Source organism: Impatiens glandulifera, chromosome 1 (genome assembly GCF_907164915.1).
Source record: "Impatiens glandulifera chromosome 1, dImpGla2.1, whole genome shotgun sequence".
NCBI classification, from domain to species: Eukaryota; Viridiplantae; Streptophyta; class Magnoliopsida; order Ericales; family Balsaminaceae; genus Impatiens; species Impatiens glandulifera.
Window position 1 is genome coordinate 139,436,614 of NC_061862.1, and position 144,179 is coordinate 139,580,792.

General features: G+C 34.1%; 8 protein-coding genes, 1 non-coding gene and 1 pseudogene across 9 annotated transcripts; 3 read left to right on the forward strand and 7 right to left on the reverse strand.

Moving 5' to 3' along the window:
- The first annotated feature begins 14,207 nt into the window (after nucleotides 1-14,207).
- Nucleotides 14,208-17,276, forward strand: LOC124919919. Its single transcript, XM_047460284.1, has 3 exons — nucleotides 14,208-14,454; nucleotides 15,331-16,660; nucleotides 16,746-17,276. The coding sequence occupies exons 1-3, from the start codon at nucleotides 14,343-14,345 to the stop codon at nucleotides 17,002-17,004; spliced, it is 1,701 nt and encodes a 566-aa protein (XP_047316240.1). The 5' UTR covers nucleotides 14,208-14,342; the 3' UTR covers nucleotides 17,005-17,276.
- Nucleotides 17,277-19,333: 2,057 nt separating this feature from the next.
- LOC124919920 (protein CHROMATIN REMODELING 20) lies at nucleotides 19,334-44,371 on the reverse strand. Its single transcript, XM_047460286.1, has 26 exons — nucleotides 44,112-44,371; nucleotides 42,636-42,788; nucleotides 42,432-42,494; nucleotides 42,208-42,303; nucleotides 42,006-42,098; nucleotides 41,053-41,243; nucleotides 40,721-40,961; nucleotides 37,450-37,563; nucleotides 37,179-37,262; nucleotides 36,058-36,630; nucleotides 35,236-35,525; nucleotides 33,668-33,761; nucleotides 33,362-33,577; nucleotides 31,695-31,814; nucleotides 31,141-31,307; nucleotides 27,253-27,394; nucleotides 26,458-26,607; nucleotides 26,316-26,371; nucleotides 25,805-26,108; nucleotides 23,861-23,993; nucleotides 23,302-23,360; nucleotides 22,965-23,191; nucleotides 22,116-22,319; nucleotides 21,949-22,027; nucleotides 21,255-21,472; nucleotides 19,334-19,967 (listed from the first exon to the last, which is right to left on the reverse strand). The coding sequence occupies exons 2-26, from the start codon at nucleotides 42,756-42,758 to the stop codon at nucleotides 19,544-19,546; spliced, it is 4,461 nt and encodes a 1,486-aa protein (XP_047316242.1). The 5' UTR covers nucleotides 42,759-42,788; nucleotides 44,112-44,371; the 3' UTR covers nucleotides 19,334-19,543.
- Nucleotides 44,372-49,741: 5,370 nt separating this feature from the next.
- On the reverse strand, nucleotides 49,742-50,278 carry LOC124941488 (probable receptor-like protein kinase At5g38990). Its single transcript, XM_047481830.1, has 2 exons — nucleotides 50,088-50,278; nucleotides 49,742-50,014 (listed from the first exon to the last, which is right to left on the reverse strand). Exons 1-2 carry the CDS (start codon nucleotides 50,265-50,267, stop codon nucleotides 49,937-49,939), a joined length of 258 nt encoding a protein of 85 aa, XP_047337786.1. The 5' UTR covers nucleotides 50,268-50,278; the 3' UTR covers nucleotides 49,742-49,936.
- Nucleotides 50,279-50,810: 532 nt separating this feature from the next.
- LOC124945296 (probable LRR receptor-like serine/threonine-protein kinase At5g48740) lies at nucleotides 50,811-53,708 on the reverse strand. The gene is made up of 5 exons (XM_047485702.1): nucleotides 53,102-53,708; nucleotides 52,987-53,010; nucleotides 52,481-52,918; nucleotides 51,211-51,326; nucleotides 50,811-51,101 (listed from the first exon to the last, which is right to left on the reverse strand). The coding sequence occupies exons 1-5, from the start codon at nucleotides 53,706-53,708 to the stop codon at nucleotides 50,811-50,813; spliced, it is 1,476 nt and encodes a 491-aa protein (XP_047341658.1).
- A 6,214-nt stretch (nucleotides 53,709-59,922) lies between these two features.
- Nucleotides 59,923-60,909, reverse strand: LOC124945304 (uncharacterized mitochondrial protein AtMg00810-like). The gene is made up of 2 exons (XM_047485714.1): nucleotides 60,765-60,909; nucleotides 59,923-60,656 (listed from the first exon to the last, which is right to left on the reverse strand). The coding sequence occupies exons 1-2, from the start codon at nucleotides 60,907-60,909 to the stop codon at nucleotides 59,923-59,925; spliced, it is 879 nt and encodes a 292-aa protein (XP_047341670.1).
- A 6,230-nt stretch (nucleotides 60,910-67,139) lies between these two features.
- On the forward strand, nucleotides 67,140-72,590 carry LOC124945312 (annotated as a pseudogene).
- Nucleotides 72,591-74,129: 1,539 nt separating this feature from the next.
- TRNAT-AGU lies at nucleotides 74,130-74,203 on the reverse strand. Its single transcript has one exon. It is a non-coding gene; the product is annotated as a tRNA-Thr (tRNA).
- A 27,767-nt stretch (nucleotides 74,204-101,970) lies between these two features.
- Nucleotides 101,971-103,294, forward strand: LOC124919922 (photosystem I reaction center subunit IV, chloroplastic-like). The gene is made up of 3 exons (XM_047460288.1): nucleotides 101,971-102,253; nucleotides 102,909-102,974; nucleotides 103,106-103,294. Exons 1-3 carry the CDS (start codon nucleotides 102,020-102,022, stop codon nucleotides 103,208-103,210), a joined length of 405 nt encoding a protein of 134 aa, XP_047316244.1. The 5' UTR covers nucleotides 101,971-102,019; the 3' UTR covers nucleotides 103,211-103,294.
- A 59-nt stretch (nucleotides 103,295-103,353) lies between these two features.
- On the reverse strand, nucleotides 103,354-110,625 carry LOC124919921 (nucleolar protein 10). Its single transcript, XM_047460287.1, has 17 exons — nucleotides 110,443-110,625; nucleotides 110,112-110,294; nucleotides 109,893-109,991; nucleotides 109,695-109,786; nucleotides 109,177-109,277; nucleotides 108,181-108,271; nucleotides 107,375-107,433; nucleotides 107,163-107,265; nucleotides 106,826-106,888; nucleotides 106,334-106,386; nucleotides 106,051-106,159; nucleotides 105,437-105,607; nucleotides 105,173-105,331; nucleotides 104,987-105,079; nucleotides 104,403-104,591; nucleotides 104,140-104,333; nucleotides 103,354-104,069 (listed from the first exon to the last, which is right to left on the reverse strand). Exons 2-17 carry the CDS (start codon nucleotides 110,239-110,241, stop codon nucleotides 103,550-103,552), a joined length of 2,226 nt encoding a protein of 741 aa, XP_047316243.1. The 5' UTR covers nucleotides 110,242-110,294; nucleotides 110,443-110,625; the 3' UTR covers nucleotides 103,354-103,549.
- Nucleotides 110,626-114,991: 4,366 nt separating this feature from the next.
- On the reverse strand, nucleotides 114,992-116,632 carry LOC124945323 (extensin-2-like). Its single transcript, XM_047485736.1, has one exon. The coding sequence runs from the start codon at nucleotides 116,630-116,632 to the stop codon at nucleotides 114,992-114,994; it is 1,641 nt and encodes a 546-aa protein (XP_047341692.1).
- Nucleotides 116,633-144,179: the final 27,547 nt, after the last annotated feature.

The following is a 144,179-nucleotide window of genomic DNA, read 5'->3' on the forward strand; positions in this document are numbered from 1 at the left end:
AAATAGAAGATCTTTTTTTTTTTTGGGTTCTGGATACAAAAAGCTTCAAAGGCTGGTGGAATAAGTATGGAGCTCTTGGTGAAGGTGCAGTTCTAATGAGATATTTCGAATATTTTAGAAGGTAAAGGCTGTCGTAGTGTTGGTGCAGCTTTTCTTTCGAAATATACTTGCCATTCTTTCTTGCTTTTTGTTACGGGGGAACAAATGGACTAATTACAGACTCTGGCTTTCAGTAAGGCTTGAACTTCACAAGTCAACTATTGATAGCATTTTATATCTTCCTCAATTTTATATATCGACTATAGATAATGATGAAGTTCTCTTCGACTAGAAAGCTGGATATGCGCTATTGGAAAACTCCCGAAATGCAGTCTAGACAACGGGCCCTCCCCTTGATGACTGAACTAACTTGGGGAAGGGTCAATCTCTTCCGGAGTATGCTTCACGACCACTTATTCGTCCTGACCAAGCTGATCTTTCTGCATGCAAACATGAACAATATCCAAAATTAGCCTAAAATACAGGAGAGCTATTGGAAAGCAAGAAAAAGGGACTAGATGGGGAATAGAAAGATAGGCTGGAGAAAGCAGGCTTTGAGGCAAGAAACTAGATCAGGGACTGACTCTAAGCTAGAATCCGTAAAGAAGGGAATCACTTTTTTACTAAAAAGAGAAGGCAGGGTGGAGAAAGAATGAAAGAAAATAAAGGGAACTGACATTAGGATTGATAGACGATCGATTACAGTTACAATAGGAAAGACTCAAAACTGGGACTCCTGCTATTTTTAGGGGTGCACATTGTTCCTCGGCCGGTGAACTGGCTATTAGAGTTTCGAAAGATTATGCTTTTCATGTAGAATGCCCTTGTCAGAGTATACCGATAGCTCTCAAGGAGCACCCCTCTCTCTCATAAGGCGCTACCCTAGTCATTCAGCAACGTTCCGTCTATCCGCAGATCAATCATTCATTCCAGCTTACATATGAAAGGATTAGATGTCAGATTAGTTAGCTCCGCGACGTTCGAACTGTCAACAATCTGTTGAACTAGAGTTTGAACGTCTAGTTGATTCTCAACCAGATCAGTCACTTGATCAGACGAATAATTCCTTTGAACAGGAGCTTCATCTTCACTATCAGATTCAAGACTTGCCGCTTCTAATAAAATTGTTAGCAACAGATTCATCACAAACAACATGAAAGGATTCCTCAACAGTTTGTGTTCTATTATTGTACACTCTGAAGGCCTTACTAGTTGAGGAGTAATCTAGCATGATTCCAACATCTGCTTTAGCATCAAAAGCGGTCAAATATTTTTTCCCAATTTTTTTGAGAAATGGCTTACGCCATTAATTAAAAAGACGCAAAAAGAGAAAAGGAGTACAAGAGCTGAAATTGAGCTTACAACAATTTGCATAAAAGTCAACACACGATGGCCATAAGGAATCCACAGTTGGCCTAAGAAACGCACACGAACATGAAATCATAGTATAAAAGTGAATAAAGAATGAAACTAACAATCAATCAACTAAAACAAGACGATAAATGTTGATTTCCTCGGACTCGTCTATTTTGTCTTTGTCCTTGTTCTTTCTTTCCTTCTTTCTTGTCACTCTTATGTCTTTTTGGGATATATTTCCGGATAGAGTTCTGGCTTCTTCGTCATCGCTAGCTTCTCTTGTCACTTTTTTTCTTTTGGGCTTGAGTTTGGAGTTGAGCGTATGAGTTGTTTCCCTTAAGGTGGTTTCTTTAACAATGTTGCGGCTTTCTTTGGTTTCAGAACTCATGGTTTTTTATATGTTTTGGCTTTCTCTATCAACCACGTCGACGTCGGGCTTTTCGAACCTAATTAGTGGGAAAAGGGCCTCATTTTCAGGTTTGGTGGGATCGGGAACAGTTTGGTTCTCGTTCTCGTTCACGTGTTCGTTGTGGTTTTCATTTGCTTTGAGGATTTCGATATAGGATTTCTTAACCGCCTTGAGATTCTCTTGTTCGGGGTGGCCACGGGTTTCTTTTGCTTTTCCCCCTCCTCTTTTTCCGGCTGCTCGTACATGACCTCAATTACAGCCATGTTTTCGTTTCTAGCATCTTAACTCGAATTTTTCCGGTTTTGTACTCGTTTAATCGATCTCAATGCAAACGCGGGCAAACATGACTCGTTCAAATGAGTCAAAATTGGGATCGAGCTTAAGCGACTTTCCAATGAGTCCGTTGAGGTAGGCAAGTGCTTTGACATTACAAAGGTGCGATGTAATGTTTCTTAGTCTCACCCTCACTTGTTCAAATTGTGGCGGTTTGCTATTGATGTTCATTTCTTCATTCCATTTGGCAAGCTTGAAACATAAGCTGAACATGAAGGTGAAATCTGAGTCGGCAATGGCTTGGGCTTCGGTCTTCGTGCCAAAAGTGAGGAAGAAATAGCCAAAGTAGTTGATTTTGACTTTTTTAAGTCCTTATTCGCTCCATTGTCGGAAAAGGGTGACCTTGATTGCTAGGAATGAGGCCTTGTGGGTGCCCATGAAGTGACCAATGACAACTCGCTTCCAATCGTTGACGCATTCCTCTTCAATTTCTAGGGGGAGTTCGATTTGGAACGGGTGTTCGATCATTTTATTTTTAGGCTAGGATCCACATTAAGCTTGCCTCCATTACTTGTCCCATTTTTTCCCCAAACCTTATTGGCTTGCCATGTTTGGTTTGCATTTGTTTGTGTAGTGTAGGCATAGGTTTTGGGGCACTTGTAAAACTCCCTCATGACACTAACCGACCACAAAACGATTTCCTCGTATTCAGTTTTGTCGAATGAGTTCCAATCTTGCTCGAATCGGATTTTGAATTGACAAATGATTTGCTAGCTCCTTTCATTGGTCATGACAAGTTCATGCCTTTAGAACTAGGTGAGGGATTTGAGAATTTGGTCCTAATGCCCTTCAGATTTGCGATTTCATTTCGTCCCATGGTCCACTACTTATCGGGGATTGGAGTAGTCGGGGTGGGATGTCGTGACATGTCGTAGTGGTTGAGGTGAGCCTGACTGGAAAAACAACATCGTGACCGGTTAGGGTGGCAGCGACATAGCATGTCGAAGGAGTAGCGCTACTGGTTTGGTTGACAATAGCTAGGACGGTCGGGGTGGAGGATACATGATCGGTCAAGGGAGGGGCATCATGGCCAGTTGGAAGATGAGTCGGGAGATGGGCGCGTACGGTTGATAGACCAGCCATGTGAGTGGTCGATGCAACAATTGGATTGAAGTCAACGTCATCTACATCACTAGCGTTGTGACCGGTCGGACACCTAGAAGAAGTGGCAGCTCTTTCAGTCAATTTCTCTAGATTCCCTTTATTTTTCCTTATGCTTTTAGTTAGGTTGAGGAGGCTGGTCGAGCGTAGGCTCATCGTGGCTCAGCCTGCGTAGAAGACAGCCAAATACCTTAGCAACTATCAACAATTTAGATCTGCATCAGAAATCAACAACAGTAATTTGTAGCAACAAATGACAATAAAGGAGCCAACAAAGTCACCCAACCCAGACCAGCATGATTGAGGAGCAAACTGCACAGTAAACGACAACCAGCAGATCCCAAAAAAGCAGGCAAAAGAAATCATAAACCAGAAATAATAGTCAAAGCCAACTGCACAACAAAACGCCTCTAGACAATATCGTGTCGTCCGTGCAGATCAGGTCGTGTCGTCTATGCCTATTGTGTCGCCCGTGCTGATCGTGTCGTGCCGCTTATGACGATCGCGCTTTATTTGATTAATAAAATATTGTGATGTCCGTGCAGATTGGGCTGTGCTGCCTGTGCCTATTGTGCCGCCTGTGCCGATCGTGTCGTTCCTCCTGTGTCGATCTCACTTCCTTTGATCAATGCTAATTTCAGCGCCGATTTTATGACTTCCGACTCAAAGACAATATCGTGCCGCCTATGCCGATCTTGTCGTGGATGTGTCTATCGTGCCGCCGTGCCGATCGTGCCGAGTTGTGCCGCCTTTTCCGATCGCGCTTCCTTAAAAATCTCTAGAGCTTTTCTCTCTCTTTCTAGAGTTTCAAATTTTTGGATTTTGCTTTTCTTTCCCATTGTTATGAATGAAACACTTACACCCGAATACTCGAAAGTAAGAAACTGTAGGAATTCTTCCATAAAACAGTTCATAAGGTGTTTTGTTAAAGCGTTTGTTGATTATTGACCGATTTTGTGTATAACATGTTGTGTTTATGGCTTCTGTCCAAAACTTCTAAGGAATACCTGAGTGGGCTAGCATCAATTTCGTTGTTTCCTTTAGTGTCTTGACTCTTCTCTCAGTAACATCATTTTGCTGTGGAGTTCTGGCACTAGACAACTCGTGTCTAATACTAGTTTCCTCGATATAGGAAGTTAGACGTCTGTTGGTGAATTCGGTTCCCCAATCACTTCTAATTTGAATAATACTTAAAGATTTTTGGTTTTGAATTCTTCTAAGGATCTTAATCAAATTCTCAGCCGTCTGATCCTTAGATTGCAAAAATACAACCCATGTAAATCGTGAGAAATCATCAATAATGACTAGGGTGAATCTCATTCCTCCCAAGCTCTTTACAGGAATTAGACTAAACAGATCCATATGTAAAAGTTCCAAGCACCGGTTGGACTGAGATTTCCCTTTACTTTTGAACGATGATTTGCTTTGTTTTCCTAACTAGCAAGTAGGACAAACATTCTTCTTCAAAAACTTCAAATTAGGTAAACTGAGAACCAAACTATGTGAACAAATGTTGTTAATGGTTTTAAAACTAAGATGATTTAATCTCTTATGCCATAGCCAATTTTGATTAGTTTTGGTAATCATGCATATGAGATTAAATATTTCAGTTTTCCAGTTCATTTTGTATGAGTTTCCTACCCTATTTCCGGTCAACAAAACGTTATCATGTTGATACTTAATCAGGCATGCATGAGTTTGAAAATCAACAGAAAATCTATTATCACATAACTGACTAATATTGATTAGGTTATAACACAAGTTTTCAACAAGTAGCACATTGTTGATGGTTAGATCACCATGGATAATCTTATCCTTACCCATGGTCTTACCCTTGCGGTTATCCCCAAAAGTGATCTTAGGACCTGATCATTCTGTTATTTCAGTTAGAAGCTGTCTATCTCTAGTCATGTGTCTGGAACATCCATTGTCCAGATACCAAACTGAATCCTCCAGTCAGTCAACCTACACAAAAACATATTTACAATCTTTTGGTACCCACATTCACTTGGGTCATCGGTCAATCTGTCCCTTAGGAATCCACATTTGAGTTATTCTGATGGACTCCCCTTTTTGTGTAGTGATAAGTGCGTATGATTTAGGCTTAGCAGACGTCTTCCTCGTAGCAACTAATCCCTTAACCTTAAAGGATGATTTTTGTTTAAAACTCCTTGACTTCTTGTCATGTTTTATTTACTGGCTGCTTTCTTCCTAGGTTTCAATCAGTTAACAGTTGGCAGAATATGAATAATCTCATCCTTTAATGTTAGATCCTCACAGCGTGGATCAGTTCCATCATCAGTTAAACTCCCTTTGACAAAGTTTATAGGCTTAAACTTGTCTATTGCTAAGTTTAACTTCTTACAGGATTTGTCTAAGTCATTACTGTCAAATCCTAAACCGGAATTGCATCCGACAGGCCTCAGCATATAAATTTGCTGTCTGACAGCGTCTCCAGACTTTGTCCGGGAATTAACCACATATGTCAAACGTTGGTTTTCAGAAAATAGGATTTGAACCTTTTCTTTAAGTGTCTCATTCTCAGACGAGAGCTCGGCTATTTTGTTTTTAGAAAATTTTGGTTCAGAAACTTGAGATGAAGGAGAGTTGTTGGCCTCATATTTTGATTTCATTTTATTAAATGAATCTGATAACTTCTTGTACTCAATGACCATGTCATTGAGTGCAATAGTTAAGTCATCTTTAGTAAAATCTTTTGAGGAGAAGTCGAATACCTTGGATTTGTTGTCTGCCATCAAGCATGTGACGACTTCGTTATCACTTTCGTCAGATGAGTCCTCTAAGTCGCTATCGACCCACTTGGACTTACTTTCAACACTTATAAGAACCTTCTGCTCTGTTCGGTTATTCTTTGTTTAAACATTACAACCATAGATTTGAATTAGCTTCTCCCAGATTTCTTTAACGAAGGAGCATGACTTGATCTCACTAAATATGTTCATGTTGATCGACTTGAATAAGACATCTTTTATGACGTTGTCCAGATTGTTCATCATCTTATCTTTAGTCGTTCAGCTACATCTTGGCTTCTCAATCTTTATAGGACCATTAGAGATGACATTCCACATGTCACAATCAAGGGCATCCAAATGAGCTTGCATTCTCATCATCCAATAATCATAGTTTTCTTTTGAGAGCACAAGGATTTGGTTGATGATAGACATGATTCAGGTTCTTATTGTTTGAGAATAAAAAAAGAGGCTCTGATACCAATTGATAGGATCAGTGTAACCAATAGAGACTAGGGTCTGACTATTGATAACAATTTATGACAAACGATTCGATTTTAACTTTGTTAGAAATTAAAATATTTTTCTATTCTTCACAAATCATTCGAACTCTTGAAACGGTTTCAAGTGCGAAAGTGTTCGTCGGATTTGAAGCTTAGAACCAATGAGAGATGAATAACAGAAAGTAAAGAACACGGGGAGTTGTTTATGGATGTTTGGAGCAAACCCTCCTATGTCACCCATTCTTCCACAACCGGAAGGATTTCACTAAATTCTTTAAATCAAATACAGTTTACTGAACTAGCTAATACTATGTTGAATAGAAAAACCTCTGTTCAACTTACTATATTATGAACAATATTCTCACAACTAGACAATGTTTTGATTCTTTCTCTCTTGAGCTTGAATGATGTAAGAAATCAGTAGTATAAGAGTGAACTTGTAAGATTGATAATCAGTTGGATAACTGATGATTCGTCTGTTGTCCTTGGGCATCTATTTGTAGTAGAAGGACACTAAATGTCGAATCTTCTTCATGGACACGTGGTAAGCATCCATTGGAAGGTTGCCCATAGTACAAGAGTACAACAGACTTTGAGCAAATGGATCATGGTCGTACTGAACTGGTAGTGCGCCGAATATCCTCTCTGATATTGTCTTGTACTGGACAAACCGTTGGAGGGAAATTTGTGTACGTGACGTTCGTTCATTGGATACAATTAGTTGGCATGTTAGACTGCACATGAGTGAGTGGAGCAGAGTAGTAAACAACTAGTTGATCGTGGGTAGACGTATGCTAACTTCAGACGGCTACTAAAGCGAGGCATTAGACGTGCTCCATTAGACTGCCAAGTCTAAGGGAGTTAGACATCAACGTCTAACTGCGCGTTCCATTAGACCACCACGTCTAATGGAGTTAGACTTCAACGTCTAACTACGTATCTGTTAGACTTCAACATCTAACTACGTATCACTTCAGACTTGTCTAAAGGAGTTAGACGTCAATGTCTAACTACGTTACCCATTAGACTACCACATCTAATGGAGTTAGACTTCAACGTCTAACTACGTATCTATTAGACTTCAACGTCTAACTATGTATCACTTCAGACTTGTCTGAAGGAGTTAGACGTCAGTGTCTAACTACATTACCCATTAGACTACCACGTCTAATGAAGATAGACTTCAACGTCTAATTACGTATTTGTTAGACTTCAACGTCTAACTACGTATCACTTCAGATTTGTTTGAAGGAGTTATACGTCAGCATCTAACTACGTTACCCATTAGACTACCACGTCTAACTACGTATCACTTCAGACTTGTCTAAAGGAGTTAGACGTTAGTGTCTAACTACGTTACCCATTAGACTACCACGTCTAATGGAGTTAGACTTCAATGTCTAACTTTGCAACACGTCTATTTAGCCTGCTTAGACCACGTCTAATTTAGCGTAGTCTTATGCACCTGCACAAAACAAATAGACAACCTTAGCTTTATTCTGAACTGAGTTTTAATCACAATTAAATTTTAATCATATATCATCAAAATAAAGTTGGCATAGAATACGCTTATTCTTTTAATTATTTTAATCAAAATAATTTGTCCCAATAGAGCCCTCTCCATAAGATCCATCTTTTCAAACTTCTCAGTTATCTTTTTTAGGGCTTGGATAGATTTCCAAGAAATCCTACCAGGAAAATTAGGAACGCTGGAGTCTGCCATCTACTAAAGGGAAAACAACAATGTTGGTGAAAACCTTTTACAATAAATATAAAAAAAAACAAGAAGCAACCGTCAATCGCGAGAAGTAACCGTCAACCACGATAAGCAACCGCGATACGCAATCAGCTAAACCCTAACATAAACCATTCGCAATACGCAACCAAGTTTGCCTAACCCTAACATAACATAAACCATTCGCAACATAGTTTGGCTAAACCCTAAAATAAACCATTCGCGAGACGCAACATAGTTTGGATAAACCCTAAAACAAAAACTAACACTAACCTGATTAATGAAGACGATGAATGAACGAGAAGACGAGCTCGAAGAGTTGTCGAGGTAGGCAGCAGTGAGATGAGCAGAGGCTAGATATAGATGAGAAGGAAGAAATATGAAATAAATTATAACCCGCCTTTAAATATAGTGTAACTCTTCGCCTTCCATTACGACACGTGTCGACCGCGAGACACAACCCAAGACGCAAGCGTCATTCGTGAGACGTAACCGTCATTCACGAGACGTAACCGCATTCACGATACGCAACTACGATACGCAACTTTGATACGCAATCGATAAGTATCAAGCTCCGCTCGCGCCCGCTCCGCAACAATCGCCCCCGCTTCGAAACAATCGCGCCCGCAAGGCGAATCAACATGAGACCCCATAAATTAAACACAAAAACATTCATCAATTAAATACAAATCAATTAATCTTTTGCCCTTCGTCATTCGGGTTTCGCAGTTTGCCGTTCGCACTTGTTTGCGCCGTTGTGTTCTTCGCAAAGGGGAGGCGAAAGAGAAGAGAGAGGCGACGATGAAGAGAAGAGAAAGATGTCTTAGGGTTACAGCAGAGAAGGGGACCGACGGAGAGCGAGAAGAGAAAGAATGGGAAGAAATAAATGATTTTTTAAGATTTTATAAGGTTTCGGTTAAGAGACGCAACTACAGTTGCGTCTCGCGAAGAAGTAAAATCGTTCAAAAAAATTAAAGTGGTCACCAACGCATTTAATTTTATGCGCTAGTCACAAGGTCATTTAGCCCTATTATGAGGGTCATTTTGTCAAATTTCTTAGTTTAAGTGATAAAAGTTTTTTATTTTCATTTAAATTAAATTTAAGTTGATGTAATGATTATGGATACAAACGAACCGAATAATATAAAACAAATTGATATTTAAGTTCGAATAAAAAAATATGAATGGTATTCGAATTCAATTCAAAATTCAAAAATTTATTAAAATTTAGCTGGAACTTTAATTCAAATAATATCAAAGTATAGTTCAAAATAATTGAAATTTACAATGACAATGACAATTATTCTATTTACATTTTTTTTTTCAAAATAAATGACAGAAGAATAAATCATTATAATGAGAGAAGGTGTAAAAGCAAATCAAATAACTATTCAAAATATTATATTTAAAAAAAAGTAAGTGTGATATTTTTAAAATTATATTTATTTAGTTTTAGAGGAAGAAGTGTGAATGTAATATATAATATATAATATAATATAATATATAATGTGTAATATAATAAAAAATATATATAAATATTAAAATAAAAGTTAGCCAATGATTCTTAAACAATTGAACAAGTATTTTGGGTTCGAGTTAATTAAGTTCGATTATTTAAACTAGAATTTAGTATGTGTTTCACAAGTAATAATATAAAAATGGATAAAAATAAAAATTACGGTTAAAATGTGATAGCATTTTTAATTATACTCGAAACATACTTATAACATTTTTAATTTTATTTTTAACCGTTTTAAATTTATGGCCGGGTTAACCTATAATCCGACCCAAATATTTATTTATTCTCACATATATATCCAAATTAACCACAACTCTCCACCCGCCAATCCGGACATTTTGAAAATTAAGCATCATTATATATAGAGAGATTAATTAGTTAAAAAGTTGAACTTATATTTTAAAACGTTCCACGTTCATCAAATTTGGTGTAGAATTTAAAATATAAAGTATTCTTAGTCCAGTTGGTTAAAAGGTTGTACTTATTTTGTTAATACTTATAGCATTTTTAATTTTATTTTTAACCGTTTTAAATTTATGGGAGGGTCAACCCACAATCCGACTCAAATATCCATTTACTCTCACATATATATCCAAATTAATCACAGCTCTTAACTCGGCAATCCGAATACTTTAAAAATTAAGCAGCGTTATATATATATATTCTAATCAATATAGTCTGAAAATTTCAAAATTTATGGATTAATTAAAATAAAATTAAGACCATTTTTAAATATATATTTTTTGATCAAATCAAATAATAATAATATTTTTTAATATAAAGCTTTTAAAGTTGGTATTTTTACTGTTATTGATTTGATATATTACTAATTTTAGTAAAAACTAACAAAGTACTAATTTAATATTATTGTTGTAATAATTTATTGATGATGATAATAATAATATTAGATTAGTACTTTGTTAGTTTTTAGTACTAATTCTATTATTGCTAGTTATTTTTTAATTGTGATTAATAATGCTATTATTATTAATAATATTTCAAATATACCTTTTCAACAAATAATGAGGTAATTTTTGTGTGTTGAATGAAAAAATTGGATCACAACTAGCTTGCAGAGGACACTATTTGTGGAGAAAAAAAACTATATACAATATAAATTGTGATTTGATTAATTATTACAACTTAATTAGTACAATAACCATAGAACATAAAAAGTTATACATTGAAAAAAATTATGTTTTTAGTACTGCTAAACTTGAGATCTTGAACATTTTAAAATATAGAAATAACACTACATTTTTTTATTTAAATAGAGTAACTTCAAACTGCATTTAAAAAATAAAAAACTTTTCAATTAAAGCAATTAGTAAGAAGTTTCACATTTTAAATTAAAATTGTATTGATCACCGGTCACAGTAATATTGATGACAATGAAATGGATAGGGGTGGAGAATGAGTTTACTATCTCATTCCATTCTATTTCGGAGTTTTTTTTCTAACATATTTGCCCCATTCAATTTTGAAAAATTCCCGCGAGTCACCGTTATAAATAATCTTTACAAAATATAAAAACTTTAATAAAATTATATAAATAAATTCTTTAATATTATATATATTGTAATATATTAAAATTTATATTATTATAAATATAAATTTAATTATCTTATAAAATATAAATATAATAACATCAATGCTCTATCCCGGTCAACTACCAGTCAAACCGGAAAAATCGCCAATAACAATAATATAGATAGAAACCGTGGACGGATTAGAATTGACAATACACCCTTGTATTGAACAAAATTAAACTTTAAATTTCAATAAAAAATCTAATAAAACTTGAGATTTCAATATCTATCAACAATCTTTTCATAAATAAGTAGTGACCCATTCATTTACTAGACCAATAATTATTGCATGCACCTACAATACTAGTAATATTCTTCAAGCTTCTTTTTTTTTTATTAGTGGTCACCACACAAAGGTGGGGTTCTAATGAAATTTCATTATCTTGTTATTATCAGTTCTCTAATCTGGATTAATTACCACTTTTTTTATCATTAAGATTCTCGGTCAAAAACTTATCAATTCACCTGTTTTTTGGATATTCTATACATAAAATTTGAGATTTTGGCTTCGTGAAATTAGGATGCAAGTTCAATATCCCCAGTTGTTAAGTCCCTTTCGTAAGTAGATTTTCTATACATCCGAAGAAAAAAATGTTATTGAAATTAAAAGGCTAACTAGATTGATATAAGAATATCATTATCAAGCCAAGTTGGTGAAGAATTTGTGGACATGCATTATTGATGAACTATTAAAAGATTGAATAAATACTAAAGGAAATGAGAAAATATTTGTGAGATGTAAATATTATTAAAAAATGATTTCAATAAGGCTCCATTTTTTTTTCATATTTACAACATAATTAATAATTGTCACTCCATGTGATCAGTTTGATTCCTAAAACAGTAAGATATGTATGCAACATTGCAACCTCTAATTAACTAGGTTCAACCCCAAACAAATCAAAGAATAATATATATATATATATATATATATATATATATATATATATATATATATATATATATATATATATATATATATATATATATATATATATATATATATATATATATATTCAAAATTTACATTAACAATTATTATTTGTTAACCTTGTAAGATAAATTGTGTAATTACATTATTGATATATCACTTTGATATTTTATATATCTTCTAAGATTTTGGAGATAAATTTATGCATGTATACTAATTAAGTTCAAAATTTATAACATAAATATATAATTTTAAAATAAATTAATTGACAGTAATAATCTTAAGTGGGTGCATTTAAAAATAAATAAATAAAAGGATGAGTCATAGTTGAAGAATTATTATTGGTCAAATTGTCAAATTTGGGCTTTTTATTGGGATTAATTGAGATTTTGGACCTTTCTTTCTAAATCTCACCATCTGAAATTTTTATGGTTAAAGTTAAAAAAAAACGAGATTTTAGGTTAACGATTTCAAATATCATTAACTTACAATCTAAACTCTTCTAAAAAAGTGTATATTATTAATTAACAGTGTAATTAATACATATTATTATTATTGAAGCAATATTTTGAATATTTTGAAAGATATTAGACAAAGTACAAAAATGATTTTTTTTTTTTGGTTTGTGATTTAACCATGAATTAAATTTTATAGTGAAATAAAAATTTGTGGTGAAGGTTTATAAAATAATTTTTTGTTTTTCAAAATAAATAAATTAGTCCTTTATTTAATATAGCAGAGACAAAAATGAGTATACCCCATTAGATGTAACATCATATGAACCTTGATTGGAAATAAATCTTCACAGGAAAGATTTTAAATTGAGTATTGATTACCTGAATTATGCATATTATTGAACTTGAAAATGAGTTGCTCACAAAATACTATTAAATCTGAGTACAATTCATAAGCATATTATTTAATTTCCATGATCAGAAACTCCCAAAATACATTAAATTTAGCTTATAGAAAACACACAAAGAAACAGGAAGTGTTTGTCCCATTTGATAAATAGGATTTACATGTTCCTTTAATTTTTATAATTGTATATATTTTTTTGTAAAAATATACAAATTATGTTCAAAAGGGAGGAGCAGTCCTAAATATGTAAAAAAATAATAATTAACTCACAAAAAATGACCTTTTTAGTTATTCTATATTGTTTGACCATTCCAATTCTTTTATTTATTTTTTATTTTTATTTGTGTAAGAAAGAGATCCAATTTCATTATTATTATTATTATTATTATTATTATTATTATTATTATTATTATTATTATTATTATTAGAACAATCACTTAACCATATTGAATTTGTAACATTTAGTTTCTTAATTAAGAATTTCTCTTATCACTTAAATTACTTTAAAAAATTAAATTTATTATTATTATTATTATTATTATTATTATTATTATTATTATTATTATTATTATTATTATTATTATTATTATTATTATTATTATTATTATTATTATTGGTATATGCACAAAATGAACAATAAATAAAATATTACAAATTATAGTTATGATTTGAGTGGTCATATATAATTTTTTGTTCTAAATCTATTTGTGAGAAAGAAATGTGTTGTAAAAATATGATAATAAGTTGTTTAATGAATAACATTGTAATGACATCTTATAATTAATCTTGTTGATGACATTTCATTAATTAAATTTAAAACAAAGTTACAAAAAAAGGAAGAAGAAGTTAGAGAATAGTAAAATAAGAGATGGATGGATCCTTGTCATCAGCTATGGATGGAGAAGCTCCTTCCCTTTTCGTGATCCTGAAAGTAGAGACATGGAAAATGACAGAGACAAGAGAGAAGGAGAGATTTATAATAATTATGGTTTGTGGGTCTTTCTTGGTTAAAATAGTCAAAATGAAGGAAGGGGTCGACATTCTTAATGTTCACTTCAGCTGATCTACATCCACTACAGTACATGGCAAGTTGCATTAATTAGTAATTTCCTTCATTTCTGATTCATCAATTATATAAATAAAGACATGCATGCTTGGATGAGATCAAGAGCATGATCAGCCAATTATATATTGAAATTACAAGAAAGAATATACAATGTTGGGGGGCCAATCTTGGTGCTGCTTCAGTACAGATTCCTCAGACCAGCTTTTCAATGAATTGCCACAACCCTTCTCTCTTCCTTCACCCATTCCAACATGGCCTCAAGGTATATATACTAATTTCATCTCCTTGCTAATTTGATTCATGCATGATCTTGCTGGGTATATATTCAGCCTCCTAGCTATTTCAAAAATTATCTTTTTATCATTATTACTACAATAATGTATTGTATTAAACCCTAGTAAGATAGTCTAAATAAATAATAAGAGTGATTTCTAAGAAATTAAAAGTTATTAATTCGATTCTCACTTAAAACTTGTTAAGTTAAGGTGAGAGTCATAGTTGTGACAAAATTCTAGCTTTCAACTTTAATAAAATGATAATAATAATAATAAGATTCTATTAGAAAATTATCAATGTGAAATTGAAATTGTTTTAATTTTATTTTATAAGATTGTTATTTTTTTTTAATTGTAAGATTATAATGTAATTATGATTATTATAATTACCTTTTTTTTAATTTAAAAAAACCCACTTACTCTAATCAATAATAATTTAATGTTACTTAAAACTTTAAGTGATAAAATCCTACCTAAGAGACCAAAATGTCTTATACTCGATACTAGTCACCCTTGGAATGAATCAGGTTACCAAAAATAGGTATTACTTTATAAACCAATCTTATAAATCAAATGTCAACTAAGAGTGTTGTTCTAATCAATGCGGTTGTGCTAGCCACTCAATGATTAAATCGAGTCACAAAAGAAATATTATATATAATATTTTCCAAAATCAATAACCTTGTTTATAATGCTTCTCTTACAAACTAATCATTTGATTTGACTATGGAGGCATATCTTAATAACAAAGTTTATTTTATAGTGTAATTAAGTTAGCTAAATAGGACCACCCTCTAATGTCATGGGATGGGGAATTGGGATGTAGCTTAATTCAAATAATGTTTTATATTGACATGTCTTAGGACAAGGATTTGGTGGAGGAAAGATATGCCTAGGAGACATAGAAGTTGTTCAAATAGGTACATTGGAAAGTATATGGAATTGCAACCACTCAAGCAGAAAAGGGACAAGAGGAGCCACCTTTTATCGACCCGTTGGAATCCCCGATGGCTATTTCTGCCTCGGTCACTATTGCCACCCCAACAATCAACCCCTTCGAGGCTTTCTTCTTGTAGCCAAAGAAATCATAACTAATCCATCTTCAAATCCTCCTGCTCTTTCCGAGCCTTCGGGCTACACTTTAGTGTGGTGCATCGATAGCTATGAAAGTAATATTGGCACATGCTACATATGGTTGCCAAACCCGACGAAAGGATATAAAGCTACAGGATTTGTGGTCACCGATGGGCCCGAAATGCCAGGGCTTGATGAAGTTCGATGCGTGAGGGAAGATCTTACAGAAGTATGTGAAACATTCGACGTGATCATGGAGACATATTCGAAGATTTCGAAGAAAACTCTTAAGGTTTGGAAAACTAGACCTTCTCAAAGGGGTATATGGGCTAAAGGAGTTTCGGTTGGGACGTTTTTTTGCATGACAACGTCGGATGTTGACTTAGGAGAAAACCTTGGGATTGCATGCTTGAAGAATCTTGACTCGGGGTTAAGCGCGATGCCGAATATCGAACAAGTTCATTCGCTTATTCAACACTATGGGCCGAGAGTGTTTTTCCATGAGGACGAGACCTACATGCCTTCTTCGGTCTCGTGGTTCTTTGAAAACGGGGCGCTTCTTTTTGGGAATGAGAAGTTTAACGGGGAGAGGATTCCTACGACGGGATCCAACTTGCCCGTGGGTGGAAGTAACGATAAAGAGTATTGGATAGACTTGCCGAAAGATGAAACAAAGAGAGATTATCTTAAGAAGGGAAACCTCGAAAGTGCGGAGTTTTATGTTCATGTGAAGCCGGCTTTTGGTGGGACTTTCACCGATATCGCTATGTGGGTGTTTCACCCCTTCAATGGACCATCAACCATCAAGGCTAGCCTTGTGAACATTGGGTTGAACAAAATAGGGGAGCACATAGGCGATTGGGAGCATTTCACTCTTCGTTTGAGTAACTTCACCGGAGAACTATGGAGCATTTACTTGTCGCAACATAGCGGGGGAAATTGGGTAGACGCCTTTGACTTGGAGTTCTTCAATGGGAATAGGACGATTGTTTATTCGTCGAAATCGGGTCATGCAACTTTCCCCCATCAAGGATGTTTCCTCCAAGGAACATCAAAGTTGTCTATTGGAGTAAGGAATGACACTTCCAAGAGCAAACACTATGTGGACTCCAATACCAAGTAATATCCATGTTAAACTATCAAACATTTATTGAAGGTTTCTTATATTGAACACATTATTCATGCCAAAGAAACTGCCATGCAGGTACCAAATCGTGGCAGCCGAGTATCTAGGAAACGATGTTGTGAAACAACCACATTGGCTACAATACATGAGAGAATGGGGTCCTACGATAGTTTACGATACATGGTCTGAAATAGACAAGATAATGAGCCATTTCCCGGTGTTCATTCGCTTCTCAGCTGATCTACTTTTCGAGTTGTTCCCCACTGCAATTTACGGAGAGGAAGGACCGACAGGACCTAAGGAGAAAAACAATTGGGAAGGAGATGAAAGGTGTTAGACCCCATGATGATCACTTGCATGGATTTCATTTTCTGATATAACTATCGCGTTATCTTCGAGAGATAGCGAAGAATATACTAGTATGCCAGAGCTTGAGGTTGTTATATATCTTAATTGTTACATGCATATTGATATTACTGTTCTTTCAGTAAAGGAAGCAAAATAATATTGTAATTGTAATCTGTAACAGTGTTTGAGTTGTATTATGACTATATATTATAAAATATGGAGAAAATTCAAATTAATCATACATAGACTTTTTATCTTGTATAATGGAAGGTGACATTGGTAATTAATATAACCTAATAATGTCTTTGCTTCATGAGGATTTTAACACATGGAAGCTTAACCTTGAAACATTAGGCAAGACTTGACATGATTAAATGAAATGGTTTTACCTTAAAAAAGAAGAAGAAAAGAACTAAGTAATAAAACCTAAGCCTTACCAATGTGGTTTGTTGGAAAAAATCGATCTAGAAGATCAAAAGGTCACGGATTCGATTCTCACGAAAGTTTGAATAGAAACGGAGAGCCATGGAGGTGGGACTGGGTTAGGCTAGTTCTCCATGATTAAAAAACAAACTAAAAAATGTGAATGAGAATCATGTTAATACAAATGATGTTATCCCCTCTTCTAGCCTAGCGGCAACAAGAGGTGGATATCTCCCGACTTTGGTTAGAGCCCGTCAGGCAGCAAGTTATGTGCCTGATTAAATGGTTAAGTATGTTTGCGGGTTATGTGCTTAACCCGCGGGGATTAGTCGCACTCTATCGGAACAGCGGAACCCATGATTCTGAATAAAAAAAAATGATGTTGATAAATGAAAGTAAAATTAGAAGTAGAAGTAGGCTCCGAACACAATATGGAGGAGAGATTTTAAAATAAAAATCAGGGTTTTTTTTTCAGATTAACTTAGCCTATTATGTACTTTCATTTAAAATCAAACTTGAGATCTCACCCATCACATTCTAAGGTATTTTCATTTAAAATGGAACTTGGGATCTCAACCATTCAACACTTTTTACTTGAGTTAGTCTGGGCTGTTACATTTTTGTTTTATACATAATTCACATAGTACAAACCAAAAAACATCTTATGCTCCTATAAGGTTTTATTATGATTGGACTAGTCACTTGTTTCCGGACTTGAAACAAATCGAAAGTATAACCTAAAGATAAGCAAAATACAAATAAAATAAACAATGCCTGCTTCTACCATAAAATTTAAGGTTTCCGAGTAAAAATAAATCAAAAGAGATTTAGCTCTTGATGTCACCAGGGAGATAAATGAAGAGTCTTTGAATCTTGACTCAATAAAATACTCGTTCGAGCTCGTTTAAAAGTTTGAAAATTTAAACGAGTTAAGGTAGAGTTTTTAGATATTCGAATCATCAGCTCGCGAACATGTTCATTTAAATATTCTTTTAAAACAACGTTTAATACTTATTAATAAGTTAATATTTATTAAAAAAAAAAAAAGTGAAGCTTTTCACCTAACGTGAATACTTCTAAGTAGTAAACGAGCTTTTAACAAGCTCTCTAAACGTGTTTATCTCGAGCTGCTAGTGAGAGCTTTTAACGAGCTCTCTAAACGTGTCGATCTCGAGCCGCTAGTGTGCCCAATTAAATAATACATGCCGAACTCTAATATAAATGCTCGAACCAATCTCGAGCCCTAACATATGTTAAACGAGTTAACAAATTAAGTTTGGAACTGTTTGACTTAACTTGACTTGTTTACCAGTGTTAGCTCACACAAAATTTGATAAAGAGAGTGAATATTATTTTTATTTTAGTAAACATAATTTACATGAAGTTCAGTTCTCAACAACAAATATCCACCAAGAAATGAAACAAACAAGACTTGAAATTAGAAAACAAAGTAGAACCAAGCAATCTCATATGGGAACATTTGAAGTTGTAATTTAGGCAACAATCAACAAGGCAGATGAACCCAATAACAATAGCAATATTCACTTCACACATAGGGAGCACAAAGTATGACATTTTCTCGCTTGCTTGGACAATACAGTAAGTGTGATGGTTCTAATCAGAACAAGGTAACAGAAGTTCAAAATAGGTCAGTCAATGAAATGTTAGTGCAGATTGAACAGATGACTGCCATTAACAACAACCGTCTTCAAAGGAATCCATAAACTGTCACACTCAAAAGAAACCAGTTCTTCAAACTAAGTGAATTGCCATTGTCAACACATGAGTAGGTGGATGATCTTCTAGCATAAGGTTTCCCATCAACAAAGTGCTTTAAACGAAATAAAGGCAAGAAAAGAATAAAAAAGACAGAAGAGCAACATGGAAAATTTTCGATGACTATTAATAATTTCAATGGCATAAAAAGAGGTTCTCCTTTCATAAAGTAATGTCCTAAGTATAATGATAGAAAAATGAAAAATTCAAGGCAAGATTACCAGTACATGAAAAGTTGAATATTTGGTTCATTTAATAAAAAGAACACAAATGATGCATAATTAACATAAGTTAAAAAGTGGCCGTTTTTTTTAAGATGACACCATCCTCTATGAGCTCAGTTTCTTTTTGTCCCTATCAAAATCCTCCCAAGATATAAATTTGGCGCACTCACCACATACAGCACGACCTCCAGGTTGTGTACGATAAACTCGGAGCGTCATAAAATGAGCTGTGTCTGTGCATGTCCTCCTTGTAATCCGATCCCTTGATCGGTCACGAACTGGCCACGACTTAACTGGGACCACAGTTTCGGGTACTACAGGTGGAGGTGGTTTTGCATTTTCGAGATTAACTCTCTTAACTTCCTCCCATGGATTTGGGGCAGGATTATCGGGATTCAGTCTACGAGCTTCCTCCCATTCTAAATGTCTTCGATATACTTCCCAGGCCATATCTTGCTCTTCTTTTGAAAGCTTTTCGTCTTCGTTCTCCTGTAGAAGTGTTTCATGCTCGTGATAATTCACAACCCACCTGGAGATTAAACAATTGTAAGATTTTGTCACAATAATTTCATCATACAAGATAATAATAAAATTAAAAAGGAAGGATAACAAGAATGGGATGAGAATTTAGAGAAATGGGGTGAGACCTAGATGAACCGGGGACGGGGGTACAAGCTTTCTTCATCGTTCATTTCATAACCTAACCTTAATCTTTAGCCTTGTACTTTCAAATATCTTAGTGGGCCTTATAAAATACGCCATGGGCCATTTGCCTTATAGGATATAAATAACACACGACAGATATACGGACAGTAATTGATTACTATTACAAGTTTATTGAATATCTATATTCGTTTTTATCTTGCCCCTTTAGTTGTAAATTTTTAGTTCCTACAGCTGTTCATATTGATGGGGTGGGTCTGAAGCTCTGCCTAAGTTTAATTCCAAACATATCTGTATCTAACAGATACAAATACAAAAATACAAAGTGTTTCCAAATGGGGCCAACTTCCAAATGGGGCCAATTGTGTTTCAATTTCAAGAAATTGAAGCAAAGAAAATCCATTTCAAATGTCCAAAATCTTGGAACTATAATATAAAATCAAACCTTAAGGAGATTCCAATTTATTGATAATTAACTTGATTCATAAGAGTATTGGAGAAACAAGATATTTATTATGTCCAATGAAACTTCAAGAATCCAAGAGAAAGAAGGAAAAATGTGATGCATTTTATTCTGTTCCATTTATCCCCTGTTGGCTATACTAAGTAAGTGGTTCTCTTACAGAACATCTCTTAAAAGATCAATCCTATCTTTATCACAATGCCATTTGTAGGATAGTTGTAGATGAGATGAGAATGGCCTAAAGGAAATAATCCAGTTGCAGTATCATTTCATTCATTACTCCAAATAATACTTACTCTACTATTTATCAGCTATTAAAACACTAACCCTATACTACTCGTTACATCATCAGCTATCACATTAATACAATGTGAACTGAATATAATGAAAGACCAGTATATATTAAGAAGCTCTTTGACCATCCAACCACACACATAGGAAATCACAAATATAGTTCAAAGCATAAACAATTGGCCAAAACAGATAAGTTTTAAAGGTACAACCAATCAAAAGAACATATTATTTGATTCTTTTTCTAGTATCAGAACTGAGTAACCAAAACATCAATTGAGGGAACACAATAATATCTTCATCTTCTCTTTTACTTTTAAGATAAGAATAGGCTTTGAAGTATATATATATATATATAGAAAGAGAGAGAGAGAGAGAGAGGATGTTGGAAAAACAAACCTTGGGCAATGCCTGCTGAGTAGAGTTTCCATAAGTTTGTCTGATGAAACATTTCCATTGGGAAGCCCTGAGTCTCCATTTTCTAAGCCATGCTCAGAATAACACTCTGCACTTTCATCATCACCAAAGTCAAAGAGATGCAGCATTTCTTCTTTAGAAATAGTCCGGTATATTTGCTGCCTGTCTACCACCCTTGCGGCAAGTCCCTCTTTTGTCACCTATTAGAAAGTTCATTGAAGTGAATATACTATAAATAAAGTGTGTTGTGTTAAGGTTCTTAAGGATCAGCCAAATCTTTCTTAAAATATCCATAGAATATTTTTATAAAAATACTAAATATCTTTAGTTGGATGTTCATAAAAAACTAGGGTTTAATTTTGCACTATATTTCAAATATATACATTATTTAATTTGACTCTATATTCTTTATTTCCTAAAACTCTTAAACATATTTTCAAGATAAACTATTATATCTATTATTTGTGTATATTATCATTGAATATCCTAATCATCATTGTGTATACTTGCATAGATATGAAAATTGGGAATAGATATATACATGAATTTCTAGCCAGTAGCATGGTTGAATAATAAAATAATATTAATTCTTTAACTAACCAACAGTTGCATAGCATGTGTTCCTGACTAGTAAACTAAATATTGAGAGCTTGAATGTCTTTTAATTTGTCAGTACCTGTCGCTTGTAGATTTTCTCTTCCATTGTTCCATGTGCCATTAGCCGGTAAGCAAATACAGGTTTTGTTTGGCCATATCTGCAATGAGAGAAGATTTTTATGTGATAATTCTGGGTGATAAAGTTTTCCTCACATAAGAGAAGATAAACTCTATAATTGAACACACCTCCAAGCACGATAAATAGCCTGAAGATCATATGTTGGATTCCAGGAACCATCTACGATTACTACTCGATTGGCAGCATAAAGGTTAATCCCAAGAGATCCAGCTCTTGTAGATATGAGAGTGCATTTAACCCTTTTATTTGATGGATCATTGAACTTCTCTACCAGTTTTTGTCTTTCCAAGGCCTCTGTTCTTCCATCTAGCCTGATGAGCAAAACATGGTCAGGAGCAGATACGTCCATACCTTCATAATTCATATATTCCAGAAATAGGAAATGGTAGCCAAGAAATCATTGTTATTTTTAATTGAATCAAAATGAAGTAGCCAATGTGGGCAAAGAATCTCCATGAATAATTATGTGTAAAATCGGGGAAATATCTTTGCTTACAGAAGCATTCAAGTTAAAATTGGCACTAGCTGCACCATTTATATTATGATCTCAATTGGCATGTGTAAAATATATACATCACCAGCACATACAAGGATCATTTTGATCTGATTTGTTACCAAACTAATAGCTCATAAACAATTATAACCTAAACATCTTTTCTATTTTAATTAATATTTATAAATATATTCTATATATCTTTTTTTTTAAATGAATATATTCTATATACAAAATAACTCTAGAATGAAATCCAAATCAATGTAAAGAAGAAATCCCTTGAGTTGTTTACTCATTTAGCATAATATGTTGTCAAGTCCAAGTATAAGTCAGCCAGTTTTCCAAAACAATTAGCAGCTAGGATTTAGATCAAGTAAAAGCTGTATCAGCTTCTATTCTCACATTCAACATGATAAAAAACATTTTGGTTCTTTCTATATTTAAAAAAAAATCACGGACGCACCTGTACCAATCTTTTCTTTTCTTCCAGAATTTCCCTGCTTTTCCATTCCGAGCCAACTTTGAAAGATGATATTCAACAAGATCCAGCGTTGATAAGCTTTGGCTAAATACCAATATCTTATCACCCACATCAGAACTCATAGTGATTATATCAAGTAGCAAAACCATCTTTCCACTGTAGCCAATCTCCTTGTATGTATTTTCCTGAAGAAGATCTTTCCACCAATTCTAGAAAGAGGCAAACACGAAAGCCTTACAAACGAAGGATAGAAAACGTATAAAAATAGGAAAAGGGGAAAGAAAACTGAAACATATAAAAGGAAGGAACATCTAATTACCTCACGGAAAAACGATGTGCCCTGTTTCCCCTGCAGAAGTTCTCTCGTGGTCTGCTTTTCTGGAAAAAAAGATTTACAAGATTAACCCCGTCCATAAAAATAAGTGGCAGAAGACACTTCTGTGTAGGCAATTTGAGAGCCCATACACTATCATAACGCCAAACAGTCTAAGGTTGCATTGACCTTATTTCTTATATTATCTTAAATTGGAAAGTGTCAAACCTGACATGTGCATGTGGATACAGTTCAAGATATCAAAGTAAAAGGAATTTTATTGTTTGAACAGGATAAAGTATACAAGCATTACAAGTTACTTGTGTAATTATTTATTACAACAGTCCATCAATGAATGAAAATATATTCTCTTTCAGTGTTATGAGTTCTGTGTAGCTTTACATGTATTAAAAAATTGATTGGTCGTTCCCATAATTAGTCGCAAAATCAAGCCAAACTGTTATCTTTATACAGTTACACTATCCAGACCTTATTTTATTAATCATAGGTGGGGTGCTCAACTATGCAGACATTGATAAGAAAAATGATTATAATGGATATGTACCTGTAGCCATATTGCAGTCCATATTCTCATCAGAAAAGCTATCATATTGAAGAACATTGTCGACAGCATCTTCAGGCTTCCCATAGTCTCTATTATGTTTCATCAGTTGCAAAATCCCAGGATGATTCCATATCTACCATTGTCAATTGATATTTTATTAAATGCACAAAATAAGACACTAAGATAATCCTGTTAGAATTATACCAAGTGAACTATCTTCTTTTTCTCTGGGCAGGTAAATCTTTAGATATACACATGAATAACCCAAATATAATTTATTTATATAATACACATAGCTAAAGGGGGGCAGTTATTTCCATGTGGATAAATGCAGTGGGTTGTGTTTTCACTATGTGCGGGAACAATGATGTTTCCAAACACAGACAAAAAATAGTACACTTTTATAGACGAAAAAGAAAATAGAAATTAGAACATTATAGAATATTTTACAATCAAAACATGCAAGTTTCTAGAAAAGGAACCTATTCCATAGATGTTATTAATTTATTTTGATGCACCACTTGTAATTTGTAAAGGTGTAATTCAATTTAGAAATTGTAAATCAAATACCATTAATAGTAAAACTGCAACATGTTAGATGTGCTTCACAATGTTGGATGCTTGAAGACACAAATAGGAATCAAGAAGACAAGACGGGCTAAGACAACAAGACTAAGTTCATTGCCCGGAGTCAACTTCGAGGTTCTTCATGTTCTTTTTTTGGGAAAATGTTCTTCATGTTCTTGTGACTAGGTGGAGTGGCTATCTGTTAAGCTGTATAAATATATGGCATAGGCCACTACCTAGGGGAGGTACTCCAAAGAGCCACACTTTGTAACTTGACTAGTGAGAGCAATTATTGGTGGCTTTGAGTTGTAATCTTGATTGTTTGTGTGAGCTACTTGTGAGGGAGAGCTACCTTGGAGCAAATCTTGTAACACCTTGAGTGGAATACTACCTAAGTTTTCTTGGTCAAAGTGGATGTACAGCACATTGTCCAAACCACTAAAAATCTTGTGTGGTGTTCTTTAGATGCTCTCCTAACTTTTGATTTTGTATTTTGCATTGAAGATTCAATCCCAATTAAAAACAAAACTGTTCCTTTTCTTCTGTATTTGAGTCTCATTTTACAGTTATCCCCATAGAAAACATGAGAAAGTAACTACTACATATAATCAACATTTAGAGTGTTTGAAGAAATTGAGCAAGCTCTTGAACAATAAAAAATCAGTCAATGTTTACCTTTTTACACCAAAGCACTTCATATTACACCCAACTATTCTCACTGTAAACTTGCTGATTTATATCCCACTAATCGCTAATTGTACTTATATGTACTTCAGTTTTTTTCTTTCTTTGAGAAGATGGTCAACTTTTCATCAAAAAGTAAGAACATGAGGGAATTACTCTATGTACTTCAGTCTTCTATTCTTCGGGGAGCTCCCTCAGCAAGTTTAATTTCATCCCTTCAGTATTCTTAACAGCTCCACTGCTTTAATCTAAGTCATTGACTGTCTCCAATATGAACTCCCAAAACCCTAAGAATAACACCATAGGTAAGCTATTCAAAACTTCAAACAGTTGAAGTTTAGGGGCGTCACAGGGATACTATCAGAGAAGGATTTGGAATGATGCCAAAATTATTCTTAAGAAATGGTCATTTGTGAGCTTTTTTGGCATGTTCAATGGATTATTATAACCTTTCATGCAAGTTCAGTTCACTAATTGACCTATTTCCTTCAACAAACTGAAACGCCCAAGATAATTTAGTGTCTAAAGTTTGGTCCTGAGAAATTAAGTTTTGTAAGCAGCTTTTGTATCATTTTATTTGACTACTTAAAATCCTTTTGGCCACTATAACTTAAAAAATAACACTACATTAAGTTCTGGTACCTAGCGAAGAAAGAAATTTCTTCATTAGGAACAACTGAGAAAGAAATTTACCTGAGCTAAGGCCTGGTACCCGGCAAAGAAAGATCTTTTTTGTGACTTTTCACTAGCAACCTGGACATTTCTGAACCCATGAACATCAAGAAATCTCTTGTACAATTTCCGCTGCAAAGGAGCAAGCTTCACAGCTATAACAAAGACAGTTTTAGGTGGCAAGTCGTCCTTCATCACGTTCATGTCCATTCTTTGGACGAAACCCTTTAACTGCTCATAAAGTATATGAGAACTTTGATTCATGATTTTGACATCTTCAGATGTCGAATTGGTATGTTGTCCATTCTCTATAGGATTTTGAAACCTTCACAAAATGAAAAAGTTTAAATTAAGTGATCTAATGAGCCAAGAAATCAAGAAAGAAGTGTGTTAAAAAGACTCCCACGTGATGAAAAAAGTAAAAGGCCTACAGAATGTAAAATTTCCGATCATACAGAAGACTCGACCAATCTGTTAACAGTCAACCGCTCTACCACAGAGATACTAAGGAACAACGGGAGATTTGACTTACCGGTTCCTAAATTCATGGCTGCTGCCAAGAAATCCTTCTCTTACAAAATCAACCATCTATACAAGGAATGCAGTAGATCAAAAATCAATTCAGTTAACTGAAATTTTATATTCTTTTAAACGAGGATAATACAAAGCCATACACAATAATATTCCATAAGGTTGTTCTGCAGTGGTGATCCAGTCAACGCAATCCTTCTCTGGCATTTTGATTGCTTTAATGCTTGTGTGGTTTCAGCTCTTGTATTCTTGATCATATGGGCCTCATCACAAACAAGTATATCGGGTCCATCCTGATAAGGACATGTTTATTCGGTCAAGGATGTCGAAGAAGTGAGGGAAGACAAGATTTACACAGTTTACTGAAAAGCAAATAAAGTACACCATGGATAAATGTTAATTCATCAACATTGGCAAATTGGATAGTCTATTCATATCCAAACATTTTCTCATAATGAATTGTTTTATCAGTTCAATAAAAACACACTACCAGTGGATAAATGGCCTAGCAACTATTTGCATATAAATTTTCAAGAAACACAAGATAAGGAAACATGTGATCTACAAAAGTATTAATTTTTGTGCCTTTCATGAATAAATAAGACATAATGCATTTGCTATCTAGAAATCTGTTATGATTCAAAATAAATGGGATTAGAGATAAATTAGAGAGAATTGGGAAATAATATGTACAAACAAACCTCGTGTAGATTTTTAGAAGAAAAGAGAAAATGATCATTTAAGGTTCACAAGCTGATCAAGCAAATTTTCTCTTTGGGCACTCACATAAGGGCGCAAATTTGAAATATACTCTAATTAGTAATTCTGGCTTGGCATCAGACTACTTGTAATAGAGGGTGGTTGTATAAAAAGTACCACCATTTGATATTAAAATTATTCAACAAGATTGAAAATAACTATAGAAGAACACTAATAACCTGCAAGGCAAGACAAATATTGCTGGCAATTTGACGATCCTTAACATGCTTTCCAAGTGAAAGATTCCTGAAAGCAGCATAACTAATCAAGAATATTCCACCTTTTCTTCTCCACTTGGCCAGCAACTCAGCTCTCCTTTCTCTAAACAAATGGGAAGAAAAGTAAATTGACTTGTTATTTTGGTTGAAGAAACTATAAACTTGAAATGGAAATAATAAGTATTCTAAATAGTACATATTTGAAGAAGATAAATGGCAGGGAGCCAGGAAAAATAATGACAAAAAGTTGAAGGGATGATATGTCATTTCTTGAGTGATTGAAAATTTAATAGGAGAGAGAATTTTCAAATTTTCAATCCATTAAAAAATGACATATCATTCCCGTCAACTTTCTTGTCAATATTTTTCCACTCCCTATCATATCACTGTGTAGAATTATCTCTTCATTCTTTCTTGAAATTTGTGCAATTTACTTGCACTCAACATGTTGTTTTGCTTATTATTATCTACACATTGCTGGTTGTCAGTCATTCTTTTTATTACACTCAATATCTTTTATTACACTCAATATCACACATCTCTCATGTCAATCATAAGTCAGTATCTGAATAATATTATCACTCTCATTCTTCACTCTTAAGAGCACAATATTCTACATGGTATCAGAGCAGGTTTTTCTATCTTGAAAAAACCGATTCACAATTTTCCGTTGTCTCCTCCAATGGTGGAAATAGCCATTGGAGGAGAACTCAAATGATTCTATTATCTCATATTTCCTATGTACTTTTTATCTCTATTTAATCCACCAAACTCCGTTTCTCTCCAATATCTCGTCCGAATCTGTACGTATTCGTGTCTAGACAGATTTTTTCCGATATAATTTTCAAAAATTATTATTTTTCACTTCTACCCAGCGACACTCCGGCGATTCAAAGTCACTCGCTGAAGTGAAAGAATGTCATCAACATACAGAGACACTCCGCGATTCAAAGTCACTCGAAGTCATCAACATACAGAGACACTCCGGCGATTCAAAGTCACTCGAAGTCATCAACATCCAGTGACACTCCGTTGATTCAAAGTCACTCTCTGTCATCAACATCCAACGACACTCCGGCGATTCAAAGTCACTCGTTGTCATCAACATCCAACGACACTCCGGCGATTCAAAGTCACTCGATGTCATCAACATCTAGCGACACTCCGGCGATTCAAAGTCACTCGTTGTCATCAACATCCAGCGACACATCGACGATTCAAAGTCACTTGTTGTCATCAACTTTCATCCCCTCGGCAGCATCCTCTCCGCTCTCATAGCTGCCCAAGGCTCTTTCTCTTAGGTGGCTGACATACTAAAGCTCTTCCCAAGTCGAATTTCAAGGAACTATGTGACAAGTTGAGCACCCTCAATATATATTACCCAACTTGAGGGGGAATGTAAAATTATCTCTCCATCTTACTTGGAATTGGTGCAATTTACTTGCACACAACATGTTGTTTTGGTTATACTCTACACATTGCTTGTTGTCAATCCTTTCTTTTATTACACTCAATTGTCTTTATATATCACACATCTCTCGTATAAACCATAAGTCAATATCTGAATAATATTATAACTTTCACTCTTCACTCTCAAGAGCTCACTATTCTACAAAATTCAAGAGTACAAGATCAACAGTTGAATAATATTTCTAGGATTTTGTTTCAGTAAATGGAGAGCAAAAAGATTAATCCAGACAAGTTTCACACCTTAATGTACCAACGTCTGATTCATCAACCTATAATCCCATCTTACCTTTGGTAGAAAGTGGCCATGATGAGATACACGAGTTGAAGAATTTACTTTTGACATACAATAATAATGGATATCATACATATTCAGTGCTTTAAATATTAAGGCAAAGAACAGTCAGAGACAATTTATTTATTTATTTTTATGTACCAAAGAACTCCAAATCATAACTGCTCTGGAACTAACAACCAGAATACTATTAAAATAAGTCTTCACCCCGGATCTGCATGTGGAATGATAAAGAACATGCAAGGACCCCAAAGTTTTTGCACACATTACAATATGTTCAGTGAAATAATAATTTGCCAATTCCTGGCTTGCCCTATCTTGAAAATATTGTAAGCATCAAGCAATTATTATTAATGAAATTCAGAGATGCATCTTCTACTCTCCTTTGAAGTGACCAACTTATTAGAGCAAGTTACTTTTAGTATTTCCTCAATGTAGGACCAAAGGAAAGTTATGGACATAATTTTTAATGTTTTCAGTCACCAACAGAGTATATCACTATATCTTTCTTTTTCTTTTTTTGAAAACCAGGGCGTACACAGTGGGAATCAACTAAGACCTTTAGTATATCTCTATATCTTTAGTATAAAAGTATTGATGCCTCCGAGCAGAAGACACATCTGAAATACCCTCAATAAGACTGATATTATCCCCAAATCCACTTACAAAGATATGGACACTTAGATTCTAGATATAGACATTCTAATAAGATATGTATATTTAACTCTCAATTGGTCTCAATGTTCAACAATTTCAAATGTTTACCTTCCTTCTATAAACTACATTTTTCAACATATCGGCTAAGGTAATGATTTTTCTTTTCATATATAAAAAATATATATATATATAAACATATATACACATAAAGACATAGGTAATGATTAATGGACTTTTCTTTTTTTTTTAAATAAGCAAAAAACATTTGAAGAACCTTTTCTTATTACATATAGACATAGAATAGGCAACAAATTTACCTTACTCTTAGACTGTAATACAAGTATAGCAAAAAAATTTGAATTTTGAATTGTTACTTTTTTGAAAAAGGTCAACTTTTCATTGAAAGTAAAACGCAAGAGGCGTTTAGTGAATTACAAATGAGAGGGAGAAGAGAAACAAAAACAAAAGAACAGAAGGAGAAGAAAAAGACTAAATGTCAATAAGTTCAAAAAATTCTCAACCCTTACAAAATCCCCTTTTACTTTTGAGTTACATCGTAACCATAAGTACTATAATAGCACACACATATATATATATATATATATATATATATATATAGAGAGAGAGAGAGAGAGAGTTGTATACTAAACTGTTCATTTAAGTAATATATTATTATATAAACTGTATGTAAGAGATTATGATTATTCTCAAAACAGTGTAAAATAATTGCTTACTAAATGAACATAATATTAAGTAGAAGCATCAATGTAATTGTCATGAAATTGTAATAAATGTTATGCCAGGAAAGATATAATGATGAAGAAGAAAGAGAACGTTGATGAAAAATTGGAGATAGAAGAAAATCTTAAATATAGTATAATATATAGCACTTTTGGTTATTAGAATTACCCAAAGGTGAATAAATGTGGAGTAATTGCTGATTATTTTAGGAATATCTTGATTTTTCGTATGAAAGCGTGTAAATAATTTAATACCACGTTCATAATTTTGTAACTGTTAAATTACATTTATTTTCAATAATGCAAAAGAAATATAATATATATATATATATATATATATATATATATATATATATATATATATTCTTCCGTTTAATATTTTTAAAGGGTTCCAATGCGTACAAGGTTAAGCTTCAACTACATGTTTCAGGGAACTAAGACGCTGAAGCTTGAATGTCAAACATGGTTTTGTACACAAAACAGAATGTGAATGTAGTTTGTATGTATACATGTAGATAAATATTTTTCTTTGAAAAGTTAAAGCTTGTAATTATTAGATTGCTGCGAACTGCAAGTTTTACAAGCAAAACAATCCAAAGAAAGGGGAAGAATGGGAAAAAGAGGAGAAATAAGGGATAGATGTAGATAAATCTGAGTGGAAAACTTGAAGATAAGAGAAAGAAGTTACACCTTGACACATCTTCAAGCATAAAGATCCGCAGAGGCTTCAACTCTGAAGGTCCCCACTTCAAAAACTCTTTCCTCCAGTTATGGAGGACACTAACTGGGGTCACTATGAGAGCAGTTCTTAGGCCCAATTCCACACTTCTCATAGCAGTATAAAGGAAAGCAATAACCTACAAAACACAAATTTGATCCCAAGTCAATTCTATAAATCTTACCTTGGCAAGGATAAAATAGACAAACATATCATCATTTTAGATGAGTTAATTCCATGTACTAATATCCAGAATCATACAACCCAACCGAGGTAAAACTAAATAGAAAAGATCTGTAGAAGAGAAATAGCATTTTATAGAAGTTTTAACTTAGTATTGCAAAGCAATTTTCAGCTGAAGAGAAAGGGAACTAACTCATTTGTTTACTTGTTTAGAAAGTTGTCTAGAGTAAGGATAGTTGAATTGCTCTAAATTTTAATTCTATAAATGTGGATCATATTATAGATGCATCTCTTTTGAAAAAAGAAAATCAGTAAAGAATTTTGAAAGTCAAAGTTATGATACCTGAAAAGTTTTGCCAAGGCCCATGGTATGGGCTAATATGCATCCAAGTCCCTTATCACCAGACTTTACTTTTGTAACTGACTGAATTATATTCTCCCACATAAACCGAATTCCAGCAATCTATTTCAATAATCAAAAGTAATGAACTGATCAAACATCTGTCAATTGACAAAACTTTAATAGAAAGAACTGATGCAATACAGCAGAATATGAAACAAAAAAATTGAGGAACTGATTCCCACTTAAATAGCATAACACGCTCAACTCACTCTAGTCGTCCATATATTACTAGAAAATCATATCAAAGAGATAAGCATCAAGAAACCAAATACAAGCCAGTTGAGCAAAACGAAAATAACTGAATGCTAGATAAACTTAATGACCTCAAACTGCAGTTGATCAAGGTTAACTATCAAATGGTATCCTTTATTCTTATTTATCTATTTCTATGCTATAAAAAAAAGGTTGCACATATCTGATAACTTAGGTAGGACAACATATAGATCCTTAAAGCACTCTAAACAATATTAGTTTGCTAGTTGTTCTCAACAATAGGAAGATTCACTTGGCTTTCAAAATCAATTCGTCGTGAGCTCTTTCTCTCCTTTATATTATATATAATCCACTACTTTTCCTATCAATGAAGACTTAATTATGAATGAAAAATGAATGCTAGTTGTCTACTCAATTCTTCATTGAGCTCTTTCTCTTCTTGATATAATATAATCCACTACTTTTCCTATTAATGTAGCCTTAATTATGAATGAAGTAATGAATGTCTGATCTTCAATTAAAATAAGATTTAGAACTCATTACATATTGTTGAAGTATATCCTAGTGAATTAGAATATTGGGATTGTCCTAATATTAATTAGATAGAGAAGTGCCAAAGATAATTATCCTTTTAATAGTTATATATAAGTTAAAAGGTGATTATCCCATTATCTAGGGAAGGGTATCTATACTAGAAGTTGTGTATTGTGTATTTAAAGGGCATAACCCATGAATAATACTTGAAACAATTTATTTGACTCTAATTTTCGCACATATAGATATTCAATCTCATATTGAACTACTTGATTATAAACAAATCTCAATTATTGATAAAAGGGAAACCCCATTTATTTCCTTAGCTTCCACACCACTGCGAAAAAACTACTAGCAAAGTCAAAGTGGCAACTCAAAAGCATTGGCACAGGCAGAACAATCTTCTGACAGAAAAAGGTCACCTGACACTCTAAACTCATTTCCAAATTTCCAATGCATCTAATCCAGACAAAAATAAATATTCACATATATCACACCTCATCAATGTACAATACTAGAAATAGGAAAATCACATGTATGCTTTAGTTTTTAAAGGCACTAATCCAATATTCTTCCATTTTCATTTTATTTGATCTTTTCTTGAGAAATAAGATAATTCATTCCAAGTTCTCACTAGTAAAGAAAGCATAATCACATTTATTCTCATGAATTACAATACAGTAGAAACAGATCTGTAATAAAAGGCAACTTTGAGACAAATTTCAACACTTACCTAAAACCTTGTAAAGAGCACTAGTTTTACAAGTAAAAATTACAAGTACTAAAGAGGAAAAGCTAGTTAAATGAACTAAACCAAGAAAATCAGACAACTAGAATATAAACCAGTGGAGCATGTAAACCTGGTGGGGTTTCAATTTTCTGGAGAGGCTTGGAGGAATCCTCACAGCATCTTCACCTTTCTCCCTCACAACATTCACTATGTAACCAGTAGAAGCATCACCTAGAACTTCGGCACTAGAATCTTCAGAAAAGTTGCAATTGAAGATTTTGGAATCCACAGGAATGGATTTTCTAGAAAACTGTGCCTCAAGAGACTTGAGACGTTCTTGTCGTTCCTATAAAATCAAGAAGTCATCTATTATTTAAGGTACAGGTTTTGCTGTATCAAACAAATGCCATTAGATTAGACAAAATCTAAAATCTACCTTCTCAATTGCAATTTTCTTTTTTGTCTCTTCTCCAAGCTCTGCATCATCAAGTATTCTCCGGATTTTCTTTTTCCGTCTTCTTCTTTTAGAGCTGCTGGGTAGAAGTATAATGAACAATTTGCATAAACAAAAGAAGTTTCTAAAATATATTGTAAAAATCATACTGTCTTAGTTCAACAGATCAATATCTAACATAGTGCACAATTGTTATCGTGGGAAAAATGGATAAGGTGGGGAGCAAACAATAACATCAGTGATGATTGGAAGCCTATACCCCTCATAATGTAGTGGACAATTTGGAAAGACATGAATAGAAGAACATTCCAAGAGAAAAGTTTTGGAACTGAAAGAATCAAAGGCTTTATGCTCCATGCGTTTGCTTCTATTCGTAAAAGGGGATTATGTACAGGTTGGAAATTTTTGATCTTATTGGCATTTAGTCTTATTCTTCTCCTTCTGTTCTTTTGTTTTGGTTTTTGTTTCTCTTCTCCCTCCCATCTGTAATTACTAAACGCATCTTTTTTTTTTGAGAACGCTGGGTTCCGCTGCTCCTATGGAGTGCGACTAATCCCCGCAGGTTAAGCAAATAGCCTGCAAACACACTTAACCAGACGCAGAACTTGCCGCCTAACGGGCTCGAACCCAGGACCTCATGTAGGCCTGGGGGATATCCACCTCTTGTTGCCGCTAGGCTAGAAGAGCTTGCGTTTTACTTTCAATGAAAAGTTGACCTTTTTCAAAAAAATTGTGCACAATTGTTCTCATTGTTTAACGTGAAAGGGAAAAGGTGCAATTAGTTTAAAGCAAGGTATACAAAAATAGCGATGCCTCACTGTACATATGGCCAGCCCAAAAGTTAATTCTCTCAAAATAAACTCTGGTAAATGTATGTGCCTTATGTTTCAACTAGAAAGAATCCATATCATATGACATAGTAGGAGGCTCAGGCGGCTATTTAAGGCCAATAAGCTAAATTTCCACCAAGATTCGACTTGTCAATGCTAATTTATAGAAAGAAAGTTAGTGGCTTGGTCTTTGATTAGTTAAGTTACGATGTGAACCCACTTCACATCAACCATTACAATCCTCTATGCTATCACCAAGTCTTACAGAAAGAACAAAAGGGTTCTAATTCATTAGTAAAATAAAGTCCTTTTGCTTTATGAAAGAAAGGTGACTCTAAGATGTGTGGGGTGCCAGAAAGGAATGATCAATCAGACATCATTAAAATGATTTCCATGCTTCTATGAGTTGGATCTCAAACTTTGTTTTTTCCCAGAATTATAATTTACATTCTATAAAAATATTGTTTCTTTTCTTTTGGATTGTAAACTTTTCTTGTATAAAGATTATTTCAAATAGGTTAATCAAAGGTCAGAAACACATATCAAAGTCTTAGAAATGACTAGCAGAAGCCCTAGAAACTGCTCCGAATCATCATAAATGATCCGCTTGCCCCAAAATGACCTGGACCAACAGGGAAATCCCAATTCGCAATACAGAAATTAAGAAAAAGCTAATATTGAACAAATCATCTAATACAACAATAAGAAGTGGTCAATAACCTGGCACGAAGTTTTATTTCTGTAACAGAAGTTCCTGAGTCGCTGTCAGAGCTAGATGTGGTTAAGCTTTTAGATTGAACAGCATTGACTATTGGTGAGGTCAATTTTTTAAGCATGTCTGGAGAGCAACAGCAGCATATCCAACTGGATTGTTGAATTTGTAATAAGCGTTCTTCACCAAAGTTCCTCTTTATACATGTGCCACAAAATAGTGTTTTGCATGAAATACAAGTAAGTAAATTCTGGGTCCCTCCACACCATGCACAGTAGCCCTCCATAAAATCAAGATCCTGTCAAAGCCAAATAAGTGACAAGGTACAACAGCAGTAGAATGCACTATCCAAGGAAAACATAAATTGAAAACCAGATGGATTTAAATAACAGACAAGAAAGGGTTGGAACAAACCATTTGCTTCTTGTCCATAAGCAACAAATATATTTGGTATAAGTGAGAATAGACTGTAATTTATTTATGACAATCCTATATGAAAGTTCTTCAATTCAAGTTGTACAACAACTATTGTAGGCCATGTAGAATATTCCAATAAGGTCAATGCAACAATGATCATGCAACATGTCTAATAAAAGTGTTCGTTTCAAGTGCATGGCATGTGAATATAGAACTCAACCAATCTATTCCTAGTAGAAACACAATCGATAACTGAGTAAAAAGTTACTGACAAGAAAATTTTTACATGACAAATAATGTCCAGGTGAACTGAAATATACTGAAAATCAATCACTTCGGGACTTGAATTCTATACTAGATATCCCCAAGAAAATTATTAATATATCAAACTGCTAAGGTTCAAGATACTGTACCTTTGAATGCATCTTTTGTTCAACATGACATTTGCAATCTTGGCATATAACTACCCCCAGAAGTGGATGTGAGTGCAGTTCTGCAGGCACAATACCACAAGAAGTACAATGGAAAGCTTCCACTGTCTTTTGTGGATCATGATCAGAATAAATAGACCCATCCCCATCACTTTTATGTACAGACAGCCCCGTCATTTCAGGAATAGGACAAAGAGATGTTGCTTTATCAGGTGCAACATGATTTTCATCATCACTATCAATTATAACTATCCGAGACTTCTTAACACCAATATTTGATCCATCATCATCATGGACACGCTTGGATCCTCTAGATTCATCAGGGACACCATTGTTGGAGACCATGTCACCAGTACCATTGCTAAGTGGGGCACTCTTGTTGAGACCATCAAAAGATTCAACACTGCAATTATCAACTGTCTTTATGTAGGGACTATCATCTTCGCTACTCCCAGATGCTACTTTACCATCACCTCCTGAGGAAGGATGCATTTGACCATTTGAACTACCATCAGTCGACCTGTCAGTAGTGGAACTTCCTCGCCAAATGGCTTCCTGGTCCAATATACAATAGGAAGTTTCAATGTGGAAACCAATCTACATTTTTCTAAGCATCGCCTATCACAATTGGACAAAATAGCCTAGAGTCACCTATCACAATTGGACAAAATAGCCTAACAACATACATACATGATAGATGCAGCAACCATGTTTGCTGCTAAGAACATAGATATATACCATTGGCAAAGGACCTGATATTTCAGGCCCAAAATTTAAGATCCAAGTCTGGAACAAAATACTGATGCAGGTTGTAATTTATCAAATGCATGTATTAGTGTAACGTACCAGCCTAGAGATCTGAGAAGAGAATGGCCTAAGCCTTGAGATGAGTGGGAATCAGATTCAATACATTCATAAGTCATATCTGCACATAATACATACTCTACTATTTATAATCTACTAACACACTAACTTACTCTACTAATTAGAATATCAACCCTGTACTATTTACTAATATATCCCGATTACTACTACTTTGTTACATGTTTCCAAATAGGTTCAAAAGTAATATTGCAGAAGGAGAAGGAAGAAAACTAGTTCACCTGCTTGTTAATGTTTCTTTTCCTCCTATGTTTTAAACGAAGTTGAAGCTTCTTATCAAAATTGGCATCATCTTCCTCCTTGACCTGTAGAGTCAGTAAGTAATATTTCAGTTGCTAACAATAGGAAAGGCAAATTTAGAGAAGCTGTGTTCAAGCACAAATACCAAAACAAACCCCATACAGTCAGACTTGTTAAAGAAATAAACTGAATTATCCACATGTAGCTTAAATAAATAATAGATTATCATAAAGAATAAAGACATCAATAAACCTTTCTAAATTTTTTCTTCTGTTCTTCAGTAAGAACAGGCTCTCTTTCATTTGCCACAGCATCTTCCATAAAGGGATCATTTGAATCACCCTCAATATCACCAATCTCCTCCACCTAAGAGAAAGAATGCAAGGACAACAGATAAAATATAGAACACGAATAATTGTATATCTTGAAGAAAAAAAGCATAGAAAACATGATACGGACAATAGCAAAAGAACCCCAGACACATTCGAACAACTTGAGCGTTGATGATAGTAAAGTGAGTGCATTTCATCATCTATCAAAATCTAATAAGTGGAAAACAAAACAGTTGAATTTTTAATAATTCTGTTATTTTCTGATTTTATTTTCTTTATCTGGCGTGTCTTCATAAAGGAGATCCAAACATCAATAGATTGGTACTTTGCCCATAAATTTGTTTCCAATTTGATGTTTCCCTTGCACTCAACCTCAGCTTTTAAGTTTACCCCTAACTATAAACAAGCCAAACTTCTAAAGATCAATGTCATTTGCAATATAGTATGTTAGTTTGATTTTACAAATTGACGGTATAAAGCCAGTTAGTTGGGTTTTAGGGGTAAAATCAAAATTAGAACACAAAATTAGTAGGCCAAATACCAATGATCTCATGATATTGGCCCTATTTGGAAACCCCTAAATCCCGCCCAAATACGCATCAAGCTTGGACCAGGTTTGGAAACGTTTTATAATTCATGGTAGCCAGCTGTGTTGGGCCTAGCTCTAAACCTATGCAGTCACCCAGCCCTCTCTCTATATATTTTTTTTCTGAATAGCCCTCTCTCAAGTAGTATGTCTCAACTCTCAACTTACTCAACATATCTTTCTCTCCTATCCTCTTCTTCTTTTTTGTAAAGAACTGTCTCAAATTTTCTCCCTCGTATCTATGTGATGTCTGAAAATTACACACGACATTTTGTGTGGCCTATCTTCTCCCTATACATCATACAAGCATTGGCCTACACTTATCTTCTTTCTCTACATCATACAAGCCATTAGAATTGAATTGCAAATTTCACTGATGTTTATTAATAGGACCCATTTGATCTCGGTCGTGGATAGAACCAAAAATCCCGGAAAAAGGTTGCCGGCTTGCCGCTTCATTCTTTGATCTCGCTCAAGAAATCTAGGGAATCAACTTTATGAAGCACAAATAAAGAAAGAAATCGCAATTCCTATCCATAATAATTATCCTATGCTCCTAAGTTGTACTATTGCAAAGCTGAAAATTCCATTAAGTAAAAAAAAATTCGTAACCCAAGATTTTTCCTCAACAACCACACAGAACTTCCATAGAATTGTTGCCTTGGGTCGTTTGAAATGGTGGATTTTGTGAGTGGGATGAGAGAAAAAAATATCTGGAGGTTGAAGAAGGAAGTTGTTGTACTGGGTGGGTGTTAGGTGAGTGAGATAGGAAAGGAGAAAAGTTAAAAGATTAAATGAATGGTATCTTATCCAACCACACTTTTCATATCAAACATATCTAGAAACACATCCAGAAATTATTTCGCAGTTGCACCGTTGGACCCAAACCCAGACTCAGAACCAGACCCACAAATGTTTTCAAATGGGCCCATTATTAGGAAATACATGCCCTAATTATTAGGATATTAAGATCCAGTACTTCTATAGTTCTCAAACATTGTGGAACTACAACAAACAAAAAACACGGAATAGAGCATTGACATTGTGATAGCCATGTAAAATTTTCTCAAATGTGATCTTATCTAACCCATGGATGTATTTAGTTGACAAGTTTTTTTATCTAGGCTCAAACTACGAATCTAACCTAAAATTTATCATATAAACAGTATGAAACTTAAAAAAGGTAAATAGAACACATGATGGAATAGAACATGGTGTGTGATAGCCATGTTAGTATTTTAGGCAACAAAACCTTAAGCAGCAAGCATGGTTTCTCAGTCGTGTTTTTTAATGTGGATGTCCTCCAAGTACCCGTAATCAATACTAACATTTTGTACGAGATGGTTTGTTTGTTTTTTTTACAAAGATGGTTTGTATGTGCGACAATCAGGCAGTTTCACCTCAGCATAAACCATCGCATGAGAGATGAATATTCTGATTTTAACAAGACTATCATGAATTATTTACTCTATCTTTATAGCTTGTTATCCTTACAAGCCTATCATTTTAGTGTTTTTTCGTCTTTATATGCAATAATATAAACAATTTAGGCAGGCTAGATTAATATGGTCCTGCTTCAGTGAGAATAATAGAATAGAAGTTACAGCATGTGCATCTAAAAGTGCTTACACCCTATATCTATGCATTAATGGGTACAATAAATTAACATCAATTCATGTTTAAAATTTACTTAAAACATAATTTCCTATTAGATGCAATATGCCAACAACTTCTATATGTGTGATATTAAAATAAAACCACCCATATATTAACTAAATGCCATTAAATTATCGCACTCGGTTGAAGATAAACCACATCTTCATTAATAAAAGGAGGGATGTGAAATAAATATGAAGGAAATGTTGGATTCTATTATTTTTATAATGGTGAAATATCATTTAATATTATTTGAAGTTGTGTTATGCCCTTGTGATGCAAATTTTATTTTATATTGACCTAACACAGATTATATTTTTTTACAAAATATAAACTTGCTAATTAGTAATTAGGCATTTATAGATGGACAATATATATATTAATTAAAAATATCATAGCATTTATAAAAATGATTGATTGTTATGTTTTATAGTGTAAATATATTGTTCTATTTATAATAAATTGATTAGTAATTAGTGATAAAAAAAAATATTAATATATTCAATATTAGTATATATAATAACATACTCATTGTATTTCACTACAAATTAATAAAAAAAAGGTTATAACAATAATTATATACAAATTTCCTCTTTCACACCAAAACTCCGAATAAAAGAGACTTTTACACAAATCAATGAGGATGCAAGGATGGCATTTTGAAGGCCTCTTAGCAAGCCTAACAATTCTACTATTATATATATGCAGATTAGTTTGTTTTCATAAGGTTGTCCAAGGATCCAGAAGATATCATATGTACCTCATATTTGCTGTTTCGACTAGACCTCTTTGTAAGTATCACCCTTTTGTTGGCAATATATTAAGTTTTACCATAAAGAACTTTTGTATAAAATAAGCAAGTTGGTACTGAAGCACTAAATTGAAAATCATGAGCTATGAAGAGCCTTCTGTAAACTACCAAGTCAACAATATATTGCACATCATTTACCTCATCCATGCCAGGAAAATCGAGCCCCATTTCTGCAGCTTGCTGCGGAGTGCTGGCTAAGTAAACAGAAGCCCAAAGCTTGTTTCCAAAGGAAGCCCTATCTTCCGATGAATGTCCAGACAGGAGCTTGTTGAAGGAGGACCAATCCACAGAGGTTGTTTGAACAGAAGCATCTGTATCAGCGGCTAGTTTCTTTTCTAGATAACCACTTGCTCCCTCCTCAAGTACTTTACCATGCTTCCTGGTTTACAAAAGAACAATAACCAAAAGTGAACACTAATCCTGAGGATATCAGTCTGCGGAAATCATTTAGATGAAAAAGAATATTGTACTTTGTCACAGGTCTGTGAATCTTAAGATAATTTTCGGCACCAGAAACAAATTCAGCAACATCATTGGTAGCCTTTGCTCCTATCCAGTGAGTCCTTTTCTTCCATGCTTCAGTGGAGGATACATTAGGGGCCTGACTATCAATCCACTTATAAAGACTAGGGAGTTCAATACCAGCACCATCAAGTTGTTCCTGTTAGTAGGATGAAAAAATATAAAATATTAAGGAGAGAGGAACGTTAACAAGATCAGTTAACCCATGGAGCACAGAGACTTGATATCGTCACCCTATTCATTTCTAAATATAGTAAAGGAGAGCTTTAGGACAGTCTTTTCTAAAATGCATCTATGGCCAACAAAGAAAAGCATGAAATCATAAAGTTGATCATTCAACAAAAATAGAAACACATTTCCTGAAGGAATATTGTCAGAAAGTAACGTCTAATTTATTTGCAATGCTACAAATTTAACCAAGATAGGTTGGGAAGAATGGGTTGGTTGGGATGTTTACAGGTTCACTAGCCCTGGTTGGAAAATTAACCCCATCATCATGTGGTAGATCTGGAAGGAACGGAACAGAAGAACCTTCCAAGGCAAAAGTTATAGAATCGGAAGAATCAAAGGCATTCTCCTACACACCTTAGCCTCGATCAAGAAAAGTGGTGTTTGTACCAGATGGGACTACTTTGATCTTATTGGGATCTAACACTCTCATTTTGATTTCCTTTTTCTTTTTCTTCTGTTGAACTTGTAATTTTGAAAGCTCCTCACGTTCATTTTTGTTATATCTAAAAGTTGACATTTTTCAAAAAACAAAAATATATAAATAAACCAAGATAGATAGAATTAACAAAACAAAAAAAATGATTAAAACATAAGCTAAATCAAACTGCAATATAGAGAAAAAGATATTGAATAAAGTAACTTCTATAAGTCATTGATTAAAGAAGCAGACCAGCAGATGAGAACTCTCTGTCTCAAGCTCATCAAGGACAGTTTCCCATTCTTCTCTGTAAGATTCCATTTCTGCAGCAACAGACTTTTCTAACTGCCAAATAAAGAACGAGGCATTAGTAACATGCCTGAGTTATAAATATATATATATAATAATAATAAAAATAAAAAAGTGGCATGAATGAAGAGAAGTGCAAGCCAACATCATCTCCTTGAAGTGTCTGGGCTAATTCTTCTCGTACGTCATCCTCCACTTTTCTTAATGATTCATCCTCCAAAGACTCCTGGGCCTCTGCAGCCTAGAATCATGAGGAAAGGAATATTCACATAAACTGAAGGGAGAATAAATACAAATTGATAAATGACTAAGAAAGCAAAATCCAAGACCAACCAAAAGTGAAAAGGACTACAGAAATAGAAAACACACCTTGCTCTCCACCTCCATGAGCTCAGCAATTAATTCTTCTATTTCCTCTTCGGTCAAATTTGCCTGATAAATGAAGACAGTTCATTTCAATGAGTTCACATGAATGCCAAGCTTGGGAAATTGAATAGAAAGGCCAGACTTTAACATTACTATTCATATACAAGGTCAACATTCTAAGATAAACGAAGATTTTATTATACTTGCCTCAACATGTAATTCATTATTCTCATCAGATATTGTAGGTTTATTATCCTCATCTGAATCATCAATGAAAGAATCACTAGAAGCAGTGTCAACATCTTCTATGTCATCATGCTTGTCCTCCATCTCGCAAATTCCGTAGCACTAACAAGATTTCTACAATAAATGTAGATGACAAATGAGTAGGTTAACAAGAAGTCAATAGATATAGAGGACAAATCAAGAAGTGCTGGATATAATTGGATGATATTGAGATGCAATATAAATACATACTGCAGAAACTCTTGTTCTATAAAATCTCTTCTGTTTGACATATGTCAACGCTTCGTGAAGCATGACATACTTATCTATTACTTAATTATTTATAGACTAGAAACTAAATTTAATTGATGTATGTTTCTTTTTAAGCTGCAAAAGAGCTCTATATATACCCCCGTCACTGACATTATGTTTTAAAGCTTGTATTGATGATTAGAAAGTTCATTCTCACTAATTTGCTCTCTGTAGTATGCAAGACTGCACTTCTTGCTGTCATTCAAAGGTAAAATCCCTAATTTCATTGCTATAATCCCATTTTGTTTCATGTCAAAAATCCATGAAAGTAAAGGATAATCATTATCCATTAATAGAATTATCAGTCTCACATTAACTTGTAAACAATCAGTAGGATTAAAGTAACACTGCAAATGCATAACAATAATAAAGCTCCAAAGCACATCATAATAGAAGAACCGTCTTATCCATAGTCAGGTACCGTATAAAATAAAGTGAACAGGTTGAAAAAGGAAATAAATATTAGCAACAAACTGTCTATAGAGGCATTAGCAGGTGATTTTACTAACAAATAGAGTCTAATTTGTAATTTCAAATGTAGAGCCCGGCAAGGTATGCAAATTGTTTTTCTTTCTTTTTATGGCAAGGGAAAAGAGGAAGAGGAATATTAATAAATAAAAGAAAGAAAGACAGATACAGAATTCGATGAATGCCTAAGGTCTAGATTCCATTATATCCCGCATTCAATATCCAACGGTTTTCTATAGAACAGTTTTGATTGGGCCAAGTCACGACAACCTAATCATCACCAAACAAATGATACCAAAACCCTAGGTACCTATGCAATAATCATACGCCAGGTCAAAGAGAGACAAATGTTGACAGAATCACATGCAAGTAACTAGTTTGAGCATGATAAAGCTATTGAATTGCTTCTATGTGTTTGCTGTGAAGCAAGCAAGCCAACTTGGATTCATATCAAAATACAGGACTTCACTAAACAGAATCCCAAATGGACTGCATTAGTTTCATTCCATTCCATTCTACACTCTCCTAATACATTTTTTTGCTAGGACCCTTCTCTAGTTTTGATTCATACTTCATTTTGTCAATGCATTTCTCTAGTTTTTCGATTCTACATCAATATTTCTCACTATTGCCTCTCCCTCTGTAAAATTGCACAGAATACAAATCTAAGTTGCTTACCCTTTCTAACTGCCAGAAAATCAGCACGAAAATGCAGCCTTGATCATGACCCTCTTCCTCTAACAGCCTAGCGATATTCAATGTATTGTCAACTGCCCCCAATTCCGACCTCCGGGTGTACGAATCAACGGAGAGAGATAGAGGAACTCCGCCTGAAAACGACCAAAGTTTGTCTGAAAGTTCGGCTTAGTAATCGTCGCCTCGTTAGCACAGAGACGCCAGCATTTGCAATATCTGTTTCGCCTTTCGCTAACCAAAGCCCGACCGACCCCTAACCTTGTGGGTTATGCTTTGGGCAATCAAATTTATTTTCCTATTCCATTCATTTTCTTCAATATAATAATAATAATAATAATAAACAAAAATATTATTTTTAATATAAAAAATTAAAATGACATCCCCACCATTTGAACCGTTTCTCGATAACCTAATCGAATTGTCTATTTAGACGGTTTTTCTCCGGTTTAACCAGTTTTTCTCGAGTTTGACTGGTCAATAGTTGACCGGGATCATCAATGTATTTATTTGAACCGTTTCTCGATAACCTAATCGAATTGTCTATTTAGACGGTTTTTCTCCGGTTTAACCAAGTTTTTTTCGAGTTTGACCGGTCAATAGTTGATCGGGATCATCAATGTATTTATTTATTTGTTATACTTTATATGAATTTTAAGTTTATTTTTTATAATAATATAATTTTTCAATATATTATAATATATATTATATTAAAATTTTGGTTTATATTATTTTATTATATAAATTAATTTTTTTTTAAAATAGGGTATAAACAATGTCTCGCATAATTTATTCGAAACCGAACAGAATAGAAATAATAGTAAAAAAAATCATCGAAGTAAAATGGGGCGCAAATGGTAAATACAATACGCCCCAAACTCCACATTCATTTAAAATGTTATAAAATAAGAATTAATTATAACATGTAAAAAAAAATTAAAAAACATATAATTAGTAACTAAAAAGATATATATAATAATAATTTAATTAACTTTAGAATAAAAAATAAAATATACAAAAATTATCTAGGTTCGATGAATAATACATACTAATGTCATCAAAATTATATATTATCACTATCCTTAATATGAACACACACAAATGTTTTTTTATATATATTTAAGCTTATTATGAATTGTATTAAAAAAACATATATCAAGGTCAAAAAGTTAGTGTATATAGAAATCTAAACCCTCTTTAACTATTTTACTTAATATACTATTGAATGGTTTGAAAATTCGATTATTAGTTTAAGAGGGGAAACAAATATTTTATTATATTAATGTCTTAAATGATTAAAAATAATGTGGAAGAAATTATTATGAGTTTTCTTTATTTTGCAAAGATTTTTATGTTAAAAAAATTATTGTTTTTATAATTAGTAAAAGATCTCTCATGATAATTCTTTCCATAGTGTTTTTATCTATTTAAGATATTATCATTTATTTTAAGTTGAAAAAATAATAAATTCAAATTAAGACTTAGTGTTACTTTCTTAAATGTGAATTTTGAAGTGTACAAAATAATTATTTTGATAATTTATCTTCTATTTTTTCTTTAAGAGACCTTTATGCTTGGTTTTATAAAAATATAAAAAATAATTATTAAGTCTATTTACAAAGAGTCAATTATACTTAGCTTGTTTAATTTTTGAATGGTAACAATTAATTATTAATAAATTGAAAAAAACAAAATGATATACATTGATAAAAATAATTTTGTAGAAGAGTGAATAATCTTGATCTAAATAATTCATTTATTTTTTATTATTAAATAATTCGATATTTTAATTAAAAATATTAACTTTATACCATATTCTTTTAATTTTTTTATTATTAAAATATTTTAATATTTGATATATATATAATTAATTTTAAAAAATGTATATAATCTTTTAAAATTATAAAAATATTATACATATATATACAAATTTAAATATATTTTTAAATATATATTAATATACTTAAATATAAATTTGTTGTTCTTAAAAATATTTTTTAATTATATATTATTTAAATTATATATTTGTTATAAGTATAAATTTATTATATATACATATATTAAGTTTGTTATATATATATATATATATATATATATATATAACTTATTTTATAATTATATACAATATTTAATTTTTAATTTAATGTATATATAAAGAAAAAATATAAAATTATTAATTATTTATCTCACCTTCCCTTCCCACTAACTTATTCTTCAACTTAGATCAAATAAATAATTTTCAATAATAATAATAATATTAAAAGAGTGATTATTTGTATTATATTTAGTAAAATATCTTGTTAAATTAGTAGGTTAGATTATAGATTTATATTGTAATTAAATATAAAAAAGTTTTCTAATACCAATAAAATATACATTCATATATAGTTTAAAGGTGTACAAATTTTTTATATTTTTAAACATTCCAATAATAATAATAAGTTAAGTGATTAATGATAGTTTATAATTATATTATATATAATTTTAAAAACATATTAATATATATAATTTCAAAATTAATATTTTTTAAAATAAGTATAACAATATATATAATATTTTTAAAAAGTTATATATATTAATTAAATTATTAAGATATTTTAATAATAAAATATAAAAAGTTGATATTTTTTAATTAAAATATTAATTAATTTAATAATAAAAAATTAAAGAGAAAAAAATTGTTAAGTATAGTTAATTTAGAGGTTAATGTCAATTAATTTGTAGGCACTAATTATTTAGGTTACAAATGTTTCTCAACCCTATTATTGCTCCTAATATATATATTTATAATATTTTTAAACATTTCAATAATAATAAGTTACGTGATTAATGATAATTTATAATTATATTATATATATAATTTAAAAAATATATTAATATATATAATTTAAAAAATAAAATTTTTGTAAACAAGTATAACAATATATATAAAATATTTTTTAAAAGTTATATATATATATTAATTTAATTATATATAATTAAATTATTAAGATATTTTAATAATAAAAAATAAAAAGAGAAAAAGTTGATATTTTTTAATTAAAATATTAATTAATTTAATAATAAAAAATTAAAAAGAAAAAAATGTTAAGCGTCGTTAATTTAGAAGTCAAATGTCAAATAATTTGTAGTGCTAACTATTTAGTGCTACAAATGTTTCTCGACCCTGTTATTGCTCATACTATATATATTTATAAAAATTTTAACCATCCCAATAATAATAAGTTAGGTGATTAATGATAATTTATTATTATATTATAGATATATAATTTAAAAACATATTAATAGATATAATTTTTAATTAAGTATAACAATATATATATATATAATATTTTAAAAAATTACATATATATAATTAAATTATTAAGATATTTTAATAATAAAAAGAGAAAAAGTTGATATTTTATAATTAAAATATTAATTAATTTAATAATAAAAAATTAAAGAGAAAGAAAATGTTAAGTGTCGTTAATTTAGAGGTTAATGTGAATTAATTTCTGCTACAAATGTTTCTCGACCCTATTATTGCTCTTAATATATATATTTATAATATATTTAAACATCCCAATAATAATAAGTTATGTGATTAATGATAATTTATAATTATATTATATATAAAATTTTAAAATATACTAATATATATAATTTTAAAAATTATTTTTTTAAATAAGTATAACAAAATAAAAAAAAATTAATAGAAAGAAAATGTTAAGTGTAGTTAATTTAGATGTTAATGTCAATTAATTTGTAGAGTTAACTATTTAGTGCTATAAATGTTTCTCGACGCTATTATTGCTACTAATATATATATATATATATATATATATATATATATATATATATATTTATAATATTTTTAAACATTTCAATAATAATAAGTTACGTGATTAATGATAATTTATAATTATATTATATATATAATTTGAAAACATACTAATATATATAATTTTTTTAAAAGTAATATATTAATTTAATTATATATATAATTAAATTATTAAAATATTTTAATAATAAAAAATAAAAAGAGAAAAAATTGATATCTTTTAATTAAAATATTAATTAATTTAATAATAAAAAATTTAAGAGTTAGAAAATGTTAAGTGTCGTTAATTTAATGGTTAATTTCAATTAATTTGTAGCGCCAACTATTTAGCGCTACAAATGTTTGTCGACCCTATTTTTGCTCATAATATATATATATATATATATATATATATATATATATATATATATATATATATATTAATAATTTTATCCATAATTAGTTAAAAATTTATTTTTATTAATAAATTTTATTTGTCCTCTTAGAATATAAGAAATTAAAATATTTTCATTAGATCAATTATTATATTTGAAAGTTATTTAAAATTTAGTATTTAACACTCACATCTACACTTATTTTTAAAAATTATTAAAAGGAAAGTGGAGTATGATTTTGCTTTATATTTGATAGGATAGGTTTGATTGAATCAAATGAAATTTGTATAAATTAAGTTGTTTCATTAAAAAAACCTACTCTAATAATAAATATTTTTTACTATTTGTTTGCAACCTGAAATTTGGAAAGCCATTTTAAGTTGAAATTTGGATAGCAATTTTAAGTTCTAACAATTAATAGTCATTGTTTTCTAAATATTGTTTGTTTTGAAGCAAGAATTGGAGTGTTTTCTTTTAATAAATATTTTATTTTGTCTTATTATATATTTTTAATTTTTTTTTATTGATATATGAATTTAAATAAAATAATACTCTTGAAATATATTTTAATTAAATGTATATTAACCAATTTAATAACTTTTCTCTTTTAAAACTCAAGTTTCAATAGTTCAAAACATACTCAATTGTGGAGGAACAAATCGGTATACCAATTTTAATGCATTAATTTCTTAAATAATTTAATTTTATTATATTTATTTAGACCTTATAAAATGGGCAATAATTATGAGCAAAACAGTCAAAAAAAAAATAAATAAATAAAATAAAAAAAATAAAAAATAAAAAAAATCAAGAGTTTATATAAAATCGTTAACTAGTTATAAACTCTTAAAATCTAAAATTTATTTGAAATTTTAAGAGTTTATTGAAAAAATAATAGTTATATATTATTATTATTTATATATATAATTAAAATATTTTATACTTAACAAATTTAAAAAAATTATATATTTAAATTTAAAATTAATTAAAAAATAATAATAAATAATAACACTGTTGAAAAATTATTTCTTATAAAATTAATTATATTAATTATTTTATTTGAATAAATAATATTTATATTTTTTAATTTTTAAATATAAATTTGTTTTTTATAAGTAAAAAAATGAAATTATTTGTAAACTCGTAAAATTGTAAAATTTTATTATTATAAATTTAATAATAACCTCATGTAAAATTGTAAAAGATAAAAATAATTATGAGAGAGGTTAATAAGGTGCTTATATGCATTGTTTTAAAATAAAATGATAAAAAAATAGCTATCTAAATAGAACGATTAAATGATTGCCCCTGAATTCAAAACTATTGATAGAATTGGGTGAAATTTTGTTTCCAAATAAAGATATTTACATCAAATACTTATAGTACTGTGGTTTATGTAAATATTGGACGAAATGAGAAATTTCCTAACAGCGGAAAAATGCAACAAAAATAAAAGATTTCCGTTACTTCGCCGTGTTATGCATACAATTCAAAACAACATTTGATAAGCTACATTTTGTATACAATTCAAAACAACATTTGATAAGCTACATTTTGTACATATCGATTGCGAAAGGATTAAGATAACCTTAAAACCGAGGGGCATATATATATCACACTGGAATTTCCTCCAATTTTTGTGCTTGTGCTGCAGATGAGCTTGAACTGGCTTCTTTCTTTGTTTTCTTCCACTAACATTACACAAAAAGGGACAAAGTTAATGAAGACGAAAGATCGAAAGAGAAAAAAAGAGACTAAACCAACCGCTTGAGTGTTCTTCAAGGCCTTCTCCATCTCGTCTAGAACTTCTCCAATGGGAGGCCGGCCTTTGCCTGATTTCGACACACATAGTACAGCAATCTCCAATATGGATTTGAAGTCGGTTAGATTAACATCCCCTTGAATCTTCGGATCGATAAACTCAGTGATTCTACGTTGTCCCATGCTAACAGCCTTGGCCTGCACGCAATCCAGTATAATAAGAAGAAATTACCAGCAAGTGTAAAACATTGGAAACATAAACTTGTTTGATGCAAGTTATTGAAAGTGAAGTTGCATTTAGTTGATGATTTCAATTATGTGATTTATGAGTAAATTTAAATCATATTAGTCTCAAATAAATCACCTGAAAAAGTTCTTTAAAGTTGGTTGAATGAATATGAACCAAATAGTTATTTTTAATTATTGAAACTCAATAATATCTCTATAAATACAAAATGAAAAGTATAATTTAAAAGAAATAGAGCTATTTTGATTGATAAGTAGATTGTTATTGGATAATGGCTATTTCAAATTAATCTCAAATGACCCACATCAAACATCATTTTTTTTGAAAGGATCATGTTAGATCAAGGTTTATCTTATTTCTATTTTAGTCCAAATAACTTTGTATCACATCAATAAGCAAATCGAGATTTTGATGCAAGTTGGAAAACAAAGTTGGAACTTTTTTTCTAAATCAAATGATTTATTTTTTCCCAAATAATCCTACATCAAACAAGCTATTACCTTTGTTGTTAACTGATCTCTGGCAGCAAGATCAAGCTGAATTACTTGTTGGCCAGAGAGGAGCTGAAGAGTGACAATCCCGAAGCTGTAAACGTCGCTCGCGCATGTGAGCTTGGCGTTACTCATGTACTCTGGATCCATATAACCAATCGTTCCTCTTACATCTGTATACACTTTGCTGTGTTCAATTTGCAACATTTTTGCTAAACCGAAATCAGAGAGCTTCGGCTCCAAGTCTTTCTGGACTTTTGTCAGAAGGATGTTGGTGAGCTGTATTTATTATAACAAACATAATGAACAACTATTAGACATTTGACATAAGCGTGAAAAGAATACAAAACCCGATGAATTGAACTGTGAACTGTCTGCTTTTACTTACCTTAATATCCCTGTGGACTATGCAGCCATCCGTGTGATGGTGGAGAAATCTTAAACCAACTGCACAATCTCTTAGAATCCGTACTCTTGTTTCCCAGTCTAAGTTTTTGTCTTTACCTACACATTTGACAGATTCATTATATGAGAGTGCTGGCTAAAGATGATAGGCACATAATAGGAATTAGATTGATATGACTTTGGACCAAGTATTCTAACTAATAGAAATTTTTAGAATAAGGATAATATGTCAAGTGTTGAGAAGTATATAATCAACCCATAGGTTAATATGAAGGCTATATTGGTGTAATCCATATGTTTCTACTTTCTCCCTATTGAATCAAAGAGCACTGCACATAAGTTCTTTTCCCCTCCTTATCTAAAGTTTTGTGGATCTTGGGTTATTGAAAAGTGTATATTTAGAGGTTATTCTGGTATAAAAGACATTAATCCCCAATTTGTGTGAAAGACACCAATTCATACTTTAGTTAGCTTTCCTCGTGACAAGATTGGGTTACAAGATTCAAATTTGTTACGAATGAGTCGTGCCCACTTATGTCGGATGGTCAAGGAAATGCTTGATCACCTCTTATTCTAGTGCTCTTACACGATGGTAATATGGCTCAAGTTTAACTGAAGTATGATGAATGGTGTTGTTTCTAATGATAAAGAATGGATGATTATGAGTACAAAGGGAAATGTAAGTCTTTTGTTCCAAACCAAAAAAATGAGAAAGATGTTTAGAAGGAGATTAAAAAATGCACAATTAGTCAGAGTATAGAAACTAAAAAATTGTTATTTTGCATGTGTAAAAATAGTCAAACTACTCTTTACAAATTATGTAATGGGCTATATGCTCTACTTAGTAGAACCCATTAAAGATCCCTTGGTTTGAAAAACATGTTACCTAATTTGAGAGTCTAAAAATAGTTAAACTAGTATTTAGGAACTATATAATGGGAGTTGTGCTCTACTTAGTATAACCGACTAAAATAGTAGTTGGTTACCCATAATATATATGTAATTTCATTAGTTAAATCACAAGAAAATCATAGATTTTTGATCTCTCATTAGTTCTCTCTCAAAATTCAAAGCATGAAACAAGGTATTTATGCTTCAGAAATGTTGTTGAACTAGATATGTTTCATGAGTGTTTTCTTTCACATTATTTGAGAAATTTAACTAGTTAGTATAGTTTCTATTCATTACTTCATAGGAAATTGACAGAATCACAGTCATGATCATGTTTGAAATCAGTTTGAAGAAATACTTACCAAGGAGATGTTGAGCAAGATTTCCAGCCGAACAATACTCATATACTAAGTATTGTTCACTATCTCCCATGCAGTAGCCAACAAGGCTAACGAGGTTCTTATGCTTGACTCTCATGAGACCATTCACTTCGCGTTCAAAGGTATCAGACGCATTGGACCTGTATATCTGCTTGATTGCCACAATCTGACCACTAGGGAGAATGCCTTTAAACACTTGCCCAGCGCTTCCACGCCCAAGACACGCCTTTCCATTGACAATCGCGTTCTCAATCTCCTCCTTAGAGAATTGATAAAAGCTAGACCAACCCGATTTATGTTTACCATTAGAAGGCTTTGTTTCTTTCCGCTTGCTTCTGGTTACATACTTGATCAGCAAGATGATGAGCGCAATTCCACATATTGCTATTAGTACTGCCAATGCTTCTTTAGCCAAAGCAGCTGATGCACCGATAACAAGAATGTTAACAAAAACTTTAAAAGAGTAAAAGTATACATTACTTACTTACATTTGATCTTGATATAACCAGCATCTGCGAACAATAAGGTAAAAGGAAAAACCAAGTGAATAGAATACCAATTAGGCTAATATAGTAAAATGAAACTGTTAATTGGAGATCTTACCAAACTGATTTGAAGCAGACAAACACCTATAGAAATCATCATTCGATGAATTACCATCATTCAGCAATCTACCAACAGCAATCGAGATAACAATAGCAACTCCACATCCAGCTTTTTCAACTCCATTATTATCAACATTCAAATCATCCAACAAACCATTCTTCATATCTGAAATCGCGGCATTACATTCTCCACAAGTTGCGTCAAATGAAACGTTTGCCTTAACTTGAGAGCATTTCTGTAATGCATCCTTATACCCTCCGAGTTGCTTAAAAGCAGAGAAGGACTTAGAGGAGCATTTTGAGCTTCCATTGAAGAGATTATCAAAACCACATGAAGATATTGAAACAGATGGTTGAATGAAAGGTTGATTGCATTTCTTCCATTGATCTTCATCAAGGAAAACTGATCCGTTTTCATTGGAATTGTTCTTGATTCGAATTGATAATGCTTGAGAAAAGACGGATAGAGCATTTTGGCAGCAGATTTTTGAGCTAATGATTCCCCATAGATCGACTTTTACTTCGTGGAGGATGCAATCGCCAGTTGGTTCGTATGGTAAGGTTGAGAAATTCAATCCACAGTCTGTAACGTAAAGAATAACCATGATAGATTTATAGCTTCATGTGAATTATATCAAACATGTTTTCTTTTGAATTTTCAAATAATCAATTAATACTTTTTATTTTTATTTTAATGCATTTTAAATGTTTAATAATTAAAATATTTTAATTATTCTAACTAAATAATTAAATATTTAACCATACAAAAAAAAAAAACTATAAAATATAACAACATAACAAAAAAATAAAAAATAAAATGATTCATGAATATACCTCGTAGTTATGATCATGTTTTCATTCAAAAAAGTTTATTTTTATTTCTCTAAATTATTTTATTTAATAATTATTTTTTAATTATTAAATATATAAAAATTAAAATAATATGAAGAAAGTTCTTATTATTTTTTAGTTTTGTTAGTTACATTTTATAATAAAATAGGCATATTTATATTATTTTAATAATTATTTTTTATGAAGAATTAAAATCGATAAATCTTATCAAATTTTATTTCTCTAAACGACCCAACTTATCTATCCAATAAATTGAAACAACTTGAAATTTTCTAAAAAAAAACTTCAATTGTAATTATACCCTTAATAATAAATAAATAAATAAATAAAATCTGTCTCATATAATATAATATAATATAATATAATATAATATAATCAATGATCTTATAACAAAAATAATAAAATGAAATTTATTTTGGTTGTTTAGAGCATCTCCAACCGATACCTAAATTCAAACCCAAATCACATTTTCTCTTCAACCAGTATCGAAACGCAAACTCAAAATGGATTTTTCATTATTTTCTCTCTTACAAACCCATACAATTCATAAACTCAAAACTTTTTTTTTTCTTTTTTAATTCAACCTCTAAACTTAATTTAGATATATTTTATACATTAAACTTATTTATATAATTTATTATTTTAATTTATTTATTTAGCTTATTTATATAATTTAATTTATTTATATATTATTTTTTATATAACATAAATTTATAATAATATTTAAAATTGATAATAATATTCAAAAAAAATATTATAATAATGTTTAGAAAAAATTATAATAGTGTTAAAAAAAATATTTTTTAGTTTGTGTATTTTAATTTTTAAATTTTTAATAAATTTTTATAAATATTTTATAATCAAATTTAAAATATTGGAGTGATTAAAATATTTTGATTTAATTTATAACATTGTAAATATATGTGGTGATATTAAAAAGATATAAAAGTTCATGTAATAAAAAATATTATAAGAATATTTTTTTTGAATTTGAGAATAAGTTTTTCGGTTGGAGAAGAATTACTCTTCAGTTTTAATTATTATTTATTTGGTTGAAGCTAGCACCCTACTTATACTTTTAACAACTTAAGAAGTTATAATATTACTTTTTTATATAATTATGTTTTCATCTTTATCTTAAAAAATAAAAAAATATAATCATTTAAATAAAAAAAATTAATTTAGTACAAAATATGATAAAAGTTGTCCAAAGCTGCAAATTAAAATAAAAGTAAATTCATATAAACATATTATATATATTTAAGATAACAATTTTTTTATTATTATTCAATGACAATTTTCAGAGAACTTTAAAGGCAAAGTTTATCTCACTTATTTTGTCCAAAATGATGAACATATCCATCTCTATTTTTTTTTCAAAATTTATATTGTAATAGTTTTTCTTTAAAGATTGAATTTATTTTATAGATCCTTTTAAATTGGATAAACAAATGAATAAAATACTTAAATCAACTACATACAATAAAAGACTCAAAAAGAAAAACAAAATGTTTAGTTTGCAAATCTCTCAATGTATAAATTTATTTTGGTCAAATATTTTCATTTTAGTTAATTAATAATATTTTAAGATTTTAAAATGACAACAAAAATAACCGTGTTTGATTTAATCAAACTCTTAAGCTAATTAAATACGATAATATTATTATATTTGAGAAGTTAATAAATAATTTTAATTTTATGATTTTACAGAAAAAATAAATAAAATAAATTTATATTTATAAATTCAGAAGAAAAACTAATTATTTATTTAAATAAATGAATTATATGTAAATAATTTTGTAAATATCACATTTCTTTTAGTATTAAATTTATTATAATTATTATATTTTATTTCATTTAAATTTAATTATATATATAACCAATATTTTTTAAAGTAATTTTTTACTGTTTTTAAATAATTTTTTATTTTAGGAATTTACATAAAACTCTTAATTGATTGATTTTGAATGATAGATCTTAATTAACTTTATTTTGATGTGTGATTATTAATAAATAAATAAACTTTTTTATTTATTTGAGTTTTGAGAACAGGACTAGGCATAACTAAGTCAACTAAATCTTTCGTTACCAAAATGATCTGTGTGACATGCTCTTTTCAGAAGGAGTTGTAAAAATGTAATATATATATATATAAATGATTGGGATGAAATTTGGGAAGTAGAATTTAAAAAGAAATGACGTGTGCAATTTAATTCGATGAAAAAATAATAATTTTTTTTTCTTCTCTCTTCTCACTATTTATCATATTTCCGGTCTATGATGTGGTCATTCCCTCTACATTTCTCTCCCAAATTGTCTCCCCTATCACTCATCGTATATATATTAATCATTACTTCTTTCATGCGAGGGACACACAAACGGTTTAACAAGGATCTTCTAATTTTGTAAAAGTATAATTCTTCTCTATTCTCGAGCCATTTCATTATTTTTATTTTTTTACTCAACCTTTTTCACAATTTTATTTATCATATAAAATTTTTTACACTTAAATCATCAATATGTTACGTAAAATTAATATCTTAATAATATAGATAATATATATATATTCAAATTAATATATTATTATTATTTTTAAATAAGAATTAGAACTAGTTTCAATACCGATTTGAATTCCAATTCTAATAATTCAATTCTGACCATTAACCTTAATGTAATTGAAGCCAACGTTTAATTAACTATAATTCATCTAAAAGTTTTGAAACTTCATTGTGGAATCAATTAGCAACAAAAATGAAAAGAACTTTGTCATACTGATATTGGAACTTTATAAAAGTAACAAGTCTCTTAAAGGTGAGTATCCTTATAAATTATTCAAATAAAATCTTAACCTCTCAATAGTTGTTTGAAGATTTATCCATTACAGTTTGTGAGTTGAAATTATTTAAACAACTCAACTTAATTAAACCTAATCTCACTCTCAGTTTTATCCATCACATTATTCAATTTATTTATTTTATCATTATATAGGTCGAAATTTAGATCGCTCGTACTAATTCTCCTTATAGAAAATAGAGAAGACATCTTTATACTGATTTTTTGCTTTCTTAAGCGCTTAAGCATGCGCAGATCTCAACGAGCCTAGCCACAGGAAAGAATGGCCAGCATCTTAAACTAGCACTTACAAGTAGATACTAAAAAGATACCGCTTCCTTATGAATTTACTTTAAATCGGGATCTTTTGGCTCAATGTTATTCCAGTTTTGCACTAATTAATACTTTTTATATTTTTATAAAAATATAAAATACCCACCTCTTTAAAATAATCATCAATTAAAAGTAACAATAAGAACACAATCTTGAAAGATAAAAATAAAATAAAAATTCAAAGAGTAAATTATGAGAGAGAGAGAAGGCACCTGGAGGTGGAGATATTGATATGTCTTGTAAATGAGTAGGAGAGAGGGAAGCAGAAGTAAGTGAGATAAAATTAGGGTTAATGTTTGTAATACATAAGGATGATAATATATTAAAGATGATGAATAAGAAGAGAACTTTATGTCCCATTAATGTAGTTGTTGATATGGACATCATGATATCAAGATTAAACAAAATTCTTTTCCATGAAGTTTCCATTTAATGGATTGACATTGGACGAATATTCTCTCCGTTATAATCTTTCTCGATTGTCACTATGTATCTAGCTCATTAAACAGCTAGCATATTCATTTAATCTTAATTATATGGAACTATATAATAATTATTTGATTATTTTTCTAATATCTTTTTCTTAATTAGCATTGTGAGCAATGATAAGAACAAGGGAAGAGTTGTAAAAAACATATATTTTTAAAGTATAGAATATAGGTAATCAAAGAGATGACTTTAGATATATATTGCTGTTTCTAGAAGATTGGGTGAGCTCAAATTTGTTCATGGGTGGTTGATTATTGCAATAGGTCTTTAATGTCATATATATAATTTTTTTTAACTACTCAAATTTGTCTTATATGAAATTTTGTTATTTGAATTTGATTAAATTCTTGCTAAATCTTGTTTTTTTAGTTTGGAAATTCTTATTGAATTTGTCAAAAGAAAAAACATTGAAAATGACGAATTTCATTGTTAGGATACAAAATCTAAGATGAACAATGATATATACAGCACCCTTATACAGCACTTTCGAATGAGGTAGGTGCTATGCGAAGATGCTGTATAAGAGTGCTGTATGTATCATTACTCATCTAAGATATCTCTCGAGAAGTATATACCAGTAACAAAGAGAGAAAGAAGTTTATCTATCCAAGAGTTTGACTCAAATGGATTGAGACCATGTGATCCATGACTATGAGGGTTCAATTAATGATCTAAACGCTTCAAATTACAAGTCACGAATTATGATGAAACTCTGAATGAGTGATAAATGTAATTAAATCTTCTTAAATTCTTAAGTTACATACTACATACATTAATTAAAAATATTATTTAATATTTTTTTTTTGTCTGTAGCAGTTTCTTAATTAACTTGTGTAGGTTTTATTATTAGGAGTGGAATATGAATCACAATTCTAAAAGAAAAAAACATTTCATTGTAGAAGAAGATGATTATGATTGAGAACTAAGAGCTGAACCATAATCTGAAACACTTTAAAAAAACACACTGACTTGGAGATAAAAATCATTGATGAAGGAGAAGTTGTGCTGAGAAAATATTCAGAGAAATCTAAAAACTTAAAAGGAAATGATCCAATAACATATACCACTGCTAGAAGGCATCAATTAGACAAATTGTTCATAGTAAAGAATTGTTAGATTCTAACTAGAAGGAACAATCAAACTTTCAATCAGATGAGACTCACATTAGTAAAAGAAAGACAACGCATAAAGGAAAACAAGTACAATAGGCACAAGCTCCCAGTAAAGAAGTCAATCAAGTGCAAAAATTACCCCTACATACAAAAAAATAGAACATCGGTAGAAAAGGGAATCCAACCAACTCTAATGCTCCTACAATTCTCAATAATTTGACAATCACCACAACAATCACCACAACAGAAAATGTAAACTCAAAGTGTCCGACCAGATCAACAATCCGAAAGTTGTGGCAACTGTCAACCAACATAATAAGGCGTCAATAAACAACAATCTAAATGTAGATACGACACTAGTGAACCTCGTGACTAAGACACCTAGAAATGTCATCGACAAATCAAGTGTAGATGTTATAATGAACAACAACAAAAAGACCCCGACTAACGTGAACAACAACCAGATGCAAAAATCAAATGTGCACTAGAAGAGAACTATGATGGGGCAGTCATCAAGACAACAAAAATTAAGATCGCAACCAACCTTCCAACTGATTAATTCTGAAGTATTTGACTAGAAAACGATAATTGTACAACAGTACCTAAGATAGAAGTTCACACAGACTTGTAACGAAGTCACAATCAGGACTTCGATGATCGAACCGTGAAGAAATATATTAGAAAGTGAATAGAAAATTTAGAGAATGAAAATAACCTTAATGAAAATTTGTCTATTGAACTTGTTGAAAATAACACGATTACAAAACTTAAATAAAGTAAAACATAACTTAAATATTAAACTAAGAGACATGAAGAGTCTCATTTACTACATAAGATCAAGAGTCTTGAACAATCTAAGAGACTCTTTAACAACCCAAGACTCCTTAATTATTATTATTATTACTTTAATTTTCAACACTCCACCTTAAAGTGATGTCCGATGAATTAGTCCCAACTTAGATCGTAGATCTTCAAAAGGACTTTTAGGAAGTGCTTTTATGAAGATATCAACAACATTGTCTTCACTCCTTACTGCAACCATCTCAATAATTCCCTTTAGTATTTTTTCACGAATAAAGTGATGCTCCAACTCAATGTGTTTTGTCCTCGCATGAAACACAGGATTTGAAGTCAATTTAATAGCACTCAAATTATCTCCATGTATAGGAACTGGATGATCAAACTTGACATGAAAATCCTCTCAGAGTCTACGAAGCCATATGCACTCCTGTGCTGCGTGAGTTGATGCTTTGTATTCCGCTTCTGTTGTAGACAAGGATACCGATCCTTGTTTCCTACTACTCCAAGATATGCTAGTGTTTCCACAAAAAAAAACAAACCCAGATGTGGACTTTCGATCGTCTCGATCTCCAGCAAAGTCAGCATCTGCATATCCTTGCAAGACAAATTTCGCATCTTTCTCATATAGTAGACCAATATCTAGTGAGGTATTAATATACTTTACAATTTTCTTCGCTTCTTCGAGGTGTGGTTTCCTTGGCTCATTCATGTATCGACTCACCACTCCAACTGCATAAGCAATGTCAGGCCTTGTTATAGTCAAACTTCCCACAAGAGCATGATAAGGAAGAGGATCTGGTAGACACGTTCCTTCGTCTCGACTAAGTCTAGGATTTACGTCGAGAGAAGTATAACTCTTTTTTCCATTAGTCATACCAAAATTTTCTACTAACTTCTTTGTATAGTTGATCTGCGATACAAACAACCCTTTATCGAAATTTTTGATTTGCATACCAAGGAAAATTCCAAGTTCACCAAGCTTCTTCATCTCAAAACAAAGCGAGAGCTCATATTGTAGACGAATAACCTCATCATAGTTACTGCCCGTCAAGATTATATCATCCACATAAAGAAGCACAACCACCATCTGTCCATGTTTCTTCTTTATAAATAGACTTGAGTCGGATTCTGAAGCTTTATACCCACAAAATTGAAGATATTCTGCAATCTTTCCATACCAAGCACGCAAGACTTACTTTAATCCATATAGTGCCTTCTTAAGTCTAAAGACCAATTAGGGACCATCAGTCTTCTCGAATCCAGGTGGTTGTTCAATATATATTGGACGATCAAGTTCTCCATAGAGAAATACATTCTTGACATCCAATTGCCACAATTTCCATAGAGAACTTGCTGCTAAGGCCAACACAATGCGAATTGACGTCATCTTCGCAACTGGGATGAATGTCTCCTCATAACTTTCTCCATACTTTTATGATAATCCTCGAGCGACCAATCTAGCTTTGTATCAATCTATGTTTCCATCAGCCTTTCGCTTGATTCGATACACCCACTTATATGTGACTGCTTGAGTATTAGGAGGCTTCGGAACAACGTCCCATGTTTCATTCTTCTTGAGAGCATGCATTTCCTCCTCCATTGCTGCCACCCATTCCTTGACATTTTTTGCTTCATTATAAGAAGTGGGTTCCTCGTCGTTTATTGCGTTTGCCAAGAAACAAGAAAAAGGTTGTTACAAAATTATCATCCCGGAATCGACAGGGCTTTACAATGTTCCTTTTTGATCGAGATTCCTCATTCTGTTGTTGACTTGATTCTTCCTGATGTGGACTTACTGGTAACCTTTCACCTTTGGCTCCTTCATCGACTGAAGTATTTTGAGCTAAGTCAGGGCTCCCCTTGTCACTATTATTACTACTACATTATCTTCCCGTGGACGTGGGAACGGGAAGATCAGTCTGAATAGTCTCTTCAACATTCTTCATGTAGTATAAAGAAATTTCGTCGAAAACAACATCTCTCGACACAGTGCATTTGTGGGTTGATGGATCCATACACCGCCACCATTTCCTTCTCTAGTCATAGCCGACAAACACGCATTTGACTGCCTTCGCATCCAATTTGCTCCTTCTCAAGTCTGGAATATGGACATAACAAGTAGATCCAAAAACTCGAAAATGTTTAACATTCGGCTTAAAACCAAAAAGCATCTCAAATGGAGATTTGAACTTATTTGGGCTAAGCGAAACTCGATTGATGACATGAGCAACACAACTCATGCCTTCTGCCCAAAACTGCCTTGGTATATTCTTCATATGCAGCCAAGACTTACAAGTCTCTGTAAGGTGTCGCATCTTCCTTTCGGCTATCCCATTCTGTTGCGGTGTCTCAGGGCAGGAGAGTTCTCTTTTTATGCCATTTTCCCTACAAAATAATTCAAACTCTTTTGAGCAAAATTCTCCACCATTGTCTGTCCGCAATACTCGAATTTTCCTTTCTTGTTCTCCTTCTACTATCTCCTTGAACTCGAGAAATTTAGAGAACACTCCGGACTTCTCTTTCACGAAGTACACCCAAGTGAATCTGGAGAAATCATGCACAAACAACAACATATATTTACTTCCCGAGTATGAGGCAGTTCGAGTTGGTCCCATCAAGTCACTATGAACTCGATCCAAATGACCCTTACTTCTCGATATAGAGTTGTCGAAAGGAAGTCGACGAGCCTTCCCATATTGACATACTTCACACACACTTCCCTCCTCAATTCTCAGATCTTCAGGTAGACCTTCGACAAGTTTCTTTCGAGACATAACATTGAGCTTAGTCATATTGACATGTCCAAGTCTTGCATGCCATAGAAAGGAGGTCGTTTTGTCGTTCACCCTTTCTATGTACGAATTTGAAGATGAAAGGACAAAGAGATCATTTACTCGAGTTCCAGTATGAACCACATCCGCCTTGATTTCTTTCATGTTCCTTAAGAACTTTACATCATGTGGATCGAACAACACCAGATTTCTAGCGTCTACAGTATTTGCAACCGAGAAGAGATTCTTCTAAATTTTTGGGACGTGGTAGACATTCTTCAGAGTAATAGATTCTCCTTTATCGCTTTCAATGACAACCGATCCTTCCTTTTTAACTTCGTGAACCGAGTTATCTGTCGTGACAATGCCACCGCCGCCATTATGAACTCGACTCGAAGAGAACACTGAATCATCTCCAGTAATATGATGTCCGCACCCTGAATCGACGATCCACCTTTGATCGATCTCCTATTTACCATGAGAAGCCTCTGTTTTCTTTTCCTTCGAAGTCGTCACATCGATATGAAAAAGCCTTACCCTAGTCCTCCTCAACACGTTAATTAGACTTTTCTCCGAGATTTGAACCAGCGAAATTTCCATTCAAATTTACTCGACAATCTCTCTTGAAGTGTCCAGTTTTGCCGTACCTGAAACACTTAAGGGACTTTTTAGGAATATTTGAAGAATCTTGACTTGTTTCTTCCTTCTTCGACTTTCCCTTTTTCCAGCTCGATTTCTTCACGAACAACGCACTGGTCGACTCCTCCTTTATACTCGTTCCAGCCATTTGTGCGGCCAACGAGTGAAGGTTGTTGAGCCCAACCTTGAATCGAGGTGATGAATGGTGTATATTCGGGTTGAAGTCCTCGAACAATATGCCTCTTTGTTCGAGCCTATGAGATTTTCTCATCTGGGTTCAATAAAGAAATTTCTGAGCATATATTCTTTACCTTAAGAAAGAACTCCGAGACAAATCCGATTTGTTTTGCAGCCACCAACTCGTTTTCAAGCATCTGGAGAAGAGCCTCGTTCTTCTTGTTAAAAAGACGATCAAGCATTTCCCAGATCTCACGAGCAGATCCAAAATCGATGATGTGCTCAAACAGATTGTGGGAGATTGACCTCTTCAACACAAATTTTTTTGCCTTCGAGTTGAGTCTCTTCCGCTTCTTCGATGCTTCCGCATTTTCAACAACATCCTCAAAAGCTACATCATCATCGTCTACGACGATGTCCCACAAATCTTCCCCAATCAGGTACGATTCCATACAAGTTTTCCATATCCGGTTGTTTGACTGGTTTAACAACTCCAAACCGAGTCCAGCTACACGACCACCACTTTCCATATCGAATAACAATGATACCTTCTTCAACAATGTTACCAAAACTCTGATACCATGTAACGAAGTCACAATCAGGACTTCGATGATCGAACTGTGAAGAAATATATTAGAAAGTGAATAGAAAATTTAGAGAATGAAAATAACCTTAATGAAAATTTGTCTATTGAACTTGTTGAAAATAACACGATTACAAAACTTAAATAAAATAAAGCATAACTTAAATATTAAACTAAGAGACATGAAGAGTCTCATTTACTAGATAAGATCAAGAGTTGGACAATCCAAAAGGCTCTTTAACAACCCAAGACTCCTTAATTATTATTATTATTATTACTTTAATTTCTAACAAGACTTAAGGCAATCACCATCAAATGATGAATAACAATGTATTCTAGAATGACCTCCACAAGGGAGGGAAAAAAAGACAATAAACTTAAAACCTTACATAACCCTCCAGGAAGAAATTGTCTGTTTTAACTAATCATACAATTTTGAGCATGACATCATAAATGTGATATCAACTAAATTATCATTGGTTATTGGATGATCTATATTTTAACTAGAACAAGGTCAATCAAGACATAAAGGACATTTGGCGGGCGGAATTTACGTTAGTCTTCTCAATTATTAGAAATGATTCATTCCAATTAGTGTGTGTGACATTCGGACTGGTTGTGTAGAATAAATTTCAGTGGGAGTCAACACTGAAACATGTTGTTATCAAATTATTTAAGAAGAAAGCCATTGTAAATATTCGAAATTTTGTGAATAGGGAAAATATACAAATGGAGAAGCTCTCCCATGTGGCAATCAAATACTAGGAGTTAATGAAAACTAATTTTATGTACACACCACATTTTTACACCCTAGATATCTAATAAAAAAAACTCGGCCCGAAATAATACTCATGTTTTTTTATTGAACCGGGAAAACAAAAATAGAAACACCTCGTGGAAAACCGACCCAGAAAGCTTAAAAGATAACGATCCAAAGGTCGAATTTCATAACGACTCTGTTTTCCCAACCCGTGACACGTTCATGTTATACGTTTTGAAAAATCTTGAATTTTGAGTGTCATATTACTATTTGCAAATTTGTGCAGAAATTGCTCGAAAAGAGGGAAAACAAGAGAACGGGTCAACCCGAGTCAATCAGCCAACCGATGAGTCAACCCGGGGCAAAAAGGGATCAAGCACGTGTCAAGAAGAAGTGGAAAAGAGTAGAATAGTTTTCTAAAGTGGGAAAATCGGATTATTTGAAAAGTGGGTTATTTGAAAAGGGGATTATTGGAAAAGAAAATCAAGAATCCTTAAGTTTGAAGTCCCCATGGAGCTTCCATTGGAACCCTAGACTTCATGAATTTATCTTGGCTTCAATACTGGATGAAATTCAATGATCTTGGATGTTTTGAAAATAAAAATTAGTCCTCTTTCATATGGTGTAGCCCAATCTCCCATTGGTGCCCTATATCTAGACAAAATCCGGTCATGAGTGGAAGGTGTTCCTGAAAGGTTTAAACCAAACATCCTTTCACTTTAAAATTCGTAACATGAGCTGTGGTCGATGATTTTGGGTGATTTAAGTTGGTTTGGAAATATGACTCATTTACCTTTCCAATGGAATCGTCCTCGAACCGTAGTTCGACCTTTAAGGCCCTCTCACGATCAGTACAAGAGAGGCAATGCTACAAATGCAAATTCTGGGGCTAACTGAAGCTATGTTGTACTTCTAAAAATCATATCTTTTGAACCAATGATCCATATTCAGTGTATGAGCTACCATTGGAAATCCCTTTGAATTGTATTTCCAACGACACCAAATAGTTCTCCCAGTTCTCCCTAAAGCTCAGTCCAAGTCGCTTGCAGCGAAGGTGATGCGTGAACTGGCACGTTTCTGTGAGGCTAGTCTCCTGACCAACACGAACTATTTCGTGAGCAAAGAAGAATATGGGGATGTAGGCAAGAGTCTTGCCTTTCCAATGGTATCAACCTCATTGTGGAGAAAGCCTTGTGTACAAAGTTATGGGCTATTAAAGTTATGAACGTGAAAACCGCGGGACCGAAAAGATTGAAAAGGAGGGGTGACTTTAAAACATCGTAACTTTGGGTAGGAAGGTCCGTTTGGTTTGATTCAAAAAGGAGATCCACGTTCATGATGTCAAGAATTGACCATAAAATTTTCATAATTTTCTGAGCAAAAAATAGGCCAAGGAGATTTATTTGGGATGATGGTGCCAATAAAGGATAGGAAAAACAGGGATAAAGCTGAAATATATATATATTTTTTCTTTCCAAGCGTGCCCTTGATTTTAGGGCGTATTTTCAATTTAACCCTTGAAGTTAAGAGGGGCCGTTTTTCAGATGAAGAGTTAAAAAAAAATCAATTCTTAAAGTGGATGAGTTGAGAAAGAAGGGGGGCAGATTTTCAGTTTTGGAGGAAGGTTCAATTCAGTTCTTGAGAGAGAAAAGAGCAGTTACTAAATTGAGAAGAGAGGTCGAACTCCATTGTTGAGAAGGAAGAACGTCATTGCATGTGTGAATTCGATTCTTTCAGTCAACAAAAAGGACGATTGCAGAACCTGTTGCTGTCCTACAACAAAACGACGAAGAACAGCTGCGCTCAATGACGCCAACTTCATTTAAGCTCGCTTGTCGCGTGGAGGATAGATCGACATTGATACAAAATACAGTAAACACTGAAGAAACGAGCGAAGTCCGTCAATCCATCTGTATTTTCAAAATCGACCTGTTCTTCCGAACCTCTATTCCTTTGCTTCTTTACCGATTCAGGTAACATTCTGGACTCATGTAATCTCAAATTTTTGATTGGAGGCATCAGTTATGAACACCGATGCCATTTATACATTGAAAATTCATATCACAGACTGATTTCTTTCTTATTCTGATTGTAGTTTGAATATTCTTGTTTGCTGTAATTGGCGCTAATTGTTTGCTTTTAGATGTTGAATTAGGTTATATTAGTTTTGAGATGAGATAGGATTCATCCTTGAACCTGAATGGTTAGTTCATATGTTCCTGTTGGAAAGGAAAATTAGAAATGCGAACTGTTCTTGTGATTCGTTGCTGCTGTAATCTGTTCAAATTGTGTTCATAACTTGCATTGGTTATAGGCTTGATTCAATCCACTTGACAGTTGATTGAGACTAGAATCGTTTAGGACATCGAATAGATTAGGAATTCCTTTGTTTCAATTCAACAATTTCAACACATTTGAAACTGTTGAATATTGATCTGCTGAAATGAAGAACACGCAAAAGGACTTTTGTTCCTGTTCTTCATTTGGTGTGGTTGTTTGTGGACAATCTGATCTGCAAACAGATCCCCAACGTACGACCGTAGTTGCGGAGGACCGGCGGACCGATGCAACTCACATGACTACGACTTGTGATCGGGCGGAGATCCAGAAATTCTTCGAAGGCGTCTCGCGGCTTGGTGTAGGAGCTGCGAGTTGAGCAGTGTGGATTTAGGATTAGTTAAACTTAGATGGCGAATCTCCGTGGGGAGCAGGCGGAGCTCCGGGCCAACCGAGCAGATTGTCGCGAGGGGATCTTCGAATGGAGGACGGTCGCATGTGCAGGACGCCGGAGAAGTCACCGGAGGAGAGCATAGGGTCGGCTGGATTTCTGGTTTCTTTTGTTATATTTCATTTCCTTCAACTTCTGTTGAAGTTTCAAAGAGGCCCCTGGGTCTCTTTTATTTTTAAATAAGCCTGAGAACTTAATTTCGAATTAATTTATTAATTCGAAATTAAAGTAGTCCCTGATCTCTTCCTAATGTTTTAATTGGACCCCTAAACTTTCTTTTTCTTTTATTTTTAATTTGGACTTAAATAAAAAAATAAAATAAAAAGATAAAACCAAAAATTAAATAAACCTAAGGTCCTGTTTGTTTCATAGATTTAACAAACGACTTTAAAATGAGGATTCAGACATCCAAACCACTTTCAAATTTTCCCAAAAATTCAAAAATGTTATTTTCTTCAAAAATAAATTTTCCTAGAATTTTTTTGGACTCGTTTGGAAAAATGTCTATCTTTGTTGTGTCATGTCGGGAGTTCTATAACTCCGAAAATTCCAAATTTGATTACAGTGAGCTTCTAATAATATTTTTGACTCGCATATGAAATTTTAGGGGAATTTTGAGAATTATTTTTGAAAATTACTCGTTTTAACGTGTTGTACTCGGAGTTCTCTTTAACTCTGAAAATTTTAAAAGGAGAAACATTTGGGACCTTAGGTTAGTTCATTCTCTTCTCACTTTTGCTCAAAAGAATAAAATTCTAGTCCTCCAATCGAATTGTTGTTCTCCTCATCTATTCTTGTTTGATCCTTCTCGGGAATCCTGATTCTCGCTTTTCTTTGAAAATGTTGATTTATGCCTTGCAATGCTCTTCAATGCCTTTCAATGCCTCTTAATGCTTTTCGATGCCTTTCAATGCCTCTTAATGCTTTTCGATGCCTTATCTTTGTCAAGTATCTCATGAATAGGATTAGCTCCTATGCAAATCGATTAAGATGTTCTCACACAAGCAAAAGAGTTCTGAACTCAGAACGAAAACGTAAAAATCCTTCAAACATCATATGGCCAATTACTTAAGAGTAGAGATTGTCTGTAAAGACAGGCGTATAGGACATAGCGCCCTAAGCCTTTTCCTAATACGTAACCAAACACCGAACTCTTAAAATGAATCTCTGATTTTTCTTTTCTTTAGTTTCTTTGGGAAGTAAAACTAAAGTGGCGACTCTCAAGTCAATTAGATCGATATATTTGCTAGTGTGTCGATTTAAAACTTGTACGGGCCAATTCAATTCGAAAAAGGGAGCGTATGCCAATTAAAAAGGGCATACGCGCCAGAAAATAGAAGGGAACGAAAAATGAACGCGTACATTATGGATAATAGATACATAGAAAAGTGTATAAAGGTTCAAATTTATAGGAGGAAGTATATGGAAGACGGGCTAGAAACATACTACGGGGATCAATAAATGCAAATGAACATCGAAAATGATTGGTGGGTAACATTTTCCATATTACATATTTGAAGCTGGAATAGTCATTCACTCTAAATGTGCTTAAATTGTATTTAATGTAGGTAATTAAACTTAAAAGACAACACACTATTTTGGAGGTTTTCTGAAGACACACTAGAAAAAAGGAGGGTTGGAGTGGTAAGAGAGTTGAACAAGTGGTGTTTCGTGTTAAAAAAAAACTATTAAGCATATGAAATAAATGTACTCAATCCAAATTCTCGACATGCTAATAATTAGGTGTAACACGATATCTTAATTGCAAGAAACCTTTGAGTATTTTCATAAAAGGAAATATAATATGGAGGAAGGAAAAAATAAAACAAATTACAAATTTTGGTTAGAAGTTGTTGAAGGTCCAACGAATGAAAGAGTATTTAGACTTGGGTATGTTAGGAAGAGTAGATCTTAGGACGTGAATTCATCCAACAATTAGCTATCATTGGAGGTTCTCAATGAAAGAAATGGAATGAAAATAAAGAAGCGATAATCGCAACTTAGGACGAAAAGATTATAACTAAAGAAGAAAAGATTATAACACATGAATAAAATATTATAGCTCAAGGCAAAAAGATTATGGATCAAGATGAAAAAATTACCTATTTTAATGTCAAACAAGAAACTCTTGCACAAGAGAACAAAGAGCATGACATTAAATTTAAAAAATTGAACGAAAAGTTTGGAATGATATACCAATTATATGAGAACTAAAGCCAGCCTTTTAACTAGTGACTTTCATTAACCCAAGAAAAGTAGCATGTATGTAATTTATCCATTCATCTATGTTTATATGTAACAATATGAATATAAACATATATAATTGCATTTTCTATATTACCAAATATCAGTTTCAATTAAATTTTTAAACATAATTTGATTAATTATGTAATGAAATTGTGAAACTTGTTAAGTTTTTAAGAATTTAAAATGTAATCAACTAGAATATCTAAATAGTTATGGGTTATCTTATGTTATAGGTTTATCTTATGTTTTTTTTAGGAATTAAAGGAGAATTAGAATGACACCCCATATCTATGACCCCACTTAAACTTAAAGCAATTCAGATAGAATCGAACTCGTGACATTTTGGTCTCTTATAAACCGACTTTTACCACTAGGCTATCTTAGTGGGACAAAAAAAGATAAATATAATTTGAGTTTAAATTGCTCTTATTGAGAGTTGAACTCAAGACCTCCCTTAACTAGTGACTTTCATTAACCCAAGAAAAGTGGGAAATTTGACGAAATGACCCTAACAATGGGTGTAATTCCAAAAATGGACCACGCCCGATAAACTTTGCAAAAAGGGCATTTTTGTCATGCGAAATGTCCGTCTTGCCCCGGTGACTGCACTTACTCGAATTACACTTACTCGAATTACACTTACGCATATTACACTTACGCATATTACACTTACTCGAATTACACTTACGCGTAATATTTAATGTGCGTCTTTTATAGTATATAAATCTCCAATTTTGACCCTTATTTTAAATCTCCAATTTTTAGGGTTTCGACTCTCTCTCTCTCAAACCCTATCCCCTCCGCTTCCGCTCCCTTTGCCACGACACTTCGTTCGTTCAAGATCAGCAGCTGTCATGACCGCAACTGCTCCGTTCGTTCAATAATACATGCATGTATATTATTTGTTTGTAGAATCTTCCACAACTTCAAACTGAATGTCATCGATTTGTAGGCGGAAGGTGTTGACAACACTTTCAGAAGGTAGTTTGATCTAGAAGAATACCTCCAACGCGCTCGTGAGCGTGAGTAAAAGGTTCTCCATACTTATCCCATTTTCTCTCTTGTATTCACAAAAATAAGAAATTAATTTTGTGTATTCTTGTTTTGATCATTGTATTTTCGTCATTCTAAGTAAGAAGAGGTAAAGTCTAAATCCAAATGTAAGTAAAATAGAATTCCTCTTTTGTAGTTAATATTTTATTGGTATTCACAATATGTTTGGTGTGATTAAAAATTCATTGTTTGATTTGGTATTTAGTAACAGTAACGAGTGTTGAGAATTACATCAATGATGGAAACCTTGTTGTTCATGGGAGGACCATACTAACTGGGGTTCTTGATAATATAGCTCTTACCCCTGAACCGACCACATGTCTTGTTACCACCGGTGCTTTCATTGGTGCTAAGGCTGAAACTCGCAAAAGCCTTCATATCTTTCCCATAGGTGCTTTAGAGTAAGTTTTAATTGCATATCTTTCTTTCCTTTTGAAACCATTTAGGATTTAGCATATATATATATATTTGTTGTTGATTTACAGGGGTCTTCGATTCATGTATTTGTTTCGTTTTAAATTATGGTGGATGACTCAAAGGATGGTAACAAATGGGAAATATATTCCACTCGAAACGCAATTCATGCTTGTGGAAAGTAAGGATGTTACAAATGATGATGATAAATTAGCTCCCATTATTTATATAGTCTTCCTTCCTCTTCTAGACAGTCAATTCCGTGCTGTTCTTCAGGGTATGAAAATAATGAAATGGAGATTTGTCTTGAAAGCGGTGATAATGCTGTTGAAACAGATCATGGTCTTTTTCTTGTTTACATCCATGCTGGAACAAACCCCTTTGAAGTTATATACCAGGCTGTAAAGTATATATATCAACTATTCATTCTTAGTTAAAACTTTTGATTAATTCATTTGTTGACTGTAATTGACTTGATTCCATTAATGATGCAGATCTGTTGAAAAGCACTTGCAAACATTTCGTCACCGCGAAGAGAAGAAGGTAATTATTAAACTATGATCTTGTCGTTATTTTGTTTACATTTGAGTTCTATACGTACAGTTGCCTTCATTTCTGAACTGATTTGGCTGGTGCACATGGAATGTTTTTTACAAAGATGTCACAGCTGAAGGTGTTGAAGTTGGCCTTAAAAGATATATCTTTGTTTATTCAATAAAAAGGAAAAAATGTGTAGAAATCAACCTCCTCTTTTGTGTTTATCCATTGCAGCTTGTCAGGTGGGAGTTCTCCTTCATGGTTTTTGATCATAGATGACAGTTGGCAACAGATTGACAACAATTCTGTTGTTCAAGAAGGAGCACAGTAAGACAAAATATTAATAGTTAACAGTAAGACAAAATATTAATATTAATCTGGAATGCGAACAAATGCTCTAGGGTGGTTGGAGTTTTCAATTGTCAAGGTGTCGGGTGGTGTAAGGATGAAAAGAAAATACGAATTCATAATACAAATCCTGGAATATTAACCGGATATGTCAAAGAAGAGTATGTCTTTGCTCTTGCCCAAATTACCGGGGCCAACATGAATGGAGATTCAATAGTGTTTGCTCATAAATCAGGTTGGTTGGTTTGTCAAATTTCAACTGCACTATATGTATGTACTTATGGTTCGAGATTTTAGGTGAGGTAATACGGTTAGAGAAAGGTGAGTCACTACCGGTGAAACTGAAATTATTGGAATACAAAGTTTTCCATTTCTGTCCACTCAAGGTAATATGAAAACTGTTATGTTCATAGTGAGTTAGTAATGCCTGAAATATGTAAGATTCGAGACATACCATAAAATTGTGATGTTTTGGTATTCTTCAGGAAATAAGTGAATCTGTTTTCTTTGCACCGGTAGGTTTGCTTGACATGTTTAACAACAGTGGTGCAGTAGAGGAGTTTGATGATAATGCAAATTCTGTTTCCAGAATTAACCAAGAAACCTACGCAAAACGGTAGCTCTAATTGTTAGGGGGTGTGGACGGTTTGGTGCTTATTCGTCTCAAAGGCCACATAGATGTTCATTGGATGGCATCGAGATAGGATTCAAGTATGACAATGATAGAGGACTGCTAACTGTTTCCATCCCAATTCCAAAAGAAGAGATGTATAGATGGAAAGTTGATATTGAAATTCAAGTGCAAGTGTAATGAATTATTAACTCAATGTAATATATAGTTCTTGGTGTATATAGAAAGAAGTTCTACCTACATACATTATTATATGTGATTTGGCGCTTTGAAACATGATATGTTATATGTATTATTGTGTAATGATTTTTAAATATATTATATACATATGTTTCTACGGAAGTTAGGATGATAGTCCAATTACAATTTTATTTGCTATATATATGTTATTAGATGTACGACCATATTAAAATTTTCAAATAAATTTATAGATGTTTTCTTGTTCAAACCCAGATTTGATACTGCATAAGGTGTTTCCAAATAATTTTTAAGAGACAGAAAGCTGCATAAACAAGTCTAGAACCATTGTCAAATTAGAAATCCAAACGACTAAGCAAACATTGTTGTAGTAAGATAATATTTTCATAGAAGTGCAAAAACATAATTTAACTAATCAACCACCATTGCTTCATAATCATCTACAACTTCCTTTCCCGCGCTCTCGATTTTATTATTTGCTATCTGGTTTAAATCTTCAATCATACACTTTTGTTTATCCTCAATTGTGTTCTGAATCTCATCCACCTGCAAGAGATAAACAATTTTCAGACCCTATTTTCAATTGCCTTCCGAGACTAAATTGAGTACAATCTGCCTTTTGAACCAAAGCCCAATTGATTCGTAGAAGAATTTGAGAATATCTTAGAGATGTTTCTTACTTTTGTACTAGCATTCCCTTTTTTACAATTGGAATTCCCAACATCCAAGGAAAGAAGTCTTTGACAAGGGGAATCCAATTGATTCTCCAAAAATTATCACAAGACAAAGCACAAATAACCTTGGGTCAAGATGGACATTTCGCGTAAGTGTAATTCGCGCAAGTGTAATTCGCGTAAGTGTAATTCACATAAGTGTAATTCGCGTAAGTGTAATTCACGTAAGTGTAATTCACGTAAGTGTATTATGCGTAAGTATTATACGCGTAAGTGTAATTTGAGTAAGTGTAATTCGAGTAAGTGTAGTCACAAGGGCAAGATGGACATTTCGCAGGGCAAAAAGACCCTTTTTGCAAAGTTTATCAAACGTGGTCCATTTTTGGAATTGCACCTATTATTAGGGTCATCTCGTCAAATTTCCCAAGAAAAGTAGCATGTATGCAATTTATCCATTCATCTATGTTTATATGTAACAATATGAATATAAAATTAACATATATAGTTGCATTTTCTATATAACCAAATATCAGTTTCAATTAAATTTTTAAACATAATTTGATTAATTATGTAATAAAATTGTGAAACTGGTTAAGTTCTTAAGAATTTAGAATGTAATTAACTAGAATATCTAAATAGTTATGGGTTATCTTATGTTATAGGTTTATCTTATGTATTTCTTAGGAATTAAAGGAGAATTAGAATGACACCCCATATCTATGACCCCCACTTAAGCAATTCCAGATAGAATCGAACCCGTGAGCGTGATCTTTTGGTTTCTTAAATCGACTTTTACCACTGGGCTATCTTGATAGGGCAAAAATAATAAAGTAATTTGAGTTTAAATTGCTCTTGTTGAGAGTTGAACTCAAGACCTCCCGCTTACTAAACGGGTGCTCTAATCAACTGAGCTACAAGAGCTTATGTTGTAGGTTTCAAATATACAGTGGTAAAATCGAATAAATGTAAATGCAATATTTGGAGTATTTTTGGATGTGTATATAATAGTTTTTTTATTAAGTAAGTACATATTTCTTTCACTTGGTCTAAATACTAATTGAGGTTTACTTTGGCGAATTATTGTGTTTAATATGCAACACTATTGTATTTAGGTGTGTTTTGTAGGGGGACTTGTTATGAACATAAGGACTATGAAGTGTGCTTCATCATTTACAAAAGTTTAAAGGTTCAACAGAAAAAGAAACAGTCTTATGTGTTTTTGTAAACCTAATAACTCTAAAAGGTTTAGACAAATTGTAATATGGATGGAACAACTTATGAATACTTAAATTTGAGGATTTTGTTGAACGTTGAATGTTTAATCTTGATTAATACTATATTTATTAGTTTAGTGGATGATAAGGTTATTAAGATTATATATGTATTGACATTTTGTTTTTTGAATTACCATTGGGAAAGAGAACATAATTAAAACTCAGAATTAACTTAATATTTTTGGTAATTAAAATATTAACAATGAAATTAAATATAGATCTTGCAAAATCTATCGCTAAGAGATTGTCCATTCAACGCATATTCTTGCAAAACATTATGACATTTGTTAATTTAATTAGAAATAGAACATAACATTTTAAAAAGTCTAACGCTAACTCTATTTCTAAAGGAAGCATGCAATTCTCAATTTAGTAGATGAAATTGACGCAAAATATTTTTCGCCTTAAAAATATATGAGGAAAAATTTGTTCTTACAATAGCCATGGTAACTAATATAACGCAAATAATTAGTGATTTGTCTCTTTTCATCTCAAATGTTAAAACAAAAGTAGTATATAATTCATACCAGATAATTATTATTTTTAAACCTTTACACATTCATATAGTAGATTCATCATCATATTTATAAATTATAGTCAAAAAAATTATTCATCTCAAACTAATTACATATATTAAACTAGTGGTATTCTTGATACTAAATTTATATTCCAAACTCATTTGAGTACAAAATAAGTGGGTATTCTCAACAGAAATATTGTCTCCCAAAATAAAATTTTCAATAAATAATATCAGTACAAAATTTATTGCTATGTCTGAAAATATAAAAAAATATGTTAATTGGAAAAATAATGTTTCACTAATATTTTAAAATATCGAGACAAATAAAAAACGAGTACAGAATTGATAAGAAACAATGTCAAATATGTCAAAAGAAAGAATAATAACTTGGGTTGTACAGTTAGCCACGCCTATTATACTACTATTTGTGTAATGTCACAATTTTTATGGGCAATGTTATTTCTGTCGCCGAACAAGTTGTAAAATATCATTTTAAATGAAAGATGAGTCGCAAAGATTGGTGTTGCATTTTAGTTTTTTTTTTTTAGTGACAAACATCATAAAGTTAAGTATTTGTGATACTTTTTTTTACTGGGGAGACATAAAAACTTTGAAAGTCTTGTAACTCATAAAAATATAGAAAGTAAATAAAAAAAATAAAGAATTGGCAGTCTCCAATGAAAAAAATCTATATATATAATAATGCTTAATTTTTAAAGTTTCTGGATTGCTGGGTCGACGCCGAGAGCCGTGGTTAATTTGGATATATATATGAAAGTAAATGAATATTTGGGTCGGATTGTGGGTTGACCCGCCCATAAACTTAAAACGGTTAAAAATAAAATTAAAAATGCTATAAGAATGGTTCGAACTTGCAACATAACAAAAACAAATATAACCCTTTAGCCAAATAGGCTAATAACACTTTATATTTTAAATTCAACATCAAATTTGATGAACGCGGGACATTTTAACAATATAAATTCAAGTTTTTAACTAACTAATATATATATATATATAATGATGCTTAATTTTTAAAGTGTTCGGATTGCCGGGTCGAGAGTTGTGGTTAATTTTGATATATATGTGAGAGTAAATGGATATTTGAGTCGGATTTTGGGTTGACCCGCCCATAAATATTTTTACCGTAATATTTTTTCACGATTTTTTATATTATTACTCGTGCAAATGCACAGAATAAATGCTAGTTTCTTCTAATTATGTTTCTTTTAGGGTCAAATACAGAATTATAAGTCTACAATGAAAACAATTTCTTCTAACTATATTGTTTTTAGGTCGGTGATTTGGTCAAATAAGGTTCATTGTATCTTTATATATATATATATATATATATATATATATATATATATATATATATAAATGATTTTAATTTGTTATGGTATTTTCCTTTAGTAGTTTTAAATTAATTGGTGTTGTGTGATTGAAATAGATATTTTATACTTGAGATTCTTTTATCATAAAAGCAATATTAGCTATTACATTTGTGTTAGTCAAATTTTATTTAATTTGATTGGAAACCTTTCGAGTAAGAGGGAAGAATTTGAACAGACAAATATTATAAATAATTTTCAACTTAGAAAATATATATTATGACTATGGGTGTTCAATATTTGGTCTGAACAAAATATCTCACCGAATTTGAATAAATCGAATTCGAATTTTATTTTTGATTTTCGAATCGAATTTCAAACCAATTCGAATTCAAATACGATATTCGAATTAGTTTTCAAGTTGGAGTTTCTACTGAAAAACCAAATCGAAAATCGAATTCATTTTTTTATTTTTTATTATATATAATAAATTATTTATTTTATTATATATTATACATTATATATAATATTCCTCTCTTATCTCATCTATATTATTTAAACATAATTCATCAGTATCGTCACCTCATCTATATTCTCTAAACTTAATTATTCAGCCGCACACCTCATATATATTCTCTACACATAATCCCTCTTTATTCTTTAACCTAATTAAATAATCTATCTAGACTCTTTCATCTCTATTCTCTTAACCTAATCCTTCAACCGCCATCTCCCTCTCTCATCTCTATTCTCTTAACATAATCCTCCCGCTGCCACCTCTTTCTTTTATCTTCATTCTCATATAAAAGATCCTTCATCTGTCTACTTTTTTTTCACCTAAAAAATGAGACTATTAATTTAATCTTACCATCTTTGTCATCTAGAGCTTATTCTTTGTCAAGACTCTTAAGTCTTGTTCATTCCCGCTCTTCAACACCTATTTTGAATTCAATATATATCTCCTTCGTTCAACATTTATCTTAACTTTTCAACATCTAATTCAAATTTTGTTATGAATTAGAATATTTCGAATTCAAGATTTGGCAATAAAAAAGAAAAAAATGAAAAATGAATTTGGTTCGAATTTGAAATATTCGAACCGAATATCAAATTCGAATTCGGTTCGGTTTTATTAGTATTTATTCAAATTTGGGTTGGTTTTCGAATTGGCTAAAAAAAATAAAAATTCAAAGAAACCGAACCGAGAAACTCAAATAATCCAAAAACCGAATCGATAAATACCCCTACCTATAATTACAATATATATTTTTTGAAAATTATTTTTTATTATAGAATTATGATAAAAAAAATTTCTAAATTCTCAAAAAAAAATAAGATAATACGATTTCACTATAGTTTATTGCCTTATTCTTGATATGGATGGGTGAGTCTTCCACACTCATTCTCTCACTTCATTCCCTTTCGGCACAATCCAACGTCGACTAGAAAAGAACACTTCCACAAAACATTTCAATCTCCACAAACCTTCACTCACCTCAGTCAAATCCTCTTCTCCACAAACCTTCACTTACCTAAGTCAAATCCTCTTTAGTTATGTCACATTACCTCATCGTCGACTGTTCCATTATTGATCTACCATTCTCTTTCTCTCATGAACCTTACACCCAACCCCCACCCACCCTTTCCAGTTGATCTGATTTTCTCAAGTCCCTTATCAATCCTTTCATGAACTCTAAGTCATTCACCCACTTTTGCCCTCCAACCCGACATACACATGTTTATGCACCTTCTTTCACATCCGTTGGATTAGATTGTCTATATTTAAACCCCACACCATCCATTATTGTCTGTTCGTCTCACACCAATCCTCCTTATCATTTCACTCATGAATAAGGATGTCAATTTGAAACCGCCCCACGGGAACTAAACTGAATTGCCCCGTTTGGAACGGTTTTTCCCCGAAACCGAATGGAGATGGGACGGGGATGGTATTTATGTCCCCCGCCCCGACCCACCCTGATTTCACCCCGATTCTGCCCCGAACACCATAAACATAATTAAATATATTAAATTATCAATATATTTATTTATTCACTATATTTTATAAGAGTAGTAATATTATATTTTTATAATAATATAAATTTTTAATATATTAAAATATATATTACATTAAAAAACTCGTTTATATAATTTTATTGTATAATTTTTATTTTATTTTAAATAAAAATAATTATTAATGGTGCCATGTGGGATTCCTCGAAACCTAAAAAAACCGAACGGGGTGAGGATGGTATTAAAAAAATCCCCGAAAGTGAAACGGTGCGGGCAGGGTTGTAAACGAATCGAATCGAAGCGAATATTACTGTATTCGATTCGTATTCGTGAAACTATTCGAATATTCGTATTCGTATTCGAAATTTTTTCAAATAATTAATGTGATTCGTATTCGATTTGAAATTGATATTCGTATTATTCAATTCGATTCGAGTATTCGATTTGATTTTTTTTTAAAACATATTTTATACAATTTATTCAAAAATTTGAAAATTAATATTTTTACATAATATATAACAATATTCAATAAAATTACCTAATAAAAATTAAATAATAATGTTCAAATTACGATTTCAATATTCAACTCCCAATACAATGCAATGCAAACCATTAATTAAAACTTCCGCATAACATAACATAAACAATAGTTATCAAAAGAACATTTCATTAAAGTGGTTTGTAAATCAATATTCGAATCCTTCATGGCTTGCAAATAAAATGGTTTGCAACATGACATTGATCGGTTGTTTTGGCTCCTAAACAAAAATAAAAATTAATTAAAAATTTATTTATTTATGAAAACATGCATATAACTCAAATAAATTATAAAATAAATAGAGAACTCACATAAGGGGTTTCTTGATCCCATGAATCTGACGAACCCAATCTGCTCCACAAATCAACACTTGTACAATATCAGATGTTAACCTTGATCGATAAGGATCTAACACTCGCGTTCCTGCACTAAATGTAGCCTCTGATGCCACTGTACTAATAGGGATGGCTAGAACATCACGAGCTAACTTGGATAAAATTTTAAACTTTAATTCTTAAGATTTCCACCAAGCCAAGGTATCAAACTGCACACTTGTATCCTTGTCTTGAGTTCTAAAAACCCCTTCCTCCAAGTAAATATCCAAATCCGACTTCAGAGGATCATGAACCTCAACAGTATCCAAATACCGATCAAACATAGACAAACCAGAAGGCACACATTTTTCTTTAGATCATGGTTTTCTCCCCCTTTCATAACAAATATGTAATTAGAGCTTAAAATGTTAAAAAAATATATCTATATTCTAAGTGAAATACAATATTTAATAGTCATATTAGATATGAGTTACAGCTGGTCAAGAAATACATGACCGGAGAAGAAAATGACTCACCGGAGAAATCACTAGAGTAGTGTCGAGTGGAGAAGACGACGAGCGGAGAAGAGAACTACATGGAGGCGGAGGCGGCGACCGAAGTAACGTCGACTGGAGAAGAGAAGAGATGAGATGGAGGCGGTGGTAAGTTTTGAGTGATTAGCAGCAGAATGACTAGATGTGGGTTTCAAGTTTTCAACCGGATATATATATATATATACTAGGGTTTTAAAATAAATAATATTTATAAAATTAAAATTAATAAAATGGTATATATATATATAATATATATAATCGAATATTAGCGAATACCGAATCGAATATCTTGATTTTGTATTCGTATTTGTTTATTAGTCGAATTGAATCGAATATTTTTATTCGAATTCGAATCACAAAATTACGAATACGAATATCAAAATTCGAATACGAATACCGAATCGAATCAAAAGTATTTGATTCATTTACAATCCTAGGTGCGGGGACGGTAAATGCATTCCCTGCTCCGAACCGCCCCATTGCCATCCCTACTCATGAACCATATATCCAGTAGCCCACCCACTTATGCCTATCGAATTGACCCTCTACCCGAAAACCCTAACCACAAATCCGGTCAACTACCATGAAACTTTCCTCACTAAATAGTTGACTTCACCACTTACCACAACCTTTGATTGGTAGTTGTTGATGCACACCTCTTAGAAGCTCCAAACCCTTTTACCTTCTGGAAGCCCCTACAAAGATTCTCTTATGGATGCTAAAAAATCTTTTAAGGTACCATATTATCTTTGGCAATAAATTTATTGTCTTAGAGGAAAAACAAGACATCAAAGATGACGATTATTTGCACCGAAAGGGGTTTTCAACACCCTCGTAGAATCCATTTAAGTCTTCCAGATGCGAGACTTTTAGCAAAATGGTCGTTCTAGCCACATTTGCGATATTGCAAAATAGGAAGGCTTAAAGATAAGACATACACTTTTATTTCAATTGACACAAATAAACGGGGGACTTTTGTGGCCTTAAAAAGGACAGTGATAGTTCGTTTATAATCATCCTCCCAATTGATTCAGAAGCCTCCTTCTATACATCCCTTAGATAATGCATCAAAACCCTTTATGTAAGTATTAAGGATAATGTTATAACATTTGCCAAGAATGGAATGCAAGGGTATATGGAAGAACCCGCAAGAGCGTTGAAGAGTTATGGAAAGATATTGTATCAAATTGCAACGCCCTCGCGGGAACGTGGAGAAGAATTCCAAGCACGGAGCATAACTGGAATATCTATAGGAATTGGAATTTATCGTTTTTTAAACTCACTAGAATTGAAAGCATTGTAATCAGATAATTCATTTATATTTTTAGCTTTTTATCTTTTATTCAGAATGTTACAACTTCAAAATCATTCTAGGCCTGTCTAGAATAATTTCTTAAACTCGTGATTTTTTCCCGTTTTTGAGAATTTTTAATTAAATGACGCTAAGTCGTTTTTCCCCCCAAAAAAAGTATTAAGGATAATGCAACTGAAGAAAGAGTCTTTCTCAATTAGAGTCTAGTGACAACTTGCAAAACTTGGACCGGGGTAAGTCCAATGGTAGTCGATCTCCAAACTTGGGCTTCCAAGTATTTCTCAATCTATTGAAGTTCGAGACTTGTGTGGAGCCTATCATTTATTCACGTTCTCGAATAAAGAAGACAATGATAATGTGGAAAAAGGGAGATGAACTTTCTATAGACACAAAAGTCTCTTTTAAAAATTGCATCAAATATATTGGATGAAATCTAATTTCCGAAAAGAAGCAATCATTCTAGATTTGCGTAGTTGGACTTTTGATACATCTATGGAATTACGAGGACCTACTAAAATCGGGAACTCCAATGGCGGATTAATGGAGATTGACAAGTCAATGCTAGAAAAATAAAATTTACAATGGATAAGAATAAGAATCAAAGGATCCGACAAATGTATGTCTTCCCAAATTGAGGTCGACGATGAAGACCTTATCTATAATCTATCGGTCTAGTTAAAATTCCATTAATGATAATTATCCACCTAAAGACTAGCAAAAGCAGAATCCTACTGGACATCCTCAACTTTCTACACCTTTAGCTCCCCTATATATCTTTCCACATACACCTCATTGTATCCCTTCACCACCTACACCCCATCCCATGGTTTTTATTAATGATAAAGGTCCATTTAAGGCTAGCACAAGTGGAATCGTACTAGACAATCTCAACCTTCTATACGCTTTAGCTTCCATTATCTTTTCATCTATATCCACCCTCCTCTCCTACCATATTCTCCCATAAACATCGAACACCTCAAAATTATATTCTCCCAACCGCACCTCTAGCCTCACCTATTCACCCCATGTCATTCCCCGCATCCCTTTCGATCCCCCATACAAAAATTATATAACCCAACCTACTTCTTTTACTTAAGAAGATGTAATCGATCATCAAAACCCCAAAGACCAACTTAAAATAGCCACTAACTCTCATCAACCCTTACCTCTTTCCTAACACACTTTCATTATTTACTGACACCCCTAATTATACTCAACAAGTCCAAACTATATTTTCATTCTTCCCTAACACACTTCCATCGTCTACTTACACCCACAACTCTACTCAACAATACCAAACTAAACTTTCAGCTCCAAACCAACATTTTATCTAACCTATCCTCCTCATTAGAATCTCAATCTTGGACTACATCCTCTCCTTCCTATCTCAATCTCTATCCATATTGATGACTATGCCCAAAAAGGAAGGACTTAGCTCTGAAGTAGAGTTCGAAAAGAGGATTATACTAGCATAGTTGAATTTGGTAATCTTATTGGGATTTACAATGGTGGATAATGGCTCTAATGTCTCAACCATTCTAAACCAAGTTGGTAAGGAATGGTAAAATACATCCTCTTATGATATATAGACGTTTAATCATGTCAGCCATGTGATAGATAGAATAACTCCATTTGACTTATCATTATTCACTACGGAGGTGTAAAGGCTCAAGGGGCACATAACCTCTATTGTTAATCATGTTAATTAGTATCATCTCATGGAACGTTCATGGGCTTTATTAGGAAAAGAAACTATGTATTTTCATTCATCAATTCTTGTAATGCGATATTGTTGACATTCAACAAACTTTTATATTAGATCTTGAAGAGATCATTCTCATCGATCTTGTTAGAAAAAGTAATCTTAAAAGACTAATCTTAATGCTCATGGACACTTAGAGGGATCCGGAATATAGACCTCTTTCAAACTAAGGTGGTCATTATGGATATTTTCTCTATATTCATTAAATTTCGTTGTTTCTCTAATGGAAACCTATGAGATTTTAGCATTGCTTATGGAATGGTGTACTACAATAATAATAATAAAAAAAACACATTTCATTATGAAACTAGAGGATTTGATATCATTTGGGGCTCTTGGTGCATTTGTGATGATTTAAACCGAGTGAGGTCACCAAGTGAAAGGAGGACTCAACGAATTTATGAATTTGTTTCACTCATTCATTAATTACTCATTTCTCATTGACCATATCCTAGAAAGAGTTAAATTCCCTTGTAAGAGTGATAACAACAAAGGAAGCATGCCCCTATTTACATATTCTTATACAACATTGATTGGAAAAGGTTTACCTCCCAAAGAATTAGTGCGCGAGAATATGTAGGAATCTCTTTTCTTATAAGCCTATTATCCTTACTTGTGGCCATTCTATCCAACTCAACCCACCATTAAAATTTAAAAATGCTCCTCTTCAATTACAACTTCCTGTTGGAAGTAGAGAAGTGTTGGAATGCTCAACAAACAGTTGTAGGGATATCATCTTATATCCTTTCATATAATTTTAAAAATCTTAAATTTTTTTTATCAAGGATTGAAGGAAAATCAACTTTGACTCCCTCTATTCTAATATTGTTAATGTTTCGAATAATATAGACTTTAGATGACCATGCTCTCACATATATAGATGTTACTATATAAATGGAAAGAAGACAATGCTAGACAAAGATCATGTTGTCTTTGGCTCAAAGAGGGAGAACACCCAATTTTCCATAATTTTGCAAACTCTCTTAGGTGTACTAACCAGATCTCTATCATCAAGGCCAATGGGGTTGCGATTGTTGACCTAGTCAACATTAAAAACTTTATTCTCACTTTCTACCAAGACTTTCTTACGGAAAATTATAGGGAGATACCAACTCTTGGAGATGTGAAATTCATGAAGATTATGAATGAACAAAATTCTATTGAAAAAGACTTTACTATTGAGAGAATTTGGAAAACTGTCACTAGTTGCGATGGAGATAAGGCCCTAGGGCCCAACGAATACACAATTGATTTCATTAAATATTTTTGGGACATCTTAAAAAATTACTCCTTTGACTCTTTTAGGCACTTTCACACAATGACATCATTTGAGAAGAGTTGAAATTCAAGTTTTATTGGCCTTGTTATGAATATTCAAGGGGTAAGGGAGCTTAAGCACTTTAGACCTAACAGTCTCGTATCTAGCTTCTACAAAATCATGGCAAAACTCTTGCGAATAGATTTAAGGATATCATGACAATCTTATCTCTTCTAACCAAATGTCTTTCGTGCTAAGAAAACATATTATAGATACAACCCTCATCGTCAACGAATGCATCGATTCTATCCACTCTAGTAAGGGGAGTGGATGCATATAGAAACTAGATATTGAACAATATTTTGATCACGTTAACTGAGATTTTTTTTGCTTATCCTTGGCAAGATAGGTTTCATAGAAAGGTGGAGGAATTGGATTAATACTTGCATATATGAGGCATGGTTCTCAATTATCATCAATGATGAAGTTTGTGACTTCTTTCAAAGCTCGAGGGGCCTCACACAAGGTGATCCACTTTTCCCCTTTAGTTTACTATTGTTATGAAAGTACTTTCCAAACTTTTGAGAAGGAAAACAGTGTGGGGATTTTCATGGGTCTAAATCTTAGGACTTAGAGAAGACCTAATTTTTTTTTTATCTCATCTCCTTTTTATTGATGACATTATTTGCCTTGTGAAACCTAGTGCAAATAATCTTTTGACACTTATAAAGATTTTGATTATTTTAAACTTTTCTCTGAACTCAAAATTAATAGGGAAAAGTTTGAGCTCTTTTTTATTAGCGATGTTTCGAACACTCATGCACTATCCGGTATCAACGACTTCAAATTCGACCCCTTCCCTGAAAGTATCTTAACTTCCCTCTTGAAGCCAAACCGATTTGCAAGGATATCTGGAATCCCTTTATTGAAAAGATGGAAACTAGGTTAGCTCTTTAGAAGAACAAATTTCTATATAAGGATGGCAGATTGGTTCTCATCAAGAATTTTCTTGCTACTATCTCCACCTATATGATGTCACTCTTTAACATCCTTGCCTTAGTGGCTTATAGAATTGAATCTATTATGAAAAACTTTTTTTGGGTAATTCGAAGGCTTTTTTCACCTAGTTGATGGGACACTATGAGGTTGTCCATCTCCGAGGATGGGCTTGGAATAAAATACATCTCTTTCTTCACCACCTCCATGTTGGGTTTTGCAACATCAAAACTATGGATCTTCTTCGAAATCAAACCTGTAACAAATCAGTTTCCAAATCGTCTATGACGAAAAACAGATTACGAAGACTGAAATAGCACAAAGCAATAAACGACAACACAATATACGTGGTTCGGTCAAAATCGACCTACGTCCACGGGAGGGATAAGTTTCACTAAATCAAAGAAATGTCAATAGTAGAAACTTATATGCCCTGCTCTCAAATGAAAGAAGTGATTACACTAGGAATGATTGGACTACTCCACAATGAAAAGCTCCCCCAATCTTTCTCTCTAGATCAGCCAAAGAACAAGAAGAAGAAGGAAACTAGAAAACCCTTGATCTGTAATTCACTCTCTCTCAACTTACTGTGTTATGAGAAAAATACCAAAAAAAATATTTATACTCTAACCCGTTTTCATAACAGAAAACCCTGACCCGTTTACTCGGAATTTAAAACCCGCCCGCAATGGCAAGGAACACCTCAACAATTCTCCCCCTTCCGAGCCATGGGAGAATGTTTCTATAAACATTCATCATCGTGACGCTCCTACCAGAACCATTCCGGCTTTGGCATAATATATCTCATGCTTGCCTCTTGGCAAGTCTTTTGTCATCATATCTGACCCGTTCTCATCTGTATGCACTTTCTTCAAATATAACTCTTTCTTCTCGAGCACTTCATGGATCCAATGGTATCTTCTTTGGATATGCTTTGAACGTGAATGGAAACTTGGATTCTTGCTTACATGTATAACACTTTATGAGTCACTAAACACCACAAACCTGTCTTGTGTAATGCCTATTTCTTTCAACAATTCTTTCATTCATCTCATTTCCTTACAACATTCAGTAATGACAATATATTCAGCTTTTGTAGTAGACAAAGTAACACATTTCTGTAGACGAGACTGCCATGATACAGATCCTCCTCTAAAAGTAAACAAATACCCTGAAGTTGATCTCATTGTGTCAATATCACCACTCATATCTGAATCAGAAAACCCTTCAACATGTGACTTTCCAGTACCATAACATAAAGCGTATTTGGAGGTCCCACGAAGATATCTCATTAGCCACTTAACCGCTTCCCAGTGTGTCTTACCAGGATTTGAAAGGAAACGACTAACTACTTCAACTGCATAAGCTATATCTGGTCTTGTATAGACCATTGCATACATTAGACTGCCTATTGCTGAAGCATATGGAACACTGCATATTTCTTGTCTTTCCTCTTCATCCTTGGGAGACATTGTCTTGTTTATTTTCAAGTGTGTAGCCAATGGACAAGCAACTGACTTTGCCTTGTCCATACAGAATCGTTTTAGAATCTTCTCAATATATCTCTCTTGAGACAGCCATAGCTTTTTCTTCACCCGATCACGAATGACCTGCATTCCAAGAATTTGTCTTGCTTGACCCAAGTCTTTCATCTCAAAAGACTTAGCCAAATCCTTTTTCAACTTGGCATTCTTGAGATTGTCTCTCCCAACAATCAGCATGTCATCAACATATAGGAGAAGTATAATAAAATTATTAGAAGCAAACTTTTGCACAAAGACACAGTGATCTATAGACATCTTCATGTACCCATGGATGGTCATGAACGACTCAAACTTAAGATACTATTGCCTTGGTGCTTGCTTCAAACCGTACAGACTTTTGACAAGTTTGCACACCTTATTTTCCTCACCTTTCTTATTATAACCTTCAGGTTGCTCCATATAAACATCTTCATCCAAATCACCATGGAGAAATACAGTCTTGACATCAAGCTGTTCAACCTCAAGATCCATACAAGCAGCTAAACTTAACACCACCCGGATAGAAGTCATCTTCACTACCGGTGAGAAAATCTCATCATAATCGATTCCATGTATCTGGCCAAAACCTTTGACAAATAGCCTAGCCTTATATCTTGTCTTTCTATCATCACCTTCTTGCTTGATCTTGTACACCCATTTATTTTGTAATACTGTTATGTTTTTTGGTCTTTGAATCAGTTCATATGTGCCATTTTTCAGCAATGACTTCATCTCTTCATCCATGGAAGCTATCCATTCTTCCTTATGAGCATCCTCAAGAGCCTCCTTGTAACATATAGGCTCCCCACAATCAGTTAGAAGGACATACTCTGTAGCAGGGTACTTAGAACTTGATCTTTTCTCCCTAGTAGACCTCCTAAGTACCTCTGTTTGTTGATTCTGTTGATTTCCATCTTCTTGTTGAACTTCAAAATCAATCTCAACATTATCACCAAGATCAGTTTCAGTATTAGTATCATTTCCATGGCCTATAGCTTGACCCTGAGGAAAATCATCATCACTATCTGAGTCTGAAGCTATATGTGGCCTTGTCTCCTCAATATCATGAGACATCTCAAGACCAGAAAGATCATGTATGTATGCATCGAACTTTCACCATCTTCAAAATTCTCAATAGTCTGATCTTCAAGGAATACCACATCTCGGCTTCTCAAAACCTTCTTGTCAACTGGGTCATAACACCTGTATCCCCACTTTTCATCACCATACCCCAAAAATATGAATTGCCTAGTTTTTGCATCTAGCTTAGACCTCTCATCTTTTGGAACATGCACAAAAGCTCTGCAACCAAAACACGTAAATAGTCATAATTAACATTTTTACCTGACCAGACGCTTTTTGCACACTTATTATTCAATGGTTTGGAGGGAGAACGGTTGATCACATATACTACAGTGCTCATGGCTTCAGCCCAGAAATGCTTAGCCAACTTGGCATGAGAGAGCATACTCCTCATCTGTTCCAGAATTGTTCTGTTCATCCTCTCTGCCACACCATTTTGTTGTGGAGTCTTGGGCACAGTCTGTTCATGTCGAATACCCTGCTCTTTGCAATAATAATCAAATGAGCCTATGTACTCTCCCCCGTTATCTAACCGCACCCTCATCAGTTTTCTTCTTGTCTCTCTTTCAACCAGCCTGTGAAAGACCTCAAACATTGCTGCAACCTCATCCTTGGACTTTATAGCATAGGCCCAAACCTTTCTAGATGCATCGTCTATGAAGGTTACAAAATAGGAAGCACCACCTATGGATTTAATCTTCATAGGACCACAAACATCTGTATGGACCAGTTCAAGGACATTCTTTTTCAGTTCAACTTTTGACTTACTGAAGGAGAATCTGTTCTGCTTACCCTTCAAGCAATGCTCACAATTTTCAAGATGAGCATCCTTGAGATTCAGCAACTCATTCCTCTTGATCAAAACATTCAGCCCATTTTCACTGATGTGACCTAGTCTCTTGTGCCACAACTCAGAGGATGACTCCATCAAAACAAAATATGCTGCATCATAGACAATTTTCAAATTTGTCTTGTATAAGGAACAACATTTCTTACCTCATGCAACAACCAATGAACCCTTGCTTAGCTTCCATGCTCCACCACTAAAAACATTATGGTAGCCTCCATCATCGAGCTTACCTGCTGAAATCAAATTCATTCTCAAATCAAGAACATGTCTTACATCTCTCAATGTCAGGAAACAACTCATGTTTGTCTCGATTCTAACATCACCAAGACCAACTATCTTGGACACACCACTATTACCCATGCGAACCTCACCATAATCACTAGCTTTGTAGGACTGGAAGTAACCTTTTTGTGGAGTAATATGGAATGAGGCACCTGTGTCAACAATCCATGCTGTTTCATTTCAAGATGTGCTAAAACAAGAGTCTTGACATTTAGAAGTATATGTCAGTTCACCATCTGAAGCATAAGAAGATGTATCTAAACTCTGTTCTTTCTTTTCTCTGGGCTTCACCGTACCCTTCGCTTTATTATTTTTAAATTTCCAGCACTCGTTTTTCCAGTGACCCATTTTGCCATAGTAATGCCAAGCACCATCCTTCTTTGGAGATCTAGACTTGCTTCTAGACTTGCCCCTGCTCGAACCACTTCTATTATCCTTTGATCTTCCTCTATCAGTCACCAACATATCAGACTTAGAGATTTTATCCCCCTTTCGATTCTCCTCATCAAGTAAGGAACTGGTGACAAATGCCATGTTGACTTTACCATTTGGTGCTGAGTTGCTGAGAGTGATAATAAGTGTCTCCCAACTTGCAGGCAAAGATCCAAGGACTAAAAGTATCTGCACCTCATCATCAAAGTTTATCTTCATACTACTCAGCTGATTCAAAATATTTTGAAATTCATTCAAGTGCTCAGCAATTGATTTATTATCAATATACTTCAGATTCACCAGCCTTCGTATTAATGCTGCTTTATTCCCTGCTGACCTCCCAACATAGAGAGCTTCAAGTTTGCTCCATACGCCGTAGTCTCATTCTCAACATGGTGCACAACATTTACACCAACCCATGAACGAATAAAGCTGCAGGACTTTCTATCTGTCTTTTTCCAATCAGCCTCTTTTGTAGTCTCAGGTCTAACACCCTCATTTTCAATTGCTTCATTCAAATCATCTGAAACTAACAGATCACTAATCATCAGTTTCCATTGCCTTTAGTTTGTACCATTCAGACTCACCATATCAGGTCTAGATTTTCCAATTATTATTGCCTTAACAACTGACAAAAACCCCAGCAAAGAAATCAGTTGATCTCTTCTTTGAATTTTGCCAAGTAACTAGTAGAGCAATATGCCCTGCTCTAATGTTAAAACAGATAACCAATCAATACTACTCTGATACCACTATTGGGTTTTGCAACAGCAAAACTATGGATCATCTTTGAAATCAAACATGTAACAAATCAGTTTCCAAATCGTCTATGACGACAAACAGATTACTAAGACTGAAATAGCACAAAGCAATAAACGACAACACAATATACGTGGTTCGGTCAAAATCGACCTACGTCCACGGGAGGGATAAGTTTCACTAAATCAAAGAAATGTCAATAGTAGAAACTTACATGCCCTACTCTCAAATGAAAGAAGTGATTACACTAGGAATGATTGGACTACTCCACAATCAAAAGCTCCCCCAATCTTTCTCTCTAAATCAGCCAAAGAACAAGAAGAAGAAGGAAACCAGAAAACCATAGATCTGTAATTCACTCTCTCTCAACTTACTGTGTTATGAGAAAAATACCAAAAAAAGTATTTATACTCTAACCCGTTTTCATAACAGAAAACCCTGATCCGTTTACCCGGAATTTAAAACTCGCCCGCAATGGCAAGGAACACCTCAACACTCCCTCTGATAGGATCGGCTTTATCGATAGAGACGGGGGTCTAGCTAAGGATGAAGGCTTATGAAAAACGGTTTGAAAGAAATCCTGTTAGGGATTTAATTCACTTTCTATTATACGCAAACTTGTGTAAACACTTAAAACGGATTCAAGGCGGAATTGATTACTTGGGTTTGAAGCACAAGATGAAATATGAAAAGATGACAGAAAAGAACAACACAGCAGTTTGTTTATGGATATTCGAAGAAACTCTCCTACGTCACCCTTCTTCCAACCACCGGAAGGATTCACTATAATATGATTAGAATCAAATACAATTTACACACACACTTAGCTTACTATTGAACAGAACACTTTCTGTTCAATTACAAGATGAAGAATGTCACTCAGCTAAAGGTGTTTTGATTCTAGCTCTCTTTCGATTCACACACAGTACAATCAGAAAGAAGCTTCATAATATTCAAAGGCTTGAATTCTCTATAGTTTCAAGCGTACTGCTTAAACTGAGCATTAGACGTATTTCAGTTAGACATATTGTGAAAATCAGTCTAATGAAATAAGTCATCTCCTTCTAATAGAAAAACGTCTATTAGACCGCCTGGTCTAATAGAATTAGACTCGCATCTAATTGCAATAACCATTAGACTGCACGTCTAACTCCACTAAGTTAGACTGCACGTCTAATTCCGGTTCTACCTCAGACTTGTCTGAAGGAGTTAGACGCACGTCTAACTTTCAGTAATTAGACTACACGTCTAATTATCCAATAACCATTAGACTACACGTCTAACTCCACTAAGTTAGACTGCACGTCTAATTCCGGTTCTACCTCAGACTTATCTGAAGGAGTTAGACGCACGTCTAACTTTCACTAATTAGACTACAGGTCTAATTATCCAATAACCATTAGACTGCATGTCTAACTCCACAGAGTTAGACTGCACGTCTAACTTTCACTAATTAGACTACACGTCTAATTATCCAATAACCATTAGACTGCACGTCTAACTCCACTGAGTTAGACTGCACGTCTAATTCCGGTTCTACCTCAGACTTGTCTGAAGGAGTTAGACGCACGTCTAACTTTCACATCCTATTAGACTACACGTCTAACTCCGATGAGTTAGACTGTATGTCTAATTTCGAATATCAATTAGACTTCCTGTCTAATTATAAGCATATTAGACTTACGTCTAATTCCGTGTATTCATTAGACTTACGTCTAATTCTTTACATTTATTAGACTACACGTCTAACTCCGATGAGTTAGACTGTACGTCTAATTCTGTGCATTCATTAGACTACACATCTAACTCCGATGAGTTAGACTGTACGTTTAATTCTATGCATTAGACTTACGTCTAATTCCGTGTATCTATTAGACTTGCGTCTAATTACACGTCCATTAGACTACACGTCTAACTTCGATGAGTTAAACTGTATGTCTAATTTTATGCAATGAAAGCCAAAATCAGTCTAATGACCCTCATTAGATCCAAGTCTTATGACATATTATTTCAATACACTTGTATCAAAACTCATAAGTTATTTTATCATCAAAAAATAAGTGGTTAAATTATTTTAACACTTAGTCAAAATAATTTGACCCAACAATTTCCCCCTTTTTGATGAAGAAATTGCAGACCTGCATATATATAACAAAACATGCATTCATCATATAAACAAACAAAGACCTTGTTCACTTACATCATTCATTCAAAAACCAGTATTCGAAAAGCCATCAAAGACAATTGTTAATAAGAGTTAAATAAATTAAAAGAAGAGAAAGCATTGTTCTTCCCTTTTAACTCGAGGATCGGTTGGACTCATCTCTTTCCCGGGAAGCATGTTGAAGAAGGGAGGATAGCCGCGACTACCACGACCGCCTGCACTTGATCTTCCACCGCGTTCACCACCACTTGCACGTCCACCTTGATCGACATTGGATAGCCTACTTCGGCCACCATCACTTCGGCCACCATCACTTCGACCTCCACACTCACCACCGCTTCGACCACCACCTCTCTTGGTTGGCCTAGGATTGTCATCAGTGCTTGGAGCTCGCCTGGATCTTGTGCCAGTTGACACACCATCATTTCTTCTGCTTGATTCTCCTTGAACTAGTCGAGGTTGAGCACCTTCAGCATTGACCTTTGCATCCTCCTTCGCTTGAAACCTTCTAGCAATGGAGTCAGCAAATTCTTGACGTTCATTATCATTCCTGCTCATGTAACCCTGAATTTCCATCATCTGATTCTTCACCAGACTGAATTCTTCTATAGTTTCCTTGTGACGTTCATCATTGAATTTCCTTTCAATGTCCAATAATTCACTTTGACGGTTGAAGAGATCCTTTTCAAACTTTGAAAAGTTTACATTCGCGATATGGGTCTCATATGTGTTCTTCTTCAACGTGTTATCCAGCTCAGTGAGGACCTTGAAAATATTGCTAAAGCTCTCTCTTTCTTCTTCCCTTGAGTTCATTGTTTGAGACATGGTCTTCTGAATTGATGAGAGCATAGACCTCATAGATCTTAACACTTTGTTTCCTCCGGCAGATGACTCTTCATGAGACGAAACTTCTTCAGATTCTGCTGCCATACTTTGAATAGGCTCAAAGTTTGTATGAGCCTGCAAGGATTGCTCTTGCTGATTCATTTCGGCATTCTTAGCAGCTTTGTCTCGTTCTTCTTCTTCAAATTCTTTTTCAGCCCTCTGAAATCTCTCAAGCAGATTTCCAGAGTAGTGACGAGGAATGTTGATGTTTTCGTGAACACTTCCCACAATGGTGTTGGGAAAAAGACGGGGCTTCACAAAGGTTGCTTGCTGATCCTGTTCCTCCTCAGATGAGGAACTTTCTTCTTCATCGTCTTTCTCTTTGGAGGGTTCCCCCTCAGTTCTGGCAGTTTCTGACTGAGTATCCTCGGCCACTTTCTCTTGAACACCCTCTGTTCTCGCAACAAGGGTTAATATCACATTTTCTTCAATAGGAGCTTTAAAAGCCTCCTCAGTCACATCTTCCACAAGAATATCTTCTTCATTTATCTCAAGAGCTTGTTCAGGCTCTTGGACATTCACATTTTCTTCTTCTTCATTCGGACGTTCTTGGAAGGGTTGATCTAGAATGCGTCTCTCTTCGGCAGAAAGATTCCCGAATTTGATCAAGAGAGTAGCATCTAGATCATCAGCATCATTGTCAGCATCTGGAATATCCATAGCTTTTTCTTCATTGAGAGGTTCTGCGCCAGAGCAATTGGAGCCATGAATGTGTCTAGAAGCAACAGAGACATAACTGTCAAGGATATCGTTCAACTTCTTCAATACCTTCACTTCAACATCAGCTCCTTTCACATCAGGATTGAAGTTAGCTTTCCTGACTTCAAAAATTGGAAAAAGAGCTTTTCCAAAAATGCAAGCTTCCACTAGTTCTCTTTTCTTCATAGCCTCACCAACTTCTGAAGTTCTTGCCCATTTCAAGACTTTCTTCTCGTTTGCCACCCTCTTCTTCCATTCTTTAGTTATGGCAGCGTTTGACAAAGAGTCGTTGTACTTGGAGGACAGCCTCTCCATGGACCAGGACTCATAAATTCCCAATTTCTCAATAGTAAAAACTTTAACTTGATCCAAAATAAGGTCAACGATTCCTGTTGCCTTAGATACCTTCTCAGGAGCTTGAATTGCAATGGATTTTCCTTTTCCAACAACCTCTACGGGTTTTGGAGCGGGTCTTGGTTCACCGATAACGATTCCATTCGCCTGTTTTCTAGAGCGCAACAGTTCGAAAGAAGACTGTGGTTTCTTATAGAGCTCAGCATGCAGCTCCATACAAACAACTTTCCCGGCTACCAAAGAATCTTTAGGAACAGGAATGGGTTCACCAGCCACAAGGGTAAGAACAACACCTTGTTCTGGTTGCGATGACTCTGTAGCACAGGCGGCTACAAGATCAGTTTGAACAACAGGAGACTCAATCCTGTCAATAATTTCATCATTTGGACTGGCTGACTCAACAGCAGGCCCTTCAGTAGATTCTCTCAAAGGAGAGAATACAGATTCAGCTTATTCCACTACGGGAACATCAAATTTAGGCACAGCGGCCAAAGATTTAGAGGACTTCACCTTTGCAGATTTAGACGCTCGGGGCGCCCTTGTCTTCTTCTCCTTTGAGGCACACAAGACCTCGAAGGTTTCCTCAAAAAGGTTGAGAGAGTGGATAGTGATGACATTGGAGTTGCAGCAAGTACACCTGGACCTTGCTTCAACCTTGAATCAACAGATTCAGAGTCCTTCTGGTTTGGACTTTTTAGACTGGAGGAACTGGCCTCCGTTTCGTTCACCGTTTTGGTTCTCTTTTCCCCTGTTGACATAACAAAAGTAGAAGGCATGGATCGGGTGGAAGGTTTTCCACCGGTCTGGAAACTGGAAGCACCAGATGCAGATTCAAGGTTGTTCTTCAACCTCGTCAGTGTGCTAGCCACTATAAGAGTAGTAAATACTCTTAGAGAATTGATTTGCACCGGTTCACCAACGGGAACCCCCAAATGCTTCAACAAGTGACTCAATTGAGCCGCATATGTAATACTTTCTTTGTTCGTCTGACTGATAGAATAACACAAATTCTGAAAAAGGGTATGAGCCCAGTTTACCTGGATCCCTTTCGAAATAGCACACATATAGCCAAAACGGTCTTGACTATAGAGATTGAAGGAACCAGCTTTCCCTTGAAGCGCCTTCGCCACCACATCGTTTAGAAGAATGAAATGCGGTTTGAATACCTTTTTGAGTCCATTCACATGGATCTTCGAACCGTCTGCAGAGAAAGTTGTCTTCATCTCCTCCATGAATTCTGAAGAAAGAACCAAGTCGAATAGATGACCCTCTGTCGGAAGTTCAAAGAACTCCGCATAAACTGCTTCGTCAAAAGAAAACTTTGTTCCATTGACGGTTTCTACGATGGAATCATCCACCATAGTTGTCGTTTTGAAGAACTCGCGAACTTCGTCTTCGTAGAAGATGAACGGTCCGCCCAGATACTTCCTTAACCGAGAATATTCTAGGATTTGGAACATTTTCATCACCTCTGGTTGATCAAACGTATACACCGATGGAAAATTCACCTGCAAAGTACAGTGAACGAGAGTGATTTTCTTCACCATTTTCGAACGAATATGAATCGACACAGGATTTCAGAGTGATTTAGTGAGAGAAATGCAAAGAAAGCTAGGGTTCTTAAAGATTTCGAGAGATTGAAAGCTTTCAAATTCATGTAGTAATGTCCTTATATAGATGAAAGAGGGAAATACATAATAACCGTCTATTCTAGGGGTATGGCCCATCAATAAATGTTAGACGTCCTTTTTCAAGAAATCATCATTAAAAATGAGGGTATATCAGTCATTTTCTCTAACTTGATAGACACGTGTCTTCATGTTAGTAAGAGATGACTGTTTGATGTTTTGAGCGGGAAAAGCAGATATCTCTCAACGTGGGACAGTTGTCCTTGATCAGTCTAATCGGCACGTAGTTAGACGTTTTTCTTACTCCACAAATCCATATAACACACGTCTATTAGACGGATGAGTCTATTAGACGCATGCGTCTAATTCTGTGTTTATAAAAATATTTTTCTAATGTTTATTAGACGTGTACGTCTAATTCCGCATAAACACCACGTGTTAGACGTGTGTTTATTAGACGTGAGCATCCTTTTGCTCATGACGTAAAAACGTCTAACGTCTATTAGATGTGTCCGTCTAATTACGTAGGTATAACACCTCAACATATAGACTTAGATGTATGGATTATGAGCAAAAATACGTCTAAGTACATACTGTTTCTTTTAGACATTCTTGTCTAATTAGACTGATTAAGGATATTCGTCTAGAGAATATCTTTAATTCCAAAGAAATTTTTCCCTCTCATTATGAATATAGACATTTAGAGTTTAATAAGTAATTTTTGTGGTCCTAAGACCAAAAGCATTTTTAACAAATAAAAACATTTATTCTTCCAGAATGGCAAATGCCATTGTTGATCTTCCAAGTCGTGTACTCAGAGGAGTACTCTTCTAGCTTCCTTCCTACTATCCTCCTGCATCACCTACAAAATAAACTATTTACAAATTTTGGTACCCACACTTAATTGGGTCCTCGATCAATTAGTCCCTTAAGAATCCATATTTGAGTTATTCTAATGGATTTTCCATTTTGTGTTGTGATTAATGCATAAGATTTTGACTTAGCAGATGACTTCCTGCTAGCCACTGATCCTTTAACTTTTGAAGAAGATTTTCTTTTAAAACTCCTTGACTTAGAGTCAGGTTTTGAATTACCAGACTTATTAGCTTTTTCTATCTTATTCTTAAGTCAGCTAACAGTTGGTGGGACATAAACTATTTCATTTTTAAAGGCAACTTCTTCATGAATAGGATCAGATTCAATGTCAGTCATACTTCCTTTGACAAAACTTATTGGCTTAAGTTTGTCATTTGGTTTTGACTTTTTGCATGACAGATTATGGTCATTGCTATCAAATCTCAATCTGGATCTAGATTTAGCAGGTTTCAACATGCTGATCTGATATTTGACAGCATCACCAGATCTTGTCCATGCACTGACAACATAGTTAAGCCTTTTGTTTTCAGATGAAAGAGTTTGAATCTGTTCCTTGAGTATCTCATTCTCACATGAGATCTCTTCAATCTTCTTTTCAAAATCATTTGACTCTTCCCTTTTAGACGAATTTGATTTATTCAAATCTGATGAAGATTTAGTTTCATTTAGAGATTCTGCTAGCTTTCTGTACTCGATGACCATGTCATCTAGTGCAGCTACCAGTTATTCCCTTGAAAACCTTTCGAAAGAGAAATCAAATACCTCAGTCTCTTGAGTTCCTTCTTCATCTTCTCTGGCCATGAATCAAGCCACGTCTTCTTCATCACTTTCACTGGATGAAAAGTACGAGCCACGGCTACTTCCTCTGTTCTTTCTGTCACCAGCCATAAAAGCCTTCAACTCTTTTCCATCATGCTTGACATCTTCACGCTTTGGCTTCCGGCATTCCGATGCATAATGACCTTTAATACCACAGTTAAAACATGTAACATTAGCTTTAGATTTTCTATTATCATTAGAATTTGAAGAGTTTGAGTTAGAGTTGCTCTTCTTCATGAAGTCGCCAAACTTCTTCATAAAGAGAGACATGGCATCGTTGCTCAGCTGCTGAGCTGCCATCTTCACGTCCGGAGCGGTTGGTGGCTCTTCAGCCGTCACCAGCGCCTTGGCAATGATAACGGACGTGGGTTGATCTTCTTCCATCCTACAGTTCAGCTCGAACTCATAGGCCTTGAGGTCAGCAAAGAGATCAAAGAGAGAGAGATCTTGTTAAGATCTTTGGATTCTCTCATCGCCATAGTCTTTATGTCCCATTCTCTTGGAAGAGCACGCATGACCTTGATAGCAAGCTCCCGGTTGCTATAAGTCTTGCCTAGAATGGACAGAGAGGAGACGATCTTGCTGAATCTGGTGTCGAAATCGTTCATTGTTTCACCAGGACGCATTTTGAAGTTGTCGAACTGTTGAGTAGCAACCATGATCTTATTTTCCTTGGTTTGCTCGTTGCCCTCACACAGTTGAGTGAGTCTATCCCAGACCTCTTTGGCAGTGTCACATTCGATGATGTAGTTGAACATACTGTCATCAAGAGCCATGTTGTTGAGGTTGTTCTGTCTCTTTTCATCAGCAGTCCATTTAGTCTTCTCCTTATCAATCTTGATAGGACCTTCTGTGACAATGCTCCACATGTCATCATGAAGAGAAGAGAGATGAGCACGAACTCTTTTCTTCCAGACAATGTAGTTTTCACGAGAGAAGGTTGGAATGGTTGTAGCACTGGCATTTTTGGGTATGTTCGACATATTTCACGAAAGGCTTGAGAATAGAAACAGGGCCCTGATACCAATTGATAGGATCGACTTTACCGATAGAGACGGGGGTCTGGCTAAGGATGAAGGCTTATGAAAAACGGTTTGAAAGAAATCATGTTAGAGATTTAATTCGCTTTCTATTCTACGCAAATTTGTGTAAACACTTGAAACGGATTCAAGGCGGAATTGTTTACTTGGGTTTGAAGCACACAAGATAAAATATGAAAAGATGACAGAAAAGAACAACACATCAGTTTGTTTATGGATGTTCGGAGAAACTCTCCTACGTCACCCCTTCTTCCAACCACCGGAAGGATTCACTATAATATGATTAGAATCAAATACAGTTTACACACACTTAGCTTACTATTGAACAGAAAACTTTCTGTTCAATTATAAAATGAAGAATATCACTCAGTTAAAGGTGTTTTGATTCTAGCTCTCTCTCGATTCACATACAGTACAATCAGAAAGAAGCTTCACAATATTCAAAGACTTGAATTCTCTGTAGTTTCAGTAAGCAAGATTGGCAAGTAACAGGTGCTTTGTCCGTTGTCTTTAGGATTGGTTAAATACTGAGCAGGAGCTAACGGTCGAAACTTCAAGAATGATACGTGGCACTCTTCCATTGGAAAGCCTCCATTATACACAGCAGGTTCTGAGCACAAGGATCGTGGCCGTACAGAACTGGTAGTGCGCCGAATATTCCATTAGGGATGTACCTGCAAAACAAGTAATTTGAGGAAAATTCTCTTACGTGGCATTCCCTGATTGGATGCATATAGCTGCTGTACTAATCTTCACTAGAAAGTGGAGCAGAAGTAGGGTACAGCTATAGCACGTGGGTAGGTGAAATGCTAGATTCAAGCGTACTGCTTAAACTGAGCATTAGACGTATTTCAGTTAGACGAATTGTGAAAATCAGTCTAATGAAATAAGTCATCTCCTTCTAATAGAAAAACGTCTATTAGACCGCCTGGTCTAATAGAATTAGACTCGCATCTAATTGCAATAACCATTAGACTGCACGTCTAACTCCACTAAGTTAGACTGCACGTATAATTCCGGTTCTACCTCAGACTTGTCTGAAGGAGTTAGATGCACGTCTAACTTTCACTAATTAAACTACACGTCTAATTATCCAATAACCATTAGACTACACGTCTAACTTCACTAAGTTAGATTGCACGTCTAATTCCGGTTCTACCTCAGACTTATCTGAAGGAGTTAGACGCACGTCTAACTTTCACTAATTAGACTACACGTCTAACTCCACTGAGTTAGACTGCACATCTAATTCCGGTTCTACCTCAGACTTATCTGAAGGAGTTAGACGCACGTCTAACTTTCACTAATTAGACTACACGTCTAATTATCCAATAACCATTAGACTGCACGTCTAACTCCACTAAGTTAGACTGCACGTCTAATTCTGGTTCTACCTCAGACTTGTCTGAAGGAGTTAGACGCACGTCTAACTTTTACATCCTATTAGACTACACATCTAACTCCGATGAGTTAGACTGTACGTCTAATTCCGAATATCAATTAGACTACCCGTCTAATTATAAGCATATTAGACTTACGTCTAATTCCGTGTATTCATTAGACTTACGTCTAATTCTTTACATTTATTAGACTACACGTCTAACTCCAATGAGTTAGACTGTACGTCTAATTCTATTAGACTTACGTCTAATTCCGTGCATTCATTAGACTACACGTCTAACTCCGATGAGTTAGACTGTACGTCTAATTCTATGCATTAGACTTACGTCTAATTCCGTGTATCTGTTAGACTTGCGTCTAATTACACGTCTATTAGACTACACGTCTAACTCCGATGAGTTAGACTGTAAGTCTAATTTTATGCAATGAAAGCCAAAATCAGTCTAATGACCCTCATTAGATCCAAGTCTTATGACATATTGTTTCAATACACCTGTATCAAAACTCATAAGTTATTTCATCATCAAAAAATAAGTGGTTAAATTATTTCAACACTTAGTCAAAATAATTTGACCCAACACCCTCCTATGTAAATGGTGGTGTAAGTTCACCATTAAAAATGTTAATCTTTAAAAAAAATCACCAATTTCCAAGTACGGCCTTCGCGACCACGAGTTGATGCTTCTTTCAAGGAGATCATATTAGGGAAGAAGTTTGTGGAGACACATTATCAAATCGTGGGAGACTCTCCATCCCATTTAACCTTTTTGGTGGGTAATAATAACAAAATCGACTTTTTAAATGACCTTTAGCTCCCAACTAAAAAATGGCTCCTGATCACCTGCCCTTCATAATTAAATTATTGTTTCTTTTAGGGATCTTTGTGAGCTCACCAACAAAAAGAAGCTAAAGTGACATACAAAAATAATTGTAAGATCCCCTTTCAATGTAGACTCTCACACGAAGAAGAGGGATACTATCTAGACTTATTGACTCACTTGCATATGCTAGCATTCATTTAGAGATTGATGATAAGTTTATATTGAAGGGATCTCCTGATTTCAAGGCTAGCACCATCTATCACACAACTCTTCTAAGGCCCAACTCGTTTTCTTGGAAAGATGCGTGCAAAATTAAGACCCTACTAGGATATCTTATTTCGCTTGGAAAATATTCACGGGTTTCACTATTATTAAGTTTCAAAAAAAATGAATGCACATAGCTAGTAGAAGTTGTTTTTGCGAGATGAGTGAGAAAACCATCAATTACATCATTCTTCAATACGTTATTGCAAAAGACATGTGAGCTCTCTTTTAGAGCTTGCTCAATATTCAATGGCACATGCTTCCCAATGTTTCTAACTTTGGGAGAAATGGATCAACTAGAGCAAGAGCAATAATATTACGAACAACTAGAAGTCTATAGTCTTATTTGATAATAGACAATCTAAAAAGAAAGAAATAAAATAACTTTCTAAGAGTGGAGTTATGACACCAAAATAATAAAAGGGTATATGCTTCATATGTTTGCCTCTATTTAGAAGATTTTTTATTTTTTATTTTTTTATAATTTTTTTTTAGGATGAGAATTTTTTTTTTTACCTTATAGTTTAGTCTTTACTTTGTTTTCTTTTTTTATATCCGTCCTATTTGTAGTTGAGATTTAAAATATATATATACATATAGTTTATTGCCACGGATTTATCCAATAAGAAACATCACATTTAAGATTAAAAATAAAATATATATCTACTAATTTTTACTCTTTTTCTAAATCGAGATTCTCAATTGGATTTAATTAAGAAAAAACAAACCTAATTGATCATTTAATTCTCTAATTAAAATAAAGTACATCTCTAGTTGTCAAAATAAAAATAAAAATAAAAAACAGACTGAAGGGATCAGGTTATCCAAAAGAGATTCACTTTCTGATTATGTGTCATAAGATTACTGGTGTAACCTTAGTCCAGTCGGATGCGCACAGAAAAAAGATGTCTTTAATTTTCTTTATTGAGGTTGATCAGCCAAAATAACCAAAATTAAAACAGAAAAGAATTAGATAGGTTCAGCCATGGCTACTACCTGCAATATGGCATCAGCTGCAGCTGGACTTGTTCTAACTATCAAATCCAATTCTTCTTCCAAGACTAATAACTTGTCCTTCAACTTCATCAAGAACAATCCCGGTTCCACAAGATTTGGAACTGTAATTCGCGCCGCCGATGAATCTGCCGCTGGTTCCACGGCGGAGGCTGTAAAACCACCCCCAAAACCAGCACCCATTGGACCCAAGAGAGGTGCTAAGGTATGTACTGACCTGCCATATTTTATATTTTTTGGGTTTAGGTTTCGTTTGGAGATTGCGACTAATTCTCGCGAGTTAAAGCATATAGCTGACAAACATGCTTAACCAATTAACCAATTTGTCGCATGACGGGCTCGAACTTAGAAACTCATGAGAGTTAGGATATACACGTCTTGGTAGAAGAGGAGATGTCTATCATAAAGGCTGAGTTAGAATTTAAAATTATCCGATTAATTTTTTTTCCATAAAATTTACCCGGGTTAGAAGGATAATAATATAAGTAAATAAATAAAATATACATAGTTTACTGTTGCTAATCTCTTTGCCGGCGAAAAAACTATTAATAACGAAGTTATTTACTCATTTTTATTGTCATTTACATACAAAATATTTTAGACCACTCGAGTTAAATCCTATAGATCCATCCTAAATACTCCTGGGTGACCGATTGCAAAATAGTAGCGTGAGGGAAGAGGGAAAAAACCATCATCGGGGAGTAAAATAAAATATGAAATCGTAAGCTCCCAAGCATTGGGAGGAGGCCTGTTGAAGAATGAGCGACTACTTATAGGATTTTGTAATGTTCATTAAATTTGAGTTTTAATATTATTTTCAAATAATTATTACCCATGATTTAAGAATAAAAATTATATAGGTGCGGGTGCTTAGAAGGGAATCCTATTGGTACAAGGGAGTTGGATCTGTTGTAGCAGTTGATCAGGTAATATTAAATTTTAATATGCAATTAGGTTTATTTTTTAAACTAAAGTTTAATGTGTTTATTTGATTCACTTGTTTATGTATTAATAAAAGTTATGGAAGATTGATGAATTATTGGGTTCGGTTATGCAGGACCCAAAGACGAGATACCCAGTTGTGGTTAGGTTCAACAAAGTGAACTACGCCAATGTATCGACCAACAACTATGCATTGGACGAAGTCGAAGAAATTGAATGAATATTGTTATAACTATTACTCTTATCATTGGCATCAAACAATCCATGTGTTTTGTAATGAACATATTATTGCATTCTTCTATCATCACTTGTGTTGAGAAACTAATAGAGAACATATAAAAATTGTAAACAAAAATGAATGAACAAGGTAGTGGGATTAAAATAACCCATTTCAAGTTAAGCAAATACTTGTCAATGTTTTCCTTTCATTCCACTATCAAAATTTTGACACAAACAAAATAAACCTTAAATAATGCTCAATCTGTCCACAAACAAAAAGATATAAGAACTGTTTTCTGCTTACAACAATACTATAGTGCTTAGCCATCAAAATAAACAGTTAATGCCTCCCTCTGCCTCTACCACCACCACCCCTTCTCCCACCACCTCTGCCTCTTCCTCCGCCACCAAAACCGCCACCTCTACCTCCACCACCAAAACCGCCACCTCTTCCTCCACCACCAAAACCGCCGCCTCTTCCTCCACCACCACCGCCTCCTCGGCCTCTACCTCCACCACCACTGCTGCTTCGGCCTCTTCCACCACGATGACCTCTACCACCACCACCATAAGGTAGCTTTTCTGATTTAAGACCCAATGATTTTACTCCTCTTTTCTCGCGTCTGTCATCCATCATGTCATCGTCGTCGTGTTCCTTATACCTAGCTGAGCTTTTAGAAACAAAAGATATCTCCCTTGATCCTCCCGCTCCCATTTTAACTTCATCAGCATTACGCTTCCAGTTCTGTCCCTTATTCAAAGCCGCCACTCTTTCTCCCATTGGAAGTGCGTCTTCTTTCGAAAGTGAAACACGGTTATAGAAAGCTTCTGCATGCCTCTCGTCCTTCACTTCATACAATCTATAACAATAAAAACAAAACAAAAATGAGCGGAAGGTGAAAAATTATTAAAAATAAAAATAGGGTTCACCTTGGTTGCCGAGATTTCTTTTTCAATCCATCACCATTATCATCATCGTCGTCTTCGTCACTAGTGGCCTGATCCTCATCTTCTTCCATGATTGGCTCAAAATGTTCTTCAACTAAAGAAGATGACTGCTGCTTTGTAGATCCCATTGGATGCAAAGCCATATACTCTTGCGACATTTCGTCAATTTCAAAGTCCTGAAACGAGCGCAATGAGAGAAAGGAAGGGAATTGCATAATTAGAATTATAAGGTTTAGAAATAATACCTTGTTTTCAAATATTGAGTTGAAACGATCATCCTTGACGATATCACTGTTTAGTCCTTTTCTTTTCTTGGAAGATCTCTTAACATCAGTATTAGTACCATCTACATCCTTATTTTCTTCCACAGGTTCATCATTCTCATGCAGGCGAGAGTATAAATCTCGGTTAACTTTTGGAAGTTTCCTCTTAATCTGCAGGTAATAATTGTTACGTTATTTACAGGGAAAAATCATGATTGAGGAACAAAAATTATACTAATGAGGCAGATGAAGTATATAATTTATAATCATGGTAATGTTTGTACTAAATGATTGCCAAAAATTACAATATAAAAAAATCATATACTAAACGGAAAAAAAGAAATCACTTTCAAGAAAGAGTTCAACAGAAATACGCTTAATACTATATGCATTTACAAAAATCAGCACGAAGATTTCAAACATTTTAAAATTTTAATATATGTATTAATAAAATCCAACAAATCACAACAAAGGAGCTAATACTAAGACGGTGAATAATTGTTAATATTTTGCTATTTGTGATGAAGCTTTTAAAAAAGAAAAGGTTGCATAGGTAAAGAACAAACCGTAATCCGAGAGGTGCTTAATGCTTCTATCTTCTCTCGTTTTCTCTGCTCTATATAAGCATCTTTGTTAAATGGAGCTGCGATATCTTTAGCCTGAAATTAACAAGACCAATATATTGAAGCAACAATCTTGCCACAACCAGTGAATGAATATAAATTCAGGATATCATAAATAGGCATTATTACCTTTTTATACAAACGGTAATCCATAAAGAAACCATGCATGTAAGCTCTTAAATAATCGGTGCCAATCAAATTTGTTGAGTTCAATTCTTCAAGTTCTTCTCTGGTTACATATTTAAAATTATCATAAATAGTGGCTTCTGCGCTCTCCTCCAACTCTTCCTGCGAGAAGAAAAGGGAAAAGGTTAGTTGTCACATCTTCTGTGATAGTGGCCTAAAGATAATGATAACAATATATATATATATCAAAATTGACAGCAGTTGTACCGTAAGATTTTCCAGATAAGAACACCACTTTGGAGCAGGACCAAGACTCGGGATAAAATAAGATGGTATCTGATTGCAGTCGAGACCTAATAACACCAATCCACTTCCATTAAAAATGCAAACATCATTTATTGATCCTGCGGTTGGTTCAATATTGGTCATGTCTTCTCCCTGCAATCAATAAGGTGTTGATTAATTTTTAAACTATTGACTTCAATCAAGGTGACCACCATAGTAACCCACTGCCATGACATGACTTCATTCAAGGTGATTTTAATAAGAACCAAACTTGGGAGACCTCATGGTAGTAAGCCCCCTCAGTCCATGAGCTTAATTTGATGTGGGTTTTTTTTTGTAATAATCCAATTTTTGGGAGAAAAGCCTTGTTTTTGGATGTTAAGGGTTATTGGGTTAAAAGACTAAAATATCTTTTATATTTAATTTTAGTTAATGATTTGAATGATGTAGTGATTGATAATGGAAAAATTCAACCCTTTCTCAAACAAGGCCCAAGTCTCTTGACATTGTGCTACTCATTGTGTGTAAATGAGGGGATTAAATATAACCTAAATTCCGGGAATTGTATATGGTAATATTTGGAAAAATTGGCATACCGTTTCAGGGTCCCAAATTCGGACAATAAGTTTATCTGCAGTGATCAACTTAGGATGCTCGTAGTTGAGGGTTTGATGCCATTTGATATCCACTATTGGGCTTCCAAGCCTACAAATGACAATCAGATGATTAGCTCAAATGAAGGGGGAAGAAATTGGTTAAGTAAGCAATTATTTATAAGGAACATCTGTTTAATTTTTTTTTAAAAAGGTCAACTTTTCGTTAAAGGGAACATCTGTTATGAGAGTAAAAATGCATTTACAACAAGTAAATACAACTCACATGTGATCCTTCGTGCGGAAAGGACGAGAAGAACGCAAATCATAAAGCAATACCTGCAATGTTAAAATGGATGCACAGATGATTAATAATAAATTATGTAAGGGTAAAGTATTCTTTACTCATGTGGTCCACATCATAAGTTTTCTGTAGAAAGACGATTACAATGAGCATATCTATTATTTGGTATCATGTTACAAAAAATCTACATTTGGGATGTTTTTTACAAATCACAATTATATAGAAAACCATTTAGATCATGATGTAGTAAATAGTTTGGATCATAATTTTTATACAAAACTAATAATTACACTATAATCTGGACCGTCATCTAAAAAATATCAAGTTCATCATGCAAAAACAAATCTTATACCAACCGAAAGAAGAAGAAAAAGACTTTTCAATTCATTTGGCAATTTAATGGAATCATGATTGTGACAAATATCAGTTTTCAAATGGGCTCAATTACACCAATTGGCAAGTGATTTCAATTACCTTTCCAACACTGCTTCCAACAGCCATTTGGTAGCCACCATCAAACTGAATTGCAGTTACCTCCTACAGATCACAAGAATTAATTTGATACAATCTGACAGAAAAGCCAATACACATAAACCATGGAAAGTTTCCTCGAGTCTATAATTCAAAAAATGGGAGATAACTCCCCCTAACCCAAAAAAAAGGAAGGGCCAAATTGTCGGGAAAAAGTTTGCTTCTTATTTGCTAATGCTAGGAAGATTAAAACACTTAATATATTCTATCATTAATAAATTGACAATTTTTAATAATTACTCTCCAATATATCATGTGAATATCTAAAAGGAACACATACCTCATCTACAGCATTTATCCTTCCAACAGATGATCGTACTCTCATATCAAAACATTCCACAGCACCATCATCACCACCAGTTGATACTAAACCATGAAGCTTACTAGCGACAAAAAAATGAAGAATATTTCTCAACATCAGAAAAATAAGAAACAAATTGGCTGAAGACAGTTTTAACAAAACCAAAACATAAAGACCAAAATTTTACCAACCTTCGAGCCACAACATTTAGTGCAGGAGATTGAGTACTGATGGAGGACAAAAAGCGCCCCTGTAAAGGAAAATGGACAAAAGATTAAAAGAGAAGCAAACAACAATTGAACTATGAAAATAAAAGGGCTATATTTGGATGTGTAATTGGAATTATAATTATAATTACAGTTTTATAAAAAAAATGGAATTGAATTACAATTAGAAAAATCATGGAATTGCAATTCCAAAGTGAAAAATGATGAAATTGAAACTTAAAAAATCTTACACACTCAATTCTATTGGAATTATAATTCTAGTCCCTTATTTTGAGTCATAAAACAAACAAAGGAATTGGAATTGGACACTCAATTCCAATTAATGGACCAAACATAGCATAAGAATTGCCAGAATGACAAACTCTCCACATGAATATTCAATCAGGAAAGATGAACATTCTCAGAGTGAATTACATTACCAATCAACAAGGATCATAAAAATACAATATTACACAATATCCATTTAACATTAGAAATGCATACAAAATTAAATGGCATTTAAATATAAGCCTAACAAAACAAAAAATTCCAAAATATCACAAATACCTATTTATTTTAAACTCAACACGAAGAGAACAGATATATAAATTTTTAGCAACATCTAACTACAATGCTAAGCCCAAATTAATAATTTTCCATACTCTTCATATTGTGGGACATGTACATCAGAACTAAACTGAATAAATATTTTCCAAATGAATAAATCATTTACTGATAAATACATATGCATCAGAACTATAGATATTAATATTTAGAATACTACAAAAAACCTGTTCCAAGTTTATCCTGTAAAGATCTGGGGAAGATGCAGCACACAACAAATCACACGACCAGCTATCATAAGCAAGATCTCTTCCCATTCTGTTCAAAAGGGAACAGCAGATGTGTTATTAGCTGAAAGAATAGGAAATCAAAAAAGTTATGGCAGAAAGTTGTGCACTTCAAGACCAACTTATGTTTATTGAAGGATTATTGACTCTCAATTTAACTCTTGTATACAAGCACTGAACATTATCCTATCTTATAATACTGGGAATCTATTTTTCTATGAAACTAAAGCCTTGTTCTCAAACCAAGGTACATGAAAGTTCCACAAATCACCCTATTGTATGAATAAATATTTGTATTAGGGCTAACCTTCAACTGTTCAGCAAAATTAGTTGTCATATATATAGAGCCCATCTAAGTGTTCATTAGCATTTCTAGAAACATACTTTTCCTCTTAGAACATTTGATATTAATTGAAGAATAGGTCTGTTGTCATGGAAGTATTGTCAACAAGCAATTTGCATTGAACTTGCTTACTCCTATGTATAACCTCTTCTCCTTGAGCATGAATTTTCCAAAATGACATAGGTGATAAATGTACCTAAAAGCTTAAAGCTTGTTTAATTGAGACTTGGTTATACTCTAAATGAACTTTTTGATTAAAAATTCATAGACTAGATAAATAAAATAGAAAAAACAAGTGTTAGGATGATAGGTGCTTTAGAGCGGTTGACATCAAAACAAAATTAGAGGTCAAAATTATATCGGTGTGCTTTTAAACATCACTTTGAGAATACATATTATTGGAATAAGCATTGTTTTGTTTTTCTGTCATTTGTGGAATGGCACAAATTACAAGACCATATGTATAAATAGCATATCTAGTGTTAATAGATGTAATAGACAATATATGGAGAAGAGATAATTAATTTTGGCATTTATATGGTGTTGAGTAAATCACAAAAATCAAGTTACTAGAAAGTGACAAGAGTAAATACCTCGGAATACGTAAACTATAGTGACTTCCATATTTTGCATGCAGGTTAACAGAACGGTCAGCACAAAGAAATGCAATCTTTGAGTAGTCATCGGATAATATCTACAGACCCAGAAAAGCATTGGAGTATTATTGTAAAAAAATTATAAATATTAAAAAAAACAGTATACGGTCAAAAGGAAACCACAATTAAGGTGCAAGGGTGGAATAAATGTTGTTTGCTGAAATTAGAAGGCAATACTATTGTTGTTTCAAAAGCATTTTGTCCCAACAATTCAGCAATCTAATAACAAAATGGTATTCCAACCATCATCAGACGGGAGGAAGATCTTCGTAAAAAAAGTAGAGAAAATAATCAGAAGCCCATTCCAAGCTTCCTATTCAATATTTTTTTGTTTTTTATAATGAATTATTTTACTTTATTTCAACTCTTATTGATCAAAACCAAAATTCTTTTGAAAACAGATGCAAACAGAAAATAATAAAATCTCGCAAAATCAATCTTGACCATCATATTACCTCAAAATCAACTATCTCTGAAATCAAATGTCTTTCAAACTTTAGAGACAGTTCTCTTAATTCATACACTTTGACCTGCGGGGGATAAATGCCTGAAAAACCAACGCACTTCAGAAATTAGGAATCCAAAACAATTGCCTAAGTTTGATAAGATAATATTAATCAAAATTAAGGAAAATAATTGATGTTTCTCCAAACCTGATGCAATAAGAAATTCTCCATCAGGACTAGCCTTTATTCTGCTAGTAGCAATTTCAAACTTCAAGTCCTGGACCAATTCCACTCTTTTCTGATAATCTGTTATGCAATTTGGAGTGAATAAGACAATCACATTCTACTAGTTACAGTAACTTTTAATTTTATTTGGATGGTTCTACATCGTTTGGCAGGCATATTAAAAAGGAGAAAACAGTATACCATTGTCTTTGCGAAGAGCTCTAAGCTTTTTAGGAGGTAACCAAGTTGCCACTGAACGATTACCAGTAACAGAGTACATCTTGACTCCATTTGTGGAGGCACCCTTGAGGTTACCTCCATGGTTCGCCATCTTTAATAATGAACACCCAACTCACTCTAGAGTTAGAAAGATAGTGTATTTGCCTACACAAATAGATGAACTTCAAATACTTAACTAACCCACAAGAACATGTATTATGATAAACATCAAAAAGGGAACTTTGAGCAATGGGTAATGATATAATAGTAGTAATAATTGAAAACAACACAACCAAAATAAAAAAAGACTTACCTGGTGCGTTTCACTTCCCCTTCGGATGGTTCTAGGTTCTTCGAACGGCGGAGGATTGTCCAATGTTCTACGGTGGACGTCCAGTGGCGAGATTGTTAGCTTTCGATGGAGGTTTACAAAACTAATTTTTTTGTAAATAGTTTGGTGGGGAAGAAAGAGCCGCTGCCACCCCTGCTGGAGAAGAAGAAGAGGCTGAAAGGGATTTTGACTTCTTTTTTTTTAAGGTATTGTTAGGGTTTTAGAATGACCCGGTTCGGTAGGTTGGGTCGGGTCGGGTCGGGTCGGGTCGGGTAACGGGTTAATGGACCCTTGATTAATTAAATTACAATTATAAAGTTGCAAAATAAGATAAAAAAAAAATTATGGAGTTTTAAAAATTATTACCATATAGAATGATTAATTAATATCTTGATAATTTCAAAATAATATATATATATACACGATATATTTCGTAATTTATTTTTATTTATATGCAAGTTTCGAATTTAAAAAAATTATATCGTTATTTTAGTATAACGAAATCTCAATATATTACAAATAATGTATTGTTCATATTTAATAATCTCAAACAACAAAAAAATAATATGAAAATCAATAACACATATTTTAGGCAAGAAAAAAAAAATCTGAATACTATGAAAAAACCTAAAAAAAATTATTAAAAAAATACAACAAGCAAGCTCTTTTAAAGCAGCAAAAAGGAAATTAATCCTTGACTAGTTAAGATTAAAATACTTAATTTTTTTTCAGATTATTTATTTAAGTATAACAATAAAATATTATATAAAAAAGTAAAATAAAAAATAAATCAGAAACATGATAAAATAAAAAATAAGGTCTGAATTCAATCGAATCCAGAAAAGAAAAAAAAAATCATTAAAATTACAATGCCTAAGATTTTCAAAGGCCAACAATGATTATCCATTTTTTTTCTTACAAATTAAATAATCCATTAAAAATAACAAAGTAAAAGCCTACTTTTAATATTAATCATATTAACTAATTCTAATAAGCGATTGGTCAACTATCAACGCCAATAACTCAATAATAAATGCATATTTATGATTCAAATATAAATAAAATATAACTTTGTTTAAAATAAAACTTAAGTTTCTTCCCTTAGTATTTTTTTCTCATTTATAATAAAATACAAAGATTGTGACAATATTTGACAATTTGCATAATTATTATTTTTAAATTTTATTTATAGTCTCTTTCTTTTTTTTATATATATAATATTGTGTTACTTGTTTGTATTATTTCTTAATAAATAATAAAAATATGTTTGGTGTTATGCCTAAAAAAAATCAATTTTGTTATTAGTCTATTGCTTTAAATACTTATTCCATTGTTTTGGTAAGGAAAGTTTAAATAATATAATGTATAGTAACTAATATTTTAAAATTATATTATCTTCTTTGTTGTCTTCATAAGATTATACTATTAAATAGTTTTATGGTTTGTGATCAAAATTTAGTTAATAAGATTGTCAAAGATCAATCAACTCCATCCTCTAATATATGATTACTTATATAAGATGGTGCAAGTTAAGCTCTTAAATTTTATTTTATTTTTATGTCTTTTCAAAATATAATTTTTGAATCTCACATTTATTCATGATGAAATCCTAATAACAATATTCTCAATGTAAAAGATTCTTCATTGCTAGCACAAGACACATATGCTAGGTTAATAATTTTTTTAAATGTTAATATAATATAAATAATTTGTGTAAACACTAAAACTAAATATAAAAAAAAAACACTTTATCGAAGCAGCATGTCGCCACAAAATATAGGAAGGATTGATGAGAACAAATGTCTCTTCGACCCCTCATATCTTTCAACTATGAAATCATACCTAATGATTAATTCTATAGGGAGTCTCAAATCATAAGTTAAGTTAATTATAAATGAAAAGAATGTCAATTTTATTTATAAAGTTAGAAAGATGTGTCAAATTTATTTACAAAGTTGTAAAATTTTATTTATGTATATAATTTGTCAAAATGTGTGAAAATTATTTAACATAATGAAATACTTCAAATTAAATTAAGTTTTTATCTACGTGAATATTTATTTTATATTTTGTTTTAACTTTTTCTTTTAATTTCAAACAGACTATTTATTTAAGTTGACCAACATTTATATTGGAAAATAGGAAGTTTCTAATATTTAATACATAAAAAGTAAATAAATGAATAAAAATTTCCGTCTCTCCTCTTACATCGATTTATGTTCTTCTCATTCCAATCTCAATCTCCAAAATCCCATCCACCATTTTTCATACCCACTTCGCCGTCTCTCTCCGAATTTCACTCTATGTTCTTCTCAATTGATGTCAAAGCAATATGTTATATATTCAATGCGAAACATCGAGACTAGAAATTTTAGATTTCGTTTGAATAACTTGCTTGCAATTTCCGACACATTTTGTGGATAAAAACTTATCTCCGTTTGAGGTATTTCGTTATATTAAATAATTTTGACACATTTTGACAAGTTTATATACATAAATATAATTTTACAACTTTGTAAATAAATTTGACACAACCTTCCAACTTTATAAATAAAATTGACATTCTTCTTAATTATAAATATATTTGTAATTGACTGTTTTATTATATTTTATGCACTTTTTTCTCGCGCCTAATGCTATTTTTTAAAAATAATTATAGAATTGATTTCCTAATTATTTAGGTACCAAAAATAATTATTAATTTTGAATAGTTGAATTTCAGTTTTGAATTACATCATTGAACAAAATCTGGTTTGCCACATTTATCAATGATATAATGACTCTTAAAAAAGAAAAAAATATTTGATTTGATTTAATTTAATTTTAAAATTAAGTTAATTTTTTTTTAAAATAATTTTGATTGATATTTCACATTAAAAAAATTAATATTTAAAAAACACTAGACTGTGTTTAGATGAGTGAAATTGAACTGACATTAGTTTCACAAAAATTGATATATAATTACAATTTAATTATTATGTCTGAAAAGTTTTAGAATTATAATTCAATTCCAATTACTATATTTGAGAAAAAAAAAATAAAATAAAAATAATTTGAATATGTATTATCTATATTATTAAGATATTTGTTTGATATAACATTACATATTTGTTTAATACAACATTACGATAGTTCAATTATAAAGAGTTTTTGTTTAAATATCGATTTTGATGAAAAAAATATCGATTTGACGTGTTAATTTACTAAATAAAAAGAAATATTGATTCGAAATATTAATTTTCTAAATTAAAAAAACAAATATAGTTAGAAATATTAATTTACTTAATTTAAAAAAAATATTTATTCAATATTTTAACTTTTTATATTTAAATAAAAAAATTATCGGCTTATCACGTTTACCTTGTAATGATAAAATAATTATATATTTTTGTTTATAAAATATAGATATTTTTTTAATTATAATTTCGAATTATAAAATAGTGGAATTAAGAATTATAAAACACATTCTTTTCTTTTATTGTAATTCTAATTTCAATACATAGTTACTAAACAAATTCAAACATTAATTTTCTTAATAAATAAACTAAATAATTTTGTTAAAATAACAAGCAAATGTCAAATGTTTATTCTGCCCTAATTTCGGTAGGAGGAGTGAACAATGTCAGCTACGATTCTCTGTTTTCAGCACCATTTTTATATTCTGGACCAAACGGTCAGTCCTTTTGTTATGTCCTTTTGTTATGGTATCTTCCTCATTCTCTCAAGTACACGTGAAAATTAACACTCGCACACTAAATTTCGACATCCTTTTGTTATGTATACACAGAGCCGCCCCGAGGTTTGGGCTGCCCTAGCCTCGTTAGAAAAAGTTCGATATTTTTTTTTGTTAGTTTTAAAAATCGATAAAAAAATTTTGTTTTTGGTAAAATTGAACCCATAACCACATTAAAACTTTAAATATATAGCTTGAACCACCAAGCTACTATCATTTATGTTTAAAATCACAATAAATATATCTAAATATTTTGATATTTTTGTATACATCCCTTTTTGAATGATTTGGTTCAGACTAAATTGATCCAAAGATGATTGCTTATCATGTCTTATTCTGTTTGGTGACCTTCTTGCTTTTATTATATGCATCAAAGAATTTAAATAACCAACATTCATTATTTATAATAGTTCACCAGACGTCAATCATGAAGAAATCGTGGTGGATAAAGAGTAAAAAATAATGCATATTATTATAAGACCAAATAAGGATTTTTATTACAAACGAAGAACATGTAGATACATAACAAATATATTTATTTTGAAATTTACAGCAATTGTTTTTTACTAAGTTTATTACTTTCCAATCCCGGATGAATGACACTATCTTCTTGCTTCATTGATTCCTTTCCTCGAATTTATAGCCTGAAAGTTCAAGTTGAAAGCATTAGCTGATCATTTTTTTTGGTCATTTGGTATGTGTATACTTTTATAGAGCTTGAATATATACATGAGAATACTTACATAAAATAAATTGTATCCTTAATCAGCCTTATAACAATGGAGGATTGAGGAAATATCACTTATAATAGACTGAAGGTGGGGGTGGAGACTTGAATACATATGAGGGTGGTGGCGGTGAAGAGTAGACGTAGGGAGGTGGGGGTGGAGACTTGTATACATATGGGGATGGTGGGGGTGAAGAGTAGACATATGGTGGTGGGGGTGGAGACTTATATACATATGGGGGTGGTGGCGGTGAAGAGTAGACGTAGGGAGGTGGGGGTGGAGACTTGTATATATATGGGGATGGTGGTGGTGAAGAGTAGACATATGGTGGTGGGGGTGGAGACTTGTATACATACGGTGGTGGTGGCGGTGAATAGTAGACACAAGGTGGTGGGGGTGGAGACTTGTATAGATATGGGGATGGTGGTGGTGAAGAGTAAACATATGATGGTGGTGGTGGGGATGAGTAGCCATATGGTGGTGGGGGTGGTGACTTGTATACATACGGTGGCGGTGGTGGTGAATAGTAGACACATGGTGGTGGAGGTGGAGACTTGTACACATATGGGGGTGGCGGCGGTGAAGAGTAAACATATGGAGGTGGGGGTGGAGATTTGTATACATATGGAGGTGGTGGTGGAGACTTGTATACATATGGGGGTGGCGGCAGTGAAGAGTAAACATATGGTGGTGGGGGTGGAGATTTGTATACATATGGAGGTGGTGGTGGAGATTTGTATACATATGGGGGTGGCGGCGGTGAAGAGTAAACATATGGTGGTGGAGGTGGAGATTTGTATACATATGGAGGTGGTGGTGGAGACTTGTATATATATGGGGGTGGCGGCGGTGAAGAGTAAACATATGGAGGTGGGGGTGGAGATTTGTATACATATGGAGGTGGTGGTGGAGATTTGTATACATATGGGGGTGGCGGCGGTGAAGAGTAAACATATGGTGGTGGGGGTGGAGATTTGTATAAATATGGAGGTGGTGGTGGAGACTTGTATATATATGGGGGTGGCGGCGGTGAAGAGTAAACATATGGTGGTGGGGGTGGAGATTTGTATACATATGGAGGTGGTGGTGGAGATTTGTATACATATGGGGGTGGCGGCGGTGAAGAGTAAACATATGGTGGTGGGGGTGGAGATTTGTATACATATGGAGGTGGTGGTGGAGATTTGTATACATATGGGGGTGGCGGCGGTGAAGAGTAAACATATGGTGGTGGGGGTGGAGATTTGTATACATATGGAGGTGGTGGTGGAGACTTATATATGTATGGTGGTGGCGGGGGCGAAGAGTAGACATAAGGTGGTGGTGGAGGAGACTTGTATACATATGGTGGTGGTGGCGGTGACTTGTATACGTATGGTGGTGGTGGCGGTGACTTGTATACGTATGGTGGTGGTGGCGGTGACTTATAAATGTAGGGTGGTGGTGGAGGTGATTTGTATACGTATGGTGGTGGTGGCGGTGATTTATAAATGTAGGGTGGTGGTGGCGGGGATGAGTAGACATAAGGTGGTGGAGGTGGGGATTTGTACATGTATGGAGGAGGTGGCGGTGAAGAGTAGACGTATGCTGGTGGTGGCGGTGACTTGTATAGATAGGCCGGCGGCGGAGACGCATAGTCAGCCACTACTTGAGTGGCCATGAAAGATATAGCCAAAGCACATATTAGTGCCAATGGCCAAGAAGTAACCATCTGTGGCAAACTTCAATAGGCCCCTGTTAAACTTCAATAGGATGTAGAAGTTTTGATTATTAAAACTCTGTTGAGCTCTATCTATTTAATTGAAGAGCTAACTATCTGATGATGATGTCTTTGTATCGTGAATTTGCATCCTATATATACAGAGTTATCACCTCACAATTGAATCTGTCTTTTGTGTGTTAATTCATGTTTCCATTAAATAATAAAAATAATAGTGTCATTCTCTCATTTACCTTCATCAACTGGTAATGAGTGGGAATTTGTCTAATTAGTTTTATTTAGGAGCTTGGAAGTGGTCAATGTTCTTACCTTCTAGCTAGTTGTATGCTTAAATTATTAAGAAATTCAGTATAAAGCAATGGCTTGAAGGGTTCCTTAGTTGACATTGAGATTTGAGTGGGTCCTGGCTGTTGTTATATGACAAATGACATCGATGTACTAACTATTTCTAATTTTCCAATATATTGTTATTATTATTTTGTAGTCATCGTCTCATTATTTTTTGAAAACATTAAATATAGTGCATTTAGGAACAATTTTTTAAAATAATCTCATATCAAATAAGCATATTTTCAACCCAAAACACATATGGTGTACAACTATTGAATGTTCAATCATATCAACATCAAGAATAATATTAACTATAATGGGTTCTATCAAACCGAATCATTTCTCTAACAAATTAAGTCCAGAATAAAATAAATACAGATTTTGATTGACAATTTAGTTATAATCCCTATGCAAATATTGGTGACATATATCCCTACCTTGTTTGAATGTGTATAAGGATAGGTCTTCTAACATTTTACATGTAGTACTACTTTTGGGCAGTGTTCTAAGTGGCGGCCGCTTAGGGATAGGCAGTCCTACACCGTTCCATCTATACATGAGGTGGTCTTACACCGTCCCACTATACATGAGGCGGTCTTACACCGTCCCACTATACATGAGGCGGTCAGTTAATTATTTTTAGGTCATCTAACTAATAACATTTGTATTTATTTATTAATTTTCTTATATAATTGTTTTTTCAGCTTTTGCTTATTTATATTAGGTTAGTTAGTAATTATTTCTCGTCAATAATATTTTTAGAGATAAGTAGAATTATTAACCTATTTAGACTCTTTATCTAAATTATTACTATTATGGTATATTTGGATTAGTGAAATTGAAATTGAAATTGGAATCCCAATTCCAATTCAATTCATATGTTGGGAAAATTATAGAATTGTAAATGAAATTCAAATTCAATTTATATGTTGGGAAAATTATAGAATTATAATTCAATTCCAATTTTTATGTTTGGAAAATTATAGAATTGTAATTCAATCCCAATTCATATGTTTGTAAAATAAAATGTAATAAAAATAATTATCCAAATTATATAAATTTAATTTAATTCTCTTTTATTAATCTAATATAAACTAACCATCTTTCACTTCAATATATTCTCTTAAATTTTACTACATTGATTTTCATTACAGTCGAACACGTTTTGGGCACGTTTAACACGTTTTTGATATGTTTAACACGTTTTGACATTTTTAAAACGTTCAACACATTTTTTACACGTTTAATAAGTTTTTCACGTTTTTGGCACGTTTAAACATGCTTTTGACATGTTTAACACGTTTTTATACGTTTTCACACGTTTAACATGTTTTTCACGTTTTGACACGTTTAACACGTTTTTGACATTTTTAATACGTTCAACATGTTTTTCACATGTTTTGACAAGTTAAACATGTTTTTGACATGTTTAATGTGTTTTTCACACGTTTAACACTTTTTTCACATGTTTAATATGTTTTTCAAGCATTTAATATGGTTTTTCACGTTTTTGGCACGTTTCACATGTTTTTGGCATGATTAACACGTTTTACATATTTTTGGCACGTTTAACTCGTTTTGACATGTTTAACATGTTTTACATGTTTTTGGCACGTTTAACACGTTTAACATATTTTTCACGTTTTGACACGTTTAATACATTTTTCACGTTTTTGGCACATTTAACACATTTTCTATATTTTGACATGTTTAACACATTTTTCACGTTTTGGCATGTTTAACATGTTTTGACATATTTAATATGATAAACGTGCCAAAAACATGATAAACATGTTTAATGTGTGAAAAACGTGTTAAACGTGTCAAAAATGTAAAAATGTGTCAAACATGTCAAAAACGTGTTAAACGTGCCAAATATATGAAAAACTTGTTAAACCTGTCAAATATGTGAAAAACTTGTCAAACGTGCCAAAATGTAAAAAACATGCCAAAACGTGAAAACATGTAAAAATGTATTAAACGTGTCAAAAACGTGTAAAGAATGCGTTAAACATGTCAAAAACGTGAAAAATATGTTAAACGTGTCAAAAATGTGTTAAATATGTTAAACGTGCCAAAAACGTGTTAATCATGTTTGATGTGTGAAAAACGTATTAAACATTTCAAAAACGTGAAAAATGTGTTAAACGTGTAAAAAACGCGTTAAACGCGTCAAAACGTGTCAAAAATGTGTTTGATGTGTGAAAATATTTTAAACATGTCAAAAACATGAAAAACGTGTTAAACGTGTAAAACATGTGTTAATCGTATCAAAAACATGAAAAACATGTTAAACGTGCCAAAAATATGATAAAAGTGTTTAATGTGTGAAAACGTGTAAAAAATGTGTTAAACGTGTCAAAAACGTGAAAAATGTGTTAAACGTGTCAAAAACATAAAAAACGTGTTAAACGCGTCAAAAACGTGTTAAACGTGTTTGATGTATGAAAAACGTGTTAAACGTGGCAAAAACATGAAAAACGTGTTAAACGTGTAAAAAACACGTTAAACATGTCAAAACGTTTTAAACGTGCCAAAAATATGTTAAACATGTTTGATGTGTGAAAAACGTTTAAACGTGTCAAAACATGAAAAATGTGTTAAACGTGTAAAAAACACGTTAATCGTGTCAAAAACGTGAAAAATGTGTTAAATGTGTCAAAAACGTGTTAAACGTGCCAAAAACATGATACACGTGTTTAATGTGTGAAAAACATGTTAAACGTGTGAAACGTGCCAAATATGTGGAAAACTTGTTAAACGTGCCAAAATGTGCTAACATGTGAAAAATGTGTAAAAACGTGTCAAAAACATGGTAAACGTGTCAAAAACGTAAAAATCATGTTAAACGTGTAAAAAACGCGTTAAACGTGTCAAAAATATAAAAACGTGTTAAACGTGTCGAAAACGTGTTAAACGTGTCAAAAATGTGTTAAACGTGTTCAAAATGTAAAAAAACATGTTAAACGTGCCAAAAACGTGAAAATGTTAAACGTGTTAAAAATGTGTTAAACGTGACATAAATGTGATAAACGTGTTTAATGTGTGAAAAATGCGTTAAACATGTTAAAAATGTAAAAAACGTGTTAAAAATATGTTAAACATGACATAAATGTGATAAACGTGTTTAATGTGTGAAAAATGTGTTAAACGTGTTAAAAATGTAAAAAACGTGTAAACTTATTCAACTAAAAAAAATATCGGTTCAATATTTTAACATCTTAAATTCCAAAATTAATATTATCGATTGAAAATTTTAATCGTGTTTTAAAAAATAAAAAATAAATTATATTGTTGAAAAAATATATAAAAAAATTTTGAAACTACAATTCGGACCTAAAAAGATTGAAATTGAGAACTATAAAATTACACTATATTGAAATCCATTGGAATTCTAATTCAAATTCCAATTATTAATATTAAAGTGTGTATGAAACATAAGAATTGGAATTGGATCCTCCAATTTCAATGCCAATTCCAGGGTTACCAAACACACTTTAGGTTATTTAAACAATTAGAAGTGGTTCAAGTGAAATTGAAGAAAAAATCTAATGATATTGTTTGGGATTATAGAGTGTTATATTCCAAAGAGAAGCGGTATTGAATCACTTGCAGGTAAGAAATTTATTAAAGGAGGTATTCATATAATGAAACATCATATTGCTGATATTGTTGGACAAGTTGAAGTATGTCCTAAAATATACGATGAAGTCAAAAGAAGAGTAACAAATTATCTTGAAAATACTAAGGATAAAAAAACGTGCAAATATAGAAGAGTTAAGAGAATAGAGAGTTAAAGTTAATATAGATGTTGAAGATGATTTGACAATGGAGACACATTCTTTAAGAAAAAAGTCAAAGCACTCCCAAAAATCGAAATTCTTGATTAATGGATGTGCCTATTAATAAGTGGACATCCACAATTGATCCAACAAAAGTAAGGCAACAAAGTATCAATGATGCACTTAAGTTAAAATTTTCAAATGATGTGCATGCATATCTTATTATATGGGTTTATGAGGTAGGAGTTCCCTTTCATGCAATTGACAATTCAAGTTTTCGATAATTTGTAGAAGCGGTTGAACAATTTGGCCCAGGCTACAAAACTCCAAGTCAATATCTTCTAAGAGAGACACTTTTGAAGCAAGAAGTTGAGAAAACTAAGTTATCTCTAAAAATACATAAAGAAGAGTAGTTGAAAAATGGGTGTTCAATAATGACCAATGCATGGACGGACTGTAAGAGAAGACGTATTATGAATTTATGTATCAATTGCAACTTAGGCACTTCACTTTTGGGTTCAATTGAAGAATCTATGGAAGCTCACACTAGGACTTACATCTTCGAGTATGTAGGAAAAAATATATCAATGAAATTGGATCTCAACATGTTTTCAAGTAGTGACAGACCCAATGTATTTTAAATAGAATTGGCTCAACTGAGTTGTTGACGATTAAAAAACCTCATTTTTTTTGGACTTCTTGTGTGACTCATACAATTAATCTCATGCTTGAAGCAATAGAAAAACTATCAAAGTTTAGTGGAGTGTTAGAGAAAGCAAAAGTTCTAACAAAGTCTTATTAGCCTAGTTGGTTAAATGCACTAGTAGAATGTGCACGTTTACTAAGAACAATCGTCAAGAGCTTTCTTCCGCTCTTGGAAATATTTTTATCGCCGAGAGCATTATTCCGCTTACAATGATACTTAAAATATTACCAAAAGCATCCAGCTACCCTAAAAAATAATATTTATTTTTGAGAGCATTTGCATTAAGCTCTTGCTAATATTCATTTAATAGTTTTTTCCTCTCCCCAAGCGATTTCCAACTTTCTCTCTCACCTCAAGATATCCGCTTCCTTAGTAGACTTGCTAGGGAGGAGGAGGAGGAGGAGGAGGAGGAGGAGGAGGAGGAGGAGGAGGAGGAGGAGGAGGAGGAGGAGGAGGAGAGGACATTGAAGAGAAACATTGCTTCTTCCCAATTCCAAGCATATCCATTTCTTCTTCTTCAAAGACAATTTTTTTTATTCATTTGCATCATTTCTCAATTTCATCCACTTTGGCATTCCAATCGGCGACTGTTGCAACTCCTCCAATGGCGGTACCTGTCGTAGATATTGGATATCTCAATGAAATCGAGAAGGTTCGTCGAGATCTCTGAGCTCTCATCTCTAATAAGAGTTGCGCACCTATCATGCTCTGTTTGGCGTAATCTCTATCTCCGATTCTTTGTATATTAATATTGCGTACTTATTAGTAGGAGATTTTCATCGAATTCAATCCTTGCATCTGTTAATATGACAATTTTCTTCAATTTGATTGATAAGTTTAGGGTTTAGGATTGATGTGAAACTTTAACCTATAAAAAGCCCTAACCTAGAAATTCCTAGGAAATGTCGGATTGGGGTTTTAGAGCATACACGGCTTGTAGACATTCTCTCTTCCCGATCTTCCCTACAACTATAGTGCTTTGGAGTCGGTCATCAGCGCCAAGATTATGCAGCTCCACCACAAAAAATCATCACCAGACCTACGTTACCAACTATAATAACTCCCTTGAGTAGCTCCAAACGCTATCAACAAGGGCGATACTCCTATAGTCCTCAAGTTGTAGAGTGCCATCAAGTTTAATGACGGAGGTTCGCTCCCATCTATTTATTAATTTATTTATCAATTACTTATATCTTTAGAAAGGTGGTGGTGAGCCTCCCAAGGGTTCTTTAGATTTGGCAATTGATGCAGATTTCTGTTCACTTGAAGATCTCATCAAGAAAATGAATGCTGAATGTGTTGCTTTACAGGGTTCTAGATGGGTCGTAAGTAGCTTGAAACTCCTTACTATTTTTATTTTTTTATCATCTGCTTACTTTAATATCTTATGTTAATATCTTCTTATTTTCGTTTTCTTCACAAAAGTAATCATTATCTGTTAATATCTTCTTATTTTCGTTTTCTACATATGAACTTTATGATTGAACTCATTCGGATTGTTTCTAGTAACACACCAGCTCTCAACGAAGTAGAGCATCATTGAACAAAATTTTTTATTGTAGGAACTGTTTTGAACCTTGTAGAAAAGATCGGTGCAGATGAAGCAGATACCATCAATCATTTGGTTGTCCATGGCAAGCTGAAAGAGGTGAAGCTTAAACCTATAAAAAGCTCTAACCTAGAATCCAAGGTAAATATTGTTTTTGCTACTTCTACTATTATTTTTGCTAGTTCTACTGTCGATTAGTTCACGTTTTGAATTCATTTTGTAGCTGAAATTGAGTTTCATTTTGTGTTTGAAATTAAAATAGAGAATGAATTCAGACAAACAAGAACGAGGATGAGCCAAGTGAAAAAGGAGAAGCGAAAGAAGGAAACGAGGTGCAGGTTCTGAAATAGCGGACTTGTTGTTCAAGGTCGTGACCGCAGGGCTCGGTCTGGCCACCATATATTCCATTTATTGCTTTCTCCATCAATTATTACAACGGTCGCACCAAGAGGCAAGTCTTTATCGAAGTAACATTTCCTTCCTCCATTCTATTCATATCATAAACCACACATGCCCTTAAACTGAAATAAGTATGAGCAAATTTGTATGATTGTATCATCGTATGTTTTGGATTAGCTTTGTAAGTTTGACAATAATTTTTTTATAAAGCTACTAGAAATGTTATTTATCATATTCCTTTCGTTTTTCTTGTATAGATTTAGTTTGCATAGCAATAATTTGCTTGTGCGATATTGGGTTATTTGAAAATAAAACATGACTGGTTTATGCATGGAATTTGTGTTCGTTTGATGCTTGTGCAAAAATAAACAGGCAGGCAGCATAAGCATATCACATTCTTACGTTGATTAAGATTAAATAAACGGTTTAATTCCTAAAATTTGGTGTAATGCACACATCTAGATTTGTAAGTAATCATTATTCACGGCCTTCGGTTGCAGAGTACCTTTCTTCTTTCCTCTGTTGTTTTACCTTCCATCTTGATAAATAGGAATAGAGAAAGCAAAGAGAGAAAGACAAATGATAATGTTTTATGATTAAATATATGGTAAATTTCACTAAGAGCCTTTCTAAAGCTCTCGGTAATTATAAAATATTTCCATTTAGAGCTTTTCTAAAACTCTCGGTAATTATTTATCATTTTCTCTGAGAGCCTTTTATTGCTCTCGTTGATAACTTATCTCCGAGAACTATAAATTCTCTCGTATATATTCATTTTTCTTTCACTGACAGTCTTATCACCGAGACACTACGGGAGCATTTATCGCCCTCGGCAAAGTGTATATGCGAGATCATTTTCTCTTTCTCCGAGGGTTTGTGCTCTCCTTAAAAATCAATTTTTTACTAGTAATGGTTGTACTTGTTTTGACCCCACCAAGGTAGCCTAGTGGTAAGAGTCGGTTTAAGAGACTAAAATGTCACGAGTTCGATTTCATATGGAAGCGCTTTGAGTTTAAGTGGGGGGTCATGGTTGGAGGGTGTCATGCTAGTTCTCCTTTAATTCCAAAATAAAGAAACAAAATCCCTAACAATATTTATATATGCACATCATAGAACTTTGACAATTATGAAAAAATATATTAAAGGAATAAATATTGTGAGGCCTGGGTTGACTAGATTTGCCACCTCCTTTTTGACATTGAAAAGTCTCCAAGGAAAGATCAATTGAGACTTATGTTTACCTTTGAGTAGTGGAGCAAAATAATGTGGAGATTTGTTGAGTAACCTTGAATTGTTTGTTATAAGGAAAGAGAATATTGAACAAAATGAAACTATATAATTTGAAATATAGTTTCAAAGCATAAGCGGTGTCTAAGCAGTTGAAATATTTTTATTATATAAGTATAAATTTAAATATAAATATAAATAAATTTAAATATAAATATAATAAAGATATTCTACAATTACCATTTTACCAAAAGTCTAAATTAATATTCATAATCTATCTAACATAGTAATATTTAACAAAAATAAGACCATAATCATAATTAATCTTCTAAATCATCAATATATGCACCAACATATACATTCATAATTCTATCATCACCGGACTCAAAACCAACATTTTCTTCATGTATCTCATCTGATGTATCTAAATCCCCTCCAAGTTCTCTAATGGTGATGCTCCTTTCACTCCTCCTTGGTTTTAGTACTTCATCTGTCCCCGAGGCTTCTGCCACCATCTTCCAAGTAAGTCCCGAACCTGGCTCGACCTCATCTTCATCACCACCCTCAACAAGCCAATATCTTGGCAAAGAGTCTCCAAAATATTGTTACAATATTTTCCTAGTTGTATTACCATAATAAAGTATCAGATTTTTTTGGTGTTAAACTTATTTCCTTATATCAAGATTATACATCAAATGATATAGTTTCTTTTTGTTCAATATTCTCTTTCCTTGTAACAAACAATTCAAGTCTACTCAACAAATCTCCACATTGACTTGAATTCTTATAAATGCACAGATGCATTAATCAATGTAAGAACTTTATATCCTCTCTCTTTGATATAAAGTTTCCATAAAACAAATTAACAGATGCATTAGTCAAATCCATATAACCCATATGCATTAGTCAATGCCAGATGTCCCAAATGCATTAGTCAATGCTAGATGGTCGAGATGCATTAGTCAATTCATAGATGACCTAGATGTATTACTTAATGAAGATGACCTAAATAAATTATTCAATGATAGATGACTCAATATATTAATGAATGTTGGATGACCTAAATGCATCCGTGAATACTGGATGATCCAAATACATTCGTCGATGTTGGATGGTTCATATGCATTCGTCGATACCGGATGACCCAAATGCATTTTCCGATGGTGGATTGCCCAAATGCATTTGTCGATGCCGGATGGCCTAGATGTATTTGTCAATATTGGAGGCCAGATGCATTGGTCAATGTTGAGATGACTTAGATGTATTAGTTAATGCTAGATGATTTTGATACCATATGCATTAATCAATATAAAGATTGCCCAAATGTATTATTAAATGCTAGATGACCCATATGTCAAATGCGTTACTCAATGTCGAGATGACCTAGTTGCATTACTCCACGCTAGAGATGACTCATATGCATTAGTTATGTCGAGATGACTCAACTACATTAGTGAATGCTAGATGACCTAGATGGCTAGATGCATTACTTAATGTCAAAGATGGACCAAATGTATTATTCAACTTCAAAGATGACCCATATGCATTACTTAATGTTAGATATGACTTAGATGCATTAATCAATGTCTAATGACCCATATGCATAGTTCAATGTTGGATGGTCTATATGCATTACTCAATGTTAAATGACCTAGATGCATTAGACAATGTCAGATGATCCAGATATATTAGTCAATACCGGATGTCTCAAATACATTAGTCAAGGTGCATTCGTCAATGTCGGATGACATATATGCATTTGTCAATGCTAGATGACCATATGCCTTAGTCAATGCCGAGATGACCTAGATTGTATTTGTCAATACTAGATGATCTAGATGGCCAGATGCATTACTCAATACCGAGATGACATGGATGCATTATTCAATGCTCGATTATCTAGATGGATATATACATTACTCAATGTCGAGATGACCTAGATGCATTACTCAATACTAGAGATGACCCATATGCATTACTCAATGTTGAAGATGATATAAATGCATTACTTAATGCAAAAGATGGCCCATATGCATTACTCAATACTAGAGATGGCTTAGATACATTAGTTAATGTCTGATGACCCATATGCATAAGTCAATGCAAAATGGCCCAAATGGATTACTCAATGTAAGATGTTCTAGATGCATTAGTCAATGTCAAATGGCCTAGATGTATGAGTCAATATTTAATTATCTAGATGCATTAGTCAATGATGAATGACCTAGATATATTCGTCAATGTCAAATGGTGTAGATGTATTTGTCAATGTCGAATAACCTAAATGTATTTGTGAATGTCGGATGACCCAAGTGCATTTGTGAATGCTTAATGGCTTGGATACATTCGTGAATGTCGGATGACCCGGGTGCATTTGTGAATGCTTGATGGCTTGGATACATTCGTGAATGTCGGATGACCCATATGAAATAATCAATGTCGGATGGCTCAGATGCATTTATCATTCATGGATGTCCCAAATGCATTCGTTAATGATGGATGACCAATATACATTTGTGAATGCAAGATGGTCTAAATGCATTCGTGCATACTGAATGACCCATATACATTCATCAATGTCGGATGACCTAAATGCATTTGTCAATGCCAAATGACGTAAATGCATTTATAAATGTCGTAGAACCTAGATGCATTCGTTAATGTCAGATGAATAATATTAATTTTATAATACTAACTATCCTAGATGCATTTGTCAGTGTCGGATGGCCTAGATGCATTTGTCAATGTCGAATGGACCAGATGCATTCATCAATGCTAGATGGCCTAGATGCATTCATCAATGTCGGATGACCTAAATGTATTTGTCAATGTCAGATAGCCTAGATGCATTTGTCAATATTGAATTGTCTAGATTCATTCGTCAATTCCAGATGACCTAGATGCATTCATCAATCTCGGATGACCTAGATGCATTTGTCAATGTTAGATGGCCTAAATGCATTTGTCAATGTCGAATGACCTAAATGTATTCGTCAATGTAAGATGGCCCATATGAATTCGTCAATACTAGATCGCCAGATTTATTTTTCAATGCTAGAATGACCTAGAGTTACCCAAATGCAACTTACTAGCTTCTTTGTAGGTGGATTGAGTTGACCCATTAAAAAAAACTAAAATATTCATATATTCTCAATAAATCTCAACTTGACTTGAATACTCCCATTATTGAACAAACTTACCATATCTTCCTACATTCGTAGGTTGAACAAACGTTGCATTAGAAACAACTTGTTGGTGACCAACTTTGTCATGTAGAGGCTCTCCAACTTCAACCATAACTTAGTGACTTTCTCCTCCTCTAAGACTTCAACAATGTCATCATCTACAAGACACAACATAACTATTGAATGTGTCTTCTCCTCTAGAATGGTTATCTCAATATTTATTTCTACTTCGGTCGACAACTTTTTAGCGGGCCCCATAAGCTATGTTATTTCAATAGAGCCCCCATCTTGATCTACCATAGACTGACGTTGTTTCTCCTTTTGAACTCGTTGTTTTAATGCTTACTACTATAATTTCAATTGAAAGAATCAACACTCAAATTTACCTTTCTTTGATACCAATTTGTTATAACGGAATATGATAAATGAAATAAGTAATAAAGAAAGACAAATATTTAACGTAGTTCACCAAGATAAAACTTAGTTACGTCCACTAAAAGAGAGAATATTATTGAGAAGATCATAACAAAGCCTACATCATGATAGACTATGATTATACCATGAGTTTATATAACACTCGGTCATCGGTCCCTTGAAACCCAAACATATACATTACTAGAATTAGAAGAGATGCTCTCAAGCCAAAAACTTCAACTTTTTAAAGTATTTGACTAAACTTTTAAATAATAAGGCTCAACTAAGTCAAAATCAATATCTTGGCAAAGAATCTCCAATATATTGTCACAATATTTTCCTAGTTATATTATCATAATAAAAGATCAAATTTTCTTTTATATTAATCTAATTTCTTTATATTAAAATTATACACCAAAAGATATAGTTGTTTATTTTTTCTTGTAAGAAACAATTCAAGGCTACTCAACAATGGACAACTATAAATTATGCATTTGTCCTACAAATCTAGCTCAAAATGTAATTTGTTGTAAATGGGTTTTAAACTCAAATGCAACTATTGGTAGGATTAAGTGTTACAAAATTCCACTTGTTTAATCCAATCATAATTATAAAAAATAAATTCGTTATATACTCTTCAATTGTGTTTGTGATGTTTTTTTGAATTTGTGTCAATCCATTTTTAGCAGCAAATGAAAAAAATTGTCGGATCTGAAGTTATTTTTCATATTTTTAATAATGAGTTATTTGATTTGATCTTTCAAATAGCGACTCACTTATATGTCACCTCCCATTATTTGTACGGGGTTCTTACTATTTTGGCAATATATGTAAATGAACAATTATCATTTTGTATGACCTTTCCCAACGTTGTTTACCAACTCTCGACGAATGATAATTTCAAATACTGACTAAAAATATTTGGTAAAGATTCTCTCGACACCGTTTTATTGGTTCGTTTGACTTACTCTACTTCAACAATCATCGTTTAGGAACTCAAATGAGTTTGTTTTTGAAATAATTCTCAAAAAATTGTATGATTTTTGTATCTTCTTTATTAGGAAATTTAATTTTGTATATTGTTAATACAATTTCATATCTAGATCATCAATTATATATATATAACGATGCTTAATTTTCAAAATGTTCGGATTGCCGTATCGAGAGTTGTGGTTAATTTAAATATATATGTGAAAGTAATGGATACTTAGGTCGGATTGTGGGTTGACCCCGCCCATAAACTTATAACGATTAAAAATAAAATAAAAATACTATATGTATGTTTCGAACTTACAACCTAACAAAACAAGTACAACTCTTTAATAAATTAGGCTAATAACTTTATATTTTAAATTCAACACCAAATTTGATGAACGCAGGACACTTAACAATATAAGTTTAACTTTTTAACTAACTAATATATATATATATAATGATGCTTAATTTTCAAAGTGTCCAGATTGTCGGGTCGAGAAATGTGGTTAATTTATATATATATGTGAGAGTAAATAGATACTTGAATCGGATTGTGAGTTGATCCGCCCATAAACTTAAAACGGTTATTATGTTTCGAACTTGCAACCTAACAAAACAAATACAACCCTTTAACCAGGTGTAATTGGGATATGGTTTGACGAGGGATAATACGCCGATAATAATTGAAAGTGGTTAAAAAATATAAATCAAACATTTGATTAACCAAAGTGTGAGGTTACGATGCTAAATATTAAAAAATATGAATCAGATATTTGATAAACTAAAGTGAAAGTGTAAGATCACGAGATGAGAGGTTCATTGGAAAAAAATATGTGATGAGATATGTGAGAAGATGAGTTGTTTTATCGAAGTGAATAAAATGTAAAATAAGAGTTTTCTATTTTTTTAATATATTATTCGTGATTTATTAAGAAATTTAAACATTGAATACATATTATTATAATTTTTTTAAATTTATTTTGTTTATATTTTTATTTGTGTGTATAGCACGAGAATTTTCCTAGTTTGTATTGATTTTGTATTATTTATTAATTAATTTCTTATATATAACTCCTAATTGATTAAATGAGAATTAATTTCTTATAAAAACAAAATGTAGGCATGTTTTTTTTAAACTCTCAAAAGAAGTTGAAAAGTTATTTTCTTCTTGGCCCATCCTATTTGTTTCTTTAGATTGGAGAATGTCTTATTTTTTTATCATTTAAATTTAAATTGGTATTGTGTTTTGTTCGTTGTGACATCTTGTTTAGTTGAATCCGATTTTTCATTATAAATTTTATAATTCGAATATTATTTCTAATAGTTGGTGGATCGTTTGTTGTTCACACCCTCTAATTGTCTTGGTAATTATTTCTCTAGTATACATATATATTCCCTTCTTAATATGAAAAGAGATGAAATTATTGGAACTAGAGTTCTTTTTTGTTTTTTTTCCAATGAAGAGTCACTCAAACTAATCTTTCACTTGGAGACTCTTTTACAAGTATTTTCTCATTATTTTTATGAGTTTCTTTCTTTTTTAATCATATATATAGATGGTGTTAGATAAAATTAGACCGGTTCACATAAACCTAACTTAAATAAACCTTCCATGCAGGAACAAGGAACCGGACCGAACAAACAAAAGAACCGGCTAAAGAAAACTAGCCGGTCAAGTCACTAAACCGACCAGGAACACTTGGAACATGACCGCACAAAGAAAGGATCGGCCAAAGCTTAAAACCGGAAACATCAGACAGCCGATCAGCCACAAGGCAGAGGAATAACCGGAAGAAGTCCGGTTATACCACTCACACCGGAAGCCATCCGGTTAAGTCGAACGACCGACCAGTACAAGAAGACAATTCGGGTATCTGTTGTGTATGATACCAAAGGAACAGACTGAACACTTCCATATCTATACAAGTCTGAGGAAAGTCTGCAGGCTGCAGAAGACAGTCCTACAGGATCTTTCCACTTCGGGATAAGTCAGAAAGGAGATCTTCCAAGTACAGACAACTGTCTAACAGACAGTGTCCACATTGAGTAAAAGACAAACCTAGCAGGTTTGTCTTACACACCGGAAGAACAGACTGTCAGGTCTGAGGTTGACCGTCAGGTCTGAAAAGATGACCGCAGGGTCTGAATCACTGAATCACTGAACCTCTGTACCTCTGCTCAGCCAATCAGATTCAAGGTAGTGAAATATGACCGTTGGCATATTTCACCTATAAAAGGGGCAGTTGAAGAAGAGAAAATGAGATACACAGTGGGACAAGTGAGAAATTCTAAGAGCATTTAATCTACAAGTGAAAACAGTGCGTTCTATCTCTAGAGAAAGCCTGAGTGCTAGTGTGTGTATTTTACAATTCCGGTATAAATTGTAAGAGTGTTATCGAGCAGGAAATAAGTCTCGATCGGATTGTATTTGTATTCCTTAGTGAATATCCTTCTCGCGGTTTCAAGAGGAAGGGGTGACGTAGGAGTTTTATCTCCGAACATCCATAAAATCGCTTTTGTTATTTACTTTCTGCCGGTTCCATTTTCTAACCGACCCGTACCGCTATAACCGACTTAACTCTATTCAAGCCGAATCACCAGGTTACTGAAACCGACCCATCAATTTTCAAACCTTCATCATCCGAAACCGGTTATGCCTATTATACAAGTGTGCTGCTTCAACCTGAAAGCAAACCTCTTCCGCGCTTGAACCTAGTTCAAGGGTTTGTGACAGGTTGTGTAGTATTCAAACCCCGATGTTAATCTCTAACCGGATTAACCACCACCCTTCGAGTGAGAACCGCTAACCGGTCCAACCCCGGTCCTCCAGCGGCTACCTAGATCCTAACAATTGGTATCAGAGCAGTTAGTTTCAATACTCAAGCAAGCATGTTTCAGGATAGGCCTCCAATGCTAGAAGGTGATGACTTTGCCAACTGGAAGGCTCGTATGCACCTACACTTAATCACCTTGGATGATGAGATGGAGTCCATTCTGACCGAAGGACCGATATTCATTGATAAGGACAGAAAGGAATGGACGGCTGAAGATAGAAGGAGAAATAACCTGGATAACCATGCTAGAAACCGGATCTCCAACAGTGTGGACAGAAACACATACTGCAAGATTAGAGACTGCAAAACCGCAAAGGAGACATGGAACACGGTCATTCAGATCTTTGAGGGAAATGAAAGAACAAAAGAAAACAAGATAATGGTGGCTACACAAAAGTTTGAAAGCATCAAAATGAAACCGGGAGAAACAATGAAGGAATACAGTGACCGGTTCACTGGTGTGTTAGATGAGCTAGCAACTCTTGGCAAGAGGTATGACAACAAAGAGGTCATTATGAAAGCTTTGAGATCTCTTCCAAGTGCTTGGGACATAAAGACAATGGTAATGAGGGAATCAAAAAGCCTACGTAAGATGAAACTACACGATGTATTCGAAGATCTTAAGGCATATGAGTTCGAAATGAGATCTAGGACTGAAGAAGAAGTCTCGGCCTCAACATCAACCAGAGCACTAATCACCTCTACAGAACCGGTTGCACTTGCACCTTCACCTGCACCGGTACCTGCACCTGCACCGATCAGAACCGCCGAACAGTTTACCGAGAATGCCATGGCTATGCTTGCACAGAAGTTTGGGAGGTTCATGAAGAGAAGCCAACCGACAAACTACAACTATGGTGATAAATCCAATGTAAGGTGTTATAACTGTAACTGTTTGGGACATTTTAAGTGGGAATGTAGGAAACCAAGGAGGGATGACCGGAAACCGGATTACCAAAATAACCGAAACAATTATCAACAAACCGGTGAAGGAAGTGAGGTACCGAAAGCACTGATAGCCGATGATGGAGGAAGTCTTTGGGCTCACAGTGACAGTGATGATGAACTCACATGTCTCATGGCAAACGAGGAACAAGTATTTGACTCTCCCTGTGAAGAATTTATTAAAGATGAGTTATATAATGCATTGAATGACATGGTAGAAGAGTATAAGAACCTATTAGCCATGTTACCTAAGCAACTCAACATTAGAACCGATCCTATAGTACCCATTCCGACAGAACCAGAAGTACCCACTATAACCGAACCGGAGATCATAAAACCTGATGAAAACCCCACCTTAGAAACCGAGCTAGAACTTGAACCACCAATTGGGACCGAACAGTCTAGTGAACCAGCTAGAGAACTAACTGAAGAAGAAAATGCCCGACTCCAGTATAAGATGGCCGCATATAAGAGATCTAGTGATATAGTAAAGAAAATGTGCAGTCATTACAGACACCCTCGTTGCAAGTCCGGCCTAGGATACACAGAGGATAGCTCCAAAGACCAAAAATCCGTAGAGAAAGTAAGGTTTACAAGAAGTAACCTCCCTCTTATAAGATTCCTCAAAAGCTCCTGGACCGCTGAAGAAGAGTTGACCGCATACTATAGGGAAGAAAAGCTAAAATACGACTATGTTGGTCCAACCGATTCTGAGAAGTGGCTTGACCCTGTGAAAAGAAAAGCCGAAATTCTCAAATATAGGAAAGCCAATCTTGAACCGCATAGGTCAAACCAAAGATCACTATCATTTAAGACCTTTGTAGAAAAACCGAGTTACCCAAGACCGAATGCCAAAAGGACGGTTAAAACCCTAACAAAGAAGGTCGTCCGGTTTGTCAAGGTTTGGATACCCAAGGGACTAATCGCATGTGGACCCAAGTAAATGTGGGTACCAAATAGTTGTAAATATGTACATTTTGCAGGACCTAAAGAAACGGCTAGGAAACTCTAAATTGTACTTGGATAGCGGGTGCTCCAGGCATATGACCGGGAACAACAACTTGCTAACCGACATCAGAATAGAAACCGGTGCTCTAATTACTTTCGGTGACAACTCAAAAGGTAGAACTGTGGGCAAGGGTAAGATTGTCCATGGTAATTTAACTATTGATAACGTACTTTTAGTTGAAAACCTACGTTTTAACTTGCTAAGTATTAGTCAAATGTGTGATGCTGGATACACGGTAGAATTTCTTAAACATGCATGCTTAGTTAAGAACCCTCAAGGTATCGTACTACTAACCGGAAATAGGTTAGGTAACATTTACAAGGTAGACTGGAAAACTAAGGTAGAATACCCTATATGCATGATAGCTAAGACTAATCAAACCTGGTTGTGGCATAAGAGACTAAACCATCTGAACATGAAAACCTTGAACTACATTCGCGGTAAAAAGCTAGTTGAAGGTATTCCTGACGTAGTATTTAACCAGGACAAGGTTTGCTCAGCATGTCAAATGGGTAAACAGACTAAGTCAACCTTTAAGAGTAAAGGAAATATCCAATCTAGCCGATGCTTAGATCTCTTACACATGGATTTATTTGGACCGATACAAGTCGTTAGCCTAGGAGGTATGTTGTACACCATGGTAGTTATTGATGACTATTCTAGGTTTACATGGGTAATATTTTTACCATCTAAAAGTGAAACCGCATCAAACCTGATCTCACTTCTTAAACGTTTGCAAAATGAAAAATCAACTCGCATTAATAGCATTAGAAGTGATCGAGGTACCGAATTCACTAATAGTACCCTAGCCGCATATCTTAATGAATCCGATATTAGACACGAGTTGTCTAGTGCTAGGACTCCTCAACAAAATGGCCTGGCCGAGAGAAGAAACCGAACTCTTAAGGAAGCCGCACGGTCCATGATAGCCGATTCGGGCATTGCTCAGAAATTTTGGGCTGAGGCTATCAACACTGCATGTTATACACAAAACCGGTCTCTGATTAACAAGTTTCATAACAAAACACCGTATGAGGTTTATTTTAACAGGGTTCCTAATCTTAAGTACCTCAAAATTTTTGGATGTAAGTGCTATATTCATATAAATGGTAAAACATATCTTTCTGCTTTTGATGCAAAAATCGACACTGAGATCATGCTAGGATACTCAGCAGTAAGTAAAACATATAGAGTATACAACAATAGAACTTTAACCATGGAGAAAACACTTCACGTTATTTTCGATGAATCGGTTGAAAGTAATACTGCATCATGCTTTGATCTACACAACAGATTGGAAAACAACAATATCCACTCTGATAGTGAAGATGAGACACCGGTCTTCAGGCGGTTTGTCCATGACCAGATGGGTAATATTGAAACCCAGCCGGATCAAGCTGTCCCACGACAGGAAGCTGACACTTCGGTCCAATCCGAGGAAGTCGGTCAGTCTGACAATCCTGTTCAGCCTATTGACATGTCTAGCCTTGATCACATAAACGGTAATTTGGTAGACATACCTGAACCGAATTTCAAAAGGAACACCAAACATCCTCCTAAGCAAATCATAGGTGATCCTTCAGAACCTGTTCGAACTAGGGGTCAACTAATGGAGGAATACCTTAATTCGGCTTTTATATCCCAGATTGAGCCGAAAAGAATAGATGAAGCATTGTCAGATCCGGATTGGATCTTGGGAATGCAAGAAGAACTAAACCAGTTCGAGAGTAGTAAAGTCTGGTACCTAGTTCCTAGACCGAAAGATCAACCGGTCATAGGAACAAGATGGGTATTTAGAAACAAACTCAATGAAGACGGTTTGGTCACGAGGAACAAAGCCAGATTAGTTGCACAAGGTTACAAACAGGAAGAAGGCATTGATTTTGAAGAATCATTTGCCCCTGTAGCTAGGATTGAAGCCATTAGGATTTTTCTAGCCTTTGCTGCTTTCAAAAACTTTAAGGTTTTTCAAATGGATGTCAAAAGTGCATTTTTAAACGGTGACCTACGTGAAGAGGTGTATGCTGAACAACCACTCAGTTTCAAAAGCGCTGTATTTCCAAACCATGTATACCGGTTAAGCAAAGCTTTATACGGTCTAAAGCAAGCACCTAGAGCCTAGTATGATACACTAACCGCATTTCTGTTACAACATGATTTCACCATCAGTTCGGTAGATAAAACGTTGTTCAAATTTGAAAAGAAGGAACATATCCTCCTTGTTCAAATCTATGTAGATGATATCATTTTCGGTTCAACCGATCCTAAATTATGTGATAAATTTTCAAAAATGATGACTAATAAGTTTGAAATGAGTATGATGGGAGAATTAAGTTTCTTCCTAGGTCTTCAGGTTAAGCAACTCAAAGAAGGAACATTCATAAGCCAACCTAAGTACACCAAGGAGCTTCTAAAGAAGTTTGGGATGGATACATGCTCCTCAGTGGCTACTCCAATGAGCTCATCGATTAAATTGGACAGGGACGATGAGGGTCAATCGGTAGACCAGATCGCATACCGGAGCATAATCGGCTCTCTCCTATACTTGACAGCAAGTAGACCAGATATACTATTTGCAGTCGGTGTGTGTGGGAGATTCCAAGCAAATCCAAAACAATCCCACTACACAGCCGCAAAAAGGATATTGAAGTACCTAAAGGGGACACCTGATGTCGGTCTGTGGTACCCAAAGGACTCGTCCTTTAATCTAACGAGTTATTCAGATGCAGACTATGCAGGTTGTAAGATTGATAGAAAGAGCACCAGCGGAACATGTCAATTCCTAGGTGACCGGCTTGTCTCATGGCACAGCAAGAAACAGACATCGATTGTCACGTCAACCGCAGAAGCTGAATACCTGGCGGCCGGAAGTTGCTGTTCACAACTACTTTAGATCCAACAACAGCTGAAGGACTTCGGCGTCACAGCAGAAGAGTCCCCAATCTTCTGTGACAATACAAGCGCCATAGCAATTAACTACAATCCGGTTCTCCACTCCAGAACCAAGCATATTGACATAAGGCACCACTTCATCAGGGAACATGTCACGCTGAAGCATATCCGGCTGGAATACGTACCGACAGATCAACAAGTAGCCGATATCTTCACCAAGCCTCTACAGGAAGCTAAGTTCTCTCAATTCAGACTTACTCTCGGAATAACCGACATTAGTCAACTCCTTCCTAAGGATGCTTAAAAAGGGAAACCAGTTCGGACATACAAAACCGATAGTTCCTCTTACACTGTTGGACTTCAAATTTTCAAGGTACCTATGGAAGAACCGCCCAGCTTATCAGATAGAGTAAACCGACCGGCTACTTGGTGCATGCACCAAATAACCGCATCGGGATGAACAACTGATAGCTGACCGGTTCGGAAGCAGGCTATCTTAGATTATTTGAATTTCAAACAGAAGTGGAATAATTATCAGTGTTTAAAGATATCTGTTCTGAAACATAGCCTTTTCAAAGTAAAATGGTCGCACCTAAAAAGACGTGAAGATCTGATGATATCTTTCACAGTCCATGTCTATGACCAACACCCTAGACTGCAAATATGCCTATTTCATGCAATACCTTTTATCCTGCAGCTAATAGATATCATCTCATGTAATACCTGGACAATAGGATACTCCCCAAACTAGTATTTAAGTGAAGCAAACATTCACCAAAACACTCACAAGACAAAAGATCATCCTCTCACTAAGGCAAAAATGTCTCAGTTTCCCAACATTTTCAGGTTGATTTTCAATCCTGTTCAAGCACCGAACACTATGACGTGTATCGGATGATCAAATCCCTGGAAGATACCGGTCTTCGGTACTTCCTGGACGACAACCACACCATATATCCTGAATCCATACTAGAATTTTTCTATAACGCTAGGGTGTTCAGGGGGACCCCCACTTTGAAACTCACATTCAGTCGAAGGTGGGAGGCATCATCTTTGACTTCACGGAGAAAGACTTTGCGCGGTGCTTTAGCCTGCCAAAGCAAGGGTTGACAGATCTCGATGTTCCGGCCAACATAAAGGTCGAGATCTCCCTCACCCTTGCACGGTCTGACGAACCGGTTGAGGATCACGGTACAAAATCACACTTGAGAGCTGAATATCAGCTTCTCAATGATGTGATCGGTAGGAGCATCTTCGGAAGAGATGTCACTAACACCTACTGTACGGCGACCTTCAACATGATGGCGGCGATCACCACCGGTACACCGGTGAACTGGTCAAGAGTCTTGTTCGACACCCTAATCTGGATGGTTGGCATCCGATCAGTCGGCCTAGTTTCACAACTAAGCTGCCTCCTTGTGGAGCTTGGTGTTCCGACCTGTCCCGGTGAAGGTCTGAACCAAGCCCAAGTGCTGACCAAAGAGATAACCGACTCCTTCTATGAGCGGTTTGAGAGGGCCTAGAGGAGGAGGAACCGCCGTAACAACTTTACCAGTGTCGTCAACTCCCACGCACATTGAGCTACTCCTTCCTGCACCCGGTCATTTTGCTTCATGCACCGGGTGTATCTTTATCCAACATCATTATGATCCCTTCGGCTTTTCTTATGTTTTTCCTCGGTTTTATTTATGATTCCCTCGGTCTCTTTTGATTACCCTTCATTATGTTAGTGCATTAATGAAAAAGGAATCTTTAATTAATGAGGTAACTCCCAACTAACATGAGTAATCAATATCCAACTAACTTGGTTACTTCTCAACTAACACCTACCTCGGGCTTCGCAATCAGCCTCTTCCCAATGCATCTTGGAAACATAAAGATTTCATTTCCTAATAAAACAAAACTGACATTCAATGATACTATTTTCCCTCCAAAACCGACCCTATATAAGGGGCCATCCTCTACTAAACTCAACACATCCTAAAGCATAAAACATTCCTGAAATCTCTTGAATTCTATCTCTCTCAGCAAAACCGTAATCATGCCGAGCCGAACCCTAGGAAACTTTTTAAGCATCGATTTCGAATCATGCATGGAGGAATGGGACGGAAATCATGCAAAGAAACTCATGTTCGAATCCCTTATTGATACAGGACTTCGAACATTCCTCGAAGAGTCCGGTCCTATTCTGATTGAGGACGTCAAGACGTTCTTCAGAAGCGCCTGCATCAGGGGCAATTATATAGTCTCTACGGTAAGAGACCACACCTTCTGGCTTGATGAAGCCGAATTTGCTTCCCTACTCAACCTACCCACGGAAGGGTTCTCTGACTTTCCAACTCTGGAGGGGCTTGAGGTATTTTATCACGCACTTCTCTTCTCTGGAACCATTGATCCGGTGGAAAACTATGGGTTAAAAACCCGCCTCGCTAGTCACGCTCAACTCCTTCTTGAGATTGTGACTCGGTCTATTCTTTGTCAGTCCCCAAATCAGCGGTACTCAGAGAACACATACAATATGATGACCAATATCGTTAGCCATAAGGCCATAAACTGGTCAACGGTCATCTTTCAAAACTTGAAGAACATGGTGCTGACCAAGAAATGCCTCGGTTATGCACCTCACATAAGTAAACTGATTCTCAAGTACCGGCCAGAATTTGGACTGGGCACACCGGCCTCTTCCTCAAACATTCTTGACAAGGATGCGGTGGAAGAGAAGATCTCCAAAATGGTTATTACATAAGTTGTAATTTTTCATCTTTATGTTTGTTTTCACACCGATCTATCTTTCGGTTTCCTTTCTGCAATATCTCTTGAATACAATTCCATTTCAGTTTAAATGACCGAGTTATCTTGAATATCCATCTAAGTAACCGATTAATATTGTCAAAGTAACCGCGTTCATATCCGGTCTCAAAGAAAAACCGCTTAAACTCAAAAGATTTCAAAATTCGACTTACTCAAAATAATCGGTTAACTTTAGAAAACCGCAGCATCAATCGGCTTCAAAAGAAGATTGCGTCATCAATGTCGAAAGCAAAAATTTTGGAGGGAAATTTCCCGCCCAAAACTCCCGCCTCCTGGTTTACCGCCCACGGATTGGCGCCCATTGGTTTCCCGCCTTTGGTTTCCCACCCATGGTTTGCCGCCCATTCGGCTTGGAGGGAAAACTCCCGCCCAATGTTGATGGGACGGTTGGGTTTCCAAACCGTAACTATAAAAGGCGCTCTCGGACATCTCTTTTCACTCTCACGCGAAACAACTTTCTCTCTCTAAATTCTCAAACTCTCTCAAGCGGTTATCTGCACTTACTCTCTTCAAACTCTCTCCACTCTCTAAAATGGGGCGCAACTCGGTTCTGTTCAAACACTTGACTCAAGTGGATTTCGAGGAAATCCGACAGAGAGGCACGTTTGCGGCAGTAGACGTCATTAACCGGGTAGCCGAAGCCGGTCTGGAGTATTTTCTCGGCGGTCCTCATGTTCTATATAAAGATGCGGTTGAGGAATTTTTCAACACCGCAACTATCTCTGACGACAAGATCACCGCAACTGTAGGCGATACTGAATTGGAGCTAACCGAGGAATCGGTGGCGGAGAGCCTGCGCCTTCCAACAGCCGGCCAAGATGCAACGGCGGACATAGAGCTCAAAACGTTCGAAGCAGCATGCCAAATACTCTCGGCGACTAAGGAGCCGATAAAAGTTTCCGGTAATAAATCGACGTTGCGACCGGAGTATATACCGATTTGTGATATCTTCACAAAGGCGGTTCAAGCAAGGGGAGGAAACTACAGCAGCCTAACCAAGGACAAAATCAGGATGCTAGTCGGCCTGATAGAAGGCACAAAGGTGAACTGGGCGAAGGAGGTGTTCAACAACTTGAGGGATATGGTAAAACCGGACTCCACCCGGTCATGGGGATACGTTGTTCCTCTCGGCAAAATCTTCCTTCACCATAACCTCAAAATTGGTCCCGGCGTCACCATCCCATCAAGAAGCCTAATCAGAGCCAAACAATTCCTAGAAAGGAAGCAACCGGCCCCCGGTTCCACAGGTGGCCGAAAGAAGACAGCCGACAAGAAATCGGCCCCGGCGAAAGAAAAAGCCGAAAGCAAGGGGAAAGAGAAGATATTATTCTCAGAACCGCCACCGCAGACAGAGGAGGAAGAGTCGGCCTCCACATCTGAACGAACCAGATCTGAGGAGACCGATGATGAAGAGTAGTCGGGCCAAAGTCCCGACAACGCCGGTACGGGTGCAAATCCTGAGACCACCGAGGGCGGTGAAGAAGGCGGTGAAGAGGGCGGTGAAGAAGGCGGTGAAGAAGGCAGTGAAGAGGAGGAGGAGGACGAACCGACAAAGGCCGATAAGATAGCGCGCAGAATTCTAAGGGTCACTGCACAGCGAGCTGATAAGGTTGGCGAGATATACCGGGAATGGCACGAGCACCGGTTCGACAAACGTTATAGAGACATTCTACCAGACTTAAGCGACGAAGAATGTTTCCGAAGGCTGAGGGGAGTTGAGGACACGATCATGGACCTCACAAACTCTGAAACTATCCACGAGGCCTTGGGCCGAACCTGCCTCTTAAGACCGCGAGCACAGCTACGGAAGCTAATCGTTCGGATCCGGAAAATTACGGAAAGATTCGAAGAGGTAACATCGGAGGATACCCTAACTCCGTTGGTGTTGGAAAGGCTTAAGAAAGCGAGAGGAGAACTCATCCAAGAAATTGACCAGCTGGAGGTGATGTACAAACAACGAGAAATACCGCACTATGTACCTCCACGGATCGAAAAGGGTCACACTAATGAGGCAACCCCTCCAAGGGCGAATCCGGCAACAGATGAAACCGATGAAAGGACGGACCCTCCTCTCACCGGGCAATCTCCACATAGACAACCGGAAGTCTCCGAACCGGGCGTAACAAAAGAATGGGTCAAGAGTCTCTTTCAAGAATTTGAAGACTCGACAGTTAACCCACTAGAAGAAAAGATGCAGAGAACCGTTCGCTCGGCACTCAAGTTCGCCAACACTACAAGGCAACTTTTGTTAAGAACAGATGACCGGTTCTCAAAAATCGAAGATGATCATCAGGAAGAAGCGGTTCTGCGCAGAAAACACCTTCGGCGAACCATGATTTTGGAGGATACGACCTCCGAGATAAAAGAGAACTTTGACTGGCTTGAAAGAGAGACCGATGAAAGACTGACAAAGGTTACTAGGGATCTGGTCGACACAACACTCGGACGGGTCTCCGAACTTGAAAAGAAGAATGAGGGTCTTGAGGCCGAACTCAATGCGCTTTCCGCACAGGTTGCTGAATTACTCAAAGCAAAGATAAATGCGGATACTGCGGTGGTGGAGGCTAATGCCCGAGTGGCTTAGGAAGTCCAGGATGCGCTGGACAACGAAGCCAGAAAAGAGAAGGAGCCTCCGCAACTCACCGAAGAAGAAAGAGCCGAGCGGGTACGGAGGACAGAGGCTAAGTATCTGGGACTTGCAAAGTCGGTAGCCGCTCAAGCTGCGAAGGATGCTGAGCGGTTAGAAAGGGAAAAACAGAGGCTAGAAGGCTTTGCAGCCGATAACAAAAAGAAAAAGGCAGCCTCTTCCGTTTCAGTTCCGACAAAGCGAAAGAGGGAACCTTCAAAGAAAGTTCAAATGGCCGACCTGCTGAATGAGGTCACTGACACGGTTATTGAGAGTATACCGCAGCAGGCTACTCACGCCGAAGAAGAGGATGAAGAGCACTTGCAGCCCCGGTCTACAAGACAACGAGTCTCCGAATCGGCCAGTCGACCTCAACCGGTGAAGAAAAAGCGGAACAAGAAGTTGATGACTAGCTACGACTTCTCGGACTCGGAATAGGGGCTCTCTTTCTTTTACCTATGCTTATCTTAATGTTTCTATATAACACTTTCTATTTTCGGTTATCTTATCTATATATATAAAGTTATTTTTGAAACCGGCATGCACTTGCATTTCTACATGGTTTTGATAATTTTAAATAAAATAATCAAAAAGGGAGAAATTGATAAGATAAAAGATAAGATTTTTCCAAAATTTTTCACAAAATTTTTCCAAATTTTTCGAAAAATTCTCCTAAGTCAGTTTCAAAAATCCGGTCAAAGAAAGAACCGGCCTACGTTTGCAAACTTACATGATTTTGATAATTTTAAATAAAATAATCAAAAAGGGAGAAATTGTTAGATAAAATTAGACCGGTTCACATAAACCTAACTTAAATAAACCTTCCATGCAGGAACAAGGAACCGGACCGGACAAACAAAAGAACCGGTTAAAGAAAACTAGCCGGTCAAGTCACTAAACCGACCAGGAACACTTGGAACATGACCGCACAAAGAAAGGATCGGCCAAAGCTTAAAACCGGAAACATCAGACAGCCGATCAGCCACAAGGTAGAGGAATAACCGGAAGAAGTCCGGTTATATCACTCACACCGGAAGCCATCCGGTTAAGTCGAACGACCGACCAGTACAAGAAGACAATTCGGGTATCTGTTGTGTATGATACCAAAGGAACAGACTGAACACTTCCATATCTATACAAGTTTGAGGAAAGTCTGCAGGCTGCAGAAGACAGTCCTACAGGATCTTTCCACTTCGGGATAAGTCAGAAAGGAGATCTTCCAAGTACAGACAACTGTCTAACAGACAGTGTCCACATTGAGTAAAAGACAAACCTAGCAGGTTTGTCTTATACACCGGAAGAACAGACTGCCAGGTCTGAGGTTGACCGTCAGGTCTGAAAAGATGACCACAGGGTCTGAATCACTGAATCACTGAACCTCTGCACCTCTGCTCAGCCAATCAGATTCAAGGTAGTGAAATATGACCGTTGGCATATTTCACCTATAAAAGGGGCAGTTGAAGAAGAGAAAATGAGATACACAGTGGGACAAGTGAGAAATTCTAAGAGCATTTAATCTACAAGTGAAAACAGTGCGTTCTATCTCTAGAGAAAGCCTGAGTGCTAGTGTGTGTATTTTACAATTCCGGTATAAATTGTAAGAGTGTTATCGAGCAGAAAATAAGTCTCGATCGGATTGTATTTGTATTCCTTAGTGAATATCCTTCTCGCGGTTTCGAGAGGAAGGGGTGACGTAGGAGTTTTATCTCTGAACATCCATAAAATCGCTTTTGTTATTTACTTTCTGCCGGTTCCATTTTCTAACCGACCCGTACCGCTATAACCGACTTAACTCTATTCAAGCCGAATCACCAGGTTACCGAAACCGACCCATCAATTTTCAAACCTTCATCA

Coding starts and splice junctions, on each gene's coding strand:
- LOC124941488 (XM_047481830.1), bottom strand. CDS start 50,267: ATGGGACAACGTAGAATCACTGAGTTTATCGATCCGAAGATTCAAGGG. Junction 50,015..50,087: donor CCTTGAAGAACACTCAAGCG/GTTGGTTTAGTC, acceptor GTGTAATGTTAG/TGGAAGAAAACAAAGAAAGA.
- LOC124919921 (XM_047460287.1), bottom strand. CDS start 110,241: ATGGCGAACCATGGAGGTAACCTCAAGGGTGCCTCCACAAATGGAGTC. Junction 109,992..110,111: donor AGCTCTTCGCAAAGACAATG/GTATACTGTTTT, acceptor ATTGCATAACAG/ATTATCAGAAAAGAGTGGAA. Junction 109,278..109,694: donor CAGAGATAGTTGATTTTGAG/GTAATATGATGG, acceptor CTGGGTCTGTAG/ATATTATCCGATGACTACTC.
- LOC124919920 (XM_047460286.1), bottom strand. CDS start 42,758: ATGGAGGACAAGCATGATGACATAGAAGATGTTGACACTGCTTCTAGT. Junction 42,495..42,635: donor ATAATGAATTACATGTTGAG/GCAAGTATAATA, acceptor TTCATTTATCAG/GCAAATTTGACCGAAGAGGA. Junction 23,994..25,804: donor GGTACCAGGCCTTAGCTCAG/GTAAATTTCTTT, acceptor TGACAATGGTAG/ATATGGAATCATCCTGGGAT.
- LOC124919919 (XM_047460284.1), top strand. CDS start 14,343: ATGTTGGGGGGCCAATCTTGGTGCTGCTTCAGTACAGATTCCTCAGAC. Junction 14,455..15,330: donor CATTCCAACATGGCCTCAAG/GTATATATACTA, acceptor GACATGTCTTAG/GACAAGGATTTGGTGGAGGA. Junction 16,661..16,745: donor TATGTGGACTCCAATACCAA/GTAATATCCATG, acceptor ACTGCCATGCAG/GTACCAAATCGTGGCAGCCG.
- LOC124945304 (XM_047485714.1), bottom strand. CDS start 60,909: ATGACGTCAATTCGCATTGTGTTGGCCTTAGCAGCAAGTTCTCTATGG. Junction 60,657..60,764: donor TGGATTCGAGAAGACTGATG/GTCCCTAATTGG, acceptor GTGGGTATAAAG/CTTCAGAATCCGACTCAAGT.
- LOC124945323 (XM_047485736.1), bottom strand. CDS start 116,632: ATGGTTACTTCTTGGCCATTGGCACTAATATGTGCTTTGGCTATATCT.
- LOC124919922 (XM_047460288.1), top strand. CDS start 102,020: ATGGCTACTACCTGCAATATGGCATCAGCTGCAGCTGGACTTGTTCTA. Junction 102,254..102,908: donor GACCCAAGAGAGGTGCTAAG/GTATGTACTGAC, acceptor AAAATTATATAG/GTGCGGGTGCTTAGAAGGGA. Junction 102,975..103,105: donor CTGTTGTAGCAGTTGATCAG/GTAATATTAAAT, acceptor TCGGTTATGCAG/GACCCAAAGACGAGATACCC.
- LOC124945296 (XM_047485702.1), bottom strand. CDS start 53,708: ATGGTTATTCTTTACGTTACAGACTGTGGATTGAATTTCTCAACCTTA. Junction 53,011..53,101: donor GTCTGCTTCAAATCAGTTTG/GTAAGATCTCCA, acceptor TATTGTTCGCAG/ATGCTGGTTATATCAAGATC. Junction 52,919..52,986: donor TGGTTATATCAAGATCAAAT/GTAAGTAAGTAA, acceptor TCGGTGCATCAG/CTGCTTTGGCTAAAGAAGCA.